The sequence below is a fragment of the Apteryx mantelli genome, chromosome 17, assembly GCF_036417845.1.
Source record: "Apteryx mantelli isolate bAptMan1 chromosome 17, bAptMan1.hap1, whole genome shotgun sequence".
NCBI lineage: Eukaryota > Metazoa > Chordata > Aves > Apterygiformes > Apterygidae > Apteryx > Apteryx mantelli.
The window spans coordinates 6,467,051-6,580,859 of NC_089994.1; the positions used below are offsets into that span (position 1 = coordinate 6,467,051).

Here is a 113,809-nt window from a genome sequence, read left to right on the forward strand (position 1 = left end):
GCTGTGCCAGCAGAAAGAGCTGGATTCAGGTTCTGTGCAGTGCCCCTGTGTAAGACATGGCTGGAGGCGGTGACCTGCTCTGACTGAACCTACTCTGGATGCTGTTGGACTGTCAGTGGGATGCTGAGCCTGTGCAGGTAACTGTATAATCTTGTGGTGCTAAAGCTGTTACATCTTCAGGGTGTTGTGTTGCACCACCAATGTGCTGGGGTGTCTCCGTGCTCCCTTGGCATGCTCTATACCCAGTGCCTCCACCAGACTGCATCCTTACTGGAAAGGCAACTCGAATATCCTGGCTCCTTCTCTTTCCTCCCTGTTGGTGCCCCACTTCTTGCTTTTAATCTTTCTGCAAAGATGGTTTGTCTGGATTGAAGAATGTTGCATTTATTCTGTAAGGCTCTGTAGGTACCTTACCCTGGATGTGAGCTTTCAGTGCGTGGTGAGCAATTCTGCTTAAGGAATCATCGCTGATGCCATTATTTTTATTTTCAGTCCTGCCAGATAAACCTGCTCCTTCCAGGACAGCCAATACATGTGTGTGCTTGTGCCGCTCTTTAGGAGAGAGCGGGGCATGTGCTCAGGAGCTGCTTGCAGGGTTGCCAACAACAGGTGCTTGAAAAACCCAAGAGCTGCTTAAAAGCTGCGGGATTAACAGAGCTCTCAAGCAACTGGTGTTGGAGTCTGTACTTTTTCAGCCCTTTGGGGAGGTGGGGTTCAAGTTCTTCTCCACAGCTGGGAGGGGCAGAAATTTGTTAATTTTGCAAGCTGAGATTCTTGTGTCCTTGCCCTGTCCTGAAGCTGGGCCTTTGTGCTGGACACCTAATATTACAAACTCGGCATGGCAACAGCAACTCGATTGACTAACTTTCCTGAGCACAATGTGGTTTTACTGAGCTGTCTCCCACGTGAGCAAGATCTTCTCCTGGTAGGTGGTGCCCTTTAGGATAGAAAAGGGATGCATGTTCCCAGTGTGCTGTGAAGCAGAGGGCAAGGCCCTGCTGCCAGGGTCACTGCCTGGTTGCAGATCTGAAGCAGGACTCTGCTGGGCTGGGACCTTTGGCTCTTTGGAGAGATCCTTGTCAGAGGTGGCATCTTCCATGGAGCCCAGATTGCTGCGGGAGCCACGGAGCTGCTATCTCACCCATGCCAGCTCACTGGCTGCATCCTGGCTCTGAGTAACAGCATTTTTCTTTCACTCCTGCTGAATTTCTAATGCCACTTTCCGCCTCTGTTTTAGGCGTGAGCGCTGCAAGGGGACACCCCTGCAGTAGGCTGTGACCCCCTGGAGGTGCAGATCACAGCTAGCTTCCCGTGGAGCTGTGGCAGTCTCCCACAGCTCTGAGCGGAAACAGTCTCCGCAAGCCCTGACTCTGCAACTTGCATGAGCTGATTTCTATCTGGCATGGCTGGTGGCACCGCTGAGTTGTTCAAAATCACCCAGGCACTGTAGATACAGCCTTGTCCAAGGCTGCCTTCTGGGAAACAGCTTGCTTTTTACTGAAAGCATCTGATGAGAAACAAGTTGAATGCTAACAACTGATTTGCTGTGTTAGCTTTTGCTGAAGGACAGAATCAGCTGGATCTGGCTGTTGGTGAGGGGTCCCTCTTGGCCATGGCCTCCAGGCAGAAGACTGCTGAGCCCAGCAGGGGCACGGGAGCCCTTGGGGACCCTGAGGTCCCCACTCTGGGGTATGCTGCTGCCCAGCTCCCACAAGAGTGGGGCTCGTCTCTGCCCCGTCTGTGCTGTGACCTCCTTGGGACGCAGCAGATGGGCTGCTCCGAGGAGCATAGCACAGGGATTGTGGGTGTTGCACTTATGGGAAGAGAAGAGCCCTGAGTGATGAAAACAGAAAGCTGCATAATGGCTCCCTTTTGAGGCCTCAGGACTTTGGTAGAGAAAGTGACTTTTATAGAAATAAAGGAGACTTCCTTCTGGGTCAAGTGCTCTGGAAATGAATGATTCGGAGATGAAAGCCTTTTTACTTGGGTAATGCAGAATTCACATTGCCTAAAGGGAAGTCTGCCTTGTGCCGGGGATACTTTTCCCTCTGGAAGCATTGTGATTGCTTTTGAAGAGGTGTTTTCAGCATACAAAGGAGAAGAAGAAAGCTGAGAGAAAGCTTGAAAAAACTGTCAGGGGTTCTAGTAATCTGTTTTAATTTGTTAGCATGTCTCTTTTGCTTGTTTAAAAAAAAGCTGTTGGGTGCTGGGGTTGGTCTTCCTCTTTCTTTCATGACTTGCTCGTTCCCTCTAGCATCTTGATCAACTTGAGTCTTTCTCGGTTTTTCTTCCTAGGCCAACCTTTTGCATCCAGGGCTGCTTGGAGGAGTAGCAGCAGCTTCTCCATGTGCTGCTTTGGGTGGGGATCACCTTGCGAGGTGGGCAGAGAGAGCTGAGCCCTCTGAGGATCTTGGCTAGCAGGGGGCAAGGAGAGGAGGGACGAGGCGTTGGTCTCAGGCAACGGCAGCAATGTATGCGCTGGGCTTCAGCCTCCAGATACAGACCGCTGCTCTGGCTGCTCACGAGGTGTCCAAGAGTCAGTGTGAACCACACTTGCTGGGACTGGTGGGAAGAGGTGTGCATCCCTCACACCCCTTCAGATACAGTGGGGTGTGTCCATCCAGCAGGCTCCTTAGTATGGTGGTACTCGGTGCATGGTGCTGTGCTTGGTGACTCTGGACATAGCTGGCCCAGAGGTCATCTGTTCAGCCTGAGCTGTACGTTGGGCACAAGCAGTCACGGAGGCAGGAGAGCAGCTGGATCAAGCTCTTCTCTCCTGCTTAGTGTGAAATGTTGTAAAACTCGAGCACTGATTTCCCCATCAAAGGTGTCTGTTTGCTCCTTACTCTGTGACTTTAATGCCAGCAAATACATCTTTCACTCCCTGATGGTTTGCTTTAAGATTTTGAAATTGACTGTTGTGCTTCAGAGATCTGAGAAGTGAACAGATTCAGTCAAGCCAGTATTGCTTGTGCTGCTTCACTGGTGGGTTTTGAAGCAGACAGAGGTCTGGGCTGTGGGGTTCCCAAGTCCCAGGGAAGCATTTGTAGGTGTCTAGCTCTGGTGTGGGGTAATGCCTCTCTACTGAGCTTTGGGAAAATGTAGGTCTCCCTGTCCCAGGAGTGAACCTGACTCAGTGTGTCTATGGTCCTGGGCACATGGCTTCTTGGATCTTAGGCTGAAGCTGCAGTATGTCCTGTAAACGGGTGCCAGAAAAAACTGAAGGCTTTTAAAAACCACCAAGTCCCCATCTGTGCTTCCGTTATTTCTGTGGTAATCACAGCGTGTTCGCTGTTTTCAAAGCACTGTATCTTGTTCTTCCTAAAGTGCTGTATGGATGATGCCAACCTTGTTGCTGAAATGCAGCTGCTACTGTGGAGGAACACAACAGTTAAGAGGTAGAAAGGACTTCTGCTTGCTGCGATTGCTCTCCTGCTTAGATTACTGTTGGTGACTTGAGCTGGGAAATCTTGCTGCCTTGGTGTCTGCTTGCTGCCTGGTCTTGGGTCACCTGCTGCCACTGCTCGACCTCAATTTCACTTTGTTGAAGGAGGGTGAATGATGCGGAAAGTCTTTTTCAAAGGCTGCAGCCAGTGTTAGTCCCCAGGATGGGAGCGGGAGCTCTGCAGCCTTGGGAGGTGCAGATGAACATCGTGAGCAGAGTGGAGGGAAGGAAGCAGAGAGTGAGCAGAGGGGGAGAAATGGTGAAATGCAGGTGACTCCTGGTGCTAACTGGATGCAGCAAATTTATCTGGAAGAAGCCAAAGGAAGCATATCAAGGATGTCTCAGCTATTCAAGTGAGAAATCAAATTAAACTTTGCATCAAATAGTAGAGCTGTTCTGTGCTAGGAGTTATGTCAAATTCATTAAAGGTTTCTACACGCCAGCCCCGCAGGAGTTAGCGGAGAGAAAAACAGCGCTCTGTGTCGGGGAGCCGTGTTTCCCTGCTTACCTGGGTGTGTTAATGATGTGGGTAGAGGAAGAGGGGATTATTGCTTTAACCCTCAACGTACCTGCCTAGGGAGGAGGACATAACTGCACAGCAACACTAGCTGTGTGTGCTGCTGACAGCAAGCTGGGATACATGTCCATCAGCCTGCCCTGAGCGATGCTATGTGAGGACTGTGGACAAAAGCCCCAGCTGGGAGGAGGTGTCGAAGATGCTCGTGTCCCCAGTTGCCTGCCTGTTGGTCTCCCATTGACAGGCTGGGAGATGGAGTCACTTGGGAAACCTAAGGCTCTTCGGTGGCTCGGAGTAGACTGAAGGAGATCAAAATACTGACATCATGCAGATATACACATCCAGACTCCCTTCTCATAGAGCATGCGCCTACACTTGCTGCAGTCCAGAAAAAGATCTGGACACCACATTGCTTCCTCCATGGGGACAGATTGTAGACTGGAGGGTGTACAGCCTTGGTGCAAGACAGCCTGAAGCCAGGACAAAGTTGCCAGAGCTGTGGCAGAGGAGGAGTCTGCCAGCAGGAGTTCAGCTGCTGGATCGTTTCCCCACACCATGCCTTGCAGAGGCTCTGCAAGCTCCCAGATCACCAAAGCATGCCTGTGTCTGCTTCTTGCAGGAGTGGTGAGGTGCTTCGGAGAGCTGGCAACCACCAAGAGGAGGAAAGAAACGTTGAGCTTCATCCACCGCAAAGCCTGAACACCAGAGTTACGCCTGGCTAATGTGCGAAGGCCCACACTTGATTAATGCTCTTTTTTTTTTTCCTTTCCCATCCCTGATGCATGTTGTGCATTGCGTTAAAAGCACTCAAGTGCTAGCTTGACGTTTAAAAGCCATTTATAATGCTGCTGCTCTGCTGATGGGAGAAAGTAGTCTGACCCTGAGATATACGAATCCTGGTGTTGGAGCAGGGCGCCCTGATATGGGCAAAGGAGAGTCTCTCCAGGTGCCTCACCTACTGCCAGCTCTGGATTAGGACTCCCAAGCCAAGCACATATCTTCCCTCCCTCCTTTACTGACTTGCTGAGAATTTTACAAATTTAAGATGCTAAACTCCAATTAGGCAACACTTACCGATTTCTGAAGAGTAATTCATTTACACTGTGTGTTCCCTATTCACAGCAGCGAGTGCTGCTAATTGCCGTGGTTTGTGTTCCGGCATAGGATTCGAGAGATTTGAAAAGCTCACGAGCGTAGTTGCCAGGCAGGTGGTGCCTCTGGGGTGGATTCTGCCACCTAGGGATACGAAGAGCTCGTCTGGGAGCTGATTCTGATGCAGGCAGCCCAGCGTTTACACAGAGCAGCCCTTTTCCTGGGGAACAGGCCAAGGAGTGGGAATGCTTGGCTGTGCCTATGTCCTGGTCATGGCTGTATTAATCCAGGTGTCCTGCGGTGCTTTCTGCTGGCTCTGCTCTTTGGCCCGGCTCGTTTGCCCCCGCTGTGAAGCAGGCACCCTCGCCCCACTGCAGAGTTGCTGCCTGTGTGTGTGGATCTGGAGGTGGAGCTGCAGAAAATCAATGGGGCCAAGAGAAAATCGGGTGCTACGTTGTTGTCCTTTGAGCTCCCAGCACAGGAGATGGCCTCTTTACAGTGTGATGGCTCAGGGCTGTTCTTCTGTCTCTCTGGCATGGGACGCCACAAGCAGCGGAGATGCTGTGCTTGAAGTCTTGCTGACATGCTGAGCCCTGTGATTGATTCTTCTGAAGCAGGCTGTGCCTTTTGCCTTTGAGGCATCATTTCATCCAGCACGAGGTGGGCTGTGGGGCAGCTCTGCCCCTGCTCCCACCGCTCTTCCAGCCCTTGGGTCTGTCAGTGCCTGGCTGTGTGCTTGGAGACTAACCAGAGATAAGAGAGATTTTGACAGCTGCAGTCCCTTGTCTTTTTATATCCATTTGTGAGAACCTGCAAGTGCTGGGGCCAAGCGAGTAATAGCAAGAAGAGGGGACCAGCCTCCTGTTTCATGGATGATGAAGCTCTCCTCTTTCTCCTCTCAGCCCCCTTGCTTTTGCCTGTTTGCAGTGTAGGCAACGCTGCTGGACTGTCTCTTGCAATCTAGACCTACCTCTTTAGGAGAGTCTCCTAAATGGCTCTTTGGGGAAGGAAGATGAAGACTGATCTGTGCCCAAGAAAAGCACTTCATCTGCTGCCAAATCACTGACTTCACCTTGTTATGCTTCCAAGGACTGATTGAAAGTGGCCAAATGTTCCTGTTCCCCTCACACAGGTGCTCTGAGGACTGCTGCACAGTCTCTGAGGGGTAGCATGACCTCGGGGGTTAGTGAGTTTGCGTGGGACCCACAGAGATCCTTGGCTTGGTTAGGCTCCAGAGGTGCTGCTGTAAGCCTGACTTTTCGTGCTGAGTTAGACAAGTTCTTGCAAAGTAGCCCTGCTTTATCTCGTGGCAGGCCCTGTCCCCCTGACTGCTTACACAGCTCGCTCTGCTAATACGGCAGTTGCTCTAAACAATGGATTTACCCATCATCTCCAGTTGAGCTTGATCTATAATGTGTGTTTGTAGGCACTGGAAGTGTTCAGCGCTCCCATGAGCGGATGGTGTGTTAAGTGTTTATTAGCCATCTGGCACGCTGCTAGGCCATTTGTTACAGAGGATCTTGCAGGAAGAGCCTCTGCTGTAATGAACTCTGTGCTGCGGGGAGACTCGGGCTAATTCCTGGGAGCTCGCTGGTGGAGAGGAGACCACGAGGGCTGCTAGGGAGGGAGCAGGCATGTTTGTGTAGGTGGGAGTCCTGGCTTTTCAGATGCCTAAAAAGAGTGAATTTGGATCGTTGCCTGTCTGGTGTACTGTCCCTCTTGAATTGGGGAGGAGTCACTGCTCTGGTCCAGGTCTCCTCAGAGACATGACCTGCTTCTACCACAGCTCTAGGCTGAGCCTTCCTGCCATCAGGATGCTGCCTGAGGGGCTCCTGGATTTGTTTCTTAAACTTGGCCTCTTGCTTGTGCATTTGGTGATGCCTCGTGATGCAGTGCCCAGGGGCTGCGGGGAATGTGACTTCTCTCTCCATGGCAGACTTGTGGAGCAGGAGTCCAGCCCTGGAGCGCAGCCTGGCCTTGCAGGGCTTGTGCTCAGAGACTGAGCTGGGCGCCCTCAGAAAATGCGTGAAACGAGCTGAGGGGCTTGGGGGCTGCTGACTTTTTGACTGCTGAACTCCGCCGTCTGGCAGCAAAGCGTACGCTGGCCGCTGCTTCTGTTCGCCTTCCCTAGTTAGCCTGGGCAATGCTGACAAGATAAAGGAATGCAATTTCCTCGGCTTGCGTTGAGACCTTATTATGCCTTTTCATAAAGCGAAAGGGGAGGAGGGGACAACCTAAGCCTTCTGGAGCTGAGGCTCTGCAGTTGTTACACAGATGTGATAACCCTGGAAGCCCTTGGGGAAGCTGGGCTGGCCCTCAGCACACTGTGTGGCCAGGAGGCAGCTGGGGTTTCTGACTCGGAGCTATCTGTGCTCTGTTCTGCTGCCTTCCGGACAATGCAGGCGACGGAGGAGCAAAGTCTGCTGATGCACGGAGTTGGCGGGGAAGTCAGGTTGGATGGCAGAGCCTAGCGGGAGGATGGAGAGCAGGGTATTCTGTGTCTGTTTCTCCCTGGTCAAGGCGTTAAAGGGCACATGCATATTCAAGTGTGGAGAGGTTTTCCTTGCAAAGTGCTGATCAGTGGTCACGGCTTTGCTTCTCCTTGTTAACCCAGTGATAGACAACCTAGTTTTAAATTTGGATATCTAATGGAAGTTGTCCTCTTGAGGCCATTGCGCTTTGAAGGACTAAGTGCCTTCACTGTTAGGGTTGTTTTTTAATCTCCGAGTACTGTGTGTGTTAGCAGCCTAAGCTATGCGTGTAATAAACCCCTGTCATTGAGTCAGGCACTTGCGATGACATGAAAGCGAAAGATTGGAACAAAATGAAATGAGAGGAGCAACTGGGCTGGTTCCTAATGGTGCTGTGCTGTTCCCCATTTAACGATGGGCTTCCTTCCATTGGGAACCAGGCTGCCCTGGCTGGTGGGAAGTCTGAGCTCTGAGCTTAGCTAACGAGAGTGTGGCTGGGTATGTGCATAGTGTTTTACAGCAGTCTCCCCATGGCCTTATTACTGGGTTAGTCGCTGTAGATGTCAGTCTGATCCGAAACGTCTGCAGCTGCCCAGCAGTCACGAGCAGCCCCAGGGAAGGGGACTGCTGACTGAGGAGGTGGTGTCCTGGGAACGGGGAGATGGGCTGTTTCAGGCCATGCCTGCCCCTTGCCGTTGCTCTGGCCTGTGGCTGAGCTGCTGCTCCAGGCGCTTAGCGTTCCTCACAGCACGGATGGGAACCAGAATTAGGAAGAGTCGTGCTTTAGGCCATGACACCCTAGACCAACAGCACAAGTCCATCACTTCTGCTTTCCTGCTGTTGGACATATGGGTGTATGGGGAAGCAGATTTCATGTATACAGGTGATCCCTGCAGAGCTCACTGTCCGAGGTGTATGGTCCTGGTTTTTGAGCCCGAGCCTACACTGTGCTTGGCTAATGGCTTTGCCTTGTGGTGATGAAATGAGCAGAGTCACTGGTGGTGGCAGTCTGTTGCGGGGAGCCACCAAGGCAAGGTTTGCCCTGGTAAGGACAGAGGACCAGGGGACTTAACGGGTACTGACTGGAAAGGGAGAGAGAGAACGAAAGTGCGCTATGGCCATTAGCCCGCATCAGCCTGCGATGGGAGCCTGGCGGAGCTGAGCGCTGGCGCTGCGCGGAGCAGTGCTGCTGGAGCCCCGGGAGCCCTGGTCTTGCTGGGGGAAAGGGCTGCGTTGACCGGTTCTGCTTGTTTCGGCAGGTGTCGGTGCTGTAGGGAAATAGCTGTGCAGAGCAGGCAGTGCCCAGGTTTTGACTCAGAGGGATGCTGCGGGGAGCCAGGATAGTGCCTGGAGGCTGTTTGCGTTGGGCCTCGCTGTGAGAGCTGTTCAGAGGGTGGCAGCTTCCCCGCAGTGCTCTACTTTGACTGCAGGTGCCAGGAATGAGAATGGGCCGTGAATACTTAGACACTTGGAGCTACATCTCTGCCCTCCAGCTGCAGCACTGTGTCCTGACTATCGGCTGGAATGGGGGGTGCCCAGCGACTCTTCATCTTATGGATGTTGCAGCAATTGGGAGAGGTGTAAATTGTAGCGTGCAGATGGCTCTGCTCTTCTTCCAGCACAGGAAGCCTGGGCCATCGCATGGGCTCTCGATGTTTGGGGTGCGGGTGGTCAAGGGACGGTGTGCAGGCCAGGAGCCGGCACCTTGTGGGCCTTGAGGCTCAGCAGACTGGTGGTGCCTGTTCTGGCTGTTAGGATTGACAGGATCTGAGCTGGCTTGGGCAATGCTGCTCCATCCTGCCAGGTCTTTGAGGTGAGTCAAAAGCACCGAGCATTCAGCAGCATCCTCTGCTGGCGTGTCCCTGTCCCGTCCTCTTCCCCCGCTTGTGAAGTGCAATGAATGAACTGGTGAGGATATTGCAAAGCCAGAAAGCCTCTGTGCTTTTAGGAAACGGCGCTGTCTGGGAACTGTCCCACGGGCCAGAGAAGTCTGGGTTTACGACAGAAGCATGCTTTAGATAAATTCTTCTTGCTGGCTTGTTAGATATCTAATTCATGTCCTTATGCATGTTTGTGGGGGTGGGGAGAGATGCCTAATGCTTCATCTGAATGGTTTATTCATCGGAGCGGAGCTCTGTTCCCTCATGCCGTGCCCAGTCCTTCCCTGTGGCGTCCCTGCAGCGAGATGAAAGCGAGGTGGGGGGTTGCTTTGCTTTGCTGCCTGGCCAGCTCCAGCGCCTGTCTCCCTCCACGCTGCTCCGAGACAAGAAGGGATGCGAGGCTGGGCAGCAAGCTCAATCCCCCACCAGATCCAGGGAGACTGGCCTCGGCTCCAGCCCGGCACTCAGTGTAGAGGGGACAACAAAGGCAGATATAATCACTCCTGAAGACCCTTCCCCAAGCGTGTCTCTGGCAGCAGGCAGTGCGTGGCCGTGAACATCGCCCTCTCCTCTGAACTAATCCGATCCAGGCTCCCTGTCCTCCGCGTCTCCCTGGTGAGGCTGCAGCCACGAGAGTCTGGCTGCTTTGTTTGGGACTGAATAGATGAGCTCTCGTCCTTGGGAGCAGCTCACTCAGCTTGCGCTCCAGATAAGCGGGGCCGTGTCCTCTTGGCTGTTGGACTCCTCGGCAGCTGGCTGAGCTGTGATTAGCCTTAATTTATGCAGGCTGTTAAACACCTGCAAGGTTCAGGGAGAATCCAAGTCATTTTTGTGAGCAACTAGTCGCGTTGCATCAAACTGAGAACACTGTCCTCTTTGTGGTGCTTCTTAGGGCACCCAGATGTCTCTAAGCCCTGTGAAACTCCAAGGGGTGCAAGCTAGAGAGACACTGCTGCAAGCAGTGGTAGCAGTGCTGACTCTTCTCTGATACCATACGATGTATTTGCAGCACTGGACTGATTGCTGTGGGGGCAAGCACAGTTGTGACTTCTGGGGTTGCTGCTATAGCAGACAATTTCTAAACTTGTCCTGCCCTTATTGCTTTCTCCGCTGTTGGCAATTCTCTGTAGCTTACCCCTAACCTCCTGCAATAGACCCGCTATTATTGCGAGCAGTATGATTACCGGCGTAGCAGGGGTACCACGATGTCGAGATCTATTGGAGTGTTAATAAAAGGGCTTAATGTGGAGAAAAGGAAATCCTGCCCCTCCAGGGACCTTGCTGAAGAATCTCATCTAATTAACCTCGGAGGCGCTCGCTTACAGCAGTGTTGTGTGCCAGCAGCAAGCCCAAAAATAGTCTCCGTCCAAACGCAGCCAAAAGGCACGTGGCTTCCCCCTTTGTAAAGCCTGACGAGACCTGCTGCTGAGAAGGGTTAGAACAAGACTAAATTGGTATGGCCTATCTGGAAGCTTGAGTCGGTCTGCAGGGACGTTTTAACAGGTGCAGTGTGGGGTTCATACAATAGATGCATGGAGCGCTGGAAAAGGGGTTGGAAATGGGCCCATAGGCTCCACATTTGGAGAAAACTACAAGCCTCTTCCCTTTACCCAGATGAGATGCTGCCAAGTGGCTGCTTGTAACGAACCAGCAGCTCCCAGCCCCTGCCTGTTCCCTCGGTGTTATGGGAACAGCGCCGCAGAGCTGGACACCGGCTCCTGCTCCAGCTGTCGGATGCAGCAGGAGCTGCTGCCTCACCCGGGGGGCTGGCAGGCTCTATCCCACGCTCCGGTGGGGAGTTGCCTCCAGGTGGGATCCTCTGAGTGCTGTAGCAAAGACTGAAGTCACCTGCCTGCGAGCGACAGCGCCCTGCTGTTGCAGAGGAAAGAGCAGCGTGCCTGCCGAGTGCCCCCCGGCGCGTGCGTCGGACCTCGAGCGAGTCAGGTATTTATGCCCTGCGCTGGCTCTGTGTGTCGGGGCTCGTGGCTCCTTGCTCATCGCCCTCGTGGGCTGGTGTTGCTGCCTTTCTCAAGGGCCGATGTGGTGTGTGTACAGCGCGGAGCTGTGCTGGCTGCCTCGCTGTAGAGGGGGGCTTTTCCTGGCCATCCTCAGCCCGCTCTTTCTGCACCTCCTTGTGCTTTCTGAACCGCAGCCGAGGGACAGCAGGCACTTAGCCATGCACCGCATCCGAGCCCATCGCAGCAGTAAGGTGCGTGCGGCAGCCGGTACCTCCTTCCAGGCTTGCGGCAGGCTGGGATCCAGCGGGTGCATTTACCCAAAGAGGGCAGTGCCGTGCCGCGATCCTTCCCAGCCTTGCTCCGTTCCCCGGCTGTGCCCTGCTCCTTTGGAGAAGGGCTTCCTCCTCCGAGGAGAAAAGCAAACCTCAAGGATTTCATGGAGGAAAGTCATCTTGGCTCATGATGAGGCGATTTTTTTTTTCCCCTCTTTCTCTAGCAATTGCCCTAAAAAACTCTTTAAAAAAAAAAAAAACCAACTGCCACCAAAACGCCTGTTCTGCCTTCTGACAAACTGCTCTTCTCACCAGCTTAGGCAAAAGTATGCATCCTTGTAAAGCTGTCCAACTTAAAGCGCGACATACTTTTCCTCCTATTTACATCTTTCTCCCCTTGCTGCCTTAACTCCCCCCCATTCAGACAGTAGCGCAGGCTGCGGCTGCCTCTCTGCTCCACGCCATCCCCGTAGCTCTGCCGGAGCGGTGCTCATCCCGTTTGCGTCTCCAGTCGTTTCCCCTTTGTGCCCTGCCCTGGCGTGGATCCTGCGGGGGAAATGCTCCTGCTCCAAGCGTTGCTTCTCCCTGGAGAAAATCGAGGCGACGCAGCCGTCCGTCAGCCTGGGCGCTGCTGTGAGGAGGGGGCCTGGGTGCTGTCCCGGTGCGCAGGGCTGGGGGGGACGTCGTACTGGCCGTGTATCAGCGCCGAGGCACGCGTGCAGCCCCTCGCCTGCTCGAGTACCTGCCGCGCTGGGGAGAGGCGGCTTCGGTGGCCGTTTGCGCTGCCTTCCCCTGCAGAGCCCCTTCGAGGCAGGGCAACGAACCTTGCGAAGCGGCAAAAAGGCAGGTTTCCGTGAGCTGCGTGGCGCCAGGGCTGCGTGCCGCAGCAGGTGCCCTTGCTGCCCTGCCGATGCCGTGGCTCCCCTGTGCCGCCCCGGTGGATGCTGGCACGGCCCCGGCCCCGGCGGCACGGCTGGCGCCTCCGGGGGTCTGTCTGCGGTTCGTGCCCACGGCGTGTGTGGGAGCGAATGGGCAGGGCATCTGGGGAGCGGGGGGGAAAGGCCAGCACCCCCTCCGCCTGCATTTGGGATGTGCTCCAAGAGCAGGATCCGGCCCCGCTTGCTGCCCTGGTGGAAGGGCTGGGCAGGGAGCTGTCGAGGGAAGGGAGCGGCGGCTCCTGCCCTGCTCTGCAGGGGGAAAGTCTGCAAATAGCAATTAGCCAACGTTGCTGTTTCCAGAGAAGCGGCTCTTGCCGTGCTCCACAATGGGCTGAAGGAGGCAAATAAGGCTTTCCCTAGGGCTTAAAAGCTCCAATTCTGGTTAGATATATTTAGGTGCTTTTTTTCCTCTATTAAAGAAGGGAGATTAAAAAGGCTCCAACTCCTTTAAATAAGCTTCGCTTCCTTAACCAGCTAGGAGCCCAATTAGAGGCGCTCGCCCTTGCTTTCCACCCGGGGAGGTGGCTCTCTGGTGCCCTGAGCGTGGGACTGCCAGCTTAACCCTCAGCTTCCCTCCGGCAGCGTCTGGGGTATCTAGAAACCTGCCCTCACGTTGGTAGCAACGGAGCAAAAAAAAAAAAAAAAAAAAAAAAGGGGGGGGGAAGCTATTTCCCCCCCCCCAGCTATAAAAAGGAAGAAGTTATCTGCCGCTGCCTGCCAGTTAAATGATTTTTTTCTATTAGCTGAAGCATAGCTGCATGAAAGATAATTTAGTTCACGTTAGTGCAGTGCGATGTAAAACTCATTACGAAGCCAGAGCCGCGTTCTGCTGCCGCCCTGCGCTCGCTACAGTCCCCGATGCCTCCGCGCTCCCGGCAGCTCTGCCGGCACAAGCTGGGGGGTCTGAGCAGCCGCAGCCCTGCAGAGGGGAGCTGGTTTCGATAAGCAACGGCTGGTAGCAGCTACCAGCAAGGCTATAACTGGTTATAACTATGTGGGAACGAAAGTTGTTTCCCGGCACATGCTGCCAGGGTGGAGCGAGCCCTGGGGCTGCTGCTGCCTGCCGGGATCGGCCCAGGCTGCCCTGCCTGGTGCTTCCCCTTGTCCGACCGCGTTAGGCAATCGCAACGGCGAGGTGGGAGGTGTAGCTGGAGCTCGGACGACCTCTGGCTTCCTGCAAGCAGTGCTGGAGGGCGCAGGGGCTATCGGACCCGGCGGATCGGTGGGCAGCGTTGCCTCTGAGCAGGCTCCGGAGGGGTTCCCTGGTCATCGTCGGCTGAACGTCGGCGCTCGCACTGTTGCCTCCCGCTGCCTTCGGTGGCTTCCAGCACCGGCGCGAACGAGCACCGTGAACGCTGCCATCCTGGAGCTTACGCTCTCGCTTAACGTGGGAAGGCAGGAGCGCCTGTCCCCCCCTGCTTCCCCGTTAACGTGCTGCTAGAAAGGCAAAAAGCCATCTGCCTGCAGAGCTTGGGTTCCACGCTATGTGATATTTGCTAACCCGAGAAGAGAAAATGCCATTCTGGGACAGCAGGCAGAGGGGTGTGGGATGAGGCAGCCTCATCCTCTGAAGCCAGGCAGATATTCTTGACAGCATCTCCTCTGTGTTGCTTTCCTTTGACCGGAGGGAGACCAGACCCACAGCTCCCCCCAGCAGCGTTTGCTTTCCCAGGAGCGGGTGATGTTAGACCTCTTACAGAAGGAGGTTCCTGCAGGGAGCGTTTATGGACAAACCTCTTGGTTTCCTTTGGGTGCAGCTCGCCTTTGTGACAAGGCGGCTCTGTGGAGTTTGTGGCTGTATCGCTCAGTTGCCCCACAAGTGTGGAGTAATAACTCATGCCGCTGCCTACACAGGGCGCTACTAGCTCTCTTGTGTTGGCAGTGGGAAACTGAGGTATGGTGCATTTTAAAAATAAAGTTGCTCAAAGGTGGAGCAATATGGCAACGTTTCAGGCAAGGCAGTCTGGCCTCTTGCCTCCTCCAGACATTGCCTGCTGGCAGTGTCTCCTCTGCCCGGCTCCGTCCTGAAGCTGCGGTGGTCAGACTGCATGCAGCGGTCTCTGGGGTGTCCTTGCTCTTGGTGTTTTTCTGTGGTGTGGGACTTGCTAGGCTGGATTGGGCCCCAATTCCCCCTGATTAATCCTGCACTCTGACTGCAGCCAGCTCTGGGAGCTTCAGGAAAAGCAACAAGAGACTTCTTGGCCAGCAGAAGTGAAGTAGCCATAGCCTCAGGTCCAAGAGTCAGCGGTGGATTAATGCCTTGCCTGCAGGGCTGGACTGTACTCCCAGAAGGTGTTTAACCAGGCAGTCTCATGTGGCATCCGCATAGCCTCTGTGCTGCCAGCGCTTCCCAAGGTCTGGGTGCTCATTGCCGAGTTTCACAGGCCACGCTGTGGGGCAGTGTGCGCTTGTGGCCTCCTGTCAAAACACCACTGCTTTGAGGGGGCAAAAAAAACCCAAAAAACTGAAGACTGTTCTCGGTGAATATCCTCCTAGGTCAAGCAGGTTGGTGCAAGTCCCCACTCTGTTTTGGCTTGACCAGTTCAATCCTTTTCCCTAGATGCTCTTAAGCTTTTTCTGTCTTGAGCAAACAATCTCCAACTTTTCCATTTCCTGTGCAAAATCCATCTCACTTGTGAACATTAGCAGCTTTTCCCCAAGGGTCAGTGCGGAGCTATGAAATGGCAGGCTGGACAGGGCTCCCCGTGTCCCCACCGCTCATTCAGTCCGAGATGCAGTGGCTGGGATAGGATTTATGCGCTGCCAGCGGCTCCCTCCCTGCACCGTGCTAGGAGGGATCCAGCTCATCCCTGTGTCTGCGGTTGGCTCCCAGCTGCTGCTCCAGCTTGCTGCTGCTCCAGCTTGCTGCTCCCAGGCCCCTCTAGCTACTCACCACCACGGTTGTACCATTTGGGGATTTGGAGTTTTCTTTGTCCCTTCCAACCTGTTTGTGGTTCCCTGGCTGTTCTCCCACTGCAGCCTTTCCTAGGAGCTGAGATTTCTGGCAGGCTTGTGCAGAAGCTGGCTGCTACTGCCAGCCAAGCCCCTTGCAGCCTTTTGGTCCCCTTGTGCTGCTCCCCTTGTGGCTCTCATTTCTCAGGAGGCTTGGAGGGCCTTGGGCTGCAGAGACAGCACCAGGGCCTCAGTTTCCCACTCAGCCTGACAATACCCTTCTTACAGCTGCTGAGAAGAGATCCAACATGGGGTGATGGTCCTGTGCTGCTCCTTCCGGGACATCTCCTCTTCCTCCTAAGGTCGGTGTTTCCAGCTGGAGTTTTGCTCTCAGGAGGAGCCTGTGGTGCCTGATTCACACTGATCTTGCTAACCACTTCTGTTCCTGGGGACATTTGCACGATACAGCTGTTTTGAGAAGGTTTCTACGGAGCACAGTCATTTATTAGAGTCAGCACTTGCAGAGTGACCCCATACAAAACAATTAGCTGGATCAGTGGAGCTTGTCCCAGGAGCTGTCCAGGGAATCCCAGAACTGTTCATGACTGACTCCAGGTACCCGCAGCTTGATGGCCTACTCGACTTGCTGCAGTGACAACCTGACCTGGCCCACCATGCAGCAGCCCTCGTCCTTTTGTATACCTTTTTTTATGATTTCATCTAAATTCTGCTACCATTCCTTTGCCAAAACCAGTGAAGGCCAGCTAATGATCTGAATGGGGAGGGTGCACCCCCCCCTTCCCTTGGCACATATCTGCTGATATTAAGTCCAAGGGCGTCATGTTCTGGATGCTTATAAATTATAAGGGAAATTTCTGCCCTGCATCCCTTGAGCTTTTCTCATGCCTTCATTGCCTTAATTAATACATTGTTTAAGGTATATGTCAGCCGTTGTTCTTGCTTGCTCTGGATTAGGCTGACTTGTCAGCACTTCTTCCTCCTTCCTTTTCCCATCAGCTTCTGAGAGATTGGGCAGAGCTGTCGCATGTTACTTCCGCAGCAGCGTTTTGATTACCTCTCATACCACTGCCACTGCCGATGCAGACTGACCAGCCCAGCAGCTCAATAAGCACATTGCTCCTGACAAGCCTTGTTTGCCCTGGATAAGTCGGGTAGCATATCTTCAGCTGCAGGTAATAGGCAGTAATGTTCTCTCTGTTTCCTCTGAAGGTTTCCAGGCCTCTGATTCACCCAAAGGGGCTTCCTTGCCTCCATCATGGCAGGATGCAGAGGTGCCCGTGCTGACTCTGAGCGAGGAGGTTTGCAGTCCAGAAGCAGCAGGGCTGTTTTAAATGAGGCTCTGCCCAGGGTAATCAGCCCATCTTGACAAACACAAGATGTTATCCCTTGCTACAGGGCCTTCTATCCAAGGTAAGTTGGTCAACACCAGCCTGGGTACCTAGGAGCTGCCTGGCAGCACATGGACCCCCACCCTGAGTGGGGGAACAGGGAGATACCACCTATTGCTAAACACCAACTGATAGCTTCTTTTGCTGGCTGGGTGGATAATATTTGCCTGCTTTGATGTTTGCCCCTGTGCTAGATGCTTTCTCGTCCCACTGGAGCCTGGGCCAGGCTGGACAGGGTGTGATCCTGCCAGCATCATGCGCAGGGAAGTGTGGCGCTCCTGGTGTAGGGTTTACAGGGGGTGAAGAGGAGCTGGCAGCGGCTTTCTTGCAGTCCTCCTTGATGGATCTGGACCTGCCTCCCCGTGCCTACTCATCTTCCCCAGCCAAATATTGCTGCTGTAGTTAACTCTTTCTCTTAGTGGCTGTGTCCATGTCCCCCTGTTTCCGAGGTTGTTTGCATTTCTGAGCTCCCCTGCGTGGTTGTGATGGTGCTTCCACTGACATCCACTGCTCTGCTCTCCCTGCACAGCTTGGCCTGTTCTCAGTCTCTGGTGCCGTGAGCCCAGCAGTCCTCTCCCCCGTGCCCCCTTAGCCTGCAAAACCTCGTTCCCAAGTGCTACTGAGAAACTTCCCTTTTGGAGCAAAGATCGTCACCGGGTGACATGCTGTCACGCTCTGCCTACGCGCTCGGCTCTGGGAGCTTGACTGCAGGTTTCCTTCCTGCCCCCAGAGAAGCACGGAGGGGAGAGCTTGTCGCTGGCATGTTCTTCCTCCCGCTGCCAGCACCCGCCATGCCAGTGAGGGTGACGAGGGCTCTTTTTGTTCCCGTGGCTGGGTGGGAGGTGGCACCATCCCTCTGACTCAGGCGGAGGTTGCTCTGCGCTGGCAGCTGGCAGGTTATTCCTGGGCAGCAGCGCTTGTCTGTTCTGACACTTGCCAGGCATGAGCAAGCACCGTGCAGTGCAGGTGGGAGAAAGGGCTTTCTGGAGCGGGTATGGTGGGGACCTGGAGGCCCCATCCTGTCTTGCTTCCCAGGAGTGCTTGGAGCAGGCTCCTACACACCTTTTGAAGGGTAGGGAGAGCTTATTGCTGTTCCTCCTGGGGTTTTGTGAAGTTTAATCCGAAGAGAACGGTGCTAGAACGCTGTGGTACGTTGCATTGTTCGTGCCTGCCTTGGTGCACTGACCTGCCCCTGCTCTGCCAACCCTGGTGAGGCTTTAGCTGCCCTCTGAAGCCCCTGGGCCACATCACTGCAGGCGTTAAAGCAAACTCGCTTCCTTTGCTCCAGCAGAAAGAAACCTGCAGTGCTGAGTCCTCTCCCATGGGCTCGCTTTGGCTGTTACTGGCCCAGATGATGTTTGTTGGCTGGTATCACTCCCTGTGCTGCTGCTGCCTCGTGCTCTCCAAGAGGAACAAGCTGCGCATGATGGCTTTGGAGGTAAATCAGGGCTCCCAGGTGTCAGGACATGCTTCCTGGGCTGAACCGGAGGAGATGGGAGTCTGAGCTTTGCACAAGCGTTGTCCCTGGCTTGGGGGGGGGCAAGACCTGGCTCCATGCAGCTGCTGGGCGTAGCATTCGGTCCTCCCCCCTTTGGAGGAAATTTGCTGGGTTTTAAAGCGGCCATAAGCGCGGGTAGATTTGTGCTTCCTATAAGCAATGAGCTTTCCGTGTTCACCCTCAGGGCTGCCTGCTTGTGCGAGCGGCCGGAGCGTGGGGAGGGAGCTGCGCGCGCGTGCACGCAATCGCCCGTGAACGCCGTGGAGAGCGCAGTCAGGGGTCCCCATATCAACTGCGGCCCAGCTGTACCACGCGAGCGACATCCTTGGCTCCCGCAGACGCACGTGAGCCGGGGCGGCTGTGCGCTCCAGGTGGAGAAAAAAGGAGCCTTTCATCTCCTCCCGCAGAGCTGGCTGGCAGCTGGCCCACGTGTGGCACTCGCTTTCCTCTTTGCCGTGGCTGGAGCTGGAACAGAGAGGTGGGGGGTGAGCGACAAACCTTGGCAAACAAACCGCGCTGTCCCCAGGGAAATAGTGCAGGGTGGGAAAACGCTTTGGCAGAGTTATCCAGCCGTAGCCTCCGGGCTGCTGTCCCTTTGCCGGGAGGTGGGACTGACTGAGCCCTGTCGGGCATTCGGCTCCCAGCCAGCCAAGGCAGGCTGAGAGGTGGTACCGTGGTGGGGGTGACACTGGGGGGGACATAGGCACTGGTGGGTGTCCAGGAGCTGTCCCTGTCCCCTGAATGGCTCTGGGACCAATGGGTTGAACCCCAGCTCTGTACCTAGGGGTCCCCCAGCGCGGCGGTGAGGGTCAGACCACCTTGGCCCCCGCTGCGTGGCAGTGCTAGCCCTGCTCTGGCCCCCATCACGCTCCCAGGATCCCGGCAGCAGGAATGGGCTCTGCTGCTGGTGTTAGAGCCAGATGGCTGGAGCTGCGGCAGGGTTATCTGTCAGTGCGTGGGCTTGGTGGTCGACCCTGCGGGGACAGTGGGACTTGGGGTCCTTGGAGCTGAGCGCTTGTGTGTGGCACCCGTCCACCGTCCGGGGTTAAAGCCAGCTGCCGGGGGGGATATTTTGCATCTGCTTTATCAGATGCTCCCTCGGGCTGCACATGCTTCCCAGTGCCCTCGCACACGCGGGCCTGGATCTGGGCCCTTCTCTTGCCCTTCGCAAGGTCTTTCCATCTCCTGCCTTTACACTCGCACCTTCTCACACTGTGGCAGCATCCTGCCTTGTTGCTAGAACAACTCCGACCTTGCCAAGCACTGGGGAGCTCCCGTATCACCGCTTGGTTCGACCGAGCGAGCTTCACCCCTCGCTGGGCTGCCTCGGCAGCGCCTCCTTCCCCCCGCGTGCACCAGCAGCTCTGCCAGAGCCCCAGCTTGGCGCGGCGTCCCCTCCTCTCCCCTTCCCCTCCTGCCTCGCAGGAGAGCCCAAAGCTGCTGCTGCCGCCGCTCATTTAATTTGTCTTGGTTCATGTTACAGTGGAGGATAGAGTTGCAGATATTTCTGTGCCGTGATAGGATCTCGCCAGCCAGCTCTCCTTTAATAAGATCCCCGGCATCGAGGTGCCTGATTACCTTATCTCCCCCCTGCAGATGTGTTACCCATCTCGCTCGCCCTGAAGGGAAGCCAGCCTGGGAGAAAGCGGCAGAAACTCTGCCTCTGCAGCCCTGAGGGAAAGCCTAAGGTGCAGAGAGGGAAGCTGGCTTCCCAGCCGCCCCACGCGGACGTCACATCCCCTTTCTGAACGAGGTTCCCTTTCCCCTCTCCTCTCCCCTGCGTGTTTCGGTCCACGGTGGCGCTCATCCGCGCTGCGGCAGGCTGGGCTGAAGAAAGGCTCTGCCACGGCTGAGTCACGCTGCTGGCGTGCCGGCAGCCTCAGGCGCTGATTCCCTCCCCGTGCTTCCCTGAGCCGCAGCCGGTGCGGCACACACGTTTGCTTTCCATGGCGAAAATGGAAAAATTCCATTCCAAAAACTCTGCAGGTCCAGAAATTGCTGGGGCCAGGCATGGTCTAGCTGCACACGAGGACATCACGGAGGGGGAATGAGGCCGTGACTCGCTCCCCGGCTGCAGTGCGATGCTGCTCTTCTGTTGTGTGAGCATCGCTCCATTTCCTGGAGTGTCCGGAGAACCAATGCGGAGTGTCCCTAATTGCCAAAGCAGAGTGAAATCCGCTCCAGTATCAAGCATATGTGATCCCAAGCCTTGAATCTCTGCTAAATGCTAAACCCCCTTCCCTAGCCCGTAAGTAAAGGGGAGACTCTGATGCTAAAGCAAGGTTTGAGCACCGCGCTGCCCACGCTTCCTCTGCTGTTTCGGGGCCTCTTGGAGCTGCTTGATGCGAAGGGGAACATCCCCAGCTGGATAAGCGAGTGCCAGAGCGTGTGTTGGATGGAGATCTCGCTCACTGGGCACGGCTATGGGCTGAATCTACAGTGAGCAAACGCTTGAACACAGACACTGGAATGAAGATCGTTTCATTAGATGGTCAAAAAGCTGCAGGTGGCTGGAATGGCCACTGTGAGCTGCAACGTGTAAAAATAAGTGAAAATGGGAGGTGGAGGAAGGCGGGGGGAAAAGGTGGAAGTCAGCAGCAATTCAGTCAATATGGAGCCTGGAAAATGTAGAAATTGCTAAGGGAAGCAAAAAGGCGTGATGAGAAACTTCAGAGGAATTTCTAGCAGTGAGGAGGAGGAACCGATTTTTAGCATATTTTAAAAAAATCTTAGTGATGCTATTGAGAAAGCAGAAGAGTGCATATTGATGTTGTTGCCTCTGCGTGGAGAAGGGGTGATGTCCTCACCCGCGTGATGGTGAATGCGTGTGAACGCGTTTCCGTGGCAGTGGTGGCCGAGGGCCGCGGTAGCAGCGTTGGTTCAGGGCAGGCGGGTTCCCTCGGCCCCTGCCCTGGGGCTGGGGAGGAGAGGAGCTCTGCAAACGCAGCTCCTCCATGAGTCCCCGGGACGGCGCAGGAGGTGAGCTGCTCTCCGGCCTCGTATCTCTCCCAGGCAAAATCAATGGTCTGCGGTTTTGGAGTATGATCGATCAAGGTTTTCAGGGAGGATATATAATGATTAACACTATAAAAACGGGTCTTATAAAAACATGGAATCAAGTTAGCTTGCAGCCAGGTCAGACTGTGTTGCAGAAGGCGATATCGTTGCTGTTCAATGTTACGCCTCTCTTGGGTCGGGTGGTCTTTGGCCCTGCCCTGCTGCACGCTGGCTACAGAAATAGGCCTGGATTTCGGCTCTGTTTTTCCTGCAAGGCACCTCTGTCTCCCTGCGGCAGGCTGAGCTGTCCTGCCGGCGCTAGCTGGGTTGCAAAGCCGTTCGGGTCTGGCCGCTGACGTTCAGCCGGTACCGCGGGGCCCTTCCAAGCCGGAGGAGCCCCTCGCGCCCGGGACTCGGGGCCCGGCGGGCTGGTGCAACCGCGGGGGAGGGAGGCAGGGCTCTTTGCAATCCTGTCTGAGCTATGCAGATGAACCCGCACCTAATTGCTTTTAAAATTCGCTGTTGCTATGACGACTCAACAAGCGTGATATGCTCAAGTGCTGTGTCTCCACTCCCCGGTCTTGCGTTGCCACCAGAAAGCGGTGTGCGTACCTACGTATGTACACGTGCTTTATTCCAGCTTTCCAAGGTGGCTTATAATCCCCGTGGAGTGTGAGCAGAATCCTTTCTGAGCTGGGCGAAAGGTTTACTCGAAGGGTCTTATAACATGAAGGAGAGGCCAACAGCCACGCACCCCGCTGCTGAGAGCTTCGATAGCTAAATTTAGCCCCTTGAGTCATTACTGAGTCAGCAAATCGGGGGCAGGAAATCTTGGTTTCTTTTTTCTTCCTTTTCCATTAGTGATGACTCCAAGACTGGCTCCAAATTGTTTTGGTTTCTCTCCCAGTCCAGCACGTTACCTGCCTGCAGTGCTTCCCCCGGAGCATCTGCGAGCCTGTCTAGAGCAAGTAACAGCTCTTTTCTCTTCCGTCACAGCCGCCCGCCCTGACAAGCAGCCTCTCCTCGGGGAAGAAGCATCGTTTTCCTTCTCACGGGGGTGATCTGAGGCAGGGGGAGCTCTGTCCTGGTTTGCTTTCCGCCCCTTGCTGAGGAAGTGCTGCTCAAGGCTAGTGGCAGGTAGCGTATCCCCTGGCAGGGAGTGAAATCCCAGCCGGGTGCTCTTCTCCCAGCACGGCCCAGGAGTGGCACGACATGGCTAGTAGAGCAGAAGAGCTCTGAAGAGCCCCAGAGCATTAATGCAAGCAGCAACAAGAGAGCCAGACCTGCTGGATCTCCAGAGCTGCGTTGGGCGATGGCTGAACCTCGTCCAGGCTGGTCTGTGCCGCGCCGTTGGGCGTGTGAGCGGAGCAAGGGCAACCCAGCACAAGACCTGGCAGATGTGCATGTGCAACCAGCCAGCTGTTTTCCCAGGAGCTGCAGGCTTTGAGGTTGCCAGAAAATGGCAATAGAGCAAGATCAGAGCTCTGCGTTGTGCATGGTGGAGACCTGCTGTCCTGGGCTGGAGCAAGCCAGCAGGCAGCTTGTCACAACCCTTGGAAAGTAAATCCTGACAGTAGAGTTCCTGTTGCTATCTGATCATATCAGTTCTCATTAGATCCCACTGAGTGTATTTTACATAATTTGTTTCCCAGAATGAAATGTGTTACAAATGCAGCGTTTAATCACCTTGTAAAAAGGGATGAAAAACTAGCTCCCTCCTGGGGGTAGCAAATAACTAAAAGGGAATCCAGAAAAGAGAACGTGTGCTCTCCCCGCAGTGCTAGCTGGGCTGGAGAGCCCAGGAAAGCTGATATTCGCGCTTGCAGACAGCGAGGGGTCGGGCAGGGAGAATGTGGAGGGTGAAAGAGAGAAGAGCCAGTGCTGAAACCACCAGGCGCGGAGACGTCCAAGTGGAGCTGGGCCCCAGGTTCCTGCGCAGGAGCCAGCGCTGCTCCTTGGCACCTTTGCTAAAGAAGGGAGGAGGTGGCATGGATGCCGTGCTTTCAGAGCATCTCCAAGCCAGCTCTGTAACTGCTCCTGAAAAATAGCTCTGGTGCTTCCCTTATGTCTGGTTTAGGTGGAAACACCCCAAAACCTGGTAACAGAAGTATCCTCCTTTCCCAGCTGAGGGTGTGGGTTTCTGTCAATGAGATTAGTCCAAGCGAGCCTGTGTCAGGAGCAGTGCTGATGACACCCGTGCCAAGAACTGCTCCTGGCCCTTTTGCAGGAGAAGAGGGGCATCTCCAGGCTCCAGGCAGGACCTGGCCCTTCCTTGAGGGAGATGGGCTGCTATTTTGTTTAAGGGTCACTCATGAGCTGCGCTTCTTCCCGGCATCTGGAGATAAATCAGTGGCTTGCTGGACAGTGAAGGACAAAGTGAGCAGTGGGCACTCAGTGCCCTGTTTTGGATGTTGCTGGTGACGATGGATGCTGTGCTGCTGCCTGCGTGCTGCAGCTGGCCTGGCCTGGGGGGCTGCCACTCTCGCTGTCATTTTTTATTCAGAGCTAGCGAAGGATGAAAAATCGGAGTAATGGCCAAGGAGACGGTAGCCACTTGACTCTTCTTCCCCGTGGTGTGAGCAATTAATCTAGCTAAGGCTTTGCAGTGGAGTGAGACCGCAAGGTTAGGCAGCCTTGAGCCCGGAGGACACCGGGGGACCCGCAGCTGTGTGGCGTGTTCCTCCACCCTCTCCCTGCCTTGCTTTGATCTGCTGCCAGGAGCGCAGTTGTGTTCCCTGCTCAGAGCCGGCTCACCGCGGCCGGCAGAGCTGCGGGAGCCCCGCCGTTGCTAACGAGATGTTTGCCGCTCGCTGTCTGACGCTGCGGTAGGTGCTCTGTGCTGTGTGAGACCTGCGAAGATAAACCAAGCCTCCCGGAGATGGAGTGGCTTCCCTCTCTTACGGGCCTGCTGTCTGCTCCCCTGATCTAATAGGATGCCTCCTCCTCCTAGTTCTGCTTAAGCCTCTTCTGTAGCATATCAAGCCACCGAGGTTTGATCCCGCTGACAGGTAGTGTGAATCAGGAGCAGATCTGATCGTCAACAGCATCTGCTTTGAGATCAAAGCAGGCCAGTGGCTCGTAGTCGTGATGTTGGACACCTGTCTTGCAAAGGCCGCTGCGAGTAGCTCATGTGCATGGAGAGGGTCCGAGGTTTGCACTGCGGCTCTGGCAGATGTTGGTGGGGTCTTTCCTGCTCCTCCCTCACCAAGGGGTAAGAACCACCCTGCACAGGGAGCAAACTCTGCCTCCCCCTTGGTAGTAGCTGTTTGGTACCAAAGATAACGAACAGCTTGGAAAGACAATTTTATAGTAGCTGGCGATGCCTGTTTATTAAAGGTCCCTGCGCAGGTCCTCGGGAGAGGAAGTAAGATCTTGGCCTCCCTGCCTGGGAGCGTGACCTTTCCGCCGCTCAGGCGTGTGTTGCTGCCAGCATCTGAGTAATGATATTCCAGGGAAGACGTTCTCTGCGGCTCTTGGTTCGAGAAGCCACGCTGGGTGGGCGATGCAATGCAGACTGTGATTAGGGGATGGGTGTCTGCCTCTCCCCCGTTATTTATTATGCTATAAAATCCAAGGTAATGTACATCAATAAATGTTGCAAAGGGTTTCATGCATGTCAGCTGTGCATATTTTATGGAGCAGACGCTCTTTCAAGACACAACAGGCTCTGCAAGTGGAGCCGGGCATGATTTATACTGCAGCCTTCAGCTGGCTGCTCTTTCACTTTGCTGCGACACAAAGTTGATTTCCCAGAGTGTCCTGCAAATGTATGAGTTGCGGTGGGGAGAGAAAGTGGCCAAGAAAAAACGCTTTGTGTTTCCTTCTTGGAAGTGCGGTAGGAGGCTGAGCGGGGAGGGAAGGCAGGATCGCTCCTGGGCGGCGGCGTCCCTGCTCATGTGCACCACCTGCACTGAAACTGGTTCTGAGCCTCTTTGCACTGGCCTCCTCCCTTGCGGGGTGGTGGAGGCCGTGTGCGCACACGACCGCAGACACCATCCCCAAGGAAGGGTCGGATGCTGGGGAGGCAGGGAAGGCTGGGAGGCTGCTTGGGGGAGCTGAAGCTCCCTGCTGGATGGTTTTCTGAGGGAATGAGACACGTGCCGTCAGGCTGCGTGCATGTTTGTCCATACGCTGTGCCCTTGACAGCTCTTGAGCCTGGCTGGTTTCAACCACGTGTGACAGCAGAGCTGTCAGAGACGCTGTGTTCCTGCACGTCCCGTGAGATGTGCAGCCAGGCGTGAGAGGGCAGTTCTGTGAGGGTCTCGACTGAGGGACACACTAGCCTGCACACAGCCCCCTTACCCCTCCAAGAGCACGTGGGAACACGTCCTTACGTGTGGCCCATCACGGGGGAAGCTTTTGGCAGGAGGTGGCCTTAAATCTCAAACTTGGTTGAACCAGGAGACCCAAATCCTGGTCTTTGGGATTAGTTCAAGTGACTCATTTTGAAGACAGGCAAATTCCCTTCCCGTAGGTACCTGCTTTTCACTGGAGACATTCCTCGTCTCCAGGAAAGTTGCTCTAGTTGAACAGATCCAGCTCTCTGGGGAAACGGTCTCTGTAGTTGCTAATCACTGGGTTTCGGGATTTCTTTCTCCTGACTCTTGTGGGTGATTGCTTCCTCCTCCTCCTCCTCTTTCCCTTTGTCTTTTTGCAACATCACAGATTTGGGAAGGACCATCTGCTGATTTGATTAATGGCCTTTTTCTGAAAAAGCAACAGAGACAAATGTCCTTCTGAACACTGCAAAGAGAAATGGAGAAACAGGCCGGCTAATTTTCAGCCATTAGTTTGGAACCCAAACGCCTTCCCAGTATCAATTTAGCTATTATTTCAAAAACTAATTAATCTTCACTCAGGCAGCTCCAAGAGACCTGTGTTTAGATAATTAACAGTCCGTGGATTATGAAAAGTCTTGCTTTTGGATTCTGCTACAGTGCTTGCCTTTAAGAACGGTCATGCTATCGTTCTACTTACTAACTCCTTTCATCAATCCATCTTTTCTGACAATTAAGAGCAAATAATTAGCCATGATGGATTTTGTTTGCTTTCTTGCAGCGCAGTTACATTTTTTTGGTTCTTAAATATTCTCCAGCTGTGCAACTTTTTGGTAGTTTTGCAGCTAATTACAGCCAAGCAGGGCAAGTCGCTGCTATCACCAGGAGTACCTGGAGAAAGGTTTTGGTTCCCTTACTGAGAAGCCAGGCAATAGGGGATGAGAAAGGAGAACTTAAAGGGTGAAGAATGGGATCTTTTTTTCTTTCTAGTCAGGCTGGGATTTCTGAAGGAACCCAAGACAACTAGATGTCCTAATTGCACCCGTCTTCCCCACTGCCTCCAGCCTAAATCCTAAGGCCCAGGTAAATCCCAACATTGCTGTATGTTGCCTTCTCATCAAAGGGTTTGGAGTAAATCAAAGTTTGTGTGTTGTGGACGCGGCCTGTTGCAAACTCCAGCTTGCACCGGTGGAGCAGTGTCTCACATGATGCAATGCGGATTTACCCTGCGTATTGCTATGCCGTGGCTGGGCCGCCCTCCGTCCCAGGGCGGCTCATCCCGGCCTCTCGCTTGCCCCCACAGCTTTGTTCCTCTTGCAGCCCTGGGTGGCTGGGGATCGATGGCTGGACTTGTCCCTCCTCGTTTCACCCTGGGGTTGGCATGGTCTGATCCGGGCAGTTGGTACTGCTGGTCCTGATGCTTGCAGGAGCCAGCGAAGCAAAGGAAACCTGGAGGTAAATCTTCTCAGGCTGTGTCCGTTCTCGTTAGACCCGACTGAATTTGTGGCATATGATTTGCTCAGAATAAGATATGCCGCAGAAGTAGCACTTTATCACCTTGAAGGAAATGATGAAACCTTCCCTCTGCTTGAGTGGTCGAGAGGGGAAAGAAAGGAGAGGCCAGTAATTCCCTGCAGCGTTAAATGGGAGCCAGAGAGCCGTTTCTGACTGCCAGTGCAGCCAGTACAAAGGAGGAAAGGGCTTTGGGGCAGAGAAGAGAGATACGATATAAATCGTTGCAGTCCTTGCCGTGTAGGACACTGGTTGAGCTGCATTGCAAATGCTTCGGGGGCACTGGAGATCACATTTGAACTCAGCTCAATGTGGAGAAGCTCTCGGTTTTCCATCAATCGTGCGCTGGGTTTTCAGCTCCCTGAGCATTAGTGATTTCTTGAATGTAGGCTTGACTTACCAGCTTAATGTTTGCAGGTGTATAAAGCAGCTGACGTTTTCCTCCCTCCTAACAGGATTTTGGGCTGTGTTTCCTCAGGTCCCGAGCTGTTGATATGCCATTCTTCGTGCCTGGCTCACCTTGCAAAACCTGATTCTCTCCCCAGGTCAGCATGTGCAGCTGGGAGGTTTCCACCAAAACCTATGTGTCTTGGTGTTGGTTTGCTGAGGGAAGCCAAGAGGATTTTAGACCCTCCCACCCCATCGTGCTTATGAGGGGGATGGAAGATAGATGTGGCCATGGCTCCCACATCCAGACAGGCAGTGATATAGGTGCTGTCAGCCCTCCAAATCCAAAGCAAGCCAGCAGTGCCGTGGGTTGGTTAAGGTGCTGCATCTGCTTGAGCCAAAAGGAATGACCAGGATCCTGCGTGCAGCAGAGCAAGATGTGCTTCCCCTGCCCTGGTGTCCGGCACTGCTCTGGCACCAGCCTCTGTAACTGAGGAGTGGATTGCACTGATTCGGGGTAAAATTCTCCCCTGCATGAGACCGTTAGTACCTCTCTGTCCTAAATTTTCATCGTGCCTAGGAAACCTTCCCAGAGAAGGTTTTGCTGGAAAAATTTCTTTTAACAGATCAAAGCCTCTCTTCTGGTCCTATTCATCGCTTCTCCCTTCAGGAGAAGATTTCTGCCTGTGAACAGACTTGTCTGTGCCCTCAGAAAAGCTTTCACAACATGAGGAGTTTTCCCCCTTAAGTTTCAAAGAGGCGAAACTTGATTTTGGCCTTTTCCCCCCCACATTGAATAGAAGTTTCTGGCTGAAAACCTCTCTTCTTCTGGCTCTCCTAAGCCCTGGGCCCTGATAGATGCCCAGAAGAGCCCTGTGCAGCCGGTTAGTTAGGGGAGACCCGCGGTCGCTGGTGGGGAGATGGAGCCCTGCAGCCGCTAGCACCGTTGCTGTGACCAGGTTCTGGCCTGGGCCCGCTTCGGCAGGCAAAATTTGTGCCGTCTCTGGGTTTGCGTGTGTGCGCTGTTTTTCCTTTCTCCCTTTCCTCCGGCGCCGCGAGGGGGTTTGCTTGGTGCACTGCTCGGGCAGGCGGGCAACCCGGCTGCCTCGTCCCGCAGCCGGCGCGGAGAGATTCACCGTGTCCTCTGGTGTCAGGGGCTCCGCGCCCGGATTCGGGCTCCCAGTCCCAAGGGAAAGAAACGCTTCCTGGTGAGCTGCGTGCTTCTTCGAACACGATGTTTGCGTCCGATGGATCTTGGTGGGCAAAGCTCCCTGGTCGAGCAGTTTGACTCGGTAGTTAGCGCGACGGCCCCTTGCCCTGCCTCGGGCAACGCTGTCCTTCCCCCTGCGCGGGGCTCCCGCTGCCTCGTCGCACCCGGCTTCGGGAGAGCTAAGGAAAGCAATGCTCCTCCACCTTTCCAGGCTCTCCGGTCTCCCCCTGTGGCTGAAGTTTGCTGGAGGGCTCTTGCAGGAGGGCTGGGAATCCCCCCGGCAGGTCGGCTGCTCTCTCCCGGCGCCGGGAATCGGCGTGCAGCTGCGCGGTGACGGCGCAGGGGGGGACACGGCCGGGCTGCGTGGGCTCATGCCTTTATTTTAAAAGCCAGGCTGTGACTCGATGATGCATCTCGCTCGCCCTGCTTCCCCGCTGGCCCGCGTTTATCTCCTCCCAATTAAAGAAGGGCAGATAGCGGGTTTAATAAGGCCCCATGTATGAAAGATTAGTAACGATTTCGTTTCCAACGTGTCGTGGGTTACGAGGCTGCTTGCACAACAACGCCGCGTGGGGACAGCTAATTGCCGTCCCCCGTGTCCCCCGGGCTGCCACCGCCGCTAGCCGGGCACCTAATTGCTCCTGGCTCCTGATTGCGTTTTGCTGGTGGTGGTGGTTAATTTGCAGATCCTGCCCGGCGCGTGGCCCTTGCCGCTTCTGCCTCTCCCCTCCCCTCCCCTTCCCCTTCGTCGAGTTTATTAATGAAAACCTTATCTCCCCGCGCAGATAATGCCAGGAATAATTAATACTCGCCGAGGTCCATCGGGCTGCTCTGCTCTTCCCACTGCCCACCCCTGCCCTGCCCTCCCTGGCAGCTAGATACGCGGCCGGGTCGGAGCTCGGGGGCCGCGCGGGACGGCGGCATCCCCGTCCCGTCACTGCCAGAAATGCCGGCGTCGGGGCGGCCGCGGCTCTGCATCCTGGCGCACCGTGCCGGCGCCTGGCCAGCTCCTCGCCCGGCTCCTCGCCCTCCTTTTTCTTCTTTCCTGTTGTTGCGTTTAGAACCGCCGCCTCTCGGCTTAAATCTTGCGGCCTGATAAAGGGCGACGGCGCTTCCAAAGCGCCTGCGACGGCATAAATAATTCCAGCGCAGAGAGAGATTTACGGCGATATAAGTGTCAGGAGTGAGCCCGGTTTGTATTAATGGCCTTATTAGTTACGTTGCTGTAAAATACCGTTACTCCAGTTGTTCAGCAGCCATGGCTTTGCTTTGCAGCATTAATTCCACAAATTGGGGCTTTTTGATATAAATCTTGGAGCCTGCTGCACCCCATTAGAAAATCCTTCATGATACGCCAGAGATCTTAAAACGCCTTTGACGGAGATGGGCACGGGAAGAAAAGCGCCGTTCGGAGCCTAAGTGTGGGGTGAAGAGGGCAAGCGCCCACGTCCGCCCTCGTACCGCTGCCGCGTCCCCCCGCGGGCCGGGGACACGGTGGGTGCTGCAGCCGCAGCCGCAGCAGGGCCCCGGCGAGCAAGTTGCAGCAGCTCTGTGTGACCCGCGGCCCCCGTCCTTGCTCCGTACGTGCCGGCGCTCTTCCCCGCGCGCCCGCCCTGCTTCGCCTTTCGCTCGCCTGCGCCCCGTGGGGGAGATGCCGGCTCCCGCCGCGGCTGTTTTGCAACTCTGCAAACTTTCCGCCAGCAAGCTGCCAAGCGCGCGGCGAGGGAGACGGCGGGGGGAGCACCGCGATAATTGAAAATAAATGATGCATTATATGGAATAAATGTTCCGGTGCAGCCGGCTTGCTGCGGCTGCTTATTTATTTATTTTTCTTGCTGGCCTCGTTTTGAGGAGCGAAGGTGCCTGGGAAGGGGAGATGGGAGAGAACGTGATGGCACCTGCGCGCGCAGGCAGCTCCGAGGCTCTCGCCTGCTGCCGGAGGAGACGGCAACGGCAGGGGGATGCAACGGCCCCGGAGCAGAGTCAGGTCGAAAGTCTGCCCGGCTCCGTGCCCTGGCCCAAAAGGGGCCAGCACCCGTGCAAACAGCACCCGCGCCCGGCAGGAGCCTCCAGGGCCTTTTCTCCGCTTCCCCCTGGTTGCACCGAGGGATGTCCCTATATTTAACATCCATCCTCCGGCAGCTCTCCCACCCCAAAACGGGGCCGTGCAGCAGTGAGCTGGGTTCAGATGCCGGTCCCGTGGGGCAGGGCTTGGCTCGCAGCACCAAGGCTTTCCTGGCGCCCGGAGCGAGCAGGGCTTTGGGGAAAGCCAGGCAGCAGCGCGCCGGCTCGCGCTCCGTGCGGGAGCGATGGGGCAGGGGTGCAAGGGGTGTGCGAGGAGGCCGCGGTGCCTCGCTGGAGCCCTTCGTTGGGCAGCAGTGGTGACAGCGCTGCTCCTCCCCTGCGTTAACACGCGCAAAGCGAGGGGACCCTCTGCCCGAGGCGGGCGGCGTTTGCAACGTTCCTCTAGCTCGGATTAACCCCGACCCTGCTATTTGTGATGGGAAGAGGCCCCGTTTTCCTGGGAGACGCCGGGTTTGACCAGGAACGCAAAGCTTTCTCCTGCGTTGGGTCCCTCAAGTCACGGACTGGCCATGTCGCCGTCCTTACGCCTCCACGCGACTCAGCCTGGATTATTAGTTGGCTGCTAGTTAATCTCGGGAGCTGCATAAAGGCTTTGAACTGCTCTTTGAAGACTGAGCGGATGATGCCTGCTCTTGCCTGGGAGTGAGGGGTCTGGAGGCGAGAGCCCGGCTCTGGATGGCGTTACGCTGGTCTCACCCAGCAGGGGCGAGCGGCTCCTCTTGCTCCGATCATCCCGGGATTTTTGCCAAGTTAATGGGCTCCTGGCGGCTGTGTCGCGCTCAGGAGCAGGCGGGTGCAGGCGAGCCATTTTGGGGCGAAGAGCCTGGCCGCGGGAGACGGAGCAAGCCCTTGGCTTCCCTCGCGGCGTTTCCTCTCCTGCGTCTCGTTCGATCCCGGGATCCGGCTGCGGGCGCTGGCGGAGCCGAGGGCGTTTTGCAGACGAGCGGCGCTGCTGCCCGCTGCTGCCTGCGTTCGATGCTCCTCCTGCGCCCGCGGGCCCGGCGGAGAGGGCCGGGAGGAGCAGCGGCGCCGGCACCGACCCCGGCGGGAACCGCGGCGCCCTTTGGTCTCGCCCCGACCCGCTCTGCGATGCTTTAAAAGCAGCAGCACCCATCTGCAGAGCCAGGGGGGCCAGGGGGCTGCGGAGGCTCTTGCAGCCCCGTGCAGGTGAAACCAGAAAATCCGGCACGCGGCAAAGTCGGGGCCGCGGCGGTGCCCATCGCTGCCGGGCTCCGGGGCAGCGAGCGCGCGGGCGCCGGGCAGCGAGCGCGGGGCGTGTTTGCCTTTGAGCCACTCGCTAAATTATGCTCTTCCCAAATGCAATAAATGAGAGGTTTCATCAAGCCCAGCCAGGCAGCACTGATGAAATCCTGGGGGCCGAGCGAGTCGCGCGCGTTTGGTTATTTATCCCCCTCCCGGCGGGGCCCAGCGCTCGCGCCCCTCCGCGGCTTTCGAGGCCTCCGCCGGCGAGCGAGAGCCTCCGCCGCCTCCGCAGCCTCTTGGTCCAGCCCCGCGGGCTGCTGTGCCTGGAAATCAAGGGGATTTCTGCCCCTTTCGGCCATGCCGTGGAGGCCTCGAAGCCCACCGGACCCTGGCGCGGGGCCGCCGCCGCCGCCGTGCCCCGGCTGGCTTTGCCTAATCGCGGCGGGAAATCGCCGGCCGGCGGCGGATGCTGCCGGGGCCCTGCCGTCGTACAGGGATTTAACCCCCGGGGCCGGCGCTGCTCTCCGTCTCCTGTCGCTTTTTATATGTTTATTATGCCAACGTAAAGCGTGGGGGGGGACACGATTTTTTTTTTTAATGCCGCTTTAACCGATTTATTAATAGCCTGTAATGCTAGCAGCCGCTGATCTATAAATCTGTCCTTAGGAATTTATAGGGCAAATATCCCCGCGCCGTATTAAAGACACAACTCATAACCACCCGTAAGCGCCGGTCCGTTAAGTCAGGCAGCGGGAGAGCATACTTACGGCGGGGACGGGAAAGGGGGAGGCGACTTCGCGGCACCGATCTCCTCGCACCCCCCGAAAACCTCCGCCTCGGAGACCCGCTCCCGTGCCGCCAGCGCGGGTGTCGGCGAACGTCCGCGGAGCCCGGAAGCTACGGCCGCCGGGGCGGGAGGCAGCGCAGCCGAAGCTCTGCCCCATCCCCGCGGGCTCCCAACGCCTCTGAGTGACGCCGAGCCCCGGGGATCCCCGGGGACCCCGTCCCCGTCCCCGGCCGGGTATTTACCGCTGAGCTGCTCCGGGCGCTTAATTGCTGATCAGAGCCAGGCAATCAGCTCGCCCGCGGCAGGGGCCGCCGCGCCGAAGGTGACTCCTGCGGGAGCCGGGCGTTAAAAATAAAGGCAGTAATCACCGGGAGGTCGTTAAGCGAGCGGGGGGCGGCTCGCACGGGGGGGGGGGGCCGGGGTGCGCCGGGGGTTCGGTGGCTGCGACGCTTTGGAGAGCGGCAGGCCCCGGCCCTGGCTCGGCTCCGGCTCCGGCTCCGGCTCCAGCTCGTCCAGCCGGCAGCGAGGGCGGGATCTGGCCCCGCGCGCCAGAAGCACCCCGAAGGGTCCATCCGCACGGGCAGGGAGCAGGGAGGTCCGAAATGCCTCCAGCTGCTCTTGGGGTCACTGCCGGGACCTGCCGGGTCTTGCTGCCTCCGCCTGGACATCCCACCACCACCCGGCCCCCTCTGGCGGCCTCGGGGCTGCCGGGAGCATCCCTGCTGCCGGCTCCGGGGTCCCCACCAGCTCCGGGGTCTCCAGCAGCTCCAGGGTCCCCACCAGCTCCGGGGTCTCCAGCAGCTCCAGGGTCTCCACCAGCTCCGGGGTCTCCAGCAGCTCCAGGGTCCCCACCAGCTCCGGGGTCTCCAACAGCTCCAGGGTCTCCACCAGCTCCAGGGTCCCCACCGGTCCAGCTAAGCATAAATGTGCCAGTCAAGGCAGAGAGCCAGGAGCCGGGGGGCAGCGCGGCTTCTCTGCCGCTTTGCAGCCCCCAAACGCTGCGTGTTGCAGCTGTTACACCGCGGCCGTGGGGCCGGGCGGGAAACGTTGAGCACCGGATGAGAGCGCGGGCTGCGCTTGACGGCTCGGCTCGGCCTCGCGCCGTCGGAGCCAGAGGTCGATTCGCCGCTCGTAACTTAATTAAGGGGGAGGCTAGATCCGGAGGGGACCGTAGGAAAAACCGGCCGGGGCAGGGTGCGAGCGGCTCCGCCAGCGGCTGCGCGTGCGGAGGGCAGGGACGGCGCCACGGCTGCGCCTGCCTCCGGGCGCGAGCGAGCCGGCCGCTGCGTTTCCCCCCGGAATGGAAAGTCGGGGGTGAAGCGTCGCCGCGACACGGGTCCGGGCTGGGACCGGCGGGGGCCTCTGAAATGGAGCCTCCTTCGCGCCAAGCAGGGCTGCGCGGCCGCAGCGAGCGTGTGCAAGCGCCTCCCCCCTGCGGCGCGGCTCTCGGGGTCCCTGTGGTGGCTCGGGGGTCCTTTGTGGTCCCCGCGGTGGCTCTGGGGTCCCTCGTGGTTCCTGTGGTGGCTCTGGGGTCCTTTGTGGTCCCCGTGGTGGCTCTGGGGTCCCTCGTGGTTCCCGTGGCAGCTCTGGGGTCCTCGTGGTCCCCGCGGCGGCTCTGGGGTCCTCGTGGTCCCCTGCGGTGGCTCTCGGGTCCTTCGTGGTCCCCGTGGTGGCTCTGGGGTCCTCGTGGTCCCCGTGGTGGCTCTGGGGTCCCTCGTGGTTCCCGTGGCAGCTCTGGGGTCCTCGTGGTCCCCGCGGCGGCTCTGGGGTCCTCGTGGTCCCCTGCGGTGGCTCTCGGGTCCTTCGTGGTCCCCGTGGTGGCTCTGGGGTCCCTCATGGTTCCTGCAGCAGCTCTGGGGTCCTCATGGTTCCTGCGGCGGCTCTGCAGTCCTTGTGGTCCCCGTGGTGGCTCTGGGGTCCCTTGTGGTCCCCACAGCAGCTCAGGGGTCCTCGTGGTCCCCGCGGCGGCTCTGGGGTCCCTCGTGGTCCCCGCGGCGGCTCTGGGGTCCTCGTGGTCCCCACGGTGGCTCTGGGGTCCCTCGTGGTCCCCGCGGCGGCTCTGGGGTCCCTCGTGGTCCCCGCGGCAGCTCTGGGGTCCCTCGTGGTCCCCGTGGTGGCTCTGGGGTCCTCGTGGTCCCCGTGGCGGCTCTCGGGGGATGACGGGCGGGAGCGGCGTTAAGCGGGGTTTGCTGGAGCCCCCGGGGTGAATCGTCCCGTGGGGCGCAGGCGCCTCCGCCGCGGTTTTGGCTCCCTTTCGGCCCGGAGGCCGGCTGCCGCTTAGAGACACCCAGCTGCCGCCGAGCGCCGGTGACAAGGGCGTCTGAGCAGGGACGGGTGACAAGGGCGTCGAACAGGGACGTGTTCCCGCCTGCTGTTCACCCGGAGCCAAACGCGGCTGCTGCGCCGGTTGCGCGGGCGGCGCTGGGTTGTGACGAGGTGGGGAAACCCGGAGATCGGCGGCGCTGGCGGGCGGCTTCTCCCCGGCGGGGCGCCCGGGCTCCCCGCGAGGGCAGCTGCCTCCGGACGCCCGAAACGCGGGGGCGGCAGCGAGGCGGTTTGTCCGGACGTTTTCCGCCGCGGGACGGGGCTGAGCGGCTTTTGCGTTGCCGAACGTCACCTCTCTCCCGCCGCGTGGGAGCCGGGATCTGCGCCGCCGCTTCGGGTTCCTCGCTGCCCTTGCGAATCGCACTTTAAAAATAGACGTGTGGGTATTAAAAAAAGAAAAAAAAGGCTCTGGGGAGCCGTGCCAGGTCTTGTCTCCAGATGGTTGCACGAATTGCAGTCCCGAGCGGGGAGCTGTGATCCGAGCCGCCGGGGCCCGCGCGCTGCGTCACCGCCGCCACCGCCGCCGGGCTGTGCCGGCCAGGGGAAGATGCTGGCCCTGCTCCTCCCAGCCGGATTGCGTCCAACTCGGCTCGCGTGGAAACCGGAGGCTGCGGAGGGTTTATTGCAATCGCCTAAACCGCGCGGCGGGAGAGCCGGGCTTAGCCCCAAAACCGGGGGCCGAAGCGGGGCATCGCTGTGACGGCCGTTCCCTTGCGTGGCTCCTCCGGAGAGCGGAGGGCCCCCAGGGAGCTTCCAGGAGCCTGCAGCTCCCGAAGGAGCTTGCAAGCTGCTGGCAAGGGCGGCGAGGTTTTGTGTCCGGGTTTGCGCGCTCCCGCCCGGGCGGACGGGCGAGCGGGGACGGCTGCGGGGGGCTTCGGCGCGGCGGGGAGCCCGGCGGGCTGTGGAGCCGGCAGCTCGGAGCGGCAGCCCGCAAGCTGCCCCCAGCTCCCGCCGCTCCGCCGGGAGGGTCTTGGCGGCACCAGCCCCCCGGCGCTCTGCGGCGAGCCCCGGACCCCCCCTGGGGATAAAGCAGAATAAATCTCCGCAGCCCACTCGGCCCCCGCCTCTCCGGGAAGCCCTTCCCGCGCCGGGCTCCCGGCTGGGTGTTTGCAGTATTTTTGCTCCTCTCCGTTATGAGCAAGCGGCTTTTAAGAGCCGGGCAGCAGCGCCGTGCTCCCCCCCCGCTTCATCGCCCCACAGCACCGCCGGCCCCGCGCCCGCCTGCCCCTTCAGCCCCCTCCGGCGCCGGCGCCTTTTCACCCCCCGCTGCCCAAATACCGGGGCAGGCGGCAGCGGCAGGTGAGCGGGGAGGAAAGAGCCCTTTTGCCGGCGCCGCTGGAAGAGCCGCCCGCGTTGCATGAAGCCAATGGAGCAGAAAGCCCAAAAAGAGCCACATCCCGGGGCTGCCGGGGACAGCTCTGCATCCTGGGATCCGCCAGGGATGGCTCTGCATCCCGGAGCGGTTCAGTTTCTCTGCTCATCTCCAGGCCTGCACCAAGCCGGCTCCCAAAATAGAAGCGGGTCGAGTGCTGCCGGGATTGCGGCCGGCGCTGAGCTTCCGCTGTCCGACAGCATCAGGCGGTCGCTGGCCCAGGGCTCGGCAGGGCTGCGCAGCCCCGGCGCGCTCGTAGCAGGGATGGCGCTGGGGCCGCCACCGCGGCCGCCGGGCTCTGCCTCTGCCTCTGCCCCCAGGAGAACTCCAGCTTCCCCAGGCCGTGTAAACCGGAGCAGCTCCGTGCACGGAAGGATCCGGGAAGGCTGTGCTTGATCCCGGCGATCCCGGCAGCAGGGAGCTGCCGCCCTGCCAGCCGCAGCCCTGCAGGGCCGGGTCCCGCTGCCATCCGTGTCCCCCGGAGCGCCTCAGGCTGCAGCCGGGATGGGAAACGCTCCGTCCCGGAGGCTCCAGCAGTTAACTGGTTCCCACGGACGGGGAGCACGCGGGTGAAGCCAGATGTTTCCGGCGGGGCAGCCCTGCCGCAGGCAGCGTCCCCGTCCCTCAGACTGCCCGTCCCATCCCCGCCGTAGCATCGGTGCACTCGGGCTCCTGCAACTGCTGCGCCGCTGTCTCCCGCTTTTGCAATTAGTGCATTTCTGGCTAATTGCGTGATTAATTCAAACACGTCCAGCCGCTATGTGGGGGAGGCTGGTGGCGAGCCCAGGAGCTTGCACGGGCCGTGTCGGCAGCGCGCCCCGTTTCTGAGTGCTGCTCCGGGACCAGGCGGAGGGGCTGAGCCCCGAGCTTGCAGCGGCACCGCGCGGGACCCTCCGCTTCCCGCCGCTGCGCGAGATGGCTTTCGGGCTCCCTGGCTGCCCCAGGCGAAAAAGATTAAATAGAAAAAACAAAAAAAAGGACATAAGAGCCCCAGCGAGAGCTAAGGCACAACGTAAGCCCTGCTTCCCATGCTTGCTTTCCTGCATTTCGTCCTCCCTGCAGAGCACGTGCAACGGCAGCTTGGAAAAGCCCCACGGTGACGCTTGGCCGGTGCCTTTGCCCCCCACGAGCATCTCCGGCTATGCTCGCACTGGGAGAGGCAGCCATGCAGGTCGGGCGCTGCCGCTGCCGTTCCTGCCCCTTATTTCAAAGAAAACATTTTTTTTCTCTTTTTCTCTTTCCTCCAAAGCGGCCTCCGGAGAGCGTAATAGTGAACGACGGCCCCAGTTGTGCCTTGGGCAACGCCGCATCCCCGGACGGCGCCTGCGGGTCCCTCCGCTGCCGGTCCACAGCCTCCGCGGGGGCCTCACGGATTTTCCCTGCTGGTTCCCGGTTCAGGTGTGCACGTCCCAGCTGCAGCAACCCTCCTCCTCCTCCTCCTCCTCCTCCTCCTCCTCCTCCTCCTCCTCCTCCTGCTCCTGCCTGGTGCACGGTTTCCCGGCGCACGTGGCCAGGAGGGGAGCCGGCACGCGGAGCAGCGGTGCAGCTGCGAACAGCCGCGCTGCCAAGCGGGACCGGCTTCGCGCGGGGAATAATTGCTAGGTGCTTTGGGAGCGTAATGAATCGAGGGCCCTCGTGCTCTTTGTTTATTGACTCTCGAGGTATAATGAATACTTGCAAAGATAAGTATTGATTTTCCTGCCTTCGCGGTGAACCCGGCTGGCGGGGGAACGGGGATAGCAGCAGCGTGCCGGTGGGCGGCAGGAACACCAGGAACACCGGGGCGGCTGGCGCGACGGCAGGCCGCAGCCTTGCCCCCGGCTCCGCGGCGTCCCCGGCAGTGCGGGACCCTGGCGGCAGCTGCCGCAGTCCCGGCTGGGCTTCCGGGCTCGGCCCCGGGGGGCCACGAGCTCCCGCCGGCGCCAGCCACAGCCGGAGCTGCGCTGAGTTTCCGCTAAGCGGAATATAATGCGCAGGCTAAATAATTACAGAGAAAATCAACATGGACAGAAAAAAACCATTTGCCCAGCTCCAGGACAAACCCTGCTTTTTCTTCCCTCTGGAGGGGGGAAGCGATTAAAACACAATCCTAGCTGAACGCACCTTTTCCTTCCCCTTCCCTGGTACTTCTGGAGCACACACGGATTTGTCCTGCCAACCTTCTCCCTGCCAGGCTCTGGAGCCCTCCCTCATCAACAGCAATGAAATACCGCTCCCTCCTTTTGCTTATCCCCAAAATCGAAGAGTAAGGCTGTTTTCTTTTTTCCCATGGCAGGGAAGGGGGAAATCCTTGCGGGGCTGGGAGGGGAAGGGGGGCATCCCTTTAAATTTGGGGCGATGCAATGCAAAGCAAGGCAACGCGACGTGCGGCTGGGTTGACCTGTGGTCCTGGTGCCCGCTTTGCAGCGGCCGTTCCCGCGCATCCCTGTACGTCTCCGGGCAAAGCGAGTCTCCCTCGTGGTTCCCCTTGGGGTTTGTGCCCTGAGGTGGGGGGAAATAATTCGCCAGAAATATGCGCCGCGTGTCCCTGTGCGCGGGGCCCCGGGCGGGCGGGCGGGGGTCGTTTCTGAGCGGGGGCCCGGCTGCAGCGCGTGGGCAAGGGCAGCAACAGCTGCAATTTTCTGGGGTGCGCAAACGAAGGCTTATGGGGCTGGGAGCATCGCAGGGATGGGAGGCACCTGCTTGGCTTCCTCCCCTTGCAGCATCCCTGTCCCACGGGTTTGGCAAGCCCTCGGGACCGCCTCGCGCGAAGAGATCCTCCAGAAACGTAAGCCGTCGTTCTTGTTTACGATACAGCTTTTCTGGCTATTTCTGTAATGCTTTTCCAGGCTGTTTATTTATGAGGCAATTTATTTCAGCAAAGTTAGGCTGCAGCAGGCACGCGTCTTCCTCGGCGCCTCTGCTAACGGAGCCGATCGCTTAATTGGCTCACTCGTGTGGCGGCGAGGCGCGCCGGGGAAGGGGCTTCCTCCCGCAGCGGTCGCAGCCTCCGCTCTGCCCACGCGCCGCCCGTGCCCCAGCTTAACAGCGCGAGCGGTTGTTATTCCGTTCGCTTGCTAGTCGGCTCGGCAGCGCTTCGAGCCGTGCGGGATTCCCGGCTCCGCGGAGCCAGGGCACCTGCGGGCTCGCGACGCCGTAGCTAAAGCAAACTGCGGTTTTGCCTGCGTTTTAGTCCGCTGTCTTGTTCTTAGACTCAACTGGCTTGTGCAGGGCTTGTTTCTGGCTGACTCAGGGTTCAAAGCGGTTGAGGAAAAAAAATTGCATTTTCAGACTTGTTGGTTTTCCCCCAAACGGCCTCTCCTGGCCTCCCCGTCCGCCCCCCCGCCGGTGTGTCCCTCTGCTGCAGCGTCCCAGCTCCGTGCCCGGACGGTGGGGGAAAGCGGAGCCGGCACCAGGCGAGGACGCGGCCATCCCTCCCGGCCCTGCTCCAGCCCCGGCTCCACCACGGGCTGGCGGGGCAGCGTCCGCTGCGTGGCAGCTCCGGGCCCTTGCAGGGGAGGGACCCTCGCGCCAACCCCAAAGCCTCGTCGGAGGCTGAAGCCGCTGGTCGGCAGCGGGTGGCTGGTGGCGCAGCTGAACGCCGTTTCCAAAGGGAAAAATCGCCCCTGTCCTTGTCCACTCGAAGCAGAGGGTTGTTCAGACGTGAAAGCTGCCGTTTGAACCCTGGGGAATAAAAACGGCAATAAAAGCACCGTGCTTCGGCTGCCTCCGTAGGAGCCGCTCCTCTGCGATCCGGGGAGGGGGAGCCGGCGGCTCCCGCAGGGAAACGGCTGGGACTGGGGGTGGCCGAGAGCACGTCCCCCCTTCCGCAGGGACCGAGGCCGCCGTCGCTTCGGAGCAGCACTGATCCCTGCGTCTCCCGCAGCGGGAAGTGAGGAGGGAGCCAGGCCGTGAGCAGCCGGAGGGCCGGGGCTTCCCAGCCGGGGATCGTCCCCTTCGGCATCCCGCGATTCCCCTCTCGCCAGGGCACACAGGTAAAAGCCTTATTTTTTTTAGAGCATCGAATGCCTGTTTTCTCAGCCGTCCTTGGATCCGCAGGGACCAGCCCCCCCGAAGGCAGCGCGGGCGCCGTGCGTGAGCGCACCCGCCGCGTGGCGCCGAAGTGGGGCCGATGGCCTCCGGCGCCTTCTCGTCCCCGGGAAGCACGATAAACCCTGCGCAAGGGCCCGGCAGGAGCCGGCGTAGGGAGCTGGCACCTTGCCCTGTGCCCAGCCCATGGGGCCCCGCGGCGCCCACCAGCGCCTGGTCGTTCGTCATGGTGGCTCTTGGCTTGGGGACACGGCCGGTGGCCACCGAGAGCAGAAAGGGAGAAGGGCCGTGAGGTGACATTTGCGCTTGGGCAGATGGCTCAGCCTTCCCCTCTCCTCCCTCGAGCCCTTCCGTGTCCCTTCTTCCCTCCGTCTCTCCCCCAAACGCACCCGCTTCCCGTATCTCTGCCGATGGGATCGAGCTGAACGTGACTTCTGCTCTCCAGCTGGAGCTGCTGGGCTCCTTGTGTCAGCGCCGGGTGACCAGAGGGCGCAGAGGAGGCACCTGTCACCGAGGTGCCTCCCCGCAGGGGACTCGGAGGGTTTCTGCCGGCTCATTTAAGAAATGAGCTTCTGCAGCGGATGCAGAGCAGCCTGCGGCATCCCGGTGCTGCCCCTGGGGCTGGGGCAAGTCTGCGGTGCTGGGCCGCTCCTCGCCCCAGCTGCTCGCCCTGGTCTCCTCGCTGTCGGAGCGAGCGCACGGCGCTCGGAGGAGCCGGCATGGGGCCGCGGTCTCGGTGCCGCCAGCTCCTGAGCCACGCTCCTGCCACGGAGCCGCGGCGCCTCGCTCCAGAGAGCTGCTCCCTGCGTCCTCCCCGGCCATCACAGGCTGCTTGGTGGGACGGGGAAGGAGGACTTGGAGGGACTTGGAAACACTCTTATCAGCTGCTCTGCTCCCTCTACTAATTTTGCATTTATTACAAGGAAGCAATTGAGTTTCTCCGTGATTTCTTTTTTTCTGCTTTCTCCACTCCTCCTGCCTATTGTTCCTGGCTCCATTCTCTTGGAGCTGCTTACATAAATGTACTGTGCGGGTTTCCAAGGCACAATAGAGACAGTCTCGTTCTTCCAAGGTCACCAGCTTTTACTTGTGCTTCAAAGCGTCTGGTACAAGAACCATTTTCTCCTAAAGACATTTTTATTGTACTGGGTACAGAGGCAGAAGGCTAAGGAAGATGGTACTGCTGCACTTGCACCACCCCAGCCCTTCCCTCCCTCCCCGAAAGCCCAGCCCGGGTGATCAGGCAGGTCTCCTCCTTCCCTAGGAGGTGACATCTCGCTTTCCGAGCTGGCTTGGACCCCGCTGCCGGCGGAGGGAGGGATGAGGGACCACGACTCTTAAACGGGAAGAAATGGGACAGAGGGGAGAGGAGCTTTCTTCCAAAATCCCCTCCTAGCGTGGGTCCTATCACGGAGCAGTTGCAGAGAGCTATCCGTGCCCCTGAGCCAGTTCTTCCCTCAGCCGGGTGAGCCGGATGCTCGGAGCTCTCCCTGCTTTTAACCCATGTCTGGTCAACTGCTGGGAGCAGGCAAAACCGAAGGCAGGAGCTGTGCCGGCTGGGAGCGCAGCCAGGCATGCGGCCCGGTGTGCGGTGGCCGAAATAGCTGCCAGCTACCGGCAATAACGGCGTCTCCTTGCTGGGGAGGAGAGAGGGAGCTCAGCACCGGCTGGGAGGGCTCAGCACCGGCTGGGAGGGATGGGGAGCGCTGGGGGTGGTCCGTACCTTTGCTGAGCGGGGAGAAGCGGCGCTTTGAGCGTCTCTGTGGCGCGTGTGAGCCCGCCAGCCGGGCCGGCGGAGGAGAGGGACGGGCAGGGGATGTCGCGCCGGTGCTTGGTGCCAGCCGGCAGATGTCCCCGGCCGCGATGGGAGGCCTCGCTGCTGCTCCCCGAGAGCTGCCAGCAGCCGGGGAGCGCGGCAGTGGCGCGCGGCCTTGGGGGCTCGCGGCGGCCCAAGCCGATGCTGCGCCCTGGCGCTGCCCCCTTGCAGCGGGCGAGGCGTGGGGGGTGTCGCGTGGGGGGTGTCCGCGGCCCGGATTTATGGGCAGCGACCTGGAAGCGGTTCCCGGGCTAAGGAGGGTAGTGATGGGGAAAGAGCGGGGGGGGGGGACCCTGGGGGCAGCAGAGGGGCCAAGATGGGGACGGGGGGTGGGGGGGTGCGTGAAGGGGCTGATGAAGCCGAGCGGAGGCAGGAAAACCCGGGGAGGGGGGCAGAGCCCCCCCCCGAGTGCCCTGCACCTCCCCCCCCCCACCCCCCTGGAGCTGCCCTGCAACCCGCCCCCAGCGACCGGGGCGGGGGGGGGAAGCAGAGGCGGCTCCGGCGGCCCCTTCCGCGGGGGGGCAGCGCTGCCCGCGGCCCTGCCGCCCCCCCCCCCCCCGCGGCTCCCCCCCCCCCCGCGGCCCCGGGCGAGGAGCGAGGCGGCGCGGGGCGGCGCCGGGGCGGGCGCGGCGGCGGGTCCGGCCCCTCTCCCCGCCTCGCCGGCACAAAACGGCGGCGGGGGCGGCACGGACGCACACGCTCCCCGCGAGCCGGGCCGGGCCGAGCCGAGCCGAGCCGAGCCGAGCCGAGCCGGGCGGCGGCGGCGGCGGCGGTGCCGGGCGGGATGTAGCGATCAGCACCGCGGAGAGCGGCGGGGCCGCGCGGGGCCGGGACCGGGGCCGCGCCGTGGCCGTGACCGTGACCGTGGCCGTGGCCGTGACCGTGGCCATGGCCAGCGTGCAGCAGGGCGAGAAGCAGCTCTTCGAGAAGTTCTGGCGCGGCACCTTCAAAGCCGTGGCCACGCCGCGGCCCGAGAGCATCATCGTGGCCAGCATCACGGCCCGCAAGCCGCTGCCCAGGTAAGGGGGCCCCGGCGCCTCACCCCCGGGGGAGGCTGCGCGGAAACCTCCTCCCCCCGGCCCTGGGCAGGGTCCTCTCCCCCCCCAGTTGGGGGTTGGGGGGGCTGGAGGGACCCCCCGGCCTGGGGGATCTTGGACACCCCCCGTTAGGGGCTGCACTAGCCAGAGGGGAGCTGCTCCAGGGGGGAACCGGCTCGGGAAACTCAGCTTCAGCAGATGCTTTGAGCCCGGGAGCGGGCTGCCCCTGGGGGAGCAGGATGAGGTCCTGGGAATCTCGTGCTGGGCCCCCAGGGTACCCCAGAAAGTGTGGTCAGTCCCTGCTAGAGCCCAAGCGACCGTCCCCACCGTGCCGACCCCGGGGAGCGCGTGTCCTGCTGAGTGTGTCGTCTCTGCGTCGCCCCTTTGCCAGGACCTGCCAGAAGCCCTTGGGAAGGCGATGCCAGGGCCGGGGGCAGCCAGTGCGCAGCGAGGGGAACGGCACAGCCCTGGCTCTGGCGGCCTCCAGGGCACGTGGCTGACGGCAGACGCTCTGCTGCAGCCACTTCTCCCGCTGCTCTGCCCCCGCTCCAGCCCTGCGCCCCTCCAGGAGGGCACGGCCTGCCCGTGCCCCCAGCCCCCAGCTCAGGGTGCAGGGCTGGTGCCCATCCGCCCTGTCCCTGCCGGGCCCAGGGACCCGCTGGCCGATGCCTCCGGGTTTGCCGGCAGCAGCGCGGGGGCTACTAACCCCTGCCGAGCGGCACAGTGCTGCTGTCAGACATGCGAGGATCCATACGGCTTCTTCGCAACAGCTGCCCTCCGATTTGGAGCAGCTTTGTTGTCGGTCATCCTAATATTGGTTTAAACCCCCCCGCTTTGCACTGGTTTTCTAAGGAAGTGAGGCGCTCGCAGGTTCTGTACCGGTGCTGTTGGCCGCTCTCCCTGCAGCGTGGGGAACGGCCAAAAGTTTCACGAGCAGGACGGGTCGGTTGAGGAGAGCGGCCCGGTCTGCAGGGCGGTGGTGCGAGCTCAGCCGCCGGCCGGCCGCCCCGGCGGGTTTTGGTAGGGATGAGCGTGAAATCCCCCATCTCGCTGGCTGCGATTAGGAAATTGAAAAAGGCACTGCTTAGCCTCCCAAAGGGGAAGGAGCAAAGCTCGTTTTAGCGTTTGGCACGGCTTCGGTCTTCGTGCGCGAGAGAAGCCGCCGTTCTCTCTCTCCTCCCCTGCACCAGGTTACATTATTCACATGTCGGCAGGCGAATGAGTCACGAGCGCGCTGTGTGTCCGTGCGCACGCACGCTGTCTTCTGCCTGGATTTGCCTGAAAGAGCCGTGCTTTTTAAATATCCCGCAATCAAAGAGGAAATAAAACAGCAAATTAGGATGTCAGAGGAGTGCAGCGAGCCCGAGCAGCAGGAGCAATGGTTGATTAAGGAGCGCGGTGATTAAGTAATTCCTATCGACGAGGATTATTCACAGCAAACGTTTGCGTGCGGTGGCCGGGAGCCCGTTTCCGGGCCGTTGGCTCCGCCGTGGTCAATGCCTGGGCTCAGCGCAGGACGGGAGCGTTTTCAGGCTCTGTTCAAAGTTTGCACATGCAAACAGGCTCTTGTTTTATGCAGCACTGCCCGCTCGGGCGGGAGGGGGGCACCGGCCGTGCCGGGGGGTAGCAAGGACTCAGCAGATGGGGAAACCGGCCCCGTCACCTGCGGTCTGCTGCGTTTCACGCTGCCAGAGGGCTGGAGAGGAGCCGGGGCCGGAGCGGCCCAGCGCGGGCTCGCCAGCTCCCCGCCTCCATCCGCCCCGCGGCTTTTGTCTCCTCGCAGCATATGCTGCCGGAAGGCAGCGCCGCGCGGCAGGGCCGGGCAACGCGATATTCCCCGCGGCCCGGCCATCTGCCCCGGCGCGCTCGCTGCAGGTGTGAGCTTCCCGCTGGCCCTGGCAGCGCGTTTCGGCCGCTCGGGCCCGCGGCATCCCCCTCCCGCGGCCGCTTCCCCCCCGACACGGGGGTGCGGGCAGGCGCCGAGGAAGGCAAACGCGGCGGTTAGAGGTTGCTGCAGCCCCGCTGCAGCAGAGGGGTTTCCTGCCGGGGACCGAAGCCGGAGGAGCGTGAGGACCCCAAGCAAGTTCGTGCTGTCCCCAAAACCCCCTTAGCCTGGCGGGAGCCCGGGTGCGCTTCTGCTCTCCGGCCCCTTGCGAGAGGGAAACCAGTCCCGAGGCTGGCACCGCTCCTCTCATGTCTCCCTTCCTGGCTCCGCTCTGGGCTTTGGGGGGTTTTTCCTGAAGGTTTCAGGGCGCTGCTCATCGCATCGGCCTTTTCTCCCCTGAGACTGTTCCTGATTGATTAATTTAAGAGCAGATTATGCCGATTCCAGTGAGCAGCACGGCACCAGGGAGGAGGTGGAGAGACCCGTTAGCCAAATGGAAAACCAAGATGACCATCTGGATTTCTGCTTTCTCCCCCGCTTGGCAGCTGCTCGCCTGCAAACGTCGCAGAGCTCGGCCCCGGCACCGATGGGGGATGCCGGCCACGCTCCCACCAAGGCTCACGCACCTCAGCCCCGGCGGCTTCCCATGGATGGAGCCGCCGGGAGGCTTTTGGGCGCTGTGCTGAGCACCGGCACGGAGCAGCAGAGGGGGGGCTCCTGGCCCCGGTCCCCGGCTCGCTCGGGGCTCAAACCCGCGTCCTCGGGCCGTGTTAGCTCCTGCCTAGGCAAAAACGCCCAAGCGGGGCGCGGTGCTGCCCTGTCCCTCATGGTGCTGGACATCAGGCGTCTTCAGTCCCGTCTCGCTCTCCGGGAGCTTCGGAGTGGTAAAGCGCTGCTAAAACCATTTCCGAGGAGGAAGGCATCCCGTAACCCCTCCGCTCCCGGGGCCGGGGCTGCCACACGGAGCTGCCCGGGGCTGCCGCTGGGCCTGGGGGCAGCCAGCAGGGCTTTTCCGCACTAAATGGATTATCGAGCAGTTTGTAGCGTGAAAGCAACAGCGGAGGCCGGCGGGGCAAGGCGGCTTTTCCAATTAACCTCTCCCCGAGCAGGGCACGGCCGGGCTTCACCGCGGAGCCCCTCGGGTTCGGCTTTTGCCGCCGGGGTGCGAGCTGGGGCCGGGCCGGGAGGCGCCTGCTGCCCGAGGCCCAGCAGGGACTTGCAAGGAGCAGCTCTAGGAATAACCGCGAGCCGGCGCGTCACGGGCTGCTCCCGGCGGAGGGGAGATGTGGGGGCGACGGGGAGGAAGCGTTGCTTAATGTCTGCAGACACAAACAACGCAGCTAACGGGGGTGCTGCTCATCAGCAGTACGGGGTGCTCCGGGGTGTCCCGCGGGCCGGCCCGGTGCTGCCGGTGCTGGAGCCCCCCCCCCCCCGGGGGAAAGGCCGTGCCGGCAAACACCGCCGGCTGCACCGCGATGGGGATGTGGGGGGGTCGCTTTTGACTCGCCGGGTCATTTTCTTTTAAGCAGGCTGTGCCTGACTTTGGGCAGTTATTCGTTATTTGAGCGCTGATGGGTTAATTAACCCGCGTTCGGGGGGGGGGGGATGCTTTCGGGGGTGCCTGGGCTCCCGGCGCCCCGCCGGCAGCGATAAAAGCAAGCCGTAAAAGACGATCGGCCGCGGCGAGCGGCGCGTCCCGTCGGCAGATGGTCCGAGGGGGTCGCGCCGGGGGGGGTGTGCTTAACCCCGCGGCCCCCGGCCGCCCGAGCCGACGGAGCGCGCTTAGCTGCTGGGCCCGCGAGCGGCGGCGGCGACGGGGCCGGGGCAGCGATCCCCTGCGCCCCCGGGGCTCCCTGCGGCCCCGGCATCTGCCGGCCGGGAGCGGCGGTGGTGGCCGGCCCGCGCCAGCCGCCCGTCTGCCATCTGCTGCCTCCCCGCCGCCCGCTCCCCTCGCGCGGCATCGCTAATGAGCCCGCCGGGGGGGGGGGGGCTGCAAAAGAGGAGAAAAGGGGAGGAAAGAGGGAAAAAAATAAATCCCCCCCCCGGCCCGCTGCCGCGCTCGGGGGCGCCGTTAATAGGGCGCCTTTGTGCGCCCTGCCCGGCGGCTCCAGCTGGCCGGCGGCGAGCGGCCAGCGCTAATTAGGCAGCTCGGGAGGCAGGCGGCGGCGGGGGGGCCGCGGGCGAGGGGCAGGAGGTTTGGGGCTGGGGACCGCGTCTGCACCCGCGCCTCGGCTGCAACGTCCCGTCCCCTGGGGGCCCCGAGCACGCCGGGCTGCGAAGGCCACGGAGCGGGCGCGTGGCGTGTGGCACCTTGCCCAAACCCTCCCGGGTCGCAGCCGGGCCCTTCCCGAGCCGCTTCCCGCTGGGGATTTATCCCGCAGAGGGCTGGTGGCTGGAGCTGAGCTGTCCCTCGCCCGTTCCCGCGTCTCCGTGCCCCGCAGCCGCACCTCCCCTTATATGTATTTTTTGCAATAGGAACTTATCAAACGCAAGGCCGGCGGCGCTGAAGTGAAATCATTTCAAGCCCGGCTGCCCTTTTTCTCGCTTTTCTTTTTTTTCCTCTTTTCTTCCTGTGGCTGCTGAACCTCTTAACCATCGCAAAGCCCCGAGGAGGCCGTGAAATCCCCGCCAGGGTCAGTGCCGGCGGCTGGCGCAGCCCCTCGGCCCCGGAGCCCCCCGGCCCCTTCGCTTTGGGGCCCCCCCCTGCGGGCGCGGGTGCCCCGGGGCGTTTGGGCGCGAAGCCTCCCCGCGCCCCAGCGCAGCGGGACAGCCTGGGCGGAGGGGGCGATCGGCCCTGCTGCCAGCGAGGCGCCTCCCGGGGGGCAACTGGAAGCTTGTGATTCCGCCGGGAATGTGGCGTACGAAGGGTTTAGGGAAAAAAAAGAAAAGTGGGAAAAAGCTATGTTAAAAGGGAGAAAATCCACGCCTTTCACGAGAAACGGCCTGCTGCACGGAGCAAAATCGCGTCGTGGTTGCAGTGCTGCGTGCGGGCGCCGAGCCGGGAGCCTCGGGACCTCCAGGACCTCCCGGCCCCCGCAAGCGAGGATGTGCTGCTGCCTCGCTCTGCCGGGCCAGAACCCCGCCGGCATCACCAGGGCAGCTCAAAGCAGCCCCGGCATCTCCGAAACCCCGGGTAATTGGAGCGAGAAAAGGCTGCTCCCGTCTCGCGGGCGTCGCGGCCAGAGGATTGATTTAATCCGAAAGCGAATCTGGGAGCGACTTTCCCATCACCTTCTCCTGCCTTTTCCTCCTCTCCAAGCCCGTGCCTTGGCTAACTCCCAAGGGGCGCTGGATCCGTAGTCACCCGGCTCTGCGAGAGCCGAATTTTCCTCCCCTGGAGGGCTGAGCCGCCCGGGACCCCGCGCAGGGCTGGGAGCCGCGTCTTGGATGCAGCCCCATCTCCTGCTCCGCACGTCGTTGCCCATCCCCAGGGCTGGAGCATCCTGCTTTCCGAAGGCAAACAGGGCTCTGTGAGGCCGCGGCCGAGCTCATGTCCAGCCCTTCACGCCGGGGGCCCCCCAGGCTGCCGGCCCCCCGGGGAGGCAGCCAGCCTGGGGCTAATTGCTTCGCTGCTGACCCATTTAATGCTTCATGTTTAATTTATGTCGCTTCGTTAACTAAACAAGAAGCGAGCGGCCGCAGCCCGCGCCGTGGTTTGTGCGGGAGACGGAGGTGAGCAGCCGGGGCATCGGCGGCGGCACGATGCCGCTCGGGCCGCGGGCTGGCGTCGGTACCGAATTTACCCCCGTGCACGCACGGGAGCGTGCGTGTTTGGGCGCGAGCAGAGGAGCCTGGGCGGCGGGCTGCGGTTTCAGCCACGTTGCTGCCTGGATGAAGGATTAGGTATTGTCCAGCGAGGGAAACAACACGTTTGCATTGAGAGCGGTTTCACAGCTGAAGACTCCCGCTGAACTAAGCTGTGGGTCGGCCGGAGCTGCTGCGCAGCCGACTGCCCCAGAACGCCCGGCAGATACAACGGGAGCAGATAACAGCGCGTAAAGAAAGTTGCTATTGTAACTTTATATTATAACTATAACTGACGACCCGCCTCCCGGCGCGGGCGAGCCATGGGCTTTACCCTCGCCCGCAGCCGCCTCCGTCTGCCCTCGGCAGCGGAGCCGCCGGGTTAACGACGAACCGTGGCGCGGGCGAGCCGGAGCAGAAAGGCCGCTGCTAACGCGTCCGGGGGAGAAGGGAGCAGCGCATCCGCGTCGGCACGGCCGGCTGCAGGGGGGATGAGGGGAGCCAGCGTTTTGTCCCCGAGACGGGGATTTTGCAAGCTGGGCATCGATGGGCTGTGGGATTTGGGCTGGATGAACCAGCCCGGGAGACTGGCAGTGGATTTGCAAGTTCTGGGTCGCTTGGAACGTCTGGGGTAGGGGCTGGGCAAGCTGGGTGCTATCGAACACCCACGGACCACGTCCTGCTCCGGGCCGGGCATCCCAAGGGCAGCAGGGATGGGCCAGGTGCCTCACGGTCCAGACAGCTTGCAGGAGGTGGATGTGATCTCCAGGTGGGCTCCTCCGGCCCCGCATGCCGGGACCCCTCCATCCTGCTGGGAAGGGTCCCTGCATGGGGCTGAGCGCCAGAGGAGCGTTAGCCATCGAGGGCCACCTTGGCTGCACCTCCCCGAGGCCCTGGGGCGTCCCCAGGCCCCGGGACGCGGTGGCCCGCGTTGTCCTGCAGCTGGGAAGGTCCTCGGCATGGGCTTGCACCAGCCCACGCGATCCCTGTGCGCGGGCCAGGAGCCTGGGCCGCGTCCCTCCAAGCCCGGTGGCTTTCCACCATCCTCTGTCGCCCTGCGTGGGCTTGGACACTGAAACGGGGAGGACGGCCGCCTAGTCCAGCCACCGCCACCGCCGCTGTGCGGGTTAATCTTGTGGCGGCGGCTCTGCTGGGCTGCGTAATGTGGCCGGCGGCACGTTCGTCCCCGACTGATGGGAAGTGAAAGCCGAAGGACTCGTGGCTCCCGGCTCGTCCCTCCGCTCGGGCAGGGAGCGCTCGCCAGCCCGCTCGACGGGCAGCTACCGATTTAACGCCCCGCTAGCTCAGCGCTTCGTTCCCCGCGCCGATTCTGGCGAAGGCCGGACCCGCGCGCGCCCCCGGCTCGTGCACGAGCAGCCCCGCTGCCAGCCGGCGCCGAGCGAAAGCCGAGGCGCTGCGCCGCTCGCTGCGGGCTGCCGCTCGGGCCGCTCGCCGCTCGGCGGCCGGCAGCTCCGGCAAGCTGGCGGGCAGAGCGCTTGCTCAAGTGCGGTGCAGCGCCGACCCCCGCGCTCCCGCCCCGGCTGCGGTTGCCGAAGCCAAGGCGCTGCGGTCGACGGCGCTAGGCTGGGAGCGCTGCCGGAATTTGTATTTAATGCTGATTCCAAGGGTCTATAATTTTCATCAGCGCCACATGACTTTTTATAGAACAGAAAAATGGGAGAGCAGTTAATGAGCTGTAATTCTGAAGAGCTTCTGCCTTGATTGGGACTAATTATTTTCTTTACAGAAATAATTAACAAGCCGCACAACCTACAGCGTGAAAGGCATGTGGCATTAATTAAAGCGGGCGGTATTTCCAGCGCACCTTCTCGCGGCAAGCGCGGCGCACGGGGCGGGACGTGGCCGCGGGAAGCCCAGCGCGGCGGGAGCTCGCCGGGGTCGGCGTCAGCGTCGGCACCGGCACCAGCACCGGCAGGGAGCGGGCGTGAAAACCCACGCGGGAGGAGGGAAGGCGGCTCCGGCTGGACAGAGGCACCAGTTTCCCGCGGGTCGAGGGCTGGCCGGACCTTGTCAGCCCTGCGGGTCCGGGGCGCCACTAATTCAGCTGCAGAGGGGTTGCAGGGGTCTCGGCCGGCTGCTGTCGCCTGCTGCATTGGGAAATCCGAAAAGTAGCTGCTGTGCACGGCTAAGCCTGACCTTGCCTTGCTCTCGAGCTTTCGGAGACCCTGGGACAAGCTCACGCGAGCCCGGCCAGCGCGAGGGTGCGTGTGCACGTGTGCGTGCGCTTATACACACGCTTGCATAATACAGAGTTGTTAACAAGACTAATGCCTCTATTTTCCTGGAGATATTCCGAGAACTAATGAATATATTTGCATAATCTTGGTTTTGTTTATGACTAATTCTGGATTACCCAAACACGGATAATGCTGGGGCTTTGCAGCCCGGCATTGCCCGTCGGCCAGAGATAGCGGAGCCCTTTCCTAACATTAGTTCAGCCTCACAAATCCCAGCGAGCAAATAAAATTATTACTGCACCCAATTAAAGAGGAGCGTGCAGAAAAGGGAAGGAGGGAGCCGGCTGCGCATCCGCTTGCGCCCCCGGCTGCCGGGGCTGCCGTTCGTCCCCCCGGCGGGAGCAGTGCGGGGATTAATCTCGGGCGTCCCTCGGGGTTGAGCCCGGGGCGCAGGGCAGGCGTTTGCACCCTCGCACCGCCCGAGCCCGCCGCCTCGGAAAGGCTCGGAAAGGAGCAGCTGCTCCACCTGGATCTGCTCCAACCGGGCCGGATTTGGCCTTCGGTTACCGCTGCCGAAGTGCCTATTACTAATTCATTTTTTTAAAGCGATCTCGCCGAGCTCCCGGTAACTGTGCGCTCACAAGCCTCTATTTCATTAAAATTTAACAAGCGATGTTGCCGGCGAATAAACTATTTATTTCGGTGCGGTTCGCCGTGCCGCCCGGAGCGGGTTTTCGAGCGAAGGAGCTGCTGTATGACCGAGAGCGCCTTGGCGAGTGGCGGCCGCCGGGTGCTGGGAACGTGTCCGGGGCTGCTGCAGCAAAACGCAGCAGGACTCTGGGGCGCGCGGGGCCGATATCGCACGGCCGCAGCCCGGGCGGCCCCGAGGCAGGTCCCTGTGCCCCGAAACGCGGGCCCGGCCCATGCAGGACGGCCGTGCCCCCACGGGGGGGACACGCCGGGGCTGCCAAGCCAGGACCCTCCTCTTCTCTTCCCCTCTCGAGGAGAAAATCCAGCTCCTTACCGGGCATCCCGGCACTCCGGGTATTTGCCTAAGGAGGGGGCTGGAGACTAGGAAAGACCCACTTGTCCTGCCGGGAGTGAGCCGGGCCAGGCCAGGGGGCTTTTGGAAAAAGCCTTCCCAGACCCACGTGCTCCGGCGTCGGCCCTGGCACGGGAGCGCTGCCGGCCCGCGGGGAGCCTCGCGGGCTGCGCCAGGGCCAGCAGCCCTCGTGCCGCACGGCGGCCGCCAGCCGGCATCCGGGACGGAGCGCTCCCCGCGGCCCTCGCCGCGCTGCGTTCCTCCGGAGCATCTGGCGCCGGCCGCTGCCGCGCCTGTGTTCGGGTTCGGCCGTGCAGAACCAGCCGGCTGCTGGCGGATAAAGAGCCAAGCTGCCGCTTTGGCCCCGGTACGACACGAGAGGTCGTTAAACGCTTCTGGAGTCCGAGAGGCGAAAGGAGCCGTCACAGGCTTGCAGCAGGATGCCGAGGTCCCGGGAAGGGGGGGGCGAGGCAGGGCCGGCGAAAACTGGATGAAAAATGTATATTATGGAACCGGGTTCCTGTTCTGTGCTTAAAGCGCCTCGAGAAAGCCACGCGCTTTGCTGCAGCTGGTGCCTCTGCTGATGCACGAGAAAATAGCTGCGAGAAGATTAAAATTGAACTGGCTTGGAGTCTGTGTAATCAGGGAAAATATCTCGGTGATTTGCTATTATAATTTTCAATAACAAACTGCAGGGCTCCTGCCGCACTAATAATAGCGGTTTGAACGAGGTGGGGAAGAGAACCTGCCGTGGGGTGTTTGTGTGTGTGTGTGTTTGTGGAAAGCACTTGCAATTTTCCCCATCTCCTAATTCTGAAGAGGTATTTTTAGTGCACATTTCAAGCAGATTTACGTAAACACATCTGCTGGAGTTGGTGCTTGGAAATGTCTTTGCAACCTTCTTCTTCTTTTTTTTCCCCCCCGCCTCTCCTGGGACAAAGGAACGGTTCGACCATTTTCTTTTTCAATCAGCTGAGGAAAAGCGAGAGAGCAAGAGAGAAAATAAAAGGGTAATTTTACTCGCAAAAGTGGCGTGTTTTGAAATGCTCCTAGTAAGTCAGCACGCCGGAGTGGCGGCTGTTGCCGTCGTGCTGCTGTCACCCCATTTTCCCAGGGATGCCGGGATGGCTCCCGCTCCAGGGGCCCTGCCAGCAGGCAGCTCCTGGAGAGACGTGACGCCATGGTGATGGGCGCCTCGGACAGTGTCTCCGCACCCAAGTCCCCGGGGACCGGCTCACATTGCCCTCGCAGCGACGGCAAGTTGGGGGCCGCCGGCTCCGGGGACGCGGGGGCACCGCAGGGGAAGCGCGCAGCCTTGCCTGGCTCATGTCTCGAGGCGAGCCATTCTCCGACTGGGTGCTGTAATTAAGAGCACTTTGTGGCCGATATTTAATCTTTCTCTCCATTTAAATTGGATTGATTTTTCCCATCGATTTAGCCGACGTGACTCCATCTGCCCGCTTCCACCCAGGAAGACATGGCTCCCTTCGGCGGCCCGGTGAGCGGCTGCCGGCACAGGAGTTTCTCCTGCTCTTCCTTAGGGCCGCCCCGGGTGTCTGCATCCTTCGGCAGATGGATATTGCCAGACTGATCCCCCAGGCGACGCATCCGTCATCGTTCTAATGCCCAGGGAAACATCCACAACTAATAGGCTCATCAGAGATGCTTTAACCTTTTTAGTTTTCGTGGCTCCAGTTGGCTGGAGCGTCTTCACTGGCGGCTGTAGAAACGCTGGGAACTTGGAGCCGGTGAGGACTGACAAGGGCAAAGTAGGGAAATTTCCTGACTGTTTCTCCCAAATTGTGTCCTGAGCTCAGAAACGCTGCCGGCACGAGGGTGGCCAGGGCTCGGGGTCTTCGGCAGGGCCTCGGCGCTGCAAATGGCTGCCGTGGAGCTGCCCCGGTGCAGGCGACCTGCCACGGCACTATTTTTTCCCCGCCAGCCCCATTTCTGCTGTTTTCATACCGATGCTTGCAAGCAGCCCAGGGCAGGGCGGGAGGAAGGGCAACACTGATGGGGGCGGCCGGTCCTTCAAGCAAGGGGGAAGGAGCTCCTGGGGGTGGAGAGATGTCTCTGGTGCAAAGGTCCGGCAGCTGGAAGGTCACCAAGGCAGCGATTTTCCCATTTTTCTCTCCTCCAGAGATTGGGAATTGAGGTAGTGCCATGCAAACGGATGATTGATGGAAGCTTTGGGGCAGGGAGCTGCACCAGCTGCACCGACATGGCAGCGCGCAGGGCTTCGGCGTGCAGAGCCGACCTGAGCAGCTGCTCGTCACCGTGGGGCGAGGGGGCAGCAGGCTGGGCCGCTCCCGGCTCCTGGCTCCCGTTCCGGCGCGCGTCCCCGAGCGCTGCGTTTCGTGGCCTGACGAGGTGGCGCTTGGCCACGGCACTGAGAGCCCCGTCCTGGCAGGGAGAAAGGGGGATGGCTTGCGAGCTCGCCCTGCCTCCTGCTCTGAATTACCCCCCGGAGCCGCTTTCCTCCAGGTACTCGGTGATGGGGCTTTGCTGAGCCCAGCGCAACTTGTGGCATCCCAGGTCTCGCACCTCACCCGGTGCAAAAGCCAGGCTGGGCCCTGGCTGCTTTGAAGCACCTTTTCCAAGGCACGCTTTTGCACGGGCTTTCACACCCTGGCCACGGTGCTTCGGTTCACTGGCTCTGTCTTCGTTCTGGTCTGTCCAGAGATGCCTTGCAGGGTTTCCCACTGCTCTTAGCACTAAGAGATTAGGAATATTTGGGTTCTTTCCCACCAGTGGCCTTATCTGCATCATTTCTGTTATGGGTAGAAAGAGGCCATTGCCTTCTGCTGCAGCACTGTTCTGCAGGGAAGGAAACGTGGGAGAGCCCAAATCCGACAGCAGACCGCAGAGGTGGGCTGGCTCGGCTGCGAAAAACGGCGAAGGGCTGGGGCTGGTGGGCGAGGTGAGAGCCCCGGGGCAGAGCCCTGCGCCCCGGGTGCCTCCCGCTTCCCACCCGTCTGCTCCCACCGCCTGGAAAAGTGGCGAAAATTGCCACGAGCCCCAAAACATCCCTCCTTGAGCGGAGCCTGCTGCCGCAGGAGGGTGCGGGAAGGGCCGGCGGAGCTGTCTGCAGAGGGAGGCTTTGCACAGGGCACGGTGCTCTGCGCCGCCGCAAGGCTCGGAGCCGTCTGCAGGCAACCGGCCGCCAGCCTGCGCCGCCAGATCCCCGAGCGGGTCGTCTCCCCGTCAGCAGCAGCGATGCTGCCGTTGTGCGGACCTGACCGATAGCTTGGCTTTGTGCATGGGAGGAAGAAAGGGAGGGGAAAAAAAAGGGAGAGTGCAAGCAATCATGCAATGGAAATGGAGAAACTTCCCTCCGGTGGGCAGGCAGGGCTGCTGAGCACCCGGCTGCCGAGGGCTCGGTGCTTGGGAGACGGGACGCGACCTTGGGCTCGCTTGCTGCTTCGTCCTCCGGTGCGGGATTCAGGCGCTGGCCCCGCTGCCCAGGCCGCCCGGGGTAAGGAGCGCCGGATTAGGGGCAAACACGGGGCAGGTACACGGGCAGAGAGAGGTGGCGGTCCTTGCTGCGGGGCCAAAGCGTGGTGGCATCGCACCCTGGCGGGGCAAACCCAGGTGCCCTTCCTCCCTCCTCTTCCTCCCACCCGCTTGAGCTGTCAGTCAGGGCTGCAGATATATACATATAGATGTATATAATCAATCAGTGTCCATGGAACTTAATCCAAAGGGATTACCAGCCAGTTGAGAGCGTTAGCGACTCTCAGCATTCATTGGAGAAGAACATTTCATTTAATTTAAGCCAGCCTTTGATGGGATGGGAGAATAATTATTTCCATCAATAATTACTTCCAAGCCCAGAAGGAATGTTTCCTAGCACGCTCCAGGATAGCCGTGTTTGGATGCCTTGAGGCCAATATATTTTAACACAGGGGCGCTTGGCGCGCGGGAACGCAGGTGTCTCCATGGGTGCCAGTGGGGGAAAGCTGCAGCGCTGGCGCAAGGGACGTCACCACCAGCTCTTCCGCCAGGTTGGACCTCTCCTGCAAACCGGCGGTGCCCTGGCATGCCGCCAGCCCTGGGAACAACCCTCCTGCCTCTGCCGCTGGAGTTGAGCCACCCCAGCCTTTCCACCGGTCATTAACTTGGGGACATTTTTAATGGATCCTAATGACTGAGCCTCGGAAGACTGTTCTTAAAAGGGGTTCAGGAAAGGCCACAAGCTAATTAGTTGCACAAAGAAAGCAATTAACCGTGTAGTTTCCCGGATGGTTAAAAATAACATAGATGTTGAGAAGAGACTGGGAGATTTATTACAAGTGAAGTAACAGACTTTAAAGCCAGAGAGACCAAGAGCTCAGCCAGCATCGCCTCCTGCGTATCCTGGGCTGGAGGCATCTCACCAGCTTCCCCCCAGGTGACCCTTAGCACTTGTATTTGGCTAATGCGCACCCTTAATAGCTCAGATGTGAGAAAATTGGCTCCTACAAAGATCAGCTGTTTGAAAAGGTGTTTTTTTTTCAGGAGCAAGCAACCCTGCTCCCCATGCCACGGCCCACCGAGGGGCTGTGCTGCCCTGGCACAGGTCCCCAGGGCTGGCAGAACCAGCAGCATCCTCCAGAGCCTCTGGAAACCTTCCTGAGAGCAAAAGCCAGTGCACGGATGGGGGACAACATCCCCGAGGGCCTGTAAGCCTCTGGCCATGGTTGACTGGGGCTGACGTGTCATTTTAGCATTGCATCACTCTTTAACCATTCGTTTGGCCCCGCTCTGGCCCGCCAGATGTGCGGCGTCCACCTGGTCCCGGCTCTTCACTTGCAGCCCCATAGCCCACGTGTGGGCTTCAGTATTACACTGGCTTCAGTATTATAATGAGGAGAAAGGGGGATGCTGCTCTCTGTCCTCAGGGATGCCCAGCCTGGCGTGGATACAGCCCCCCAGCCAGGCCAGACTCCGACCTGCCAATGTTTGTTTTATTTCTTTGAATAATACTCTGGATGACACACGAAAAAACAGTGTTCTCGGCGCCCCTGTCGGGTATGGTTTATGGCTTTACATTAATCTTCGTGTTCTTTGAAATAAACATCTCCAGGGCCTGAAAATCTATTTACTTCCCTCCTGAGCGTTTGAGCTCTGGTTTGTTTTGGCTTGCTTTTTTCCGTTCGGCAAACAGGGTGGCCCTGTCCTCTCCTGCCCAAGCCCTGGCGTTTTTTGGAGACCTCTCACCCAAGGGTGTTGCCGCTTCAGCTCTGCTCCTCATCCTCGCCAGCTCAGTGCTGTGAGCCGAGGGACTCGGCTGGTCTCCCCGCCACTCTCGCAGGGCTTGGGCGAGCACGGCTCTGCTGTGCTCTGCTTGGCACTTGCAAGCAGCTGCCAAGTCTCATGTGGTTCCTTTTGGGTCTTCTGGGTTGTCCCAGGCTCTCCAGTTTGGGCTTCCAGCACAACCAGGAGCGTTTTCTCTGGTCTGTCACCCTGCTTGTACGAGCAGGGAGGACAGCCTTCCTCCACGCTGCTGAGGCTGCTCAAGGTATTGCTACTACCTAGGTCCTGGCGGTACGATGGTTGGCTGGGGAGGAGGAAGCACGGTGAGATATTGGCAGGTCAGTAGCAGGTTTGGTATTTCAAATGCAAAAACTTCTCCCTACCAGACCTCAAGGCTGTTGAGGCCAGCTGAGATTTTGGCCAGGCCTGCATGTCTCTCTGGGATGCTTTGTGCAGAAGCCAGTTGGAACAAGTGGCCATTTGGTTTCTGGCATCACTGATGAGGGACCTTGACCTCAGCCTTTTTTATTTTTCTGGGATTTTTTTTCCCCTGGAGCACACCCTCCCTTCTCCGTATCCATGTGTAAACATGTCATTAAAATGTGTACCATGTTCTCAACTCGGCCACATTGCCAATGCGGTTCAAATAAATGCAGGGCTATAAAACCAGGCTGCTTCTCTGAGTCTTGCTGCGCTGGGCAGACAAGCATTGAGTATCTGTCGAGGAAGAAATGAGGAGGGAGCCATGACCTGCATTCAGTTGCGATTGCCAGACATAAATTGCAAACTCTGAGCTGCTGACAGGCCCCGTGGTCTGTCCAGTGGCGCCTGGCCTGGCTGCGATGCTCCACGTTCATGAGGGAGAGGAGCAGGGAGCTGTTTATTTGGATGTTGCAGAGTGTTTGGTCCTGCCTTTGCCTTGTTTCCTCACCTGGTGAGGACACAACAAGTTGTGTTAGCACGTCCCTTCATGTGCTTCAGGCTCTTCCCTTGGTAAAGCATCCAGTGAACAGCCTGAGCAATGCGTGGGGGACACAGGGTCGGGTCACCCAGGCCCTTTGGTCAGGTCATCTGTCCTCAGAATCAGTCTCCTCCCATCACAGCAGGCACTGTCTCAGCAAAGCTGGTGTGCCGGTGGGAGGCGGGGGGCTGCTCCCAGCGGGAGCTGCTCAGGCCAGGAGGGCTGCGTTGTCTTTTCCTACATCCCTAGCTGAGTTTAGTCAGTGAAGGGCAGTCCCCAGTTGTGCCCTGGGCTCGTTCCTGCCTCCACACCATGAGCCTCGGGCACAGCTGGAGCGGCTCCCCATGCACGCAGGCCTTCAGGTGTCCCCACTCCCACATCTCTCCTCCCTCAGCTGCTGCGTTAGCACACCCGGCCCCTTTTCCTGGGGCTCTTCACAGAGCTGTGCTGGGACATGTGGGCTCAGGAGGCTGGAGAGCAACATCCAGCTCTCCCTGAAAGGCTCAAAACCACCCTTTTCTCTTCCATGTGGGCTGCAGCTCTCCAGCTGTGGAAAGGAAAGCAGTGTGGATTGGGGATCCATAGTCTTAGGGAATCACTGAGTACACAAAAAGCCTTCAGCAAATGTTCCCAACTGTAAGGACAGCCCTTCACCACTGCCTTTCTCTCCCGTTGCTGCAGCAGTGGGACGCTCAGCTGTCTGTCATATCCTGCAGAGGACAGACGTCCTGAAAAGCCAAGTGGCAACACATTCAAGGAGGCCTCCACTACCAACGGTTGTGTGAAAGGGAAGGAGAGACGTGACCATGTTCGCCACCGGTCACGCAGGTAAGAGAGCGAGGGCCGTGAGCGTGGTCAACCCAAAGCAGGGATTCAGTGAAGTAGATGTCTGTGATTATCTACCTGGTCCGTGATTTCCCATCCCCTCTGCGGGTCTGTGAGAGTTGGCCCTGGGAGGGGGGACAGGAGGGCTGAGCTGCCCCACAAAGGTGGCCAACAGAGTGCTCTTGCCCCAAAACTAGCTTCCTGGTCCCGCTCTGCCTGTAGCCTTGTGCCATCATTAAACAGTGCTGGGGCTCCAAGCAAGTGCGTTGACCTGCACCAGCCTCTCCCCAGCCGCAGTGGACACTGGTGTCCATCTGGACAGGCACAGTGAGCTCATGTGTGGCTTTGGGCGGCCCCTTGCGAGGAGCCCTAGGTGACCGCAGGCCACCTGCAAGCATCCCCCTGCTACCAGGGTCAGCATGGTGCCTTCAGCTGGGAATCCCTATGAGAAATTCCCGTCTATGCCTAGATCACAGACTGGCAGCACTGGCCTTGTTAGGACACAGCTTTGTTATCAGTTCATCGGAATCCCCTGGCAACTTGAGAGGGGAATAATGGATCAGACTTTCTAAATGAAGCAGCTAGAGCCCTGCCTGTTAAACTGTCTCTGTGATTAAAACCTATCCATTTGGTTAAAGATGCTAGAAAGAAAGACAAAGCAAGCACATTTCATATCTCCAGATTTCAGGCTAGCCAGAACAATAACCTAAAGGGTATTTTTAATTAGACGTTGATTACAATCGGAGAGAAACAATTAAAGTCAGATCAGCTGAGGGAGAAAGCTTCTACATCAAAGACAAAAGAATTTATCTCTGGAAAAGGAGCAGGGCTCCATGTGAAACCACCCGAGGCTCACGCCCTGGTCTAGCATGGACCCTCAGGGTGCCTCTGGGCAAGTCATTTAATTGATGTGCATGCTTTCTCCCCAACTCTGCAGTGGGAGTGGAGGTCTCCCCTTACAAGGGTGGTCTTGGTGGGGTCCTGGAGCAAAACCTCTGCCCAGACACCCGCTGCCGGGGCAGCAGGAATTGCTCTCCTCCCCACACCCTGGCAAGTGCTGTGTGCGCTGCTCCAGCCAGGCAGATGCCACTGTCCCCCACCGCTGGCTGCTGCGCTTGCCCCAGGGCTACAGCCACTCTCCAGACATAGGGGCCAAGCCAGGAGCAGGGACGTCGCCCCGGCAGACATGGCGCTGAGTCCATTTCATGGACAAGCCCACATCTTTCGTGCTTTGCAGCAAGCTGTGAGAATTTGGGCTGCCACTGGGGTGCTATTTGGGCTGTGCTGAATGAGATAGATCCAGGGTGGCCCCAGGTCCTGCAGCAAACTGCACTTGGCACCCAGTGGACAGACTTCTCCCGGCCTTTGGGCAGGACTTTCTTCTGTAAAAATGACCTCTTTGGAGCCTGTGTCCTCCTAGGACCAGCCCTGCCAGGTTTCCCCATATGCGGGTCTTGAAACTGGGCTGGGTGAAGGCCTGTGTTTTTGCCAGCAGTCGCATGTGCTGTGCGCAGGGGCTTGGGGTATGGCTCCATCTGGCTGCACGTCTGTCTGTTCCTCTCCATGTGGGTCTGCCCCTCTCCATGCTGGATTGCACCAACACCAGGCAGCGGCCTCTCGCCCTGGGGAAAGCCTGAGAAACAAAACAGCCCCTGGCAGGAGAGAGGGCGAAGGAGAAGCAAAGCAGCTGGGTGGCTGGGGCTGGTGGGCACGTTGGCTCACCACCTTGGCAGAGTAAATTAGCAAGCGGACAACGCTGGCGAGGAGGAGGGAGGGCCGTCCTGCCACCTTCGCCACCCCGTGTATCACCCTGATTATGGAGAGAGGGGTTTTTTTAATTATTATTTTTAATGTTTCATAAATACTCTGCGCTTCAGTTATTCATGGTTCGCAACCAAAGCGTCAGCATAAAGTTGAGTTCTGCGGAGCAATAAAAAAAGTGTGTTAAAGAGCTAAGCAACTGGCTTTTCATGGCAACATAATTTCGACGGTGATCCAAGCCCTTGGTGAGCCCGTCTGGGTGCGGGGCCCTGGGAAGCGGATGTGAACGGGGAGCAGCCGCAGAGCGGCCTCGCCGGAGAGCCCAGCGCACCCCGGCGTTTCCTGCGCGTTGGGACTTTTATCCCTGATTGCGCTCGTCCTTTCTGTGGCGCTGCCCTATTTTCATCCGGTTTCCATCGCTGAAGATCCCAAAGCCTTTTCTAAGTCGGGGGATCCGCAGGCCTCTTTGCCCTTTTCCCCCCCATCTTTAAGAGTGTTTGCTTTGCTTAATAAATAACCACAAAGTATCTGACATATTTTCAGCCGAGCACTCTAAATTAATTTAACCACAGGATTTGCTTTTCATTGAAACATAATGTGATTTGGTGTTGTTTTCAAAAAAATTAATTTGCAGGATTTTTTTTTTTTTTTGAGGTTTAACAACTGTGTGAGAGATGCATATCTCGTTAAATTACCATGGCACCTCAGTAAATATATATTTTTATAATCAACTGCTGTTTAACATGCACTAAGTCTTTTAATACAGTTAGAGAGACGCACTGGGTTGCAATAATTACTGTATGCAAATTAAAGGCCAATTAATTATTTAAAGCATATTTACAAAGAGCCGCAAAACTTATAAATCTATTACGGAGTCGTTAACCTCAGTAAACACGCTTTAAATAATCGGCTGGCCCGTGAGCGGCGTGCAGGAGCTGTCTCATTATATCTCCATTAAACTCGTGGAGGAGACGCTTAATCTGAAGCGTGACCAAATTATCGGCGACGGGGTGATGGAGGATTCGCCCCGCGCCGCGGGTCTGCCGCGAAACCCCTTCTTGCACGGACGGCCCTCGGGCCCCAGACGTCCCCGCGCCGGCTGCGGCGCACCGGCGAGGACAACGCTGAGGCGAGCTGACACCCCCTGTGTTTTTTATTATCATTATTATTATTATCATCATTATTATTGTCTTTTTTTTCCCCCCTCTGCAGCCGCTCATGCGAGGGGGAGCGCACACCGCCGCCGGCCCGGGGCAAGAAAAAGAAGAAGAAGTCCAGCCGCAAGAAGCGAAGGAGGTGGGCGAAGGGGGCCGCGGTGGCCCCTGTGGGGAAGGAAAATGGAGGGAAAAGGCCCCTCGGCGGGGGAGGAAGATGGGCCCCAAATGGAGGGGAAAGGGGCCCCCCTGGCAGGGGAGGAAGATGGGCCCCAAATGGAGGGGAAAGGGGCCCCCCTGGCAGGGGAGGAAGATGGGCCCCAAATGGAGGGGAAAGGGGCCCCCTGGCAGGGGGGCGCTGAGGTGCCAGGCCAGGCCGCGAGGCGCCATGTTGCCGTGAGGCGCCATCCCCGCCGGCGCTTCCCTCTCCACCACGCAGGGCCGGCGGCCGCCCCGGGATGCTGCCAGACTCCCCGGGATGCGGCCGGGCACAGGCTGGGGACTGGGGGCTGGGGGCCAGGGGCCGGCGCCGGGGGGCACGAGGGGCCGCGCCATGCCCCCTGGGTGCTGCCTCACACCGCTGCCTCCCCCCAGGTCTCCCTCCTACAGCCCCTCGCCCGTGAAGAAGAAGAAGAAGAAGAGCTCGAAGAAACGAAAAAGAAACAGGTATTTCCATCTTAAAAACGTTTTTTCTCTCTTTTTTCCTCCCTCCTGCCGGAGCCCCGGGCGCTGCCGTCTGAGGCCAGGCCTCGGCATCAGCGCTCGCCGCCACCAGCAGCAGTTGCGGCTGGTCTTGCAGAGCTGCACCCGCCGGGGCGCCACCGCTATCGGCAAAATGGGGCAAAAAATCCCCAGATTCATAGCTCGGACGTGCCCCAGACGCCGAGAGCGAGCGGGGTTGGCCGTCCCCCCTCGGGCCCATTCCCGGCCGCGCTGCGGAGGGCGAGGGCTCGCCCTTGCTGCCTCCCCGCACCCTTTCTCTCAAGTCTGGCTTTAAATTCAAGAGTGCGATTAAATGTTTAAAATGGCAAATATTTCATTGCTTTCTCTCCGCTGTTCAGCCAATATTTGCAGAGCGCAGTGGATGCCACCTCCCTGGGAAAGTTCATATATTAATAATTCATTGAACCAAAAAAGGAGCTATAAAAAATGTGAAAAGCTGAGTTTGATCCTTATGGAAAAGGGAGAAAGAGAGGGAGGAGGAAAGACAAGAGTATAGGAACTCTTTCAAAATGTTTTCTTTCTGAGGGGTGAGTTTTAGGCTCTTATGGATGGACGCCACCTCCTGAAAGCAGCCCTGGGTCAGGCTCTCCTTGGCATCGCACCTGTAATGCCCGTTTGTAGCCCTGCAAACCAAGGGTGAGCTACAGCTGGTCCCGAAAGGCGGCAGCGTGTTAAACCATTGGGCATTAGTGACCAGCAGGGGTCATTTCCAGGCACCTGGTATCAGACCCAGCTACATATCCCAATTAATTGACTTTGCAACAGGCAGTCTCTTGGCCCTCCCAGGAAGGACTGGTGGCCATGGCTTCTGCGGGATGTTGTCCCATGTGCTCAGGTGGGACAGCAGGCAGTGCAGGGTATGGGGGCCAGGCCTCAGCATGGTAGGGTGTCATCCATGCACCCAGGGTTTCCTCTGAGGACACCAGCACGGTGGCCCCTGAGTCACCTCAGGGATGCTCCAGAAGGCAAGACAGAGACAGGATGCTGTTTTGTCCCTGACGCTGCTCCAGAGTTATGCAGAAAAGATTTGTTCCTCAGCTGCAGCTTGGTCCTTCACAGAGAAGGCCAGTGACTGGACTCACCTCTGGCCCCCAAATTAAATGCAGTGCAAAACTATGGAGGCAGTAGTAGAAAAAAAGGGACCCACCAGGGAATGTTTTTGCTCAACACATTATTCGGTGGGTCAGATTCCGTTATCTGCTGAGTGTGCCAGCAATTTCCACCACACCAGCATTTCTCAGCTACCCCTTTGCTAGCTGTCTAAAGGAGGCCAGGACCACTCTGTCCAGCTGGTACCTGGAGTCCTCTCACAGAGCTCTGTGTAGCTCTGGTCCTAACCACATTGTCTCTGATCCAGCTTTCTACCTTAGCGAGACCCTGTATTCAATGTATGTATTTGGTTTTTTTGCAGGTTATCCTCAAAGAAGAGAAGACACAGGTAAAACTTGAGCAAGTATGGGTGGACTTTTAAAAAATGAGAGTTTTAATGGTCTTTTCAGGAACTTAGGAGGCTGAGATCCACTGGGTGGAGGTGTAAAACACATTTTCTTCTGTGTCTTCTTGTGGGATCCCCTTGACTTTCCCCATCCTATGCATGTTTGGGGCTTGCCCTCCCTCCCCCCCCATTCAGCCGTATGTGTTCCTCAGACCCCACAGGACTCAAGTCTTCAGCCTGATCTGTGTGATCAAGCACGCAACTGGAAAGAACCTCTTGGTTTAAGCCTCGCCCCTGGCAACCTCATCCAAATCAATTATAGAGCTAATGCCATCCTTAAGATAGCTTCCCCGCTTTGCTCCTGTTGTGTAAGGCTGATCCCAACCCTGCCCCTCTGGAAGGGAGGAGAGAAAGGATAGCTTGCACAGACCGTATACTGAATGGCAAAGGCAGATTTCTGCTCACATAGGCTCTCCATTGCCAGGGTCCCATCTCCTACACCCTCAAGTTCCCCCAGGCCCAGCCATATGGTGCTTCTGGTACTCATGGCCAGATCAGGAGCAGGCAGGGCTGAATGGGACAAGTGAGACCTCTGATCAGTGGGGTAGCTCACTGAGAGCTGGACAGGAATGGGTTACACCACGCTCTGATGGCCTGATGCACCTTCACCCAGGGCAGCTGGAGGAGACTCTCTCAGCAGCTGCAGGAGACATCCTTCATGCTATTGGGGTCCAGCACTCCAAAGTGAGAGTCTCTGCTCTCCCACCTCCCCCTCACTTTACAATGAGACAGACTTTCCTCTTGCACCTTCAAGGTCTGGCTCTGAAAGCTGGAGTCTTGGAGCATGTTCACATGCACCCCAGCCTAGTTATGAGCATGCCGACCCAGGATATCAGTTCTCATCTCAGCATGGTCCCCTACCTGGCTTGTCATGGTAGGTTCCTATATAAGGGATCCTCAAGTTGTTTCCTAGATAGTGGGTTTTTTTGTTCTTGAGGGGCTATTTAAAAGTAGGAGGGGTTACATAGTTCCCGACAGCTAGGCTCAGCCAGACAGGAAACCTCATTCCAGCAGAAGCCCTGTCCCAGATGCTTGGATTGCATCTTGAATCTTCATTTTTCTTATGATTTCATTTGCAAACAATATGCAGCTCCCAGCAGCACCCATCTTTGAAACCTTCAGGCCAGAGTCATCTCAGTGCCTTTCCTGATGTGCACTGGAAGAACTCTGCTGACTCCAGTGTGTACAGCATCCAGAAGTATTCATCTTCTCCATAAGGAAGTGCAAACCCAACAGGATGGCTCATCCCTGTGGAGATCCCTTTTTGTCCAAGCTCATGAGCCAGATTTGTCAGCAGGGACTCAGACCCCCTGTGCCAAGACAGAATATTCATCCCTTTTGCTTCTGTTGTACACTTCTGGGTGATTTAACTGTAACATTAACGTGTTTGTGTGACTTTTTATCAGAACAGAAATCTCCCAATTAATTAGCCATTTCTTATTTAGTTCTTCAAGCCCTAAAAGTAAGAGAAAGGAAGAAAGAAAACACAAAAAACAGTAAGTAGCAATGCATGGTCCTCCCTGCCCTGCCTGCGCAGGACTGCGGGGCTAGGAAACACTTGGTGTGGCGGGCCCTTAGGAGCTAATGCTGGCTGCAAAGCCCCAGACAACTCTCAGAATTGTTTTGCAGATAAAACCAGTGGTTCTGGTTTTGCTGGAATGGGAAAAGGCTTGTAGAGGCTGGAGTGTTTCATCTCCCTGTCTTCTGTGCTACTTGCTTTGGCACTTTCTTTGTATCAGACAAGGGATGTACAGTGTCTGGTTCATCCACCCCTGAGCAGAGACACCAGCCTCTTCAGCTCAGGGCAGCATGAGAGAATGAACTCATATCTGCCTCCGTGCTTTACCTGGGACTCCCACGGAGCACAGTGTCCTGCAGCCTCCACTGCCCAAAGGGCAGGCTGGTGCACGCTTTCTGAGGAGCTTTATCTCTGCCTTATTTGCTGCTGAACAGCCCTCAGAGGTTACAGTAGGATATACAATGCAACCAAATATCTGAATAGGGGCAGAAGGCAACTGGGATGGGAGGCTAGGAAGAGAAGTGAGTGTCTGGAGCCAATGGAGGGTATAAGATTCTGGGGACTGAGGCTTGCATCTGCCCTGGGGAGTTAGTGGAGCACAACCCTTGCCCCATGGGGCAGATAATCCAATGGGTGCTGTATGAAATGTGGTGATACCTTCCTCAGGGCCAGGAGGAAGGCCTGTGGTAAGGACTTGCCACTGGAGAAGGAGATCACACCAGGTGAGGAAGACACAGGCACCTTCTCCAGCTCCAGAGAAGGGCTTTGGAAGCGACTTCCCTCACAGTCCCAGCTCTGCTCTATTCGTTCACTTCCTTCTCAGCCTTCTCCTGGGTGTTGCAACCTGGTGGCTTCTCACCTGCTTTCTAAGCAGTAAAACAACTCTGGGGCTGAACTGTAGTCACCAAAACCCTGGCTGGTTCTGTTGGCACTTGAGATAATCTGTTGGAGAGAGAAGCCTGCTTAGCAGATGGGACTCTGCTGGTTTGATTGGCAGTTTGAACTTCTAGCTCTTATTCTTAGGCAGAAAGGGGGTAGAGGGATGATAACCCCTGGCACTGCCAGTGTCACCCCAGAACTTGTGAGACTGAAGGGTTTGGGAATCCTTTAGGTGCAGAGGATACTGAGTTCCCTGTGCCTGTGTGGACCAACTCCCTATTGCATGAGAAAGCCTATCCCCTTCTTTCTGTGATTTCTGCATGTTCAGTAGTGCAGTCACTGTTTTTGCTCAAACTGGGCTGCTGGACACCCAGAAATTTCACAGATCATTGGTAAAACTGAGGCTTCCTAGGTTATCAGTATAAGCAGACATCTCCCAAACACAACGTAATGTTGGCAGGTATGCAGTAGCCTAAAAGCATATAATTAAAGCAAAGATTGGATGCCTTGCTCAAATGCACTGACCTAGGGGAATGAGAGCTGCTAGAATTGCTCTTTGGGGATAAACCAGCCAGGGTGTTTTAGCCCTTATCTTTCATCTCACAGATCAGAACTGAGCCACTCCTGGTTGCTGCAAACATCCTCATTACTCCTGGGTGTGGATCAGAGAGATCCCATGAGCCAGCTCAGAGCAGGCCTTGTGTATAATCACTTTGCTTTGGCTTATCTTTGTGTTGAGAAACTGGTTACCTAAATCACACAGGACCAGTTCTTCCTCCTGCAGAAGGGCAAAAGTCTTAACTGGGGGCACTGATGCAGAGGGTGAAGAGCAAAGATGGGGGTTTTCACACAAATCCACCGTATGAAGGATAGATGTTCAGTGTTGCCAATTCCAGCTGTTCAGATATAAGGAGGGTGGATCCCAAAATGTGAAGGGTTTTTTTTTTGTTTTAATACAATTGTAGAGTATAAAAAACATCAGAAAAAACAGGCAAGTGAAGTTCAAGCAATTGCCTTGGTGGTTGCCCTTTTCCCTTAAAGGAGGTGTTGTTCTCAAGCAATTGGTTTGCTGACTTTTTATAGTGGTGAATTGCCAAACGCTGTCCAAACAGGTATATTAATGTTGTCAATGACTTGTATAATGTGGCTATGAAATCAGACTGTTCTCACCAGCTAACCCTTCATTAGATTTGGCTGCTGGCACAGCAGTGCCAGGTTGAGCAGATGGTTACAGTACCAGCTCTAAAATACCTGCTGTGATAGGCACGAGGCACGGCAAGAGGGAACGGGCGCTGAAGGTGCCAGCTTGCCACCCATGTTGTCCTGCTGTGCATGTGCAGGACTTCAACTGTTGGCACTGGTAACAACAGCTCCTCAGCAATAAAGCCGGATAATCCACCAATTACAGCCAGAATGGAGCAAAGGAAGTGCAGCAGGGTACTGAACCAGGGTCTATGTGCACAGGTCCCAGTTTGCTTATAGCTGTCCTGTGGCCTTGTAAGAAAAGGGAGCGCTAGTAACTGGACACCTACGAGGAGCCAGATAAAATGGCTCTGTCCCCTCAAGCAGGGACTGCACATAGGGCAGACTGAGGTTAGGGAAGCTGCAACATGTGTTCATGTTCATGCAGCAACCAGAGAAGGAGCTGCCTATAGCACTGGCTACAGCCTCCCCCCAAGAGAGGGTGGGGAAGGCTGGCTGTTACCAAGTGCACTGTGTGCATCTGAGCCTGTCTTTTGCACCTGCTCTTTAGCAAGGTACCTGCACTACAGAGAGGGGCACAGAACGAAATACAGGGGGTTGAGTTTTATGATGGGTTGCCCAGAGGGACAGATCTCCCCCAACAAGGCTCAGTAGTGTGAAGGTCCCAGGCTCTTCCCTGGCTGTGTTAGGGTAGCCTGCAGGATGAAGGGCGAGCAGGTATGAGGCACATAGCCTCTTCATGGTCTTGAAGGCAGAAAGGATTGGTGCTCTCTGCTCCTCTCCTGCATGCAAGCCTGTAGATCTCCACCTGGCAAGCTCTACTGCCACCCTAATAGCTTGTGGTTTAAAGATTAGCATTGATCTCAGTAAGGTGACTTGCCTTTTAAGTTTAGATATGGAGGGATGGAGAATGTCTCATGCCCCCTTGGTGTCCTGTGCAATGTTTCATGCACCAATCTCCTTAGTTTAAAATACAGATCTCATTTCTGGTTTGGATGTTGTTGACTTAGGCCTCCAACTGTGGGCTCTTGCATCCCTCCAGTCTGCCAGCCTAATGGTCGTTTTTCTTTCTACTTCTTAAAGCTCTCGTGGGCGGCCCCGGAAATCTCATCGCCATCGCCACCACCACTCTCGCTCAGAGAGCTCCGATTCCCGCTCCCCTAACTGCCGAAGCAGGTAATGTCACTGCTCGCTGAACTGGGTGTTCATCTGCAGTACTCCCTGGCTGGGCTCAGAGGTGTGACTGCAAAAGCCAGTGTGACCCACAAACACTCTGTGCAGCCACATCTCTTTCTGTTAGTAGCTATGTCACACACTGGAGGGTTGAGCACCTTTTGGTCTTGGCCATAGAAAAGGGGGTTGGCTCAAGGAGCAGTGGCTGTAGCTTCTCAATCCAGTAGTCACAAGTTCTAATCCCCAAGGCTGATGATCAGTCCATGACAGCTGATTTCAACCCAGTCTCCCTTCCCCAGCATATGGGGGGGACAAAACATCCCTTTTCTCACCCTCATGACTCTCTGTGGTAGTCATGTGGAGGACTTTCTCCTGCATGCAGTGGCCTAGCACAAAGCTCTGAAGGATTTGTATGGAGCTGCTAATTGGCACCACTGCAATACCAAGGAATAACAGTTTGGTTCTCCATATCTTCTCCTGGAGGCACAGAGCCAGGTCTCGGGAGGAAGGGCGTAAAACACGGCGAAGACGCTCCCGGCATCATTCAAAGAGCACTGCAAAGCGAAGCTCCTCTGCAGAGGTTCAGGCCAGCCAAAAAGCCAGCCAAACCCTCCCACTCTACAGCTTCCTGTCTCCTAAGGAAGTAGTAAGTATTACACACTCTGCTTCCTTGCTCAGACTAGCCACAGGAACCTGGGTGAGAGAGCTGATATAAAATTTTTATAATTCAATTATAGTGATGTTAGACAAAGTTGGTTCAAAACTATATTACTTATTAATGGTGCTGTTCTCCAATGTATTTAAAGTCATTCCTTCCTTCAGTACTTCCACACCAAGGGTGGGGCTGGAGAGGGGAAAAATTTGCAAAGACTCTAGCCTATGAATAATGAATTGAGGACATTTAACAAAAAAAAAAGTGGCCTCCAGCAATGATATTTTACAGGGAAGTGTTTGTTATGCAGCCTTTGCTCAGCTGGATGTGAACTTAATTCACTGGTCTTCATGTCCAACAGTTTAGCCCTTCAGGGGAAGAAAGGGAATCAAACATATATAAAAGAAACATTTACATTTAATGAGTTGCTGATTATTGGCAGGGGATGTTTTCTGACTGTCAGGATCCTTCTAAGATCACTCTTTCTCTGGACTGACAAGGCCAAGGGCCAAATTCTGAGCTGATGAGCAGCTCTCATTGATGCTAATGGGAACTGCGTGTGCAGCTGAGGGTAAAATCAGGCTCAGCGCTTTAGGATGTTTTTCCATGTATGTGGAGAGGGATGATATACGTACCTTAGAACTGAGGAAGCAAGAGATGGAGAGAAATATTAAATACAGATTGATATGAAGTCTTGCTTTTGCATGCCACATTTCCCCCTTGTTCCCAGTGGCTGCAGAGCAGAGCTGCGATGCTCTTGGATCACAGCATTAGTCTCTGAGAGGCGTTCTGGAGGGACGGGTTGCTACATAAGACTCAGGGTAGTGCAGAATCTGGTACACACACGCGTGGGTGTGTAACATTAGGGGTGTCTTGGGTACAAAGCCGTCCAAGCCCCAAAGTGGTAGATAATGGGGATGTGATTTTTCTCCTCTATGGCTCGGTCGCCAGTTGGAAATAGCTCAGCCGTACTCAGTAGTTACATCAGCGACAGTGAGACAGTGCCAGCAAGAGGAGAGACTTTATGTACTCACCTGCCGTGAGTGCATAAATACACAAAGAGATTACACATACATATACACAGAGATTATAAAATATATTATAAAATACACAGAGATTATGCATAGATATAGATGGGCACAAGCTCTCTCTGACAATTGTAGATATGCACACTTGCTCTCGTTTTATGCATCTACTGAACATGTAGCACACATGCAAGTTATGGTTTATAAAACCGTATAAGATAGACCGTGAATGGCAGAACCTGCACCCTGGGCACGTGTCTGTGTGTGCATGTGCACACACCAAAGCAAGAATAACAAGCTATAAAGCTTTTATTGGCATGAGCCTGGGGTGTTGCCGTCTGCCAACTTGGGAAGGTAGGAATGAGTTAACGGCTCCTCCCAAAAAACAACTGGCCAAAGACTGCATCCTTTCACCAAGGATTTTTGTTTCGTTTTGTTTTTTTGTTTTGGGTTTTTCTTTTTTTTGCACAAGCCACATATTTTACGTAAATGTTTTTGAGTCTAAGCCTGGTTTTTAATTGGTACTAGGTTTCCTCTCTCTGAAGCCAGGCTCCGAGTCCTGTGAAGCCGACTGCCAGCTGTTCTGTTCCCAGAGCAAGAGTAAACTCCAATTGAAAACTGTAAAATCCTTTAAAATGAGCTAAACTCAAGCATGCTGCACTCCCCTTTGCACTTGCCTCACTCAGGGTAAATGAGCACACAAGCTGCAGGGCAGGGAAAATCAGAGTGTTTATAGTTGCAGATGCAGGCGATGGATGCAAAGTAAAGTCATCGGGACACTGCTGTACTCTTTTGATCTAGGGTTAAAAACACAAACAAATATTCCAATGATAAAGAGGCATCAGTTCATTTACTGTGCAGTCCACTAGTGTCCTTTCTATTCCCGAAGAGAAGTACACTCTCCTGGGGCATCATTCAAGAACACTTTTAAGCACTTGCTTAAATTGAAGCTCATGGTTAAAGGCTGTCCCTGAAATTTTTTCTGAATGAGGTCATTAAATATCATGTATTCAAAACTGACAAGGGCAAAAAGGAATGGAAACTTTTAGCCTCATCTATTAAAGAGTACACACCACTGTTTTGCAGCTCTCCCATAAATAAGTGTAGTTCTATCAGAATCAGCTTTGAAAGCAGCTGGGATTATGATGCAATGAAAAGAAAAGATTTGGCAAAAATTCTAGAATTTCGATTCAGAAATGGCATATTTCAATCCTCCATGGGAGTTACAGTATCACACTCCTGCCCTTCTGTCTGGCCTGGGCTTCCAAGCCAAACCCTCCTTCCCTGAGAGATGCATCATGATAGCTCCAAAGGAGAGAGATTGTGCATTCAGGATCCAGGCAGGCAGAAGAGAAGCAGAGATACAATACACAAACTCCCGTGAGGTACTGCAGGAGCACTTCTAAATCAACATTTATGCTTCTCATGCCAGTTCTTACTCTGTTTTGTTTTTCTTCTGAAAAATTGAAGCATTTTGTGGTGAATTTTTCCCCCCAGAATTATTCTCCTTCCTTTTTACTGGAAGGGTCCACACTTCCTAACCAGGCCGACCTATAATTTAGGAGGAGAAAAAAAAAACAAACAAAAGAATGCCCTGCCCATGCATCTACCTTGCTGCTTCTTCCCCTCTTGCCTTTATTTATAAGCTGATACACGCACACCTCACCTCTGCAGACACGCCAAAACACTCCCAAAGTTCCCTGCTACTTTTCTTTTCAGCAATGGATTTCCTAGCTTCTTCCTCTCTTTTCCCTTTAATCACCTGCAGCCGCAATAGTCACCTGTTGAGAATAGGATTATCGGTCTGTGCCTCAGCATGTAGAGAAACCGTGGGTAATATGCAGCATCTATTTTTGAACACTAATAACACCCCCCTGACCTGCTGCAGATGCTTTATTCCGCACTGATACAGATATATTACATGCCACTGTGCTTTTAGTTTAACAGCGCAATATAAATACCTGCAGGGTATGAATCTAATTGCCTTTGTTGTACCTGATGAAGATAACTGCACGCTGCCCGCACTTTCCTTGCCAGCTCCTTTACTTCCACTGAAACTCGTTTACAATGTCACAAATTAACATAGTCTTCAGCCAAATTCTCAATGAGGCTCAATGGGGGTAAGGCTGTTCCAAATGGCACTGTTTATCTTTGTGCTAATGCGTCTGCAGAAAGATAGAAGTGGGGAAATGCTGTGCAGGGGCTGAGGCAGCGTGTGCAGCCAGGCTCCAGGCTGTAGCAGGCCTGGATATTGGCTTGATGTTGCTCTGTGTGTTCTAGCCTGGGTTTTTGGTTTATATGGGAAAAGCCATTCCTTTAGCTGTTCTACATCATGTTTCTGTCAACAAACATGGCCCTTAAAGAACGGAAAGGCAAAGCCCCTCTGCGCTCCTTGCGTTTATGAATATGGAAATTGTTCTCTTTTTGCTTTTCCTTTTTTTCCACTCCCAGCCAGGGAGCTAAAGTTACCCCCGGCCGTGGTCGGGCTGTGGTGCATTTGCAGCACGGTGCTCGGGACCCAGGGGACCAGGAGCCGGGGATGGGGCGAGGAAGGGATGCGCATGGCAGTGGGAGGGCAACCTCACGCCAGCTGCCAAAGGAGGTGGCGCGAGGCGAACCCTTGCACAAGGCTGCGCCAGCCCAGCCCGAACCGCGCTGGGGACACCCTGGCCTGCGGCGTGCAGCACTGGCTGCACCCCAGCGGGCTGAAAGGGGTTTTGCCAAGCAAAGATTTATTGCTTTGCATTATCAGGAATTTACCGCCAGGAATGGATCTGTGACCCAGGCCACATGGAAGTGTTGCCCTCCAGCCCCAAATAACCCAATATCTAGCCTTGCGGAGACAGTCATACCATTGCTTTCAGGTTCCCAGGCTTAACTTAGCTCTTTTGGTAGAAGGAGCCCCATCCTGAGCTCTCCATCCAGCTAAAAGGAATCTTTTCACTCGTTTTTCCTTGAGTTGGGGATTCGTAATTGTGCATAATGGGGTTATAGTGTATTCCCATAGCACTGGTATTTTTGCACTCACTTTAATAGTAGGTTGGCTTTTCAGCTGGGGCAAACTGCTAGCAGATCTAACCCCTTTCCCCTAGGTAAAGACCTGCCCCCCACTGCTCCAGAGGATGAATGTCCCTCTCGAGGAATATACCCCGATCAAGCAGCGGCCTCGTTGCCCCAGGCAGCCCCTCTCAGCAGGTGCTGCTTCCCCTGCCCGCGGCTCATCAGCCGGCTTGGCAGCTGTCTGCCGGGCCGGCGCGGAGAGCAAGTCTCGCTGGGGTCATTGACACAAGCTTTTTATTTCTTTCCTTATTATAATGCACAGCAAAAGAGAGAGAGGGAGACATTATGCACCTCTGAAAAAGAAATTAACTCTGCTTTGAAATGCATTGCAAAATAAGAGAAAAAGGCCCAGGAAAGAAGTCCCCCAACTATAACGCAGGCTGTGCCATGCTGCTCATTGCTAGATCCCTGTCCCCATATGGCTGAGAAAATTTATAGTCATATCTCTCCTCAGGGCTGTTTGAAGCACAGTAAATGGACTTGTTCAGTTTAATTGGAAGACTGGTAGTGATTGTATTTTTGTAACCTATTAACCTATTAGACTGCGCTGCCTCTTGATCTAGGAGCTCACTCAAAATTACATTCTGAAGTATGAGTGAGGGCCTCATTTCTCCTCCTTCATCTTGATTAAATAATGATTTGAAACAAAAAAACAATAAATATATATCTTGTGTACCCCTGAGGGCAGCAGTAGGTCCCCCTGCTGAAAGCTGAAGGAAGCAAAGTTCACTGAGATTATTTAATTACTTATTAGAGAGGAGGAAAAAATCCAAGTGTTCACACAGAGCAACTTAGGTTTATAAAAGACCAGACCTTTAAAACATCCTAGAAGAATAAAAAGCCATTAGAATTCAATTGAAATCGCAATGTTTTCAGACGCGGCTCGTGGTTTCCATTTTGTGGGGCTGGTGTGCCTTTCCAAAGCAGTAAAATGGAACGAGAAGCAAAGTCAAGGTCAGCAGAGGGGGAGTTTGCCTCCAAGCAGAGGTCTGAGTAAAGCACCTTCAGCCTTCGTGCCCTTTGCAGGCTCAGGTGGTTCCTACCCTGGCTCTTGCCACAGGACAGGAACCTCCCCTAGAGCCTGGTGCCCACCAGTGTGGGTGGGCTGGAAAGCTGCTTCCTTCCCCTGAGCACCAGCCTTGCCCAGGCCAGGCCTTCCAGCCCTCACGTGGGCCGTGTGCTCCATATTTTACAAATATCCACATGTTGCCTCTTCCCAGAGTGCTGCTAATGCAGATATTGGGCTAAAGAGGAGCTTGCTGGTTCCCAAATCATTTCACAGATGTGATGTACTGAGAGCAGTTGCTGCTTTGAAAGGTAAATTTCAGCAAAGGCAAAGCAAGAGCATATATCCCAGGTCCCAGAGCTGTTTTAGAAATGCCAGGAACTGCTGGATTTATTGCCTGTGAAGAAAAAAAGGTCTTTTGTTTTAGATTGAAGAAAATGGAAGTGAGGCATCTGCATGTGCAATGCTGGTGTCAGGGTCCCTCTGAGCAGCCACATGCCCGCTCCAGGGCTTTCCTGCCTGTGCAGCCAGGGAGTACCTGCGGTGATATTTTTATGCCCATAAGTAAAAGATAGTCAAGAGCTGGCTACGTCTCAGGTGTGCTTCAGATCCAAAGCAAACCATATACCATCCTCTAAAAAAATCTAGTGCCATACTAGAAAATGCAAACAATCCTGTATCTTTTGGGATATGGTTGGGGAGAGAACAGGGGTTCGTATCAAGGAGCCAGGTTTTCTCAGGGCTCTGGATACAGTGTCAGCATTTTAGTAAGAATTGGTGGAAACCAGAGGAGAGCCAGGTACCTGACTGTCTTATGCTCTTTGACATCCCAGTTTCCACTGGAAGAAAAAGGGCTACAGATAAGTGCTAGAGCTGAGAAGTAGCAAGGAGCAGCACCTAATCCTGAAAGGAGGACCTGTATTTCTTGTGTAGCATGTGTCTCCCTCCACTCATTCCTAGTTGGGCACGTTGGGGTGACATTTCTGCTCTGCTCAGGGCTTCTGCATTAAAGGTGTAAGCTGGTCAGTTAAGAAGGTTCCCTTCATTTCCCATGTCTGCTGCCAGGGCTCCCCGGGCCTCCAAGTCTAGGGCTCCGAGCACGGCATAGAGGTCAGTGTGCGATGGAAAGGGAGGCCACAGGCAGTCCCCAGTTCTAGCATGGATTTGCTGGGATGACCTAATTCCTGTCATTTGTGCCTTACCCAGAAACAGCAATACTCCTGTTTCTGGGGACAGTAGGAAGGTACTTGGAGATCCCCCAACTCGAGGTGTTTTCAGAGCGTGAGGGTGTTGTGGATAATCCTCCTTACACGAACTGTTTGCTGAGGGCCCATTCTGTGTGCCGGCAGCTTTCTCGCAGAGCAGCTCCCCTTTGGTTTCAGCCATTGCTGGTTTCGGTGTGTGATCTGAATCAGACCTCCCTGACCCAGTTAATGCCTCTTGAATTGGGTCAAGAGCAACCGCCCAAGGGACACGTGTCAGATGTTAGAGGCCGGAGGGGGGATATGAAGGCACCATCTGGTGGGATGGAGGAGTTCCATGTAGATAGGACCTGGTCTGTGTCTATACTCCCTCTGTGGATGAGGAAAAGAGTCCTGTCCCTGCACCAACCAGCGCTGCTGCCTTGTGTCCATGCCATCCAGGACTGAGCCCTCTGAAGGGGACCAGCTCTGTCCGTGCTGAGAGACACCCAACACAGATCTCCTTTGCTTCCTGGAGATACAGTTTGATGTTTGATGAGATGTTTGGAGAGCATAGCACAGAGGGAGATCAGGCACCCCAGAGCGTGGCGGGAGGACATGTGCAGGTGCTTCAGGGAGCCAGGTCTGCTGGGATAGCATTGAAGGACTATCTGGAGTGGGAGAACCACACATATCTGTGTCTGCACTGCAAGGACCCTGGACCAAACCTTATAGGTGCAAATTAGGAGACCAGAGCAGTTGAGTGAATGAGGAGGAAGCCCCATGGAGAGTGCAGGTGTGCTGGGTCCAGGTTTGGCCCTAACGTGCACCCCTAGAGCACACAGGCATTAGCCTTGGCGTAGCCTCACCGCCCGCCCTGCTGGAACCTTCCTGGACTGGCTCAGGCAGATGCCAGTGGGTAAAAACTGAGGGGATAAACTACTCAAGTGATGTAAATCCACCCCAGTGGTGCTCAGGGTCCCTGAAGACAGCCCTGCCCAGGGCAGCCGCCATGGATGTGTTGTCCTGGCTGGCCCCAGTTGGGATCTGCCGCCTGCCAAAACCCCAGTGGAGTTTGGCTGAACGCAGCCCGACGGCTGGCAGGAGCAGGGCTGTCCTCCCCATCCCCACAGCTCTCTAACTCATCGCAGCAGGAGGATTTTTCCCTCCTCTTTTTTATTTTTTTCCCCTCACTTTACCTCATTTTGTCACTTCCATGTGTCTGTGGGCCACCATGAACCCAAAGGGGATTTAGCACAAGGTGCGACTATTCGGCGCTGGTGATCAGCCTCGAGGAACTGGCTGAAAAGCCTAATTTAAAACAGAAGGACACAAAAGTGAATAATAAGTGAGACAAGCAAACAGACAAAAAGCAGTCGCAACATGTACGTACATAGACGAGTCAAGCGAACAGTTGGCAGTGTGGATTGAAGAGAGGGTTTATGTTTTTTTCTTGTAATTTGAGACTCTAATGATGGACTTATGTTGCCCGCTCTTCCTTTTTTCTTACACCTTACCTACTAAAGGAGGAGTTCTTGATGGGTAAGTGGATGCTATCCGCAAGACACCAGGGAATTTATTAGAGGTCACTTGAGCGCTTTAGCTATACCTTCTTCAGGGGGAAAAAAATGCACACAAAGAAATATCTGTATAATTTTTATTTCCAGAGGGATTTTTCTTTTTCCCCTTCCCCTCTTTTTTCTTTTTTTTTTCCTTTTTTTAGTTTCAAAGTGCTAAGCTTGTTTGTTTGCCAGTTTTTAATTTGTACAGAAACCCTTGATTTTATTTTATTTTTCTTTATTCATTTTAGTGACATTCATTCAGTCTCCTTATTAAGCAAGCTTAAAAAAGAAGTCACGCTTATTTAGGATTTTGTTTCATTTTTTTTTCTTTCTAATCAGTAAGTAGTTTTTTGTATGTATATTCCTGTTTCTTTTTTTCCCCCTCTTTTAGGTTAAAAAAGGGCTTTTCCCTCCATTTTACCTTTTTTTATTTAGTTAGCTAGTTATTTTGATTCTTTGGTTCCCCATTTACTTTGTTAAACTCTTTTGTTTAAACATGAATCGCATGCTGATACTCTTTGCATGATCTCTAAATCTTCCCATTATTATAGCAGGGGGAAAAGAAGTTTCTGCTTACTGTGGATTTCTTTCAGGGATATGTGCTTTTGTTTTCTTCTTCTCTTTCTTCTTTTGCTTTCTTTCTTACTTTGTTTCTTTCTTTCTTTCCTTTTGTTTCAGTGCATCATGACGGTAAAATTTCTGGGTTTATTTAAAAAAAAAAATCTGACAAAATAAAACCAAAACCAACCCCCCCAAAAAACGTTCAAACAATGCCAAATGGCTTTTTTGCTTTCAGATCTCTCAGTCAGGGTCTTCTGCTGACCTCTTTACCAAAACAGACAGCCCGCTTGGCAACCTAGCCAGCCAGAATGGAGAGTATCATGAATATGACTCAGGAAACGATACTTCCTCCCCTCCCTCCACTCAAACGAGCTCCTCCAGGTCAAAGGACAGCCAGGAGAGAAGAAGTCTAGTCCATGATGGCTTTGGCCATGCCTTCTCGTCTGGGAAGCCCAAACTGGCCAACAGTGATAACAGCTCTGATTCAGGAAATTCCTTCACCAGTTGCTTTTCCCAGAGCAAGGGAACAGCTTTGGAAAATCTATCTCCAGATGCCCAGGGACAAGATCGAAGGTCAGTGATCACCAGTGGCTGCTACTGACAGCCACATACCTGGTACGTTGTCGCTGGGATGGGTCTGTGTCTCCTGCCCAGTTGCCAATTGCAATGGTGAGCTGGTAGGAAGGTTTTTGTGGTCTGGATAGAGTTAGACATAAATCAGACCCGTGGTCTTGCCAGTCTGGAATCCAGAGCCCGGCAAGGACCAATACTTCAGACTGAGGAGAAAAATGAAAACCCAGCTGTCATGCCCCCTGGAAATGCTTGTGCCTGCTCTCCTGGCGTTAGTGTGGCCAACAAGGGATTTGGCCCTGGGCTGAGCTGCATCCTGAACACAGCCTGGCTTAGCCGGTCATGACCTTGCAAAAGAAAAGAGTCATCGGCCCTTCTGGGAAAAGCCCAGTTCTGTGGATTGGGGGGGTTGCCGTACAACTTCCCTCCCTCTGCTTACCGTGGGGAAGGGGGCCAGGATTCATTTCCCTAAAACCATTATGGGCTGTTTTTCCTTCTGTCCATTGAGCCAAATCCAGTCTGTCCCTTCCTGGCTCATTCAGGACTGGTCCTGGGTGACAAGATAGCATCTCCTGGATGGGGGGAGCACAAGGAGAGACAAGTGCCTCGCTGGCTTGGGATAACCCAGCAGCAGCTCTGTGCGCTGCAGTCACAGAGCATGAGGACTGGGGGGCCGGGGGCAGGAGCCAAACCACAGTCGGATGTCATAGGTCATCGTCAAGAGAGAGGAGCAGATGCCAGCCTCCATCACCTCCTCCCATTCCTGGAGGCACTGGCCATTTGCCAGGTGCACACTGGGGGTGAAGATTTTGAAGCAAAGTAGCTGGTACCCAAGGCTATGCCTAAGGCTAGTGGTGTTAGGGAGCTCTTCTAACTCAGGCCCTCAGGTCTTAAATCCTAAAAGTTAGATGTGGTCTGGTGGTGGGAGGGCTGAATCAGAGAGGGGGAGAGGCAGAGGAATTGGCGTTAGGAAGAACCAGCTCTGAATTTTCAGCTAGAGGGTAAAATTTTAGGGCTGTGGATACCTTTCACATTGTGACTCCAGTGGGATAACTCTGCCTTTGCACAGGTAGATCTGGGATTGCATCTGGCCATTGGTTTTGGTTGGGTGGCTCACCGCTGGGCTAACCCAGTTCAGAACCATGGCACGTCTGTTGGAGCTGGAGGAATTTGTGCAGCCTTATGCAAAGGTGATGGGACACTTGCACTCGGTTCCTGCCTGCGCTGCTCCATGGCCAGGCTGGGATCACATGCCTTTGCCCTGCCACGCTCTGCCTTTCCCTGCTCCAGGATCTCTCCCCACCTTGCTCCCTGCCCCAGGGCCTGTACAGCTCACTGCCCTGGCCCACACTCTGCCAACCAGACACATTTGCTGTGTCGGTCATGGAGCAGAAGATCTGCCATCCTGCAGGAACTCAGGAGAAGGCACCAACACCACCTTAAACCTTTCCCACCGCCTTTCCCTGGCACCAGCCTGGAGGGTGGCTCTTGCACCATGACCCATGCAATGGGTCTCCTGCAACAGGAACTTAGGAAGCTGGGAGGTTTTTTATCCCCAGGTGGGGAATGGGAGGACGGGAGTACTGTTAGCTGAAGCATGGCGCTCCCCACGGCCAGGGACTGGTCCCAGCTCAACCACAGCCTCAGCGGCTGTCCAAACGTATGTTTGCAGAGGGTGCCTGTTTCCGTATCTTGGCTGCTCAGAGAAGAAGCGAAACTTCCTCCCGTCCCCAACCCACAGCTCCCCGCTGAGGCCAAGCTCCCGCAGCGAGTCGTGTGCCAGCACAGGCAGGTCCTCCCCCAGCTCCAGCCACTCCAGCCGCTCCCGCTCTTTACACCGCAAGGCCTCCCCCAGGTACTCCCGAAGCAGATCCTGCTCTTCAGGGAAGAGGTAAGGTCAATTTAAACAGCTGTCCCTGTGACCCTGGGCAATGTCTAGCTCTTGCAGGCTGGCAGGCCCCTCAGGGAAGGGGGATAAGAATTTGGGGGAGGCCCAGGGATCTGCACAGCTTGGGGTGAACTGCTTCCTCCAGAGCTGGGCTGAGAGCCTGAAATGTGGGGCACCCCTACCCCATGAGCCCAGATTCAGAGAAGTCTGTTGCAGCCTCACCTGCAGGATCTTTAACTCTTTTCTGGTTCTTGCCTATCCCCAGGTCTTATTCACGGTCCCCCAGCTATTCATCCAAGTCCTGCAAAAAAAGTCCTGGGAGCAGGAGTTCAAGACCTCGTCGGAGCCCCAGTTACTCCCGCTACAGCCCTGGCAGGTACAGCTGTCTCCTCACGCGATGTCTGGTGTCTTGTGCTTTCCAAATGCCTCAGTCGCTTGGTTGGACTCTAGCGTACTTGCTGGTTCGTTCTGGCAGGCCCAAACTGCTCCCTCACCTTCTCTTTGGGCAATTTTTTCTGGTAACATCTCTGCTGCTTCCTTGCTGTCCTGGGGCATTCTGCCCTCGAGAGCAGCTCCTTCGGGGAGCTGTGCAAGACTCGTGGGGACCTGGCAAGCCAGCTGACGCTCCCCGCACTGCCTGGCTGCTGAGGGCAAGCAACAGTAATTCCCCCAGCTGCTGCTGGGCGTGTAGTGAAAGTTTCACGCTCTTAAAACATCGTTGCACTTCCAGGGTGTGATTCTTGCAGGCTGTGACAGTCCCTGCACCCGGTGTAGGAGGGTGTATTCCCTGTGTGCAAGGCTAGGGCCCTTGAGCTGAAGTGTGTCGCTTTGCAGATGGCATTGAGCAGGGAAAGGGGTGTGAGCTACGCTCCACAGAAGGGCCTGTGCCAACATGTGCAGGAATTCAACATAAGATAAAACCATAGCAACACCGGCACTCCTTACGGAGAGCTCTGCCAAGCCAGCCTACCCCTGGAAATGCTGCATGGCCTTGCTGGGATACCTGGGGCCCTTCGCAACGTGGAGCCAGCGGCGAGGGTTGTTCTCACCCTCTTTCGCAGCACAGCCAGCAAGAGCAATTTTAGTGGAGCTGAGGAAATACAGAGTGCATCCTTAGAGACAGGCGCACGGAAGCCACGTTAGCTCGGCAGCACAGGGCCACGAGGAGACACTGCTGAAAACCTCCAGGCAGCCCACAATTAGCAGGTGCCCATCTGTCAGGCTAGATGACTGTCTCTCTGTCCAGCTAAGTGGGTTTGTGCAGAGCTGATGCCACCAGAATATTTAGCTTGGAGTAGATCGCTTTTGGAGCTGAATGTCCTCCACTCACCTGTCCCTGCATGGTTGATTGCCCCCGTGTTCAAAACCCACCCAGCCAATTGCACACATGAAAACCCAGCAGTGACAGTTTCCAAACTGGTTCTTCCTTAGAGACCGTGAAAGAGAGCACAAGTATGGCTCCAGTGAGAAGGAGTCGCACAGAGAACGTGACCGGAGGCGGCGACGGAAGTCCTATTCGCCCCTGAGGAAACGCAGGAGAGATTCTCCCAGCCACCTTGAAGCTCGGCGCATCACAAGGTAAGGGGACACACTCCCGTGCCTTGGAGACAAGCTGAGCCGTAGCTCCCTTGGGGGGAAATGGGATCTCCTTTGGTCCCAGCCCTCACCAGAGGAGGCTGTTCTCCCAGCTTGAGGAGGAGACCAGTTTCCCTGAGCCGGATCAGCACGCCTTTCCGCCCCTCCAAGGGCATGGCATTTTGCGGACGGAGGCAGAGGGAGGCAGGGGTTCTCATGGAGGCAGGTGAAGAAATAAGGCAGATAAAGTCACAGCAGGGACTGACTCATCAGATACTGGGTGCATTCCCCCCCCCCCCCCGACTTTTCCAGGGACTTTCATTGCGATAAATTTCCCACGAAGGAGAAGGAGCCAAATATTGAGTGACAGAAGGCCTTGAACTTTATTCCTCACTGTCCAGGTGATTTCTCTAGCCCTTGAGCCGAGGGCTCTTTGGGACAGTATCAGGCCATTCCAAGCAGAGACCATGAGGGAGCCTGGCCTCGTACATGGGGCTTGGAGCATTTCCCAGGGCCTTGGAGGTGGGCGGTTTGAATCCCAAGGCCTATCAGCTATCCTGGTCTCTTCCCTTTTTGGGAGGTGTTGTGCAGGACAACTGTACAAAAGCAGAAGTGCTTTCTGGAGAATCTGGCAGTGAGTCTGTCCTTGTATTACCAGTAACCCATGTCTCTTTGTGTCCCCACAGTGCCCGCAAACGCCCCATCCCCTACTACCGGCCCAGTCCATCCTCCTCCAGTAGCGCCAGCAGCTATTCCTCTTGGTACAGCAGCTTTAGCCGCTCCCCAAGCCGGAGCCGGAGTTACTCCAGCTACCGAACGAGCCGGAGCCGAAGTTGGAGCAGCAGCAGTGACAACGGCAGGAGCCGCAGCCGGAGTTCAGGCCCCAGAAGCAGCCGCAGCAGGAGCAAGAGCTATGACTCAGGAGGCAGCTCCGACAGCCTCCGTCGCTAGGGAGTGCCGGCGACGGCTCGCACGCCGATGTTGTCTCCAAATTCCTGGCATTCTCCACTTCCTTCCCACCTTCCTGGTCATCGATAACAATCACCCCCGATACTGATCTGGTGGCAGTGTGGGTCCCCCTTCCGCAGTTCAGAGTAAGAGCCCTTGTGCACCTGGCGCGGCGCAACCCCAGAAGCAGGCAGGATCCTTCGTGGCCTCGCAGAGCATGGGGGTACGTCCCAGCTCCCCGGCCAGCATCAGAAGGAGGGTCAAGGCTTTACAGAGGGTCTCTAATGACAGACCTGCTCCATCCACCCCATCGTTGTCCCTTCCATGCCACTCTCCAAGCACCAGCAGTTGGTCCAAAAGAGAGAGTTTAGCTGCTTGCTTTTCTCCTGCCAAACCAAGAGCCAGCAAAATAATTTCCATTGAAGGGAGAGTCACGGTTAGGGAGGAATTGGCTGGAAGGCTTTGGTGATGAGTGGGGGTGATCCTGTCTCTGCTAAGGCAAATACCAGGGCCCTTGGGTCTCTCCTCCAGAGTTTCTGCCCACTCTGCAGCAGGCCTCTGCCATGAGAGATTATTTATTTGTTGCCAGTCAGCCAGTCCCTGCTATAAATAGAAGGCTAGAAATCCCTCCTGACGTAATTCCTGGAGAAAAGAAAGCTACCCCCCCTCCTGCTGTCCTTTCCTCCCAGGCATGGATTCGTCTACCAGAGGGTCATGCTTTATTCTCCTCCCAGCACTGTGATTGCTCATGAGCACGCTGCAGAGGTCTGACGCAGACACGGGGCCGGTGGGGTGCAGATAGAGCAGGGAGCCAGCACTGCGCAGCGCTCTGAGGGTCAGGTGCAGCGCAGGATGTCGGAGTCGTGGGGCCCAGGTTGGCTTTGCAGTCTTGGAGGACCCCTCTTGCAATTTGGGGGTCTTTTTTTTTTTTTTTTAAGGGGATCCTTGCCGGGGACCTGTGCATGGCTGGTGGGACTGTAGGGAGATAGGACGCTGGGTTAACTGCAGCAAGATGCTCTAGCTGAGGGCTGTAGCATGAGCAGCTCGGCACCCTTGTGTGCAGCGGCAGTGCTGGGGGCTGCACAGCTGCCCCTACCCCGGAGGGCACGGACGGATGGTGCCAGCTCTCCCCATCCTGCCCCAGGCAGGCCAGCAGCACGCAGCGCTCCGCTCACGGGCAGAGGCATCGCGCCCCAGGTTTGTGCTGATCGGCACAAAGGCAGAGGGGCGTCCCTGGGGCTAAGGCCACGCTGTCACAGGGCAGGTTCGTCCTCTGTGGCCTTTACGCTGCCGCAGCAGGGCCCAGCAGGAGCTGGGCGAGAGCCGCTTCGGCAAGCCGGAGCGCACAGGGTTAAGAACATGTTGCATGAGCCAGGGGATCCCAACTCCCCTCCCTCATAACAGGCAGCAATTTTAAGCCGCGCCAGGGGGATTTCAGGAAATCATTTCTCCTTGAGACTGTCAGGCTCCCCTTGAAGGCAGGATTAGCAGGCGCAGCAGCCCTGGCGCTCCCTCCCCTTCTCCCCACGTAAGGCAAGGGGATGTTTTCCATCCCTTGTGCTGCGCGCAGCCGGAAGGACTCTGCTCCTGGCTCCAGCCGCGGGGTTATGGAGCAGTCCCTTGGCTCCTCCACCTTCCTGCCCTCCTGATGCTCTTCCCCTGGCTGCAGAGCTGCACCAGGGAGCACCTGCGCTCCCAGTTCGTTGGTGGGAGGATGGCACAGAGCAAGGGGACCAAGGGGGGCTCTGCTAATAGCCCGTTTTTCCGAGGAGCAGCTTGCAGGCGGCGGCAGGAGGGCTCTGCTGGGCTCTGCAGCCCTGGGCCCCGCGTTTTTGTCTCCCTGCCAGAGTTGCCAGCCCAGCTGGCTGGGCAATTACTGTGTTTTGCAGGGTAACAAAGGCTTCTCCCCGCACAGGCTGAGCTGGTGCTGAGGAGTTTCTTTCTCTTACAACACCTGGGTGCTTAGAGAAGCTAATTTGGGATTAAGCCTTCCCTCCCTCCCTTTTTCCATCCCCTCCCCTTCCATCCGGCATGGTTATTAACGAGCTGGAGTTAATGAGTCAAGGAGGTGTGTTCTTTAAGTGTCACAAAAAAGGGCTAAGTGGAGGCAGCATCTGCTAGAGGAGAAGGAGGGGGGTATAGAGAGATGCAAGCTCGCCAGCTACAGCGCTACCTGCAGCCCCCGGGGCTGCTGGCACAGGTAAACGGGCCAAGCCGTGCGCGGAGGAAGGCCAGGTGCAGCGTGTTGTTCTCATGGATCTGAATTACCCTCTTATCAAGCGTATAAGCGCGTGTTGTCTGTCAGCAAGCACAGCAGTGTGGGTTATATGTGTAGCTGGGCGGTATGAGAGGCAGTTTTATGCTGGGGGTCCCTCTCTGCCAGTAGCCTTCCCCTGCTGATCCCCTCGGCCTGTGCCTTCAATGCCAAGAGCCCCCCCTTTTCCCAGGCTCACCCCCCCCACCTCACTCTGTGCAGGTGATTTGAGGTTGAGGGTAGCGATGTGTTGCTGCATGTGTGTGTACACACATGTCACTGTTCAGGGCTGCTGTTGAGGTTGGTGGCTTCATGAGGCCATGTGGCCAAGCCCCGAGAGGCCACCCTCCCAGATGTAGAAAAGACCTTTCTTGGCAGGGCTGAGGAAACCAGTTAAGGTTGTGATTGAGGGCTCAGAAGTGGGTGCTTGCTGTGTTGCGAAGCACTCGTATAGGCAGCAGTGGGGTGAGCAGTGGGGTGCCAGCTGCCTGGCCTTTGGGCTGGACGCCCAGAGCACCCCACTGCCAACAGTCTTCTGCAGCAAGCTCCCTTCTCTGCAAAGGGCTGAAAACCTTGTGCTTCTTCCCCAAAGAGTCTCCCCAAGCTTGATCTCCAAACACCCTGTCCTTCCGCTCCTTGGGAAGACCTGATCACGCTGACCGGAGACCAAAACCCAAGCCCCAAATCTAGCGATTTTACAGGAGTAGCCTCGTGCCCATTAGTACCCCCTGACACCCATGTGCATCTGTAGCAATGAAGCAGAGAGCCAGGTGGAGAGAAGAAAAGAAAAAAGAAAAGAGAAGGGAAGGGAAGCTTTGTGCAACTGGTGTAAATATCAAGACACAACACTGAGCTGAGTCCCCTGTTGATGGGGACAGGTGAACAAAGCACCACGTCAAGGGGAGCAGCGTGCATCGATCACGGGAAAAGAGCTGACTCCGAGGGTTGCGCTGGGCTTACGGCAGCTCTGTACCAGGCCTGCTGATCTGTGCTTCAAGGACTGCCTCCGATCGTACAGTCCATGGCAGCTAAACTCTCCTGGGGTTTCCCGGTCAGACTTGTATTGGAGTAAACCTCTTAAATTATTTATTTATTTATTATTATTATTATTATTATATTTTTATTTGTACATCAGAATGGATGCAAGTGGTCACCGTTAACAGTATTTATTTATTCTATTTTTTTGGGAACAATAAGTTATTTTTGGATCTGTTTGTTTGTTTGAGTGTATCCATGTCACCGTTCATGCCTAAAGGTTTACAACATTGGCCTGCGAATGGCATGAGCCCTGTGTCTCTGGGGAAGGTGGCTGGAGAAGGGACAGTAGCTCCCGGTGCAGCTTGCGGCAGGGCACTGCTGTGAATGTGACCGTTCAGTTGTGCTCCCCAGAGCAAGGTGGAAAGTGTGTGACGGCCCAAGGGATGCAAGGCAGAGGGGTTTTTGTTCTTGTTTGTTTGTTTTTCCAGTTAAAAATCTAGGGTTTGTCATTAGATTTGTACTGGAAACCAATGGCTGTGAACAGAGGTTCTAGGATCTCGTGGAGGAAACGGCAAGAGCCCTGCAGCCTCCTCTGCCTTCTTTGCCGAGCGGACGAGCGAAGGGGATTTGCAGTGCTGCGAAGGGAAGTCTCGCCCCGGCCCGCACTCGTGGTAGCGCTGTACAGGTGCCAGTTGGCTGGCGCCGCTGTTTCCCTTGGCTCCTCGAGCCAGAGCACAACCCGAAACCGAGCTCCTCCGAAAGGCGCTGCTGGTTTCCCTGGGAGGATGCCGTCGCTAGGACTTCCCTGTGTTTGTTATGGAGGGATGACCCGCCCCTGAAAAACTACAGATACGAGAACGTAAGAGAACAATCTGTACTAAAAATGCTTGCAAAATCCAATCTCCGGTGACAGGACCTAACCAAGTCTCTGTGTGTGTGTGTATGTATATGTGTGTCTATATATGTATATGTGCATGTTTATATGTGCATATACATATAAATTTTTTCCCCTAGTGGTATTTATCTCTATTTTTTAACTTATTTAAAATTTTCAGTACGATCTGAAACATCGTCCTCCCTGTTGGATGACAACCAGATTTTCTGTCAGTTTGCAAGAAGCCTATGAGCTTTTCTGTCTCTGTGCCTTTTGCCAGTGCTTTTTTTTGTTTCTTCTTCTTTTTTAATGTTGTTTCGCTCATTTGTTGCTTTTAAGGAATTTTTTCTGTACATCTGGCACCTGGGATTGCTGCTGCTGCTCTCTGCAGAGAGCAGCTTTCCTCTGGTGGAAACACGATGTCGTTTCAGTGTATGCACATCACTGCTCACTTGAGGCTGGCCAGTTGCTCCTGAGCTCAAGGGATGCCCAGGGACATCTGCAACCTCACTGAGAATATAACGGCTTCAGGAAAACATCTCGGCTGTCTTTTGGAAGTGCTGTCTCGGAGGGTTTTTCTTTCTTCATTCATGAGGGCTCTTTCCTGCCCACAGTTTTATTTCCATCCCCCGAAATGCCCTGGTTGCCTTTCCACGGCAGAGTGTGAGACCCAGCGCTCCTGATGGAGCTGAGCTGTGCTGCGCTGGGTTTTGCTATCCTGGCTGCCAGGCGCTGCAGAGATAATCATTCGGCTTCAAATATCTCCCAGGAACCTGGAATCACTGGGGCCGCTCTCCCCGCCGGCTGGACCCTACCTTGTCCTGCTACCTGAGGCTGGTTTCCCTGCTCCCAAACCAAGCTTTGAAGTCAGGATCCAGCAAACCCAGCACAATCTCTGCAGCGCTGCTGGAAAGCAAGGATAAGGGGTGTTTCCAAGCACTGTTGTCTACTACTTTTCTTCAAGCGTTACAGCACTTGGTTGTTCTTTGCTTTATGCTGATTGCAACTTTTTTCAATGTTTTTTGTTGTTTCGGGGGACTTAAGTTGTACCAAACTGTTGTCTGCAATCGCCAATCAATGTTGTTTTGCTATGCATTGTACATATATTGAAAAGGCTGAGAGCACTTAGCCTGTTATTTAATATTTATTTCTTCTATTTATTGAGCATTACTTAAAGCTGTTTGGGTCTTGCCACTGGGTCCATGAAGACAGGAGCCTTTCAAAGTGAGATGTTGCCATATACACTGGAGAGAGGTTATCAGAGAGACAAGTTACTGAGGAGGCTGGCATCTGCCAGAATGGAGGCATCTGGCAGGCAAATTAAGCTTACTTACGTGGAGCTCAGCCACCAGTAATTTAGGGAGAAACCTCATTTAGATGGAAATGAACAGAACAGGGGAAAATCCTCCATCTCTTTGCACCAGTTTCTGTTAACAAATTGCAGTTCCTTGGAAAGGCTCTAGCCATTTGGAAGCGACAGGCCAGCCTGCAACTGAGGCACTGTTGGAGAGCATGAACTTGCTCTTCATCCTCCATGCTGTACAAAACAGCCTGGATCACCAAAGATCCCCTCGAGATCTCTGATCTCTCCTCACTGATCCCCTCGTGGCTCTCGGAAGTCATTGTGGGGAAAGGGGAGGATTACTGCCCCTTCATCAGTGCAAGGAAGAGCTCAGGGTAGGCAAAGTGACTTGCCTTAGTGGCACAGCACGCTTCTACCAGGTGCAGAAGCAGGGCCCCGGGATGTCCACCCTGCTGTGTCCTGGAGCCGCTCTTCCTTGTGTTGTGCCCTGCTTTGCTTCCTTCCCAGAGCTTGGTGTTATAAGCAGGAGCTTTCCCCAAAAGCGAGCTCGAGTAAGGTGGCCATGCTAGGACTGGAGAAAGCCTCTCGGACCATCTCTGAGGCACTACAGTAAACAGGAGCTTTCCTCAGGCTTCCTCACCCTGGTTTGAAACAAAGCGTGGGACACACTAGAAATGTGAGCTGTTTCAGGGTAACTTCATCGAAACCAGGGTTGCCACCATGACAGCTGGGTTGGGCCATGCTTGGCCCTTCCAGCTCCCTTCAGGCACTTGGGAAGCAACTAGGGTGGCAAGTGTGCTGAGCCTCCTGGGCAATCAGGCTATTCATTTGAGCAAGAGATGGATTTAGGTGCCTAATTGAAGACTTTGCCCTTTAGTGTCCAGTGGGTTTTATTACTTCTTTACTAGAGAATTAATAATTCCTATGACTTTTGGTGCTACCTGGAAGTTTGCACATGACCAGGAGGCTCTTGGAAGCACTGGTGCTTCCACTGCTGTAATCAAAGCTTTGTCTTGAAACGTCCTGCTTGGCTTCTTAGGAGACAGCAGGTGGTTTTCTCTGGAAGTCCTTGGTTACTGGTGCAAGGATGTCACCTCCAGAGGTCCAGGGCACTGAATCTCACATGGGAAAGCTGAGTTGCTGACTTTTGGGCTGTTCCTCAGAGAACAATATCCTGAACCTTCTCAGCCCAGGATCCTCAGGGCCCCAGTGGCAGGTCTCCATGTGTGAACACCAGGAAGTGGGAAGACTTAGAACGAAGCAAAGACAGGAGAAAAGCCGCTAGGGAAATGGTGTCTCTGTTCTTCTTGCCTGATGGTCAATTCCTTACCAAATTATACCGGTGCATCTGTTCATTTGACTTCATTGTAAAACTACCTTTGATCTCCATTGAAATGCATACTGTATTCTTTAGTCTTCCTGAGGTATTTAAGTTGTTAGCCTGTTTAGAAAAAGGGTCCGAATAAAAGTTCAGATAGTATTTAGTTCTCGCTGCAACCTGGTCTGTCCTGTTCCTTCTGGATATGCCTGAGCACGGTGGGATATTTTGAGTGGTTTCAGCCACTCTGGTAGCGAAAGACATCTGCTTCCAGTCTCTGCTGCTGAGGACGGAGTTCTCTCAGTGCTGTCTGGAGCCGATGCTGGGACGTGGGCTAGCGTTTCTGGCAGCCCTCTCTTCCCCACGGCCTCTGCTCCGGCCCGGCAGCAGGCAGGGTGGAGGCACTGCTCCAGTGAGCAGCGGGGTGGCAGGGATGCCCCCCGCCTGGGATGTGATCAGCCCCAAAGACCCGCAGCAGCCACGGGGTGGCTAATGACCTGGGATTGCTCTCCTCCCCGGCAGGCACCCCGCAGCGGGGCTGAGCTCGGACAGCGGGGCCGGGGAGCCGGGAGCTGGCGGTGGGGCTGCAGCGCATGTCTTTCCCTCGCTGCCCTCCCAGCTGGCGCTGGGGATGGAGACGTGAGCGTGGGGAACCAGAGAGCCCGGTTCTTGCAGTGGGGCGTTGCACATGAAATTGCACCGGGTGCGTTGCACCTCTCCAGCCAGCCGTGCAGGGCCCAAAGTGGCAGCCCAAGCACTGGGCCGGGGTCCCCGCGCCATTCCCACCTTCCCCTCGCGCCGAGGGGACCGCAGCAGCATGGGGCTGGTGGTGGCTCAGCAGAGAGGGGAGGCTTCAGCGCCGCGCTCCCCGGAGCTGACGTGGCAGCTCCAGGCGGCGGGAGGCAATCGGGAGATGTGGAGTGACAACAGGAGCTAAATCGGGATGGCTCGGAGGGGAAGTGTGACTAATGGGGATAAGCAAGGAGGCCGGGAGGATTCCTGGCCGGGGAGGGAGCACGGCCTGGAGCTAAGAAGGGAAACCGAGCTGGAGGTGCTGGGAGGCACCTGCTAGCGCGGCGGCGATGACCAGGGTGGACACATTGCCCTGTCCACCGGAGACACCTGGGAGCACGGCACGGTCCCCCCTGGTCCCCCGTCCACCCTGCGGGATCCTCCGCCCGACGGCGAGGAGACGGGGAGCAGCACGGGAACGCGCTTCCCGGTAACGCTGCGTCAGGGCGGTGTGAGTCATGTCGGCACAGTGACCGGTGGATGAGCTAACGAGCGCGCGGCCGGCCCCACATCAAAGCCTTCCCGCTGCAATTAGTTCCATCAAGTCCATTAGGGAAATTGCAGGTGCTGCAGAGAAACAGCGTGAGGTGGCGAGAGCAGGGCGGAGGCGGCGCGAGTGGCACCATCATGAGGGGATGGGGGTGTTGTAGGGAATGGCGCTGCCCTCGTGAGGGGATGGTGGCGGCGTGAGGGGATGGCGGCGCTGTTGTGAGAGGATGGCGGTGTTGTGAGGGGATGGCGCTGCCCTCGTGAGGGGATGGCGGCGGCGTGAGGGGATGGCGGCGCTGTTGTGAGAGGATGGCGGTGTTGTGAGGGGATGGCGCTGCCCTCATGAGGGAATGGCGGAAGCATGAGCAGACGGCGGCAGCGTGAGGGGATGGTGGCAGCATGAGGGAATGGCGGTGCTGTGAGGGGATGGCACTGCCCTCACAAGGGGATGGCGGCGGCGTGAGGGGATGGCAGCAGCATGAGGGAATGGCACTGTTGCCATGAGAGGATGGTGGCACCATGAGGGACTGGCGCCGTCGTGTTGAGGGAATGGCGCCACCATCATGAGGGGATGGTGGCACCACACAAGCCCCTGGAAACAGCAGTGCCACCGGCACCACACGGCCTCATCCGGCGCGTGGCAGTCTCCCCCAGATTTAAGTCACGTCCCCCCCGTGCACAGCCCCGCTCCCCATGGCGGGGGGCGGCCGGCGGTGGCACGTCTCCCACCACGCAGCGCGCGGCTAAACCGCCCCGGGACGCGTGGCCTCACAGCGAGGGCCGGCCCCACCGCCAGCGGTATTTTTAAAGGGTGACAGCGGGGCACAAGCAGCCGCCCCGGTGCCCGGGGGGCTATTTTTAGCGAGCCAGGGGGCAGCTGCCGCAGCGCCGTGCCGGGCTCCGGGGCCAGCGGGAGCCGTCAGCTGCCGCGGCCCGGATTCTCCCTGGCTGTTTCATCCGCTCCAAAATACTCGGCTGACAGGGCAGGGATTGCAAAACGCCCCCCACCTCCCCCCGCCACCAAAATACATATAAATAGCGCTGGCCCCGCCGGCTGGAAGGGCAGAGAAGGTTCTCGGCTCTGCGCGGGAGCATTTATTGAGGCTCCCGCCGGGAAGCTGTAGGGAAAGCCGCACCGTAAGCGCAGGGGAGCGAGCGAGAGAGACGGGGCAAAATCGGCTTTTTCATCTTGGGAATTATCTTTGGTGGTATCTTTTTCTCCTCTGCGCACTGAGAAGTTTTACCTTCCTCTCCCCGATCCCTGGGACTGAAGCCAGACAGGAAGCGTTTTCCTCCCTGCCGCCCGGCGAATTCCCTCCTGCCTCCCTGCGCTTTTAAAGCCTCAGCTGCTTCAGCCCCGCATCGATCTTAGTTGTTGTTTTTTTTTTTTTTTTTTTTAATTATTCATCTCGTCCTTCCGGAGAGAGGGAGGATCCTGCTGCTGCCGCCGCCGCCGCCTCGGAGCCGGACCCCTCCCCGCACGCCCGGCGCGGAGTGGATGCCTCTGCCGCTCCCTTGGGAAGTTTGCGGCCAGGAGCAGGGAGGCGAGCGCTGAGGGCACAGCGGCGCGCGCCGGCCACGCTCACGGCCCTTCCCTTCGCCTCGCCATCGCCGCCGCCACCGCCACCGCGCAGGCAGCCATGGCTGACAGCCAGCTGCCCTTCTCGTGCCACTACCCCGGCCGGCGCAGCGTCCGCGACCCCTTCAGGGAGCCCGGCTTGACCTCGCGCCTCCTGGACGACGATTTCGGCATGTCGCCCTTCTCCGGCGACCTCACCGCGGACTGGCCCGACTGGGCCCGGCCCCGGCTCACCACCACCTGGCCGGGCCCGCTGCGCGCCGGCGTGGCCCGCGCCTCGGGCATGGCGCCCGGCTACGGCGCCTGCTTCGGGGGCTACCCCGAGAGCCGCAGCCCGGCGCCCTTCTCCCGCGAGCCCTGGAAGGTGTGCGTCAACGTGCACAGCTTCAAGCCCGAGGAGCTGACGGTCAAAACCAAGGACGGCTACGTGGAGGTGTCCGGTGAGCGGCGGCCGGGGGGCTGGGGAGGAGGAGGAGGAGGGATAATTAAAAAAAAAAAAAATCTAAATCCTGCCCCAGCCGTGCTCTGCAGCTCGAGAATCCGCTGCGAAGTGCAAAAATCAGCTTTATTTTTTTGCCGAAAGTCCCGCCGGTGCTGGCTGCCTCGATGCCGGCATGGCTGCCGGGGCCGAGTGCCGCTCGTCGGACCTGCCCCGGCCGACGTCGCTTCGCTTCGGCACTGAAAAGGCTCCTCGGAGCGAAGCGCCCCGATTCCTGCCCTTGCAGGCGGCGGGGCCCTGCCGGCGATGCGCCCGGCCGCCGGCGCTGCCGAGAGGGGCCCCGAGTTCGCTGCTGTTAATTATAGCGCATTACCAAGCCTCGGTATCCGGAGGGAAATTCCCTTTAAAGGGGTCGAGCGGCTGTGCGAGGTGCTGGGGCGTCCGCCAGCCGCCGGCACGCGGGGTCCCAGCACGGAGGAAAGGGGGCGCGTGGGCCGCAGGAACCTGGGAGGCAGGCAGGGAGCGAAGGGGTTAAACAGGAGGTTTTTTTAAAGCCTGCCAGAAATGATGGCGCCGGGAGGAAGGCGAAGATACGGCTGTGCGGGAGAGCCACCGGGGTGATGGACACGGCAAATAAATGGGGGAAGCGGAGGGCGAGGGTGGCAGAGCGCGAAGAGCCGCGGGAAAGGCCAGGGACTGGGGGGAGCCGCTTTGCGGCACATCCGCACAGGCTTTCGCCCCGCGGCCCTGCAGCAGCGCCGGAGGCAGGGCGAATCCGCAGCCTCGCGACGAGAAAGCCTCAGCGCTTCCATACAATTCAATTGGGATTCCCCAGCAGTTAAGGCAGCCTTAAAATTAATGGGTTCCCGGGAAATTGCACAGCAGGCAGGAGCTCGCGGCAGCACGGGAGCCGGGGTGGGGGCACAGGGGCGGTGAGGGGACACCGGTGCAGCCCCAGGGATTTATTTGGGGTTCGTAGGGCTGCCGGATGGGGAGGCGGCAGTCAGGGGTGAACCCAGGGACTGATCCTGTGGGCTTTCCCGCGGGTTTGCAGAGACGCCCAGGCCGCGCAGAGAGGCCTGGCGAGCTGCAAGGGTGTTTTAACCTCCGAGCTGCTCCCGGCACCCGCCCTGCGCGGGACAGCACGTGCCCCGGGTGCAGGCAGCGCCCAGCACCGCAGGCAGGGGCACCGAGCCATCCAAAGATGCTATCGTGGCCAGGGTTTTTTTCTTAAGGCGCAACTTTTGGCAGCGGGTGATTAAGCCAGACCCCAGGCTTTTATTGGATATAAAGGCGATCAGCAGGTAAAACAACCCCCTGCTGCCAGGGCCTGGGAAAACAAGGAAAGAACTGGTGTTTTATAACACTGATGTGGTTTCTGAAGCTGATCTCGTGGTTTCTGGGGTCTGAGCCACCATCTGAGTCACGGGTTTAAATCAGGCCGGTGGGATCAGGTGTGTGCACTGTGCTGATTAACTCCGGCCAGAAAGTGAATGCATCTGTGCCGACCCCGGGCCAGCAGCAGCCCTGGCCTCCGGCACAGCCCCCCGGGCCCAAAGGAGGGTCACCAGGGAGGGGACGCTGCCTCCCGGGGCCAGGCTGCCTCGGCCTCCCCGCCGCTGCGTCACCACCAGCCTCGCGGCTGCCACCCTGGTGCTGCTCTCAGGGGCAGCAATTCGGGCAACAGGTGACTCACGCTCCGGAAACATCGCTGCCGCCTGCCAAGGAAGGCGGCTCTGTTCCTAACTCCGGCCCGCGGCGGCTCGGTCGCTGGCATCGCGCAGGGATACAGCTGGGCTTGTTTCCCAAAACAGTGGCCGAAGTGGCTTTGCAGGAGCCACGTCCCCCTGCGTGGTGTCCTGACCCTCCCGCCCGCCGCGGAGGCTGGGCACTTGCTCCGACTGGTGCCGAATTCTCCGAGCAGCCTGGCTCCCTCCCCCACCTCCTCCTCCTCCTCCTCCTGGGCCTGCACACCTCTGGGAGAGGCAGGTGTTTGGTGCTGCCTGAAACTGCCTTAATTTCTCTTTCCCTTTTTTTTCCCCAAGACAGGGATTTTATGATCATTTATTTGTTTTGATTCTTCCCACTTTCAAATTCAGGATTTGCGGTACTCGGCATTCTCGCAGGCCCTCCGCTGCGCTCGTGCGGGAGCAGCGCTGGCAGCTTTCCCCGCAGGGACCGTCCGCCAGAGCCTTTTCTCCATGTCACGGTGGGGAAGGATCCTGCCGCTCCCGGCCCAGCTTGCAGCATCTGAGGAGCTGTAATATTTCAGCTGAGAACCCCCTTTGGGAGGATCCGGGGGAGCAAGCCCCGTCGCAGGGGTGTCAGCCAGGAGGCAGCCTCGGACACTGGGGAATGTCGAACAGCGGGGGGAAAGGCTCCTTCGCCCCGAGTTAGGGAGCTGCTTCTTCCCACGGTGCCTGTCGGCTGCTAGACTTAAGCCTTAACGATTTGGGGGGCCTTTGGCAACGTTTTTCTGAGAGTTTTCCTCTTCCGGAAGGGCTCCTGCTGGCGGGTCCTGGGAGAAATTCCCTGAGTCAGCGAGGGAGGGAAGATTTTCCACTTGGAAAGGGAAAACAACTTATTGGGAAAAACTAGCCCCATGAGATGCTGACATTGAATGTTCCCCTTCCCTGCAGGTAAACATGAAGAGCAGCAGGTGGAAGGAGGAATCGTCTCCAAGAACTTCACGAAGAAAATCCAGTACGTATCACAGACGCTGCACCACGGTGGCTTCCTGCGGCGGGAAACGGCTCTGGTGCCGACCCGGATTTAGGAGAGCTGGCAAGTCTCCTCCCCCGCCGGGAGCATGAAATGCTCTCTGGCTAGCTATCAAATCCCTCCCGTTCCCCGCAGTCTGGTAAAGTCAGAGACTGTGCTCAAATGCTGTTGACAGCAGTGGGCTGAGCTGGGCCAGAGCTTCTCTCCTGTGGGCTGTGAAGAGCTGCCTGGAAGTGAAATTTAGGTTATGTTTGGGAGTCAGGGGAGCTGGAATCTATTTCCTGCTCCACCGCTGAATTGACTTGCTATTTAACTTCTCTTGCCTCTCTTCCCCAGTCTGCAAAACAAGCAGTCTGCCTCCCCGGCGTAGTAAATGCTTAAAAACCACGGGGAAAGTTGCCTGTAGAAGCAGTGAAGTGCAGACACTGAGCACTGCAAGTCACAGGGCGTCTCCTCCTCTCCCAGCTGCAGTCTGAGGGCTCCTTCTTAGCCTCCTTTGCAGGCATCTGGGCTTGGTTTTTTGTGTCGGCAGGGGCTGACGTGCAGGTTGCAGCTTGTGCTGCGAATATCCCTCGCGGTACCAGGCAAGTCAAAGCTGAGCGAGGCCCGACGAGGCACCGGGTGCATGCGGTGGGGGCTCCCGCCGTGCCGCCAAAGGCCTCGACCGATATATTTCCTGTGGTGCTCATGGCTGCTGCCAATGAAGACCCATAATTGGGGGCAAATACGTTCCTAGCTCAGGCTGTATAGAGTGATTTCCCGATGAAGGCAAAGCAGGAGATCTTTTCCTGCATGTTTATTTGGCCTCCTTCATGACTCAGGCTGCATTTTGCAGTCAGCCAGGATGAGGGGAAGCAGAACAGGGATGTAGGGCGCTGCTCTCAAATGCCAGCACATCCTCCAGGTTTAGCAGGATGCGATGGGCTGAAATCATCTTCAGACCCAAAATACATACATATATATATTATATAATATATATATATATATATAACATATATATGTATGTATATCTACTTCTCTGTCTATGTATATATAAATATATCTATATAGATATATATAGATATATATATGAATGATGCCAGTTAGATTGCTATCTCTTTGACTCACAAAAAAGGCTCATTTTGTAAAGACAATGGCAAGGCATGGAGAGGAAATGAGAGTCCCGCGGCAGGAAAGCGCTGCGGCGCGTCCCTCGCTGGGCGAGCCCTGAGCCGCGCGCTCACGCCTGCGCGTGGCGGTGTGCGTGGGATAGTGCCCCGCCGCAGGAGGCTGACGCTGGGCTCGCGGGGCTAACTGGAAGAAGCAGCAACACCAGACCCAAGCCCTCCAGCTGACACGGGAGGCTGCCAGCACTTCAGCATTAGCTTTTCCACCCCAAACAACCCCTCTGCATCCCCCCATCCCTCAGACTCAGCCTCCGGGGAAAGCCCCGTTTCCTGGGGCCAGGACCCAGGCCCTGCCTCGGGCCGCCAGCCCCGCGGGCGCTGCCTCCCTGCCTCCCTCCCTCCCTCGCAGCCAGCAGCTCCTTAGGAAGCAGCCGCCGAGGCGCCTTTTACGGGCAAGGCTTTTGCCGTGACGCAGGCTGTAACATAAAGGCGATTTACTCATGCGTTGCAGACGCTCAAGCGGCACAAGCTGTGAGTGACATCCAGGCAAACATATCTGCCGAGGAGATTAAACAGAGCCCAGCAGCGGCGAGACAGGCCAAGCGACTGCTTTAAATATCCCCAGAGCAATCCCGGTCGTACCAATAATAACGCAGGGCTGGGAAGAGCTCTGCGCAGCTACCGGGCGGGCAGGCGGGGGCTCGAGTCTGCTGGAGCGCTGCTAATTCAGCATTACCAGTTTTCCACATCTCAGAGATGCCCTCCTGCCTGGGCTTCCCAGAGCTGTTTGCAAGCAGGAGCAGGGCTCGCTTCCCGAGCTCCCAGGAGGCAGGGAAACGGTGGTGATACCGATGGAGAAGGAGGCTGCGAGGGGGAAAGCCCGGCTGGGCAGCCCACTGGGTGCTAAACCATCTCGTCTCTCTATTCCCCTTTCCAGGCTCCCCTACGAGGTGGATCCCACCACAGTCTTCGCCTCCTTATCTCCAGAGGGGCTGCTGATAATCGAAGCGCCCCAGATCCCCCCCTACCAGCAGTACGGAGACGGCAGCTGCGGCAGCGAGATCCCCATCGACAGCCAGGAAGCGACCTGCGCTTGAGGCACCCGTCCCCGCTCTCCTTCCCTCCCCCGGGTTTTTCCTCTCCCCTCTCCCTCCCCGCAAAGATTTCTCTCCGATTCCAGCTGTGGTTGCATTAGCAGGACAAAAGCGTCTGCTGGGCATGGGGTAGCTTCCCCGGCAGGCCTGCGCCCTGCTCGAACCCCGGGGGACGGTGCAGGGCTCCGCGGGGGGGACGCGGCGCCCCAGCGCTCGCAATCCCCGGGGACGAGCAGGCGGAGAAACGCGGGACACAGCCAGTTCCAGGCAGAGCCGGGAGCAGTGTCTTCCCTGGTGCCTGAACCACGGGGCAACGCTGCCCGTGCCAGCGTGCGTCGCTTATTTTTCTGATGTGACCCAGCACACAGGGCGAGGAATTTGCTTTCACAAGACGCAGGCAATGGCTGAAAAACACTGGCAAACGGCTCCCGGGCTCTGCTGCTGGCTCCTGCCCAGCGGGGCCGTGCTCGAGCCAGGGCAGACAGCTCCCTTGCTCTGACTTCTCCCTTCAGCACATCCGCTTGCCAATAACCATCCGACAAGCCCACAGTTTCACCAAGGTTTTATAGAGGTCTTACATGCTCCAGTAGAGTTTATCTGTATATCAGACCGAACAAAATAGATGTCTTCATTATTATTATTTTTTTGCTGACAGGTAGTAAGATGGGATATTTATAACAACAGCAAAAAAAAAAAAAGTACCCATTTCTTCTCTTAAATTAAAGTGGGATCCTGTGTCTTTTTCTTCTCCGTTTTTTCTGAACTACATCTCTAAACAGCCTCTTGCCAGCATGAAGACGAGTGTCCGGTGCAGAGACTGCCGAGCACGGCGTTGTTCCACAGCCCGGCAAACCCCCAGGCCAGGCCTCCTTAGAAACGTAACTGTCTGCGTGTCCTGAACGTTTTTCTTTTTCCAAAGAGAACTTGTGCTTTTATTTGACAGACTTGAGGAATAAACACGAGCTGACGTTCTTAGCCTCCGCGTTTGTCGTTCCTGAGCCTGAGGGGTCGCGGTTATGTGCGAACAGGCTCCCCAGGAGGAAGGAGAGGCCGAGAGCCAGCGGCTGGGGGATGGTTTCTTGCACGGGGGGGGGGAAGGACGGCACTGAAGGGCTCTGGAAACGTGCTATCCGGAGGCTGCCGCGAAGGCGACGCTTGGCGTGTCCCGGGCGGCGGAGCAGGAGCCTGTTTGTCCCGTCGGGACGGACCTGCCGGCTGTCCCTGCCTCAGCCGGCCGCAGAGGCGGGTGACAGCTCGTGAAATGGCTGTTGTCCCTGCCCTTTCACAGGGACAGCCAGGCACTGCAACCTGCTCCTCCCGGGTTTGGCTGCTCTCACATTGCACAGACCGCGAGCCCGCGTCCCCGGCAGCTGCTTCCTCCCCCTCCTCCTCCTCCTCCTGCTGCTGCTGGGCTGCCTGGCGCCTCGGCGTCGTGCTGAGCACCGCGGCGTCAGAGGCCAGGAGGAGGAGGAAGGCTCAGCATTTGGGGCACACGGCTGCTGTTTTCCACTTCTTGCGTCAGCGCGCGGTGTGAGGTCATCCTCCCGGTGATGACATCATCGCCGAGGCAGCTGCAACGCTCTCCTCCGGGTGTTTCCCACGCGGGGCGGCTCTCCCCACCGCGGGCCCGGGGCGCCCAGACCCCCCCCGGGTGAGCGGGGCAGTTCGTCCTCAAAGCCGCTGCCACCCCTGCGTCAGGCCGCGGCCGCCCGGCCCCCGGCCCGCTGCCGGCCCCGCTTTCGGGCCGCTCGCTCGAGCTCCTCGCTGGCGCCCGCCACGGCACCGCGGTGCCTTTGCCTCCTGCAGCGGGGCGCCCCGGAGGGAGGCACGGCTGGCCGGGGAGAGCCCCGGCCTTTCCGCCCGCGCGGGAGCTCTGCTGCGGGGGCTCGGCGGCTCCGCGCGGTGCCGAGCCTCGGCTGTTGCACCACGCCGCTCGCCGGGGCCACCGGTGCAGGCTGCAAACCCCGGTGCTGGCTGCAAACCCCGGCGCTGGCCGGCCCTGGCCGCGCCGTTACCTGCGCCCCGGGTCATCGGGAGACCCCTGGGAGCTCTAGCGCCCGCGTTCCGCATTAGCTTTCAGCGGTTTTTAAGGCCGCAGGTGGCCGCTGCGGGGCGCAGGACGGCGCGGGGTGCCCCGTGCCCGGGCGCAGCTTCCTCGCGGCCCCGGCGCCACCCTGCAAACGGCACAGCTACACCCGGGCGCGAAGCAAAAATCATGAGCGACAGCTCAAGCGCCGCGTTTTCAGGATCCTTCGGGCCGCGGCACTCGCGGGCGCCGTTTGCCTGGCACCAACCAGCCCCTTTCTCCCCACGGCATCAAAGAATTTCTTCTTTTTTTTCCCGGTCTGCTGAAAAATTACCCTGTGCCCACAAAACCCGGCGCCGCAACGTGGGGCATTAGCCGCAGCTGGGGCCCCGCTGCCCGGGGCATGGGGTAGCTGTCCGAAACGCGACGCCGTAGCCGCCGCTCCGCCAATTACCTCATATTTTACGGTTTTCTAGCAATTACACTGCGCTTTACAGTGTCATAGCGTACTATGTTTTACGGCTTAATATCTGCTTTAATCCTGAGATAGCCGTGCACGAAATTGTAACAAGGGAGGGGTTTCCCCCCCCCGTTTGGGGAGGAACCGGCTTTCCGCGGGGTCGCACCGCCGGGGGTGGGCGAGGGCACCGAGCCGCGGGGCGGCGTTTTGGGACCCGGCGTTCCGGGTGGGGGGGGCTGCTCCCGCCGCCCTCTCCCAGCCCGGAGCCTCCCGCGCCGCAGAAAGCCCAGAATTGTGTTTTATCGGCAGTTTCCTTGCGGGCGGCACGCGAAACGCACTGACGTGTCACCTTTAGCCAAGCTGAGCTGTTCCAGGAGGTTAATGTTTGACTGTTTCTTCTAAGTAACTGCTCCGCCAAACGCCTGTCTCTTGTGGAGCAGGGTTAGATTCATCAATATTCGCTTCCTTCAAACAAACAATCACTTTTGCTCCCAAGGAACTATCCTAACCAGACCTTCAAATCCTGGTTTTCAGAACAAGGCTCCTGGTGCTGCCAGGGCGCCTCTGCCAGCAGCCGGGCACGTGGCTCTGCCCTCCCTCCCTCCCAGAGAGGGCAGAAGAACAGGTCTTGGAAAGATATATATATATTTTTTCTTTTTAAGAAGTCAATTCTGATAAAATAGACGAGCAAATCTGAAAGAAACCGGTGCAATTAAGCAATCGGACGCCAGGCAGTTTGCATTAGGCGCTTTGCTGCCAGCCAGCACGTATCTTCCCGCCACGGCGCCAGCGTCTTGCGGAGGACGGAAAAGCCGAGTCCGGGGCTGGGCTCGGAAACCTCGCCGCACTCGCCGCGTCTCTGAGATAGGAGCTTGCAACGCCAGGTCTGTGAGCAGCTGGCGCTTTCCCAGGCGGCTGGAAGGAGGCGAGGCGGCTCCTCCACGCTCCCTGGCTCGGGCAAGGCCACCTAGCTTTCTGCCCGCCCCGGCAAGGGCCTGGCCTGGCGCACGTAGCGCTCGAGCTGCCGAGCAGGGCGGCCGCGGCGCGGGAAAGCGGGGCCTGGGGCCTCTGCGGTCTGCAGCGGCTGCTGCAAACTCCTCGAAGCACCGTGCGAGAGAAGGGCAAGGCGACCGGAGCCGGCGATAGCTTGCCGGGGGGAGCCGCGGCGGCTCAGCCGCGGGAGGCTTTTTGGAAAAGGGTGAACAAATGTCTCTGCGACGCAGATTGGGCAGGCGTGCGTCAGTCCGTCCTAAGCTATGAGGACGGACGGGCTCCCACGGGCCGCGGGCAGCCCTTGGCATGGCCGGGTTGAGAGGGGCGCGCAGGGCCCGGGAGCGGTGAGGAAGCCCTGGTGACACCCCAGCCCGAGCCAGCTGGGCAAGCAAGCCGCTCCCTTATGGGGTATAAATTCCCTGCGTATCCCAGAGGATTTTGTTGCCAAAAATGGAAGCAAGGAGGCAATTGATTTATTTTGGTTGGCAGCGTTCAGTCTGAGAGCAGGGTAAATCATGCACAAAATCCCCTTGTCGGTCGACGGGGGATTTTTGTGCTCTCTCCACTCTTTCTGCAGCTGCTTCTAGCTCCTGGGAGCTCAGCGTCCAGCAGACCCGAACGTGCCGCGGTCGCCCCACGCTTGGGGTCTGGGCTCCCCCTCGCCTGCCCTTTGCACAGCCCTGAGTCCCCAGCAAGCACCACGGTCACCCAGGAGCTCAGCTCCGTCTCCTTCCAGCTCGCCCCTCTCCCGACCCCCGTCTACCCGCAGCTCCATTACTCCTCTGGGCTCCTCCAGGTGACTGCGTCTCTCTAGGGGTCTGATCTGGCAGCTGGTTTTTATTTCCACAGCTAATCAGTCACAGTGCCCACAGGTTTTTTGAGATAACACTTCCTCCTGTCCCTCCTGTCCCCTTCCCAGAGCCCCCGGAGCATCCCTCGGTGCCCCGCTGGGTTTTGACTATTCATCGCAGAGACCCAGGCCCACTCTGTGCAAGTCGCCCCCCTTTTTCTCCCTTGAGAGTGTCTCTGTAACGGTCCAGGTGTTTCTCTTCTAACGTTGAGATCATTGGGATTTTTTCACATTTCTCTTCAGGGTTTCTTTCCTGCTGGAGGACGTTGCTTCGCTGTCTCTGTGCAAAGGGACTCTCATCAGTTTTATGCCTCAGGAGAGGAGCTTTTGCCCTGTGATGGCCTTTAGGGGCACGGGAGCAAAAACGGGCTCTTTGTTCTCTAACGGAAGAAGCCAACGTTATAGAAATGCCACGCAGCAGTTGGCCAGACAGGGTTTCTGGCTCTCTTTTCATCAGAAGCTGAGAAGTTCAGCAGGAACTCTCTGTTGATAAACCCACCAAGCCAGTCCTTGGAGCATGTCAGAAAGTCTCCAAAGCCCTGTGCCTCCCCTGCCCACAGCTGCAGGGAGATGGGCAAGGAGGAGACCAGATTACCCCTTTCTCCCAGCTGCAGTAGCTGGTCTCTTTTGGGGAAAAACCTGCCTGTTCCTGAGTCCTTATCGCATACACCTGGAGCAATGAGGCCTTTCTTCTCCCTCTTCTTCACAGACAGAGCAATGGGGATGGGGGGTTATGGTATCATGTTTGGGACACTTCTGCTCTTACCCAACCTGGGAGGGGGCTGGAAGTGATTTGAAACAAGCCATGCCAGTAACGGAGCTGGTGTCCCCCCATGGTGACCATGGTGTTGAGCGGTGCCAGCAGACACTGCCAACCCCTTCCAGGAGCCACGGTCACCACCAAGCGCTGCAGCACCTCATGGCCATGGATTCCCTGCCCTGATAATGTGCTTTTTTTTTTTTTTTTTTTTGCCAGTCATTAAACCAAGCTGCAAACCCCTCAGATAATTACAGACCACCTTTCCCTTGGGGTGAAATGCTGCAGTGCAACCTCCTGCCTCCCAAATAGCTGCTCTGCGGTAAGCCCATCCTGGAGGAAAGTCAGATTTAGTCTTAATTTTCTTCTTTTATACTGCAACAAAAAGCCTCCTATCTGAGGAGGCCTTGGAAATCTCTCTTCATTAAGAGACCTCCTTGAAACACATTATAACAGCTGAGGAGGGTGGTTATGAAGCACATAAAGCCTGCAGAAGAGCTCATTAAAACAATAAATTAAGACTAATTGGAATAAACCAAGCTAAATCATCTCCAGCGTGAAGGTAAAATGAGGTGTGAGCGAGTGTTTTTAATAAGGCCAGTGCTAATCCCAGGCTCCTCTTTAAAGCGCGGGTGAGCCCTTGCTGGAAGCCTGCTGCAGCACTGACACCTGCGTTCAGCACCGCGGTGCAAAGCGAAGGTGATGGTAAGGGGGAGCTAATGGGATTTTTAATAGTTTCCCAACATGAGAGGGTTGGGTTGTCCCTGACGGCAGCAGGCGTGGGGTGAAGGTAGCATGCGTAGCGGCTCGCGAGGGTGGTGGGCTGCGGCGCTTGGGTCTGCTTGCGTGGTTCTTTCTTTTTAATTTGCACCATGCAAAGCGGCTCTGGGGTTTTGTTCGTGTCTGTCACATCACTTTATTATGTGCAGGCAAAGCAAAGTGACTCCTGTGCATAATTAGCAGCGAGATCATTGCGATCACGTTGGCTTGGAGTCGTTTCTCCTCCAGTCTCAAAAGAGCTGCCCAAAACAGCAGAAGTGGAGGAGGGAGGGTAATGCTGTAGGCAGCGGGACCGGTCCCATCCTTCGGAAACAGGAGCAGCAGGAAGATGCCTCGGAGGCTGGGTGCGCTCGGCCCGGCCGTTCCCAGGCACCGCCGCGGCTCCCTCCTCGCCTGCCCCGCAGGACACCCGCGCTGCAGGGTCCCTTCTCACCGCCCTGCCCGTCCCGTCCCGGGCAGGCGCTCCTGGCTCGCCTGCCAGCTACGGGCAGCCTGGGAAATCTCGCTGTCCTTCTCAATGAAGTTAATGCTAAAAACAAAGAGTTTTGATGTCTGAAACAATTACGTTCTCTTCTTCCCCCCCGCTCTTGTGGCTCCTCACTGGAACTGGAGGTGACATTTCCTTGTGTTGGATCTAGCATCTGCTTTCCTTCTCGGGCAAAGCTCTTCTGGGCAGAGCTTGCTGCCTGCTGCCCAGCCGCACCAGCGCGCTGGCCCCAGCCGTCAGCCTGGACCTGGGCTGCCTTGAGCACAAGTCCTTGGGGAGCAAGGATGGCCTGACCCATGGTCACAACGAGGCTCACGGCCGGCCCGTCGCCTGCTGGGGGAAAGCTTGGTTTCTACCATAATGTGTCAAACGCCCAAGTAGGGCGTCAAAGGGCTCCGAGCTGCCAAGGCAACAGGCTTCATGCTGGAACGAGTGAGCTGCTTCTGCGCAGGTTGCTCTCGGCCTCCTACCCACGGAAAGCACCTGAGAGCAGATTCAGCTCGTAGAAACCTGCAGCAAAAAGGAAAACGGAGGGTTTTCTTCTTGGAAAACCAACACAAAACCGGAACAGAAAGGAGGAGAAGGAAAGCACGTTCCCGCGAGCGAAAGCTCTGGGGAGGCGGCGGCCCGCGCTGCTCGGGGCCAGGCACGGCACGGCGAAGCTATGCCGGGTGCCGGCAGCAATGCTGCCGAGGGCTTCCTGGCTGGTGGCGTCACTGCTGCCTTCCCCCGAGAAGGGATGGATGTTACTGCCAGTGCTGGAGAAACATCTTAGTGTTGTTATGTTTAAATGATTAGCTCCAGGCATTGATAAAGATACTTCGTGGATCTAATTTTTTTTGATGATTATGCTTTTGTATACAGCAGTGCACATCATTAATAACCTTCTTCAAACCTCCTTGCTTTCGCTGTTACTAATCATGTTCAAGTCCTTCGTATGCCTAAGCCCAATTAGCCGCCTGTAAAGAGGATCTCCACCCATGAGGAATTCCCATCTGTGCCGGGAGGCAGATGCCGGGGTCCCGGATCACCGGGAGGGAGGATGCTTGGATTCGGAGCCCCGCAGCCCCAATGGGGGGCCGCAGACCCAGCGCCCCTCTGCCACTGAGGCAGGCAGCGGTGGCACGGTGCCGGTTTCTGCAGCGGACCAAGGAGCGCCACGGCTCCTGGCAGCTAGCCGAAGGGAGAAGGATTCGAGCCATCCTGCTGATGGGGGCTTTGCAGCTCGCTCCTCTCTGCAGACGAGCATACGGCATTTTCCTCGCGCTGTTCAGCGGTGCGCGTGTGTCTGGAGGCCACGCAGAGCCTTCCCACCGCGCGCGGGACAGCGGCCCGAGCTCGGAGCGTCTCAGCTGCGCTTGAAACCCTGCGTCTCGGCTCCTGAGCTCGGCTGTCCCCGTCCACGCAACCTTGTGCCGTCAACAGAGGGGGCAAGATGGGGACCAGTCTCCTCTCCCCCCAGCGCTCCTCTTGGGGCAGAAGCTGGTGTGAGACGAGACGCCGCTCTGAAACGCAGGGTCCGGCCATGCGGGAGCCCGGAGCGCTGCGCCGGGGCGGACCGTGCCCCTGCCCTGAGGCGCAGCCCCGTGCGCCAGCCTGCGTCGCCTGCGCGGGCGTCTGACTGCAGTCGTGGCCTGGAGGTGAAGGTGGCCGAACCGAACGATGCTGCCCCTGTTTAGCGGTCGATAACAAGCACGCTGAGGACACGGGCACGTAGTCCCCGGGAAAACACCAAGCCCTGAAGGGGCATTTTGTTGCTAGATGGCACCTGTGTGCGCCCCGTGCTGGAGGCGGCTGGGCGGAAGCGCGAGGGTCAAAGCCTTCCCCAAACTCTTTCTGAAGCCTGACGTTGCCCTTGGGAAAAGCAGCCAAACTCGGCTGCTTATCTCCTCCTTCCTGCCTGCCGCCTCCTTCCTGCCCCTCTTTGCAATCTGATTAATCCATTAGGATTAACCTCTCTTTAACTCCTTGATTAGCTGCATTTTAAAACTCCATTTGTTTTCCTTTTTACATCAAGGCAGAGCCAAAAAAAGAGGCCAATTTGCTGTGACACTGATTTGCTGCAATTTCTGAAAATCAGTGCAAACTCCGGGAAGGCATGCTCCGCATCTCAATGCCACCCTGGCAGGCTGCGAGAGGCTCGAGCCAGCAAGGACTAACTCAGGGAAAAATACAGCACAAACAACACCGACCAGAGCATCGAGGCTTCGCTGGCTGTTTTCTAATAGCGCCGACACCAAACCTGGAGGATGCAGCCTGCATTTCACAAAGGCTGAAATGACCCCGCTCGGTCTGTACCATGGGGAAACGGAGGCCCATGTGGAGCGACGTGCGTGGGGTTACGCAGAAGGCTAGTGCCAGAGGTAGGTAGGCTGATCCTCTGTCCTTAGATGGCTTTTTGGACCTTTAGGGACGTCCGTGTCTCAGTGGAAATGCCCTCGGCTTCCCAAAAGTGCACACAGCGGGCTTTTCTCAAGATCGGGCTCCTTCCATTAAGGTCTGCAGACACAGTGTGGTAACGCCGTGGTTCGGGCTGCTCCAGGCCTGATTTGTCTGGACCTGATCCCGAGCTTTCCCAACCTCCCTGAGTCTAGCCGGCGACCTCAGCGTGCCACCAGACCTCCTTGGAGTCTGGGAGTGTTTCACGGTGAAAGCTTTGCTCTTTTATGCCCGGAGTTTGTTTTAATATCAGGCTGTTCCACCTTTGCCCTTGGAGCAACGGCAGCTCATTCCTTCTTGTCTGGAGATGCCACAATGGGAAAAAAACTTCATTAATATCCTCAAGAACAAGCAAACCCACTGGATTGTCCCCAGTGCTGGTCTTTCCCTTCCCAGTGGGGCACCCGCAGGGAAGGAGCCATCCCCGCAGATACTCCCTTCCCCTCCTGCATCCAGCCTGGGACCGTGCTGGTGCTGGGGCCGTCTCCGCGTGCTGCGCAGCTCCAAGAGCTGCGGCCACCTCCTCGGCAGGCGTCTGGGCCCTGCCCTAACGAATCCAGGATGGCGACTGCCTTCGTGATTCTCTCCCTTGCTGAGAGCAGAGATGCTGAAACACGACGGCAATATGGAAATATCCGGTCAAGGCCAACGGTGCGGGGCTGTGTAGCTGGTAGCGGTTCCCGTGTTGGGGCGTCCTGGGCGCATGTCGGCGGTGACCGATGAGAAGGGGAAACGCGCAGTGGCGTTTGGAAGCCTCCCAGTGAATGAGCAGTGTGAGCCGGGCTTCAACGCTGGCTCCCCTCCCTGAAGCCATGCCGGAGCAGGGACTCTTGAGTCTTTCCTGCTTGGGTCCCTCTTGGTCTAACCATTGCGGGCGCCTGGGCCGAAGGGCCATCTGGGGCAAGACGGCTCCAAAGCAGCTTACACCGGAGCTGCTCTGCCGTCCTTCCCTTTCAGGGACATTAAACATTCATTAATGGTTAAGCTTAAAGGCAACTCCTACAAGCCACTGACTGAGCCGCAATAACTATTCAATTTGCTCTTCGGTAGCTCCGTTGGGAGTATGAGGGGGAAATACCAGACATGGGCACATCTCCACGTGCACACACATGTGCAATAGCCTAAAGCCTCCTCTCCTTCCGAAAGCAGGTTCAAAGTGTGGCCGAGCTCTACGAGGGAGCCTTCTTCCCATTACCCAAGTGAAAAAACGATAAAAACGAGCAGAAATCACTACAAAACCAAGCGGAGGTCTTTGCCTAGCCGCACTGTGGCACCTGAAGCTGGCCTCCCCACCACCGCTGTAGGGATGGTGTTGGATGTGGGGAAGTCTCTTGGGAATTGTCCGTAAGCCAACCCAATATCTTACAAACTGCAGCTGAGGCTTGAAAAGCTTCGCGCCGCTGCACAGTTCAGGGGGAAGCAGCTAGCATTTCCATAGCTATGCAGCGAGATTTTTCTGAAATTGCAATGATATGAGGAAATGTCTTTTAAAGTAGCACCCAGATGGCGGGGGAAATTGTGCTGCTTGAATGCTGCTCAGATAAATTGAAGCTAAAGGAACTTTAAATGTTTTATCGGTTTTCCCCCTGCCTTTCACCACCTGCTGCTGAAATGACTCAAGTGGGGCCATCAAGCAGAACGAGCGAGACCCTTATGGCGCGCCGCGTGGAAAATAGCCTCATCTGAATCCCTGCTTCCGACGGCAATTAACACCGAGAAATCCCCAACCCGGCAGTGTCAGGTCTGGGCTTCTCCCTGACTTTGAGGCAAAGGGTGGGAGCAGCAGAAATGGTGGGATAAGGGTTCTCGCCGTCCTTCGCGTGACTGCGGAGCCGATGCTCCTCGGGGCGAACCTGGAGGGACGGGGCAGGAGATGGTCAGGACAGGTTATCGCCCCGGGTCCTGTTTTGCAGCTGCCACGAGGCCAGGGGAGGTGTTGAGGAGGGCAGGCGAGGTGCTGCTCCTCCAAGCCCTTCCTGTCGTGGGCCTTGTCCAGAAAATCTGGGCTCACCTTGATGCAGGAGGCCTTGGTGCAGGCAACCTCTGGACCTGCTGGCCTGAGGTGGCCTCTCCGGGAAAGGCATTTAAAGTGAGAAGCGCTTTTGCTCCTTGGCTAAATACGTCGCCCTGGCTTGTGGTGGCTGCCACGCGTTCAGATGCTGGCGACTCACAAAAGCACTGAAATGACAAATGCCAATAGTTGCGCGTCTGTCTCCACCCAAGGAAGGAAAACTGAGACAAGTGGTGTGGGTTCGTTTGATTTTTGTTTTCGTTTGAGAGGCAAATTAGTGCCTTTAGCATTTAGTTTCGTGGCAGATGGAGTGCGTGCAGGCTGGTGTTTCTCCTCTGGCTGGCCGCGCTTCCCCGGGCTGGGCTGAGGGCAAGGGACATAAATCCACCCTCCCGCGCCGCATGGCTTCCCGCGGCCGCCGGGAGAGCAGCCCGAGGCTCGGGGACGGCCGAGGGGACGCCGGCCCGTAGCACGAGCTGGGCGAGCGCTCAGCTGCGGGGCCGGCGGTGAAGCAGCCCAGCTTTGTGGCCTTCTTGCTCCTGGGGTCCACACGGACAAGGTCCTTCTCGTGGCAGGTGGAGAGCTACCTTTGGGCCTTTAGCACAAAACGGAAGTCGCTGGCGGCGCGCGTTGCTCCATTTTTGCAAGCGTAGCAGAGCACAGTGCGCCCAGGATCTGGGATGAGGTTTGGGAGAGAGCTGGGAAGTTGTTTCGATGGGCTGAGATGCAGGAAGGTGCTGGAGCTCCTGGGCTCTGGCTGCATGGGATTTCCAGCCCGCGGCCCCACTGCAGAAACTCGTGAGGGCCGGGGCTGGGTATTTTTAAACAGCCTTGGCCGGGCCCCTTTGCCAGAGCGCTGCCTTTTCCCGTTATTGCCTCTTTCCGCAGCCACGGACCGATTCGGTCGCCGCTCTCCCGCGGCCCGGAGCGGGGCTGCTCCTGCGGGAGCGCCATGTGCGACGCAGCAAGATCCCCCAAGAGATGGTGCGTGCCGGCTGAGCACAACCCCGTCTAATATTATCGCAGCTTGAGGCGTTCTGCAAATAACCCAAATCTTTCCTTTCCGCGCCAGGTTATTTTGGAGGGGGGCAGTCATATTATCTACTATACTCGCGAAAACAGATAATAATAGTAATAGCACTTGGCGGAGAGCTGTTAATGCAACGAGGCTGTCGCTTGTCGCCGAGCCCGCCGTGTGTGGCAGGCTGCTAAAGAGAAAGTCAAAACACGGCTGGCAGCAGGCGTCCTGCGCACGTCGCCGCTGCTGCCGCCACTGCGCAGGCGCTGCCGGGTTTCCCGGTGGTGGAGCCGGCTGGGGATGCTCCGCGAGCGCTGCCCCGGCTCTAACGCTCTCGCCCGCCCGTCCTCGGCTTTCAGCACAAGAGGCGCCGCTACAAGAAACGTCGGGATCCGGAGCACCGCCAGCGCTTCCAGGAGCACCGGTCCCCGCCGTGCGCCGGACCGGGCGGCTCTACAGCAAGCTATAAACCTTCCCGGGGCACAAAAGTCTGTCCGTCTTTCTTTCTTTTTTTCCCTCCCCTCTCGAGGAATTTCAAACCTAAACCAGTGCGCTCTTCCCACAACTCTTGCGCCGTTCATTGCAGGGCTCTTTATTCATAAATACAGCGCGCTCCACGTAGGAGGATGCTCTCTGCAGCCGCGTCACACTGCAGTAATGAGAGCCACAGCACAACTGCCGTACAAGCTTAAAGAATCTCAAATCGGTTCTTTTTATAATGGGGCGAGAGGCGGAAAGCTCCGCCGAAGCTAAATGTCTCTCTCAAATCATCAGGTTATTTTTAAGTGTGTCTATATTTTCCTATGTGTGTGTAAATATATACCCCCCACACACATATATTTATCTCAAGGAGGTATAGAGTAAAAATAGATGAAGACTGTGAAAAGCGAGGGGGTGAGAGAATGGTAGGTTGCTCTTTTTGGAAGAATTTCTTCAGGGTTCGGAAACCACAAAGATTCAGTGATAATACGATCTGACAAAATCGCAGCTTCCCTGGACCTGCAAGGAATGGTGTTATGAAAGACATCGTAATGAGTTCCCCCTCTACATTTCAATTTATTCTAACAAGCTGACATTGCAGCCAGGAACGTAGATTCAATATTGCACTTTCAGAAGTTTTGACAAGTTCGGGAGGAATCTGCTACAGGCATGGCAGGAATTTATAATTGGAGGCTCTGAAAAAACGACCGCCGTCTTGCAGACATGGGAAGCGGCACCAAGGAAGCCTCTGCGGCTCTGCACAGGCCACGCGCAGCAGCGTTGTTCCCATATGCCGGCTCTGGCTGGTTTCCACACGGAAAGCTCCGCTGGTCGCCTCTCTGCTCTTCTCACCTTGGTTTTTTGATCCAGCCTTGCCTGCATCAGTACCTGGGCCCTACTGCTGGGTTTGGATCGCCCAGGACGGGATTGCTTGACATTGGGAGGAGAGAAGAGGAATGTGCCTTAGTTTGGCATAGATGATGTATATGCTCTTATTTCCTTTTTTCCCTTTAAGTAGGGCAGCAGCAAGGACATATTTCTGAAAGCTTGTGTTCTGCAAACCCACACACCAAGCCAAAAGAAAAGAAAGGAGGGGAGGCAATTTCCCCAGGGAGCATAAAATAGGAAGGCTTATACAATCTGGCAAAGCTAGTGCAGCACTCTTCAGAGCCCGGCATGCCCCAGCTTAGGATAATTTATTTTTATCGCTTCTCTCTCTCTCTCTTTTTTAACAATAATAATAACAAAAGGAGGATTATGAACTACTTTGGTGTGCAAAGCCGCGCAGCGCAGCACGGCAATGCAAACAAAGGGCCAGATGGCAGCGTGCGCAGAACAAGGAACCGCTTGTCCGGGTAAACCGGCCGCGCGGGTCCGGAGAGAGGCGAGAGCCTCTGGTGCTGCACGTGCCCGCTCGGTGCCCCTCGGAGCAGCCCGTCCTCCCCGAACCGCTCCGGGATGCGTCCCGGAGCCAGCACGGCTTTGGAGGTATGGCTCCACCAGCCGAACTTTTGACTAAGCACCGCCTTCAGGAATAAAAGCATTTTGTCTAATAATATCCTGGCTGCAACCTGTTCCCCGGAGAGCTGCGGCCAGTTGGTGCTGGCCAGCTGGTGCATATCTGTGTTATGAGTAAAAGGAGAAGCATTGTCCTGCAGAGTCACCGTTCCCGGCGCGACCTAGTAACGCCCGCGAGGCCCCGGCGGGCCTCCCGTCCTGCCGGCTGGACTCGCCCCGGGGTTTCTCCGTGCCCTACGCAGATCCCCCTTCGCCCGCTGCTCCCTCCGGGGCCGCGGCCCTGTTGAGCCCGAGGGCACGCGCTGCTTGGGGCACGGAGCAGGAAAGCCCATCGGTCTGTCCTTCGGCCACTTCCTCCTCCTCCCCAGTGCTGTGGAAAATACCTGGGAGGATTTCCAAATGCCTTAGCTTTGCAGCTAATCCACGCCATCCTGATAATGCATGGAAAGCCTGCCCAGAGAAAGTTCAAGGCTTGCAAAGCCTATGGATTGCAATGCCAATCCGCCTCCCGCCTTACTGTAAAGCACTTTGCAGCGGTTGCGTAATAAAAGCGCGTGCGGGGCCTTTGCGTGCATCCTCCCTTCCAGGCTGTGTGCGTGGCTCCATTTTCTTAACTGATATCGGTTATATTTTTTCCTTCTCCTCCCTGGTGATGCTACAGATGGCTCAGTCTAGTTTGATACCGCGGGACACCCAAAGCAAGCCATGGGGCTGGAGTCAGGCTCCGGCCCCCCAAGCCTGCGATTTCATGAATCCCCTGGCTCCCGCAGCCCAGGGACGCCGAGGTTGCTCTTGGAAGCAGCCGGGGGATGTTGCATGCAGAAGACCTGAAGAAATAGTCGCTTTTCTGCCGCAGCCTGCTCTCCTCCTGCTTCTCGCTGGCTCCCGGCCGGCAGCGGCGGCCGGCGATGGCATTTGAAAGCTGAGATGGCTGTCGCAATCGCTGCGGCGACGGGTGTGTGATGAAGGGAGCTCGGGGGCCGCGAGGCAGCAGCAGGCTGGAGGCCACGTGCTTAGCAAGACCTGGGCGATACGCTAACGACGTCTTTAGCTATTTGTCATTTTGGCGCTCCGTGCACGGGCCTGCACATGGGGTTTGTTTACCACGCAACGTCCGGCGACGGTGCGTTGTCTTTAAAGGCAGCTCCGGGGAGGTTTTGGCAAGACCTCCCAAGCCTCCGTGCAGCCAGTTTCCAGAAACTGCGCAGCGAGAGCAGGGGAGCGACTGAGCAGGTAGGTGACATGGACAGATGCAACGCGTCCGCCTCAGCAACGCGTCCTTCTGTAGCGGAGCGTTGCCCTGCTTTGTATTTTGGGCACATGCGTGCGTGCTACATTAAATGCCACGGCCGCTATCCAGCTTGGACGGGCAAAGGCTGCCCATCACCTGAGCATGTCAGACCCAGCCAAGTTTCTTGCATTTCAGTTTCGGGGTTGTGCTCTTCCCAGAAGTGGTCTGAGCCGTTCCCTTCCTGCCAGCAGGATGGAGAGTCGGAAAGGGCTGTCAGCAGTGCAAATTCAAGCCGTTCGGCTTTTTGCCAAAGGAACTTTCTTTGCAGCAGCTTCTCAAAACCAAAGGGCAAAAGCCTGCCTCTCTGTGAAAAGAAGGGGAGCTCCGGCATCGTGGCGGCACAGAGGGCTTTGGCTGCGGCATGTCCTGCTGTCCGGCCGCCTGCCCCACGTGGGGGCCGACGGACGGGGCCTGCCCCAGGCACCCTGCCGGGCCTTGCCGGCCCGTCCCAGGTATTTTGGCAAGTGGCAGCAGCCTGTCTCCCCTCTTCATCCACGTCACGTCAGGGCTGTTCAGAC

The 113,809-nt window shown here is 57.2% G+C and overlaps 2 protein-coding genes across 2 annotated transcripts; both read left to right on the top strand.

Moving 5' to 3' along the window:
• The first annotated feature begins 43,260 nt into the window (after positions 1-43,260).
• SRRM4 (serine/arginine repetitive matrix 4) lies at positions 43,261-83,237 on the top strand. The gene is made up of 13 exons (XM_067306792.1): positions 43,261-43,391; positions 59,159-59,302; positions 62,273-62,356; positions 62,809-62,880; positions 64,349-64,375; positions 65,878-65,928; positions 69,117-69,209; positions 69,690-69,852; positions 78,489-78,826; positions 80,496-80,714; positions 80,977-81,087; positions 82,143-82,289; positions 82,973-83,237. Exons 1-13 carry the CDS (start codon positions 43,261-43,263, stop codon positions 83,235-83,237), a joined length of 1,845 nt encoding a protein of 614 aa, XP_067162893.1.
• Positions 83,238-92,315: 9,078 nt separating this feature from the next.
• On the top strand, positions 92,316-99,156 carry HSPB8 (heat shock protein family B (small) member 8). The gene is made up of 3 exons (XM_067306803.1): positions 92,316-93,261; positions 95,900-95,963; positions 98,025-99,156. The coding sequence occupies exons 1-3, from the start codon at positions 92,883-92,885 to the stop codon at positions 98,182-98,184; spliced, it is 603 nt and encodes a 200-aa protein (XP_067162904.1). The 5' UTR covers positions 92,316-92,882; the 3' UTR covers positions 98,185-99,156.
• The last annotated feature ends 14,653 nt before the right edge of the window (positions 99,157-113,809 follow it).

Coding starts and splice junctions, on each gene's coding strand:
- SRRM4 (XM_067306792.1), top strand. CDS start 43,261: ATGGCCAGCGTGCAGCAGGGCGAGAAGCAGCTCTTCGAGAAGTTCTGG. Junction 59,303..62,272: donor GTTCGCCACCGGTCACGCAG/GTAAGAGAGCGA, acceptor CCCCCTCTGCAG/CCGCTCATGCGAGGGGGAGC. Junction 64,376..65,877: donor TCAAAGAAGAGAAGACACAG/GTAAAACTTGAG, acceptor TTTCTTATTTAG/TTCTTCAAGCCCTAAAAGTA.
- HSPB8 (XM_067306803.1), top strand. CDS start 92,883: ATGGCTGACAGCCAGCTGCCCTTCTCGTGCCACTACCCCGGCCGGCGC. Junction 93,262..95,899: donor CGGCTACGTGGAGGTGTCCG/GTGAGCGGCGGC, acceptor CCTTCCCTGCAG/GTAAACATGAAGAGCAGCAG. Junction 95,964..98,024: donor AACTTCACGAAGAAAATCCA/GTACGTATCACA, acceptor TCCCCTTTCCAG/GCTCCCCTACGAGGTGGATC.